The 118,426-nt window shown below is 50.1% G+C and overlaps 7 protein-coding genes and 1 long non-coding RNA gene across 33 annotated transcripts; 4 read left to right on the top strand and 4 right to left on the bottom strand.

Moving 5' to 3' along the window:
- Positions 1 to 10,301: 10,301 nt before the first annotated feature.
- BAK1 (BCL2 antagonist/killer 1) lies at positions 10,302 to 21,828 on the top strand. Its single transcript, XM_080633011.1, has 6 exons — positions 10,302 to 10,364; positions 14,149 to 14,266; positions 18,861 to 18,996; positions 19,103 to 19,246; positions 21,253 to 21,433; positions 21,541 to 21,828. Exons 2-6 carry the CDS (start codon positions 14,179 to 14,181, stop codon positions 21,643 to 21,645), a joined length of 654 nt encoding a protein of 217 aa, XP_080489137.1. The 5' UTR covers positions 10,302 to 10,364; positions 14,149 to 14,178; the 3' UTR covers positions 21,646 to 21,828.
- An 11,252-nt stretch (positions 21,829 to 33,080) lies between these two features.
- TSPO2 (translocator protein 2) lies at positions 33,081 to 37,786 on the top strand. 2 transcript variants are annotated; one of them, XM_080632875.1, is made up of 4 exons: positions 33,081 to 33,236; positions 34,774 to 34,980; positions 35,287 to 35,425; positions 36,281 to 37,786. In XM_080632875.1, exons 1-4 carry the CDS (start codon positions 33,202 to 33,204, stop codon positions 36,461 to 36,463), a joined length of 564 nt encoding a protein of 187 aa, XP_080489001.1. In that variant the 5' UTR covers positions 33,081 to 33,201; the 3' UTR covers positions 36,464 to 37,786. The 2 variants fall into 2 exon arrangements, with proteins under 2 accessions (XP_080489001.1, XP_080489002.1); XM_080632876.1 differs by having other exon boundaries at positions 33,135 to 33,249.
- Positions 37,787 to 40,445: 2,659 nt separating this feature from the next.
- On the bottom strand, positions 40,446 to 51,703 carry LOC308229260. Of its 2 annotated transcripts, XR_013958372.1 has the most exons (8): positions 51,455 to 51,703; positions 50,860 to 51,006; positions 45,814 to 46,015; positions 43,356 to 43,492; positions 42,873 to 43,067; positions 42,353 to 42,545; positions 41,051 to 41,147; positions 40,446 to 40,742 (listed from the first exon to the last, which is right to left on the bottom strand). It is a non-coding gene; the product is annotated as an uncharacterized lncRNA (long non-coding RNA). The 2 variants fall into 2 exon arrangements; XR_013958371.1 differs by having other exon boundaries at positions 42,353 to 43,067.
- APOBEC2 (apolipoprotein B mRNA editing enzyme catalytic subunit 2) lies at positions 44,377 to 51,906 on the top strand (the record flags this gene model as incomplete). Its single annotated transcript, XM_080633184.1, has 3 exons — positions 44,377 to 44,504; positions 50,730 to 51,277; positions 51,808 to 51,906. 2 exons carry the CDS (start codon positions 44,377 to 44,379, stop codon positions 51,268 to 51,270), a joined length of 669 nt encoding a protein of 222 aa, XP_080489310.1. The 3' UTR covers positions 51,271 to 51,277; positions 51,808 to 51,906.
- Positions 51,907 to 53,708: 1,802 nt separating this feature from the next.
- Positions 53,709 to 57,077, bottom strand: OARD1 (O-acyl-ADP-ribose deacylase 1). 5 transcript variants are annotated; one of them, XM_080632801.1, is made up of 6 exons: positions 56,977 to 57,077; positions 56,607 to 56,674; positions 55,950 to 56,094; positions 55,281 to 55,339; positions 54,839 to 54,951; positions 53,709 to 54,326 (listed from the first exon to the last, which is right to left on the bottom strand). In XM_080632801.1, exons 2-6 carry the CDS (start codon positions 56,640 to 56,642, stop codon positions 54,224 to 54,226), a joined length of 456 nt encoding a protein of 151 aa, XP_080488927.1. In that variant the 5' UTR covers positions 56,643 to 56,674; positions 56,977 to 57,077; the 3' UTR covers positions 53,709 to 54,223. The 5 variants fall into 5 exon arrangements, with proteins under 5 accessions (XP_080488927.1, XP_080488928.1, XP_080488925.1 ...); XM_080632802.1 differs by having other exon boundaries at positions 57,052 to 57,059; XM_080632799.1 differs by having other exon boundaries at positions 56,881 to 57,041.
- A 161-nt stretch (positions 57,078 to 57,238) lies between these two features.
- Positions 57,239 to 85,816, top strand: NFYA (nuclear transcription factor Y subunit alpha). 19 transcript variants are annotated; one of them, XR_013958335.1, is made up of 14 exons: positions 57,239 to 57,359; positions 60,003 to 60,124; positions 61,722 to 61,802; positions 64,067 to 64,213; positions 65,486 to 65,617; positions 66,230 to 66,335; positions 66,774 to 66,940; positions 67,746 to 67,919; positions 68,285 to 68,386; positions 71,847 to 71,922; positions 72,743 to 72,811; positions 73,401 to 73,537; positions 75,251 to 75,364; positions 75,436 to 75,871. XR_013958335.1 is itself a non-coding variant. In XM_080632817.1 (12 exons), exons 2-12 carry the CDS (start codon positions 60,050 to 60,052, stop codon positions 85,790 to 85,792), a joined length of 1,191 nt encoding a protein of 396 aa, XP_080488943.1. In that variant the 5' UTR covers positions 57,239 to 57,359; positions 60,003 to 60,049; the 3' UTR covers positions 85,793 to 85,816. The 19 variants fall into 19 exon arrangements, 9 of the variants coding, with proteins under 9 accessions (XP_080488943.1, XP_080488942.1, XP_080488944.1 ...); XR_013958336.1 differs by having other exon boundaries at positions 61,722 to 61,805; XR_013958337.1 differs by having other exon boundaries at positions 61,719 to 61,802.
- LOC308229159 (triggering receptor expressed on myeloid cells 2-like) lies at positions 76,755 to 81,378 on the bottom strand. 2 transcript variants are annotated; one of them, XM_080633009.1, is made up of 4 exons: positions 81,137 to 81,194; positions 78,946 to 79,290; positions 78,571 to 78,625; positions 76,755 to 78,159 (listed from the first exon to the last, which is right to left on the bottom strand). In XM_080633009.1, exons 1-4 carry the CDS (start codon positions 81,177 to 81,179, stop codon positions 77,955 to 77,957), a joined length of 648 nt encoding a protein of 215 aa, XP_080489135.1. In that variant the 5' UTR covers positions 81,180 to 81,194; the 3' UTR covers positions 76,755 to 77,954. The 2 variants fall into 2 exon arrangements, with proteins under 2 accessions (XP_080489135.1, XP_080489136.1); XM_080633010.1 differs by lacking the exon at positions 76,755 to 78,159 and having other exon boundaries at positions 78,600 to 78,760; positions 78,946 to 79,287; positions 81,137 to 81,378.
- Positions 81,723 to 88,293, bottom strand: LOC308229047 (polymeric immunoglobulin receptor-like). The gene is made up of 8 exons (XM_080632809.1): positions 88,172 to 88,293; positions 87,371 to 87,706; positions 86,734 to 87,054; positions 85,749 to 86,072; positions 84,621 to 84,696; positions 83,708 to 83,823; positions 83,262 to 83,320; positions 81,723 to 83,158 (listed from the first exon to the last, which is right to left on the bottom strand). The coding sequence occupies exons 1-8, from the start codon at positions 88,212 to 88,214 to the stop codon at positions 82,952 to 82,954; spliced, it is 1,482 nt and encodes a 493-aa protein (XP_080488935.1). The 5' UTR covers positions 88,215 to 88,293; the 3' UTR covers positions 81,723 to 82,951.
- Between the last annotated feature and the right edge of the window lie 30,133 nt (positions 88,294 to 118,426).

Genomic DNA, 118,426 nt, shown 5'->3' with positions numbered 1-118,426 from the left:
CAGGGATAAGCCCTTGGGAAGGGACAGTGAGCCCTTGCCTAATGGCCCTGGGGAGCCCAGACCACGCGAGCAGCCAGCCAGGGCTGGGCACACCTCTTGGGCAGGATCATGCTTTCTGCCTTCCCTTTATCAAGAGCAAATGGCAGTGTTTGCACAGGCTTGTAGCTTCCCTAATAAGCAAACACAAGGTGGTGTGGGGTGGAGCAGGAGCCCGGCTCTCAGCTGAACCCTCGCCGTGGGCCAGGAAGAGCCCCATTCCCCATCCCCATCCCCTCTGGTGCACTGCCCAAATCTCTGCATTGCACAGCTTGGCCGGTCACTGCCCCGTGCATCCCACTCAGTGCCCATGTGCAGCCATCACGCAACCTCCTCCACACTCACACAACCCTTGCACTGCAGATCAGCTGCTCTGTTGCCTGCTACAGTCATGCCCATGTGAGAGCATCACCGGCAGCTTTGCTGGCTCATCTCCGAAGGCACAAACTCACTTACAGCCCAGGCAAAGCCTCCTGTTACATGCCCAAACCCTCTTCGCTCCCACACATCAGCACAGGGCTCAGACCAGGCTGCCTCACACGGTCCCTGTCAATGGGTAGATGTCAGGAGCAGCTCCAGAGCAGCCCTGAGCACTGCTGGAATCGGATCAGACCAGCGTGTCTCAGCCCCTGTGGAAATCCAGAGGGATCCGCTGCCGGCTCCAGCATAGAGGAGCCAGCAGCACAGCCTCTTCTTTCAGTAGCTCTGTTGGAGCGGGATTACCACTCCAAGTAGCATTTCCTCTGCCTTCAAGAGGACCACGCGGGCCCTCTCGCCTGGCTTGTGCTCAGCACACAGCAATGAATGAACATCTTATCAGAGAGCAGAGGGGAAACGCTCTCCAGCTCCAGCCCGGGATGGGCTCGGTGCCCACCACTGCGTGCTGCTGGGATGCAGGATGGGATCCAGCTCCATCCACTGCCTCTGAGCTGGGGACAGGGATGCTCCACTGGGCAGGATGTAAACAAGGTGCATGCACTCTTGCACCCAGACCAGCTCTTTGTGCGGTGGGTCTGGTCTGAGGGGAACAGTGACACATGGGAATGTCACAGGGAGAAGGGACAGAGCACAGAGGACCCGGCCTCCATTTCTGTCTGTAAAGTTCCATATAAAATGGCCGATCTGAGGTTCTTTGCCTCCTCCCTGGCTTTTTGAGACAAGTTAGTGCCAATCAGCCTAATTGCAGCCTTCGCTGAGATAACCACATGCTTTCCTGCTGAATGACAGGCTGGGTCACCATGTGGCTCAGGGCCAGCACCAGCTGCCACCCTGTCTGGGCCAGGCCACTGCCTCCATCACCATCATGGGGTCACATCCCAAGGGATGGGGGACACAAGCAGATGCTGCTCCCCTCAGCCAAGGGCGTGCTGAGAGTGCACCAGGCAGCCCTGCCTGCGCTCAGTCTATGGGCTCCCTCAATGCGACAATGAAAGGGAACACTCTGTGAGCGAGGCCACAGTGCAGGATGCTGGAGAGTCGCTGTGCATGCAGCATGGCAAGGGCTGGACCTGCAAAGGGGTCTCCGCAAGCTGCTGGTGGGCTCCCAGCACCCCGACACAGGGGGAACACACAGTGAGGTCCCACACAGGGCTCGGTGCCCTTCAGTGTGGGGATCTCACTGTGCAGGGAGGCGAGTGCAGGGAGCAGAGCTCTGCCCGGGGCTGTGCATACCCAGGGCTAAATCCATCCCAGAAGGATGGGACAGGACGCCCTGCCAGGCCTGGGCACACAGGGACACCCCAGGTGCAGCCAGCACACAAGGTACCAGGCTGCACAACACGTCCCAGGGATGTTTTGCTGCCTCTCCCTCTGCTCCCAGACAAGCCCTGCACTGGATGGGGGAGCAGCTTCCTGGAGTCACATCCCTCTTGCGTATGCCCTAATACAGCAAATCCCAAATGAACCAGCTGCCTACCAAAGATCCCACACACACTGCGGGTACTCACCCAGAGCTGCATCAGCCCAGGCTGTCAGAAGGAAATTCCCCCCAGTCCCATAAGAAACATCATACCCAGATCCCTCCCCTTTAAATGCTCCCCACCCATCACTGCAATTAAAGGGCTGGGGTGGGCCCAGCTCCACACACACACTTGGATGCTGCTGGGCCAGAGAACTGGGCTCTTGGCTTAAAATTTGCTCATCCAAGAGAGAAAGGGAAGATGGGGTGTGCTGTAATGGTGCCTCATTGGGCACGGTCCCACTCATGGAGATGGATGTCTCAGGTGAGCGGCATCCTTGCTCCCAAACCCCTCTCATCACACTGGCGGGTGAAGAGAGGCTGGGTACAAACCCTGGCAGCAATCAGCTTTGCAGTGGACAAACCCTCACAGCTGGTCCAAAAGCTGTGGAGGAAACAGCCCCATAATAACCAGCCTGAGGTCTGATCTTGAGGGACTGGGCACATCCAGTCCTGAGAATAACGCCTGGGGGTGTGAGCAAGGGCAGGGGAGGCGGTGGCTCTGCCTGCGGCCCTGGTCCAGCCCTTACAGCAGGATGTGTGCAGGCAGAGTGCCGGACATCCTCGAGCATCCCAGGGATCCACATGCACCTCCTTGGGATGAGTCATGCTGCTGTGCCAGGGCAGTTCTGAGGCAGCTTCCACCAGCACAGAGGAATGCATTGAACAAAGACCCAAAATCCCTGTTTGTTGTAGAGGGAAGAGTTAGTCATGCCTGTGCTCCACGCTGCTGAGTCACCCAGCAGCCAGCGGGCCTGGGATAAGGGACTGGAGAGGGTGGGAGCCACTGTTTACTGACTTTGCATCTGAATCAATCAGGAGGTTGTGACAATGCCATAAACCAAGACAGTCGCAGGTTGGGAGCGATGAGGAGCAATTGGGCAGAGCGGAGGAGTTAAAGAGAAAGGGAACCATAGCGGTGGTTTATTTGCAGGACCAGAGCTGGCTTTAAAAATTATAGGTAAGGTTATATTGCATTTTATATACCACCAGCAGACCTCAGAGCTCTTGTATATGCTGCGGCAGACACAGCTCCTGCCTGCCTGATTCAGAGCAGCAGCTAGGCTGTGATTGCTGAAGGCATCAGTAAAGGGAGCTGGAACCGGGCAGCGACGGCTTGGAACCCATCCGGGCTGTCCCGCGGCAGAGCTGGTTCAGTGCAGCTGATGAACAGCACGCGCAGGGGCAGGACACAATGCATAGAATCATGGAATGGCTTGGGTTGGAAGGGACCTCAAAGCTCCTCCAGCTCCAACCCCTGCCACAGGCAGGGACCCCTTCCACTGGAGCAGCTTGCTCCAAGCCCCTGTGTCCAACCTGGCCTTGAACACTGCCAGGGATGGGGCAGCCACAGCTTCTCTGGGCACCCTGGGCCAGCGCCTCAGCACCCTCACAGGGAAGAGCTTCTGCCTAAGAGCTCATCTCAGTCTCCCCTCTGGCAGGTTAAAGCCGTTCCCCCTTGTCCTATCACTACAATCACTTCGTTGGACTTCTGAACTCAGACACAAAGCATGTTCGTGCTGGCAAATTGAAGTTTTCTTTATCGTGGATGCCAGCTTAACATCTAGCATTTAACTTCAACACCAAAGGCTCAAGTCTCCAATGACTAATGTTTCCTTTGATCAGAATCACGGCCTTGGTGAGCAAAATGCCCCAGTGCTGCTGGGAGGGGAGTGTGAGCAGCAGCAGCCTGGCCCCGTGCAGGACACACTGGAAATGATGCATTGGATCTCTCCATGAGGTCAGTCCTTTGCAAGCTGCTCCTCATCCCAGCTAGGAGCATTCCCAGGGGTATCCTGGGTCCCTGCTGCTTTCCTCATTGCATGAGACCAAGGAATCCCTCTGGGAGTGATATGGGTGCAAGTAGAACATAGGTGCAGCTGTAGCCTATATCTGCAAAGGGATTTGAATCATTCCTGAATGTAAGACAGGAATTACATCTCCTGGTAAAAGCAGCCCTTGCTGCTGTTGTGGATGAGGCAGGAGAACTGCTCAGCCCGTGGCATGGGAATTTCCTACCCACGGCTGTCTCAGCCAGAGCTTGGTTTCTCCCATTTGATGCAGAAGTCAGAGGGTTTCCTTGAAAACAGGGTCTTTGTTTGGCACATCTCCCTGTGCTCTGGTGCAGGGCTGCAAGCGCCTTTTGTTGGGTACATGACAAAGTCTTTCTCAGCCAGGGCAACACCATCAACAGAGCAGAATGACTTCCGAGGCCCCTCTGAATGCCAGGGAAAGGCCTGTGCTCGGGGAAGTGCTGTGTGTTAGGGCGTGCGTTTGGGTTTTCAAACTACCATCCTTAGGGTTTCAGACGTGGGGCACAGGTTGTTGAGCTGCTCAGTGATTTTAGAGCACCTGAAATAACGGGGCCTGAAGCTGGAGGCGATCTCCTAGAACCTCACAGCCACCATCGGGATACAAATGGGTTGTCATGAAAAATAAAGCAGTGTGAGTCCACAGAATGCCTTTCGCAGGCTGAGGATCCAGATGAATATTTCATTTAAAATATTCTGCTACATTGGCTGCTCTCATTGTAACATCCAAGTGTCTGACATTTGTAATGCGACTTTACAGCAGCTTTGTGAGACTGGGGAATCTCGGGCTGGAAATGATTTCAGGCACCGGCTGTCTATTTTACTGTGTGCTGGTGCAGCATCTTGCACAAAGGAGCCCATGTCTGGGGCTTCATGGTGCTACTGAAGATGCAGAATAAGCAGAGTAAGACCTTGCAGCTCAGGATGAGGTTGTGACGAAGCACAGAATGATGCAGTTCCAGCAGCCCATCCATCTCCACAGCTGGAAGAGCCACAGCAGTTGAAGCACTCGTCTCTGTGCTGGATCCTCATCTTCCATCAGCACAAAGGAGGACCATCAGTTTGCAGAGGCTTTTCCATCCCACACGGTCCGTGAGCAGCCTCGCTTGCTCTAGCACCTCACCGCTGTTTGTAAGCCACCTCCTTAAAATACATCGAGCACGATGTGGGAGCATCACGTGGACCTGCAGCTTCTTGTCAAGGCAACGTGCCCTCAAAAGGTGGAGCAGAATAACTCACCAAAGAGCTCATTTCCAGCTGCCTGCCCTGAGCATCGCCAAGGACAGCTCAGAGTGGGTGTCTCCACCTCCCTCCGGTGCAGCAGGAGCAGCGCAGGGACAAGGACCAGGGATGCTCGGATGCTGTGGAAATGAGTTGCTGCCTCTGCCAGACCCGATTTAGCAGACACCAGCTGCTTCCCAGAGGTGCACATAACCCTGAAATGAGCTGCTATAAAATGACTCAGCCAAGGCAAACCCTTCCTCCTAACACCTAGTGCTGGTGTTTGACATATGACCTGGCAGAGGGAGATTGCTAACAATACCCACATTTTATATAGCACTTTGGGAAATCTCAGATGGCTTTTCACAGAAGTCTATTTGGAGCTCAAGGCTTCTGAGGATGTGTCAAGGACAGAGAGTTTTGGTACCCAGGGTTTATTGCCAGGACAGATCTGCTAAACCACTCTAGCAAGAACGTAACAATGGCTCTGGTTAATTTGCCGTTGTTAGGGTCCAGAGTAAACACCCCAGAGAAGATCAAGGAGTTCATCTCCCTCAGCCAGGGTTTCAGGTTAACCAGCACAGTTTAGATGCTACAAGCCCATTTTGTGATGCACCCCAGAGACCGGCAGGAGGACGAGGTGGCTGTGGGAGCATCCCACACCGAGCCAGGCCGGGAGCCCTGTCTGCTGGTGAGAGCACCAGCCTCTGGCGGCCAAGGCAAGTGCCCGACCCTTGGGGAGTCCCAAGAGGGAACCTCGTGTGTTGTGGACCACTCAGGATCAGCCCCGAGCGGTGCAGAGGAGCGCCTGGGGGGAGCTGGTGCATGCACTGCAGGCTTTGTGCCGGGCAGGTCGCTGGGTGTGTGCTTCCTGGCATACAATTCCCAGATTAGCAGGAGCCCGGCTGCCAGCAGCTCCTCCGTGAATGAGCTGAGGTCAGTGGTTCCCAGTGCTGCCCGTGAGGATGGGGCATCTCCTGCCCTGCACCCGAGGGGAAGGGCAGGGACAGGACCTCCAACCCCTCTCCTACCTCTCTGAGAGGTTGGTGTTTCCCAAAGGGATGGAGTTAACCACCAGCCAAACCCATCTCACTGCTCCTTCTGCAGTGGGTGGGGAACAGAGGCTGAGACCTGGCTCTTCTTATCCTAAAATTATGAATAAAAACCTTAAAAGCCACAGAACGTGAAAAAGCTGGAGGGTAAAAGAAGGGTTGGGAAAGGAGAAAAAGTAATTCAGCACAGAGCTGTTTAATAAGGGGAAGCGAATAATCAGAGGGCGAAGTGAGAACAGTTTAGTCACGCTAAGGGCTTATTCTAAATATATAAATAAAGTGAATTTCAAACCAAAGCCAGGCCGTGCCAGCCGGGCAGTGAGGCTCATCAGTCTTTCCCAAGGAACAGGAAAGGAGAAAGCAAGCAGGGAAACAGGGTACGTTCATTAAAGAGAAACACAAGGGAAGGAAGAGGAAAAAGCTGGAGCTGAGTTGCTCTTTGGGACAAGCCTAAGCGCAGCCAGCACCAGGGTGGAGAGCAAAGAAGCAGCAGCACTGATCTCTCCTCCAGGAGGGCTTATGAATTGGTATCTGAATGATGCTTATGAATTGGCATCTGTTTGCAGACACCCCCTCAGAGGCTGAAAGGAGCCACTGTGCTGCTCTCGGGACCAGCCCCATGCCCTGAGCCTCGTGGCGGAGGGGTTCACACAGAGCAGCCTCCCCACTGAACCCGGGTGCTCTGCTCCATGTCCCTGCACACATCCAGCAGCGTGTGCGGGAGCTGAGCGGGGAGGAAGAGCCGTGCTCAAGCAAACAGGACGGTGAATTCCTGGTGTGAGACAAAGAACCCGCCTCCACTCTCCCTTTTCCAATGCTGTTTGGGAGCTTCCCACCCCCGTGCCGCAGCTACTGGAGACAAGACAAGGAGGAAGAAGATGGGATGCTGTGGAGGGACCCCAGGCACATGCTCCTGGTGGGCAGCGAGGGTGAGCAGCCCCATCCCCACCGCCCAGACACGCTCTTCCTGTGCATGGAGTGAAGGAAGTCGCTTTTTCCGCTCCCGTGGCCGTCCCTGCCTTCGGGAGGAGCGCGCTGGTGTTCAGCTGCCCTCGGCCCGCACCGCGGGAGTGATAACCAGCACGGATCTGCCTCCGCAGGGCCCGGCTCGGAAACTCCCCATTTCCTCTGCACTGCCTGGTATTGCCAGAGCCCTCGTCAGCCGCGACTTGGGAGGCATTTACAAGTACAGCGCTGCCCCATGAGGTGGTTTGGAGGGGAGGAGTTGGTGTGCAGCCTCTTATGGGAAAGGGGAAACTGAGGCAGGGAGCGCAGAGCCAGGCTTCTCAAAGGGGAGCCTTAAAACCAGGCCCATTTAATAACTAACCTCAACTGAAACGTGCTGGGTTTTGTCCTGCAGAAGCCACCAGCTTTTCTATAGCAATTTATGGACCTGTCACGGTGCAATTTTAAGCATATGGGCCCGAGTGCCTTGCCTGTGGCCCCATAATGGCTTGGTGGAGGCAGGAATACAGCTGTGGCCACAGTGCACTATGGTAGCACATGGCACCAAGAGAGATGCCCTATGTCAGTGTTCCAGTGGTGTTTTTCTCTTCTATACTGACCTCAGCCTTTTCCAGGGGTTCCTGTTCCACTTGCTCCCAGCTTCTCCCAGAGCATTCGATGGCCTCTCCTGCTCTGTCTTCAGAAAACCTCAGTTAGACAAAGAAATACATCAGAGAGACCTCCCGAGTCCTACAGCAAACTGGAATAACGCTCTCAATGCGTCCTCACAGCCAGGAATTGGCCCCAGAAGCTGACTGCTTGGCCACGTCACCACAGGACCTTATAAGCAGGTCGTCCCAAGCTTGCTGGGGACAAAGATGTAAAGCAGGAAGGTCTGGGAGTGCCTCCCCTCCTCCTGGAAGCCCACACAGTGACATCAGCCCCCGCAGAGGTTTATCAGCCCTCTGATGGATACACACAGACACACATACACCCCGCCTCCATATTTATACAACTGATTACCTGAAGGTGTTTTTATAAGTTATTTCGTCCTGAACTATTTCGTCCATAACTTGACAGCTCTTCCAATGCTTGAAAAACGCAAGCTGGTTTACGCTGGCTTCTCTGGACACAGCAAACGGACGCTTTGATTACCATCCATCATGCTCCAATAGCCTTTCTAGGAACAAGGCCTGGGTTTGTTGGGGTCTGGGGTTATTTTTTGTCAATTTGATAAATCTGGTGCGTGCAAGAAGCGCTTTGCCTGAAGCCTCTTATTCTCTGTTCATCCAGAGCCCAGAGAGAGCACAGCCAGGATAAACTCAGCATGGAGACACTGTGGTCTTGGCACGGCAGCTGAGCCCTGCAGGGAGCTGGGACACTCAGCTCCAACCTCAACCCTGGGCGCTTGGCACTGCCACCACCTTCATCCAACTGGGAAAGGGGCCTTGCCTGCAGAGAGGAACCAGGAGGAGACCCTGTGGATAACACCCGGGAACAGCAGCAGCTTCGCGGTTTCTTTCCCAGCTGCGATTGCTTTCCACACCCCAGCATCCCTGGAAAGCCACCACCGAGCTGAGCTGGGTGCAGCGGAGCTGGATCGGCTCCCTCCTGCCGGGGAGCAGCGAGGGGACCTGGGAGCAGCTTCCCCTTCACTCGCATCCTCCGGACAGTGCCGGCCCGGCGCGGTTGGAGGTCGGACAGTGCCACCTGGTGCTCCGAGGAGCGTCTGTCCCCAGCAGGAGCCGCAGCTCTGCCAAGGGCTGAGGGATGCGGCGGAGCTCCCCGCTCACCTCCCGACCAGCACCGCACCGGGGGCAGGACCCGAGGAGCGGGGGTATCGCCGGTCGCTCTGTGCTTCACCACGCGTCCCGGGGCATGAGGCTGCAGCAGGGAAAGAGAACAAGGTTGTGTCAGTGCTGGCAAAATGTACAACAGCTTTGTGCTGATGTGATGCTAACTCCAGCAGCTGATCTTGACAAACCCTCTCTCTCTTCTTCCCCCCTACCCCTGCCATGTCAATTCATCATCCAGGGAACTCGGAGCACTTCAAACAATTGGGCAGATGCCTCTTGACACACATGGGGAACTGCAGAAAACAAGGAAAAAAGGGGGATACAAAACCCAGCAGAGCTCCCACACCCAGAGCATTAACATGCCTCCTGTATTTTCCAGGCAGCAGCAGCGGTAGCATGGCTCTGCTGTACAGCAAGGAAATCTATTAAAGAAACATCTTTATATCAGCTTCAGGCAGCTCCCGAAGCCTATGGGCAAGCACTGCCCTCCAGTCTGCTTTGCTGCCCGGAACAAGAGATTGACTGTATCTCAAAGAGGTGCTTTAATGCTCCGCAGCCCCCCAGAGAGGGGCCCGCTCTGTCCTGGATGGATGCACTGCACCTTGCAAAGCCCACATTCCAGCACAGCAGCTTTATTAAACCACAGCCCTTCTGCCACCCCAGCTACTTCCTGCAGCTCCACCGAGTCCTGTGCCTTCTTCAGTGACTCTCAGAGCCCTGACCAAGCAGCTGGAGCCTGTGCTCTGCTGCAGATGTGTTTCTGTGCTGCAAACCTGCCCTGTCCACATTGTCTGGATTGGTGATGCCCATCCTGCTCCATCTATGGCCTCCTCTGGCTCGCTCATGCTGCCTTGAAGATACTTGGATAAATGACCAGCATCCCTGACCTGACCCTCAGAGACCTTAGAGCAGCGCCCAGTGCCTAAAGGGGCTACAAGAGATCTGGAGAGGGGTTTTGAACAAGGGCCTGTAGGGACAGGCCAAGGGGAATGGCTTTAACCTGCCAGAGGGGAGACTGAGATGAGCTCTTAGGCAGAAGCTCTTCCCTGTGAGGGTGCTGAGGCGCTGGCCCAGGGTGCCCAGAGAAGCTGTGGCTGCCCCATCCCTGGCAGTGTTCAAGGCCAGGTTGGACACAGGGGCTTGGAGCAAGCTGCTCCAGTGGAAGGGGTCCCTGCCTGTGGCAGGGGGTGGGACTGGATGAGCTTTAAGGTCCCTTCCACCTGAACCGTTCTATGGACCACGGCAAACCAGATGCCTGGGTGCGATTGGACGGGACGGGATGGGATCATGTCCGTGCCCGCAGTGCGCTCCAGCCGGGGAAGGCGCCTGTAGAGGGAGCCTGAACCCGCCCGGCTCCTCCGGCGTCAATGGTCCGGGGCTGGGTTTCTGGGCTGGTTTCTTTCTCTCTCCTCCTCCCCGGCCCTGTTCGCTTCCTTTCCCCGCGGCGCGCTCGGAGCAGGCAGGAAGGGAGGCGGCGGGGTGGAGCCGCTGCTCGCCGGGATGCATTAGTGCCCGGACACCCCAGCCTGGGCCCCACCGGGACGCGGTGAGTACCGGGACCCCCCCCCGGGGATGGGTTATCCCTTCCCACCGGGCCCGGCCGCGGCTGCGCTGACCTGGGAGAGGGATGCGGGAGCCCCGGCAAGGCGGGAGGGGGGGCAGAGCCGCGGGGCCTCATCCCGCACCGCCCCGGGAATGGGGATAAAGCAGCCCGGGGAGCAGCAGCTCGCGGGTGTCGGGGCTGGAAGCGCTCTCCGGAGCTGATCGCTGCCCCAAAGAGAGAATATCGCTTCTTTTAATGCTATTTCCCCAGCGGGGGGGGGGGTGTGGGGGTGGGGGGGGTGGGTGTTTCTGCCCTTGCGAGGCCGCTGCTGTGATGGCCACAGCAGCATCCCCGTGCTCGGGCTGAGGGGCTCGGTGTGGCCGTGGCTGTCCCGATGTGTCCCACAGCGCTCGGTGGGAAGCGATGTGCCAGAGTGAGGACCAGGGTGACAGCCACCAAGGTCCGACTCACCCCTCTCTGGCTGCGGTGTCGGGCACAGCACGTGTGGATTTGTGGGCTTGGTTTAACACTAAAGTGGGAGAACACTGGGAAAGCCGGGCAAACTCACCCGTTTGTTCCTCTCTAGGCCAGGCGGGGAGGACTCTCCCTGGTCCATGCGGGGATGGCATCAGGGCACAGGAATCCTGCAGGATCCCTGTCCTGAGGAGGGCGATCCCAGGCATGCCACGTGATGGAATCTGTCCCATGCAGGGGCCCAAGGCCAGACCTGCAAAATGCTCGTCCTACACGTTTCCTGGAGCCGGATCCTCATAACTTATCAGGGGGTGACTTCAGAGCCCCATAGCCAGGCTTATTCATAGGGTTATGGCTGCTCCTGCAGCATGCAGATCTGCCTCCCGCTCTAGGCCAGTCCCACCACCTTCCTGCACCCAGGGCTCAGGCTCTTTCCCGTGCAGAACCATTAGGAGATTAGTGAGTGTATCCTAAGGACACCCATGAAACGTGTCAGAGACCTTTAAGGGAAGGAGATGAGAATGAAACGAGAACCAGCTGAGGCAAAGGTCTTCTTTTTTATTAGGGAAGCCTGGCCGGTTCCAGGAAGGCTGGTTCTTTGCATGGCATGTACTCATTAAAGATAAGACTCCTGTGCCCATCTTGGAGGTGTTGCTGATTCCATCTCCTAGGTGCTTTCTGCTGCTTTTAACCCTTTGCAGCCTCCCGCGAGAGCAGAAGGTCAGAGTGGAGCTGGATCTTTTAGGAGCTGCTGAGAGTTAGGCCCTGCTCCCCCTAAGCTGCAGCTCCCCAAACCCTCTGTGAGCCTTGTCCCAAGTCCTGGAGAGCCTTCACTTTCTGCAGCCTTAGGCTGTCTTAAAGTGTGTGGGTGTCGTATCCTGCTCCACACCCTTCCCTGCTCTCTTCTAGCATCATCTCCTCATAACAAAGGGGGAATAGGACAAACTATAGAATCATGGAATAGTTTGGGTTGTGAAAGACCTCCCTTTGATAAAGATCATCGAGTCCAACCATTAACTTAGCATTGCCGAGTCCACCACTAAACCCTGTGCCATGTCTATGCATCTTTTAAATCCCTGAGCATCCCGTTCCAGTGCTTGGCAACCCTTTGGGTGAAGATGTTTTTCCAGAGGGGTGTTGGGCTGGGGAGCAGGAGAAATGTGGGCAGCAGCACTCTTGGTACTGGAGAGGGTGGTCCTAAGTGCTTGGCCCCCCAGCAGAGCCTGGCAGTGGGCATTCACTTGGCTTGCAGGAGTCAGAGTTTAGGGGCTCTCGGGGAGCAGCAGCACAGCACTGGGACATAGCTGCTGATCCCAGTTGTGCGGGTGTGCAAAGGGGCTGCGGGATCCTGTGTTGCAAGAGCAGAAAGCGCCGCAGGGCGCATTGAGAAGGAAACCGAAAATGAAAGTTCCCTTCACATGACAGCCACAGTTGAACCTGCTGTTTCCGAAGGGTTCGCCAGGCAGCAGTGTGCAGGATCCGTGAGGCAGTCACTGCTGCCGCACCAGGCTCTGCTCACCACGCTCCCTTTGTACATCAGCAATTCCCTGTTAGAGCCGGGGTCTGGGCAGCGGGCTCATGTGAAGCGTGGCTGGTACAGACCTAACTGCAACAGCTCCAGAGGCAGCCGAACTCTTTGCCTGGCTTGTCCACATCCTCCCCAGCACTGAGCGCAGCCTCCAGGGAGGACGGGGCTTTGGTTACCCACAGACGCGACTCCGAGTCCGGCCCTGCCTCCCCTCGAGAGGCACCAAGGTGGGCTGCGGATGGAGCCTTGCTGAGTGCCCGCGGAGGGCTGGGGATAGCAGGAGGCAGCGCGGAAGGGTTTCCTCTGTGGAGGAGGGGACGGAGGCACGTGCATCCGCTCAGAGCACTCGCTGAGCTGCCTCCACCGCGTCCCAGAGCAGAGCAAGGAAAGGAGCAGCTCTGAGCCCGGGGCTCTGCTGGGCTGGGTGAGTGGGAGCCAGCCTCTTCCTGGCTTTACTCTCAACTGAGGATCCTCATCGTGCTCTCAGCTTTTCCTGGGATGGGGATGTTTGAGGTTGGGGGGGAAAAGGGAATTCCTGTCCTCGGAGGGATGTAGGAAAAAGCAGCATCTCCATCTGTGCCTGGCTGCGGCTCAGGCTCCCTGGATGCAGCTACTCAAATACACGGTGGCTTTCCACACCAGGCCAAAGAGCTTTACGCTTCCAGGCCACCTTCCCACCTTGGCTACCGGCTGTACTTCCCAGTGCTGCTTCTGGGCTCAATCTCTGTTTTCTTCTGCTGACCTTCCCTGTGAGGTTGTAAGTACAGACCATGAGTTGCGCCTCCAGCTCTGGCTCAGGTGGTTATTTATCCATAACCAGCGCTGCTTTTATTTTTGCCTGGGATACAGTTGAGATTCCAGGGGCTCGACGTGTCTTCATGACTTTAGATCTGGTGCGGATCAGAAACCCCACCAGTTGAGCCTGGGAGCAGCCTGGACAAGTACTGGCATGCCAGCGGCGGGCTCGGAGCTGCAGTGATCTCTTCCGCCCTGACCGCAGCTGCGTGGCCCCACTTCTTCCTCTCTCAAAAGCAGGAGTGAGGACACTGCGATGAAGTGCAGTGAGCCCTCATCTGCAGGTCTGGGCTTAGGGTACCTGGGAAGTTCGGGGGCAACGTGAGCTGTGCATTTGGTTCTCATTTAGTTTTCCTGTTCTGAGAGGAGCTCAGAGTAAGAACATAGAGAACAGGTGGAACTGGAGCCTCTGGATCTAGGAAAACTGGAGCTCATCCCTTGCGGAAGCTTGTCATGGCAGATCGCTTGGCCGTGCATTAGTTTGCTCTTGCTGCGCTCCGAGCTGTCGTAGCTGCATTCAGGCAGCAGCGAAGCACCAAGGGTCAGCTCCAACGCCTTCTCCTGGTGGAGACAGGGAGTCGAGGAGCCCTTTGTGCTGGGATCTTTGCTTTCATCCCATCCTGAAGCTGCTGCTGTGGTCCAGGCTGAGCAAGAGCCCATGGCACGTGCTGAGCGGGCCAGCAGGTTTCCAGGGGGATGAGGAGGTGAAGTGGGGCAGGGAGTTGGGTGACTTCCCTTGTCTGGCATGCGGCTGTCTGCAAACATGTTAGTAAGGAGAGCCAGGAAGAGAGGAGAAATCGAGCCAAGGGACCTGCTGTGGGAGGAGCCAGGTTGCTGGCACATAAAAGCAGGGACCATTGCTCCTCTGAGCACTTGCCTATGCCGAAGGGCAAGTATTTATGTATTTGAGCCCTGTGGGGAGGTGTGAGGGAGCCAGGGGCCGTGCTGGCTGCTCATCACCCGGGTCACTTACTGTCCTCGTTGTTCCAGGTAAAGCCAATACACCCGAGCATCTCTGCAATGGCCTCAGGGAACGATGGTGACCCGCTGAGGGACTGGGGACGGCGGGGGAGCAACAGGCAGAGGCCGTCACAGGAGCTCAACTCAGGTAAAAAGGTTGCTGTGATCTTCAGGGGAGGAAGGACTCCCTTTCCCTGCAGTATTTCTTTGGAAAGATGGGGGTTTTCGTACCGCCAGGGCCCTTTGCGAGACGAAGGTAACAAACCAGCTCCATAAAGCTGTGCTGAACCGAACTAGGAGAGCACATTCTCAGCGCTTGCGGGAGCTGCTTGGCATTGGGCAGCAAGGGGGGCTTGAAAGGTGCCGAGCAAATAGGGCTCAGGGAGCTGTGGGGCTGATGCTTGGAGTCAATCACTTTCCCTTCCCTAAGCGAAAGGTGCTGGGTGTTGAAAACACAGCGGGAAACACTCCTGCTCTTGTAGTTGGGTTCAGTGGTGCCGCAGGATGGAAACGGGTCCCTGGGTGCCCTGGCAGAGCAGTGATGAACAGGTACAGCCCACCAACAGCAGCAGCTCAGGCCATTACGTGTGTGCAGGACCCAGCAGACTGTGTAATTGCGTCTCACAGCAATGGGTGAAACCGGGATCTGGGCCGAAAGGATGCCAGGAAAAACCTCAGCTCCCATTTCATCTCCAAGTGCTAAAATGCCGCTGCACAGAGAGCTGCTGAACGCGGGTGACTTCTTAACCTGTTCTGCAGGTGGACTTGTAAATAAGGCTGAGTCACTGCAGTCTGTCAATAGTGGAGATTAGCCACTATCCCTGACTGTTTATGTATCTGAGGTCAGATCCAGCTCAGAGCTGGTTTATTGCCCTGATAATGTTATTTATACTCTGGCACTGCCTGGACTCCTCTCCATCTCACAGTATCGTTCGTGCTAGATCCTGCACGAGCACACTGGACGCAAAAACACCCCTTTCCTTCCATACCAAAGTCTACAAGGAATGGAAATAAATAAGAGCAGCAGTTTACGTATGCTGATTTCCTGTTGAGGCCAGTGAGACGCTGATGTGAAAACCAGTGAGAGGATCAGGTCTGAGCTCTAACCACGCTGGTTTACAGTCACGCTTCCTGTGCGCTTGCAACACTTACTGGAAGTACGGGCATCCCGCTGCTTCCCGAAAGTCAGGTGCTCCATCTGGAATCTGGAGGTGGGATCTCTGCAGGCCTCTTAGGCCAGAGCCTGATGGACTCCATTGAGAGCAGAAACGTGCAGCTTCCACCAACACGTGCGATGGGATTACAGGGTGGAAGAAGGCTTTTGTCAACAGGCATTAACCTGGCTTTCACTTAGGGCTCGCTTGCTCCCTTTGTTTATCCTCGGTTGTAGTAGGGAGTGCAGAGCTCAAGGATCTGCTTGAGCATCATTCTGAGCCCTTGTCCTACCAGCCAGTGCTTAGGGCATGGGCAAGGCGCTGCTGTTTCTGTCTAGGCTGGGCGGGAATTCACACTTTGGTGGTTTTAGGGCATTGTCGACAAAGGCAGGAGCCACCCTGATGCACAGTGTGCAGGGCCAGGTTACTTGGGCTTCGTCATCTGTGTGTGTTCAGTACTCATGTAACGTACCTAGAGAGGGGTGAGGTTTGGTCCTTGGTTGTTTGTCATAGCCCTGGACTTGGTGTTGCTTGTGAAGCAAGTCCTGACTGATAAAGAGTCACTGAGGGACATTAGTTCTGCATCCGTGAGCATCAACGTGTCTTCATCACCAGAACAACCTGCAGAATGAGTAGGAAAAACGTGAGCTGCCTGTTTAAGCCTGGGTTCTTGTACATTCTGCAGAGCAACCAAAGACAGTCAAACACACTTCTGTCTGGTGCCCAGCAGATCCTATCTCCAGCACAGACACAGAGCATTGGGCTTCCCACTGATCTGCATCACCATATACCTGGTTTCCCAGGGCTGTGCTGGATAACAGCTCTGCTATAGAATTGCCTCGTGGCTCCTTTGCTCTGGCCTGCAAAGGACGCCCCAAAAGCTTTCATAAAACACTTGACTGGGCAGAGGGAGCTCAGTTTCCAGGTTTGAGGTGCCCATCCCTCCAAGCATCCGCTGGATGCAGGTCAGTGGATGCGCAAGTGTGGGACAGGGCTCAGCTTGGGCAGCAAAGTGCCAGAGCAACACCATGCACCTCTGCTCTCAGCTGTGAGCTGTGCAGGACTGTGCCTGTGTGCAGTGTGAGGCTGAGCAGCCTCTGGTGCTGATGGCATCGCTGTTGACAGGCAAGGGGTTTCACAGGGCTGGAAGATAACCCAAATCCACTAACACAGAGCTCATCCCACACTTGAATTGCAACTGCAGGAGGTGGAGTCGAGCTTCCCCTCAAGGCAGAAATCTCCAGAGCCTGTTCTTGGTTCCCTGGAGCTGTTTTCTCCCTTTGGAGCCTGTTGCTGTTTCCAGGCTTGATGTCTCCCTCTGTGCAAACAGATGCACCTCTCGGCGTAGTTACTGCCTGTCTCCTGAGCTCGAAAGGGATGCTGCCAGGTTGCATCTGTCATTATTACAGTCTCTAGCAGGGCTATTTAGTTGTAACAAGGTCTGATGGATAACGTTGGTGAGAGCTGCCAGGTTTTACTGCAGCGCAGCTGCTCCCCGGGAGATGGGAATGGTGAGGAGTAAAGGATCTTGCACAGGAATGCAGATGTTGCATCTTGGAGACTGGCTGGGGTCTGGTCAGTGCTGCGGATCCAGGCAAGAGGCTCTTGTGGTGGGTCTGGTCTGGATGCTGACAGCGAGGACAGCAGCATCACTGCTCCATGAGGCAGGAACAGGGCAGGTCCTCCCTGGCACATGGGGTTAACGCCAGCTTGTGAGCCCCTAACACAGCCCTGAGGGTGCCCCAGGGAGAGCAAAGATCCCAGAGGAGCTCCAGACTGCTCCCCCTCCTTCCACTGCTGGTACTGGCAGTCCACAAGGCAAGTTTTGGTCCAGATCCTCTTCCTTGGAGTGGGAGAGACAGAGCCCCAGTGGGTGCTGGGGGGCAAAGATGCGTTCTCTTGTCCTTGGGTTACTAAAAGCAGCGCCTGAGGTAATCAAGGCAGGGGGTTTTTGGTCCCCTCATTTCCTCTTTGTTCTCGCAGTGTTTGCTCAGCCTCTCACTGAAACTGTGAGTCAGTCGGTTTCGTTTCTGGCTCTCGGTGCCGTCACCGGCTCCCGTCTGAGGTGGGATTTATTTACCACCAAATAAACCCATTCCTGCAAAACAAAAGCCATTCCCTGAAAACACCGCGGCCGGGGCTGGTCGTTTCCCCTCACCTTTATTTACCCAACCTGAGCTCCCTGTAACCTGAGTCTCTGCAGGACAAGTCCGGTCCTCTCCCTTCCCCGCACCCCATCCGGGGCTGGGCCCATCTCCCTGGAGCCACGTGGATGTGACCAACCAGGAAAACTCTGCCATGAGCAGTGTGGCACGTTCTTGGATGCAGGGATTTATTGGGCAGCATCACCAGGACAGTTGTGTCCTCACATCCCAGCCATAGGACATGGCTCGGGCAGGAGCATCTCTACCGTGGAAATGCAATTTCCAGTGGCCAGAGAATGGCCTGGCCAGTCTGGTGTGTGGATGTAGTGGGATGGTGGGACAGGGTTTTAGCTGCGAAGCTCACGTACCTGGGCTTTGCACCTCATGCAGTGTCTGTGAATCTCTATCCTGCCTGGTGATACAGCCAAAGGAGCAGGGATCTGATCCCTCCACACCATTTCTGTCCACTGCAAATTTTGCCTCCTAAAAGAGAACCAGGGAAGAGCCATGCTGCCACCGGCTGTTTGGGAACCAGTGCTCCAAACCGGATTGCTCCCAGCCGGCTGAAACCGAGCTCTAATCAAAGACATCCCATGACAGAGCGGGTGCTTTCCCCAGGAGCAATGCAGCGCCTGTGATAAGGTATCGGTCACTGCTGGGATGCAGCTCGAGGGGCAGAGCGGGCGTTATCACCTGGCTGTTCATCTGCTCTCAAGCACAGGATGGGGAGTCACATCCCTGGGCAAGAGGCTGTGGGTTATTCAGAAGCTCTTCTCCTTTCTGTTCCTGCCAGCAGCCCGAGCAGAAGTTCAAACCCTGCCCTGGCGTTGCTGCTGCCGGGAATGTGAGATTGGTGATGTGCGATTGAATCAGCAAGGAATTACACTAGAATGACCCATTTAACTTTGCTCCCACATCACTGCTGGTGCCGTGCAAAGGCTCGATCATCGGTGACCCTGAAAACCAAGTTTGTTTGCTGAGGTGCTGATGGGCAGCACTAGACTGAGCTTGGCCTCCAGTCTGGGTTTGGATCTGAGATTCCTGAACTGGTTTGTGCTGAGCAGTGCCCTTATTGAGAGGTGAAAGCACACTGGCAAGCACAAGCACTTGTACATCTGGTTTGTACGACAGTTCTGTAGCTGTCTCCTGCCAGAAATGGATTCAAAAGGAGGGCTCGTGCGCCCAGGAACAGCGACTGGCTTCAGAACTGCTTTTCTGAGAACTAAGTTTTGTTGGATTCTTTTTGTGTCACTCCGAAAGGCCGATGTTAATACCAAGAGCACAAGTTTAGGCTGAAAATAAGGGAATGGTCTCTTTCCAAATCGGGAAAGGAGAGAGACGAGCTTCTCCCTTGACTTCTTTGGAGGGTGGAACTGGATGATCTTAAGGTGCTTTCCAGCCCTAACTATTCTGTGATTCTATGATTCTCCCTTGTCTCTCTCAGAGGACCAGGTGGCCGAGGAGACGGAGGAGGTGTTTCGGAGCTATGCCTTCTACCGCTATGAGCAGGAGAGAGAGGAGCGAGGGGCGGAGGTGCCCGTGGACCAGGAGATCATGGACATCGAGGAGGAGCTGGGCAGGTAAAACTGATCCCAACCGTGTGCACGTCCTTTAACCCCATCCCAGCTCTGTGACAGACCCACACCAGTCCCGGCCTCGCTGACCTCTCTGCGTTCCCCTGGGCAGCATGGGGAGCCAGGTGGGACAGCGCTTGGCCATCATCGGCGACGACATCAACAAGCGGTACGATGCGGAGTTCCGCTGCCTGCTGAAGTCCCTGCAGCCCACCAAGGAGAATGCCTACGAGTTTTTCACCCGAATAGCCTCCAGGTAAGGGCCCCGGCTCCCTCAGCCTGGGCTGAGCACCTCCTCCTGGAGAGGAGCAGGAAGGATGCGGTCAGACGGATGCAGTGCAGGCAGTGAGACCCTTGCGCTGTGCTCTGCGCTCTGCCCATTCAAGCGTCATCCGCTGTCCCCAGGCTGAGCTCCCAACCCATGAGGGTTCCTGCCTGTCTGCTCCTCCTCCTCTGCACCCTTTGGACAGTCCCCACCTGGCCATCGTCTCGCAGTCCTTGCACAAGCTGACACAGTTTGGGGGATGTGCCTGGGATGCACGTCCCATGCATCAATAGCCAAGCGAATGTCTCAGCTCCCCCCCCGGGAGGGACCTGCCCTGCACCAAGGCAGACCCACTGGTGCTCCCACTGCCACTTGCAGCCCTGAGCCAGGCCCGACGAGGCACAGAGCAAAGGCAGCCGCAGGCTGTGGGCACAGGCGGGTACTCACTGCCCTTGGCATGCTCCACACGGAGCAGGATTGGACTCACTCGGGATGGGGGATGCTCCTCGGGCTTGCAGAGCCTGCAGCCGCCTTGCACAGGTGATGCTCACCCAGCTCACTCAAACACAGCAACAGGGTGAAGAGCACAGGCAAAGACCTGGATGACTTATTGCCTTGGTTGCCTGAGGTACAGCCTTGGACCGAGGTGGCCATCAAGAGGTTCCCTACACCCCTGTCTCTATAGGGAAGACAAGACACTGCACATGAAACCGTGTGCCCAGGGTCGTGCAGACCAGACCACCTCTGCCAGAGCCAGGATTGGTGCTGGGCTCTCTGGGTTCCCAGGTCCTGTGGCACAGCCCCGTCCCTGCACACCCTTGTGTTTGTGTCTAACTGCCTCTCTCTGTCCTCTTCCTGCTCCCCGTCCTTGGGAAGCCGCTGCTGCTCTCACTGCTTTGCCGGCCTGAGGCGGTTAAGGCACCGCAAACAGGTAAATCACCCCCTGGGAATTAACCTCTGGCCCTCTCTGTGCTTCTCTTGTCCCCTCCGGGCTCTGACTTCCCTCTCTGCCACCTGCACGGTGGCATCTCCACACCAAGGCTCGGCAGAGATGGCTCCCTTTGGCTGTGCAGACAAGGACAGGGCACCACGTTAACACACGGGGCCTGAGCCGACTCTTTCTGTTGTTCCATTTGCTTTCCTTCTTGCTTGACCCGCTGGAAACCAGGAAACACACCTGCAAAAACCGGTCCAGATAACTCAGTGCCCAACCTGCCCACAGCAATGCATCCGTGCCCACCACAACCAAAACCTGGCTCGGGAGCAGGCACATTTTGGAGCCCCCAGCCCTCGGGATAATCAGTCCAAGGCAAGGTCAGGCTTTGGTCTTGGAGGAGTTTGTGGAGGAAAAGGGAAAGTCTTGCTCTGACATACTTTGTCCTCAGATATAATTAAACTTCCTTACCTCCAGGTATGACCGCACAAGCCAGGCATGCTTTGGGACCCATGGGTAGTATCCTGCTCCTGGCCACGTGTATCAGCTACTGAGCTTGCTGCAGCTACAACCTGACAGCTTAAACCACCACCAGTTTCATCTTCCCTTGTTAATAGCCTTGCCCATGAAAACAGGGGACATCCAGGCAGCTGTAGTGCCCTGTGTTTAGATGCAGACCCAAGGGAAAGGCAGGAGGGTGGCAGGTCAGCAACAGCCATCGCAAAACTTCCTCTCCAGCAATCCAGGGCCTGTAGCTGTGTAGGCAGGATTTGGAAACTCCTTTTCCCCAGGACATCCCCAACCTGCCCAGCTGAGGCAAACAGTGATTGTGAATGGGGCTGTGCTTGTTCTGCTCTGAAAGTAAAACCTGGTTGCGGGTGGCCACATGTCCCTTAGCCACAAAATCCCTGTGAGCGGCTGCGATGCAGCTCGAGGGGTAGAGCAGCATCCCCAGCCCTGCTCTGCGCGTGGCACCACCTGAGAGCCCTCATCCTGGGGATGCCGAGAGCAGGGAGGTCCGAGCCACGGCAGGGATTGACTCGGACCATCGGCTTCCTTTCAGCTTGTTCAAGAGCGGCATTAACTGGGGCCGGGTGATCGCGCTGCTGGGCTTTGGCTACCGCATGGCCATCCACGTCTACCAGCAAGGCAGGACCGGCTTCCTGCGCTGGATCGCCCGCTGCGTCGTGGAGTTCATGCTCCGGAACCGCATCGCCCAGTGGATCGCCCAGCAGGGAGGATGGGTGAGGATGGGGCCAGCGGGATTCGGGAGGAGGACAGTGAAAGGTGGGGACCGTGGGGCGGCCCCGCTGGGTCTAACATGCTCTGGTTATTCTCTGTTTCCCCTTAGGCGGCTGCACTCGATCTGGACAATGTTTACATGAAGTACATGCTGGTGGTGGTGGCCCTGGTCATGGTGGGACATTTGGTGGTACGCCGCTTCTTCAAGCCCTAACCAAGGTGGTGGCAGAGGCTGGGGGGGTCCGGCCAAGCTTTCTCAAATCTCTGCTCTGTGTTGATATTTCTCAAGAGAGAGGGGATTTGAGGAACCTCCAAGAGAGAGCAGCTTGGACCTGAGACCCACCACAGGGCCCAGGGTCTCTGCCATCCATGCAGACACCACCAGGAACTATGGAGAGAAGCGGAGGGAGGGAGGGAGGGAAGGTTCAACTCTGTTGCCTGTTTCGTGCCTCACTCAGCTGCTGTGGACAGAGCATCGCTGCGGCGCTGCCAGTGTGGGGCAGTGAGGCAGAGCAGGCTCCTCTGGAGACAGGAGTCTGGAGGAGCAAAGGTGTTGTGGGGATGCCCATGCGTGGGTCCCATCTACTCCTTGGGGCAGGCGTGGAGCTCCTTGTTTGCTGATGGCTCTCCTCAAGCCCATGCCTTTGAAGAGGGATTGCAGCCTTGGGTGCTGTCTGTAAGGCACCAGAGGGGCAAGCCAGCATGAGCACATGCGGGGCTTGCTTTCGTCTTCCCTCTGTTCCTGAGCCCAACTACTTGAGCCTTCCCTTTCAACAAGCATCCCTACCCCTTTCGAAGGATCACACTGCCTGCTCTGACAACCCATGGCAGCGCTGGCGGGCAGGATTTCCCTTCCAACGCCTGACCCTGGAGACCTGCTGCTCTCCCATGGCTGATGTGGGTGCTGGGTGCAGCCTCGCAGCCCTCCGTGAGCTCAGACCTGGGGAGCACCAGCAGGTTTCCAAACACTAAAGGCTGTGGGGTGGCTGATGGTTGGTGCGGGCAGGCTGCCTGCCCTCCCTCCCCTTCTGCTTCCACTCAGTAGCTTCAGATGCTGGCAAATGAGCAGCCCAACTGTGACCAGTTGGTCTCCCTTGCTGTCAGTGGGAGCCCTGGAGTTGCATCTTCCCCCTACAGCAGCTCTTTGCCTCCTGAGCTCAGCTGGGCAGGATGGTGCAGACACGCTGCAGTTGAGCCCAGGGCTGTGGTGCTTTCTAGGTGCCTCTTCTGGGCACAGCATCTTTGGGAAGTGCCTTGACCTTGTTCATGACTAATGGTTAAGCGTGACTTTGGGGGAGTGGGACAGGAGCAGGACCCACTCTCGCACCTCAAATCTGACTTTTACAAACCTCAGCATGGTTTAGCTCTGTTCTTTTTACTTCAAGTGACTCTAAGGCTTGAAACTGTGACTGGCCCCTTCTGAGCCAAACTCACCCATCCATCTCCTAGACCAGGTCAGCAGCTGGGGAGGGAGATGGAGGGACCTTGGAGGTAGGAGGTGAGCAGTGATCCTATACCCAGGCTCCTCTCCCAGTGCAGTCAGAGCCCCAGAGACTGGACACACTGAGAGCAGCCAATCTGCCCACATAGGAAAGGCGCTCCTGACAGACAGCTGCCTAAGCTGTTCCTAAACCCTCCAGCATTGCCTCCCCACCACTTCCTACCTTAACCTTTAGGTAAGGTTTCCCCTCCATGCCTTGCTGCAGCTGAAGATCGTTACTACACATCCTATCCAAGCACAGAGACAGGGCCCCTCGCATCCCTTCTTGCTGCTGCAGAGGCTTAGCAGGACCAGCCCTTAACCTTATGACACTTGCATCCCTCGTGTTCCTGCCTCCCTTCGCAGAACAGCACACTTCTCAGCCTCTTTCCATATCAGGGTCCTTCCGGGCTTGTCATTTTGATCCTGTTTCTGCAGTATCCCTTTCCCTGGGCTGTGCTTCGTAGAAAGGCATTAAAATACTTGCTATAATATTCCTTTTCTGTAGATGTCTCTTCTGGCTGATCCGTTTCACCTGTGCTGAGCAGCACAGATCTCCAATGGTCTGTCCATGCTGTTCTGTGGCCGTGCTGACTCCCTTGGAGCAGCTGAGTGCCCATCACTGTCCCCTTTGCATTCATCCACACACAACTTCATTTACCCCCTGTTCACCCACCTTGAGATTCCCTCAACCCTCTTCTCTGGTAGGAGCCAATGTAACCAAGTGCTCTCAGCTGCAGCTTCCCATCGCCGCTCCTTCCCTTCTTTTCTAGGGGAAAACCACCACCAGATGGAGCCTTTTTGCCACGATGAAAGGGAACAGTTCGCTGTTGGTTTCCCTTTCTCTTCATCAGCCCCATTATTGACACGTCCTGTCCTCTAGGCTGGTTCTCTGGTCGGTTGTGTCTCCAGCAGGACTCTTTCAGAGGACAGCAGAGCACATCAGCTTCCATTCGCTACTTCACCCTCCCAGAACTCTAACAGACTGCAGAGAACTTGTGCTTGCACACAAAGCTGTGCTGCTTCTAATTTATTCTCATCTCCCACATTAAAGTGTTTCACTGCAAGTCCGATGCAGCTGCGAGGAAAGCAGACCTTAAGGAACGTTTGTCAGCTTTATAGTAGGTGATGGAGCCTTAGTTAAGTCTGTGGCAGCAGGACAGAGAATAGAACCTTTAAAATAGGTGCTGTAGCAAAGGGAAGTTTCCAGTTTATCCGTTTTCTCAGGGGATTTGAGGGAGGATTGTCTCAGGATCTCAGTCTATTGCCTCCCTCTGCTCTCGCCTCTCCCATCCCTCCTGGCACTGCTTACAGCGGGGTGGGCTAAAGCAGACCCAGATGAGAGGCCTTGGCCCTCCCTGGGAGCTGATGCTCCAGAGCCACAGCAGGCATCTACCTCGAAGCCCCACTCAGCAGGTGCCTGGAGCAGGTACCACCGTGTCTGTGTGCAGAAGGCTTCTGCTGTGGGCCTGGCAGTGCCAGGAGCAGTGCTTCGTTATCTAGGAGCAAGGGCCCTAGATAAAACTACGTCCTTAGGATAACCCCAGCCTCCCCTTACAGGGCTGAATCAGCCACTTTATTCGGCAGGGATAAAGCGCTGATTGACTACGATATCCTTCACAAGTGTGAACTTTTTAACCACCAACCCAGCCACGTGTTGTGTGGGATGCAGGGACAGCATCCTCCAGCCTAGTGACTGCCCCGGGGCTTTGGCTTTTGCCCTGGTGAGCAAGGGAAATGGGGCTGGGAAGCCCCCAAGGGGAAAACCAAGGTGAAGGTGAGGAGGAGGCTCTGCCCCGGCTGTTTACCAGGAGGGGATTGCTCAGTGCATCATTTGGTTTCACACAGCCCCTTTCTCCATCCCTCCAGGAAGCCCCAGTGCTGGAGGAAGGGGATGGGGTGTGTGATGGAGCCATAGAGCTTTGCACTGACTGTGGAGGGGAGGGATGGGAAAACACCTTTTCTTTCCAGGAGGAGGACAGGAAGAGTTGTCCCTGTAGCAGCAGAGAGATGGGGAACACTCAGTCTGCAGGCCAGCCTTTCCCCAGTGCAGGGCATCTCTAAGTGGCAGGCAAAGAGGCTGTGAGGAACGTGGTGGGTTGCTTTTAACTAAAACCATTTCTTTCACAACTGTTCTGTTTCAAATGATGTAATATATATATATATGTGAAAATAAAAATGGTACATGCAGTACAAACCTGGCTGTGTTGAGGGCTTTCTTCCAGAGGCTGTGCTCCTTTGCAGGGTGCTCTGGGTACATCACAGATCCCCCTGTGCAAGCTTGCACACGCTATTTGGCCTCAGTTGCCCATTAGCTGAGGGATACCAGCCCTTCCTCCACTTTCTCTAGCATGAAGAGCTAGACAGGGAGAGAAATGTGCTGCTGCAGCTTGTTTTGCCATCCCTGAGAAACAGGGGATGTGTTACAGCAGCTGCTGCAGAGATGAAGAAGAGACTGTAGTAATCTGTGGCCTGATCAACCTGCCAGGAGTTAAGGATCTTATCTGTGATGTGTCCACACCTCCCTAACGGGAAACAATGAGGACAGGAAATTGCAAAGGGAAAATCCATTACAGGAGTACAAGGGCATTCTCAGGTGCCATAAAACACTCCAGCAAGTGAACGGGAAACTCATGTTCCCATCAGAAAAGCCCTACACGTACAAGGCAGGGAGGTGCTCCCACTGTGCTGGGGTGACAACAGCACCATGTGGGGAGAGCCTGCATCACCAACACAGGGAGGTGGGAACCTGAGGCTCCTGCAACAGCCACTGCCCTGAGCTGCCTGTCCCATACCCAGCCCAGATGCTTCTCAGGCTCTGCTGCTTCCAGCCGCTCCCTTGTCACATACCAAGGCAGGGCATGAGCTGGCACCACGCTGCCCTTCTCTCTTGCACTGCTCTCCTTTGCTCAGGGACAAACCTCGCTGCTCACCTGACGTCTCACCCCTTGCAGGACCAGTCTGGACACCAGCTCTGCTCCTACCAGCAGTGGCTGCAATGGGTGGAAAGGCAGTGATGGAAGGGGTCAGGATGCTTTAACATCACCGGTGGGCTGTGCCCTGTTAATGAGCACACTCCCCGTAACGAGCCTATGTGCTAATGATGCCCCAGTCATCACCTGCAGCTATCTCTGCTGGTACCTTCCTATTTCCAGCCTGGCTGCTGGGGTGGTTGGGACCAGAAGGGCTTGAATACTGCAGAATTAGCCCTGGGGAATGTGTTTGGGAGTGTTTGCTGGAGAAGGTGAGGAGCTGAAAGCTCTGGTTATAAATTGCTGGAGAAAGAGGGGCTCAGGCTTTCCACACCATCAGCCAGTAGCAGATTAAGCATCGGAATCCACATCAATATTTACCCTCCAGCTCTGGTCTCTATAAACAGCCGCGTGTCACAGCTGCCACTTGGTGCTGGGGATCACTGCAGGGGGATTCCAGCAAGGCAAGAGTGTTCCTGCACGCAGACACGAGCTGCTGAGGCTCTGTCCCTGCCTCCCTGTGCAAGGAGAGGTTAAACCTTAACACAAGACGAACGTCCCTGATGACAGCACCGGCTGCTCCTGTAATCCACTTTGTGTCCTGCCCCAAAACCACATCAAGCTCCTAATTAAAGTACCGAGAAAATGATTAAGGTCACAACAGTATTGAAGAATTTGCCTTTGGCCATTCAAATAGAACCAACCCTAAAGCAGAAGCCAAGATGAGGTAGTGATCTACATCTAGATCTGGTATTTGAGACAAGGACCTCTAAAAGTGGGTCAGGCTTGGAAGCACCCTGAGTTTTGTGGAAATAAAGGTTTTCCAGCTGATTTCCAGGGTGTGAAATGAGAGTGGGCAGGAAAGAGCTGGGAAATCCCACTGGTGTTCATCATCTTCATTCTTAAAACAAAAGCCCTCCGCTCCCAGGCACGTTCCCTTCACTCGGCATGTGCTGGAGCATCCTCAGCCTCTGGCTGGGATCCAGGGCCACGCTCTTCCCAAGGGATCCATTCATCTCAAGCAGCATTTCTACCATTGATGGCGGGGATTGCACATGGGACCCGGCTGCACTGACACAATGAATTGAAGGAAACAGCCTTTGCTCTCGCAGTGAAAGGGGAACACGTGCAGCAGCAACAACCCAGCGTTGACATGGCCTGGCAGAAGGGCCTCAGGCAGTGCTGTGAGAGCAGCTTGCAGCAAACACTCCACTGCACCAGCGTTCCTTTCCACCCTGTGCATCCGCGGCCAGAGATGCTGAGTCTTCTCCAATGCATTCCTTATTGCCAGCTCTCCCTGACTTGCCCTGAACAATCTCTGTGAGTTGTGATGGGCAAAGTCAAGAGAAGAGAACCCCAAAAGCATGCCTATCCATTCACCCGTGGGGTGAGATGAGCTGGTTCCAGCACACACGACTCTTCTGGCTCTGCTTCCCTGCTCATACAGCTTTCTGGATCAAAGCTGGAGCCTGTCCACATATCAAGAGCTCTGGCAAAGCGATTTCATGTCTGCACTCAATATAGCATTTAGACATACCCTTATCCTCATGCGGCTGTGGGGAATACTGCAGTAATTCAATGCCCTTGGCTGGAGCTCTGTTGTAAAGGAGGAACCTCTTGTATTAAAGTCAGAAGACCTGATTCAGCACAAAGCAAGCGATAAATCCTGGTTTCTGCCTACACCGGTCCATGGAGGAGACCAAACCATAACTCCGTCTTTATACAAGTTGTATTTCTAACTCAGAGCTCCCTCTCTGAAGAAGAGCCCTCACACTTGCTTGAACCACGTCTCTGACCATCCGCTTGGTCACCAACACAGCCAAGCAAAGTGCCTTGGCATTTACCATGTGCGGATTGTGCTCACCTATGGGATTTACACACTCATGTGGGTGGTTTGGTTCTACTTTTACTCTGGAAACTGAAACCAGATGAGGTCTGTCTGGCTCGGGTGACAGCTCCCTGAGAGCAGCACGAGCTGTTTCACAGCCCTCTTTTCCTTGTGGTCCTGCAAAAAGCTGGACAATGACAATGCAGGAGGTGACCACAGCTCACCTGCATTGCATTAAGACCAGAGCAATCCAACCACCAAGGCACCGAGCAGCAGGGCTTTGCCAAGGCGGGAGGGTATCTTGCTGAGAAACAAAGCAGCTAGCACATGTGAGGGAAAGGCAGACCCACAAACACTGGCACCTTATGGCTTGTTCAGACTTCAGAGCAATTCACAGATGCTCGTTTCATTCTCCAGCAGTGCTGTTCCTGCTGCATCCCCATCTTTGCAGATGTTGCCAGGGGAAAATGCAGCCGAGCATCATCCCCAGCAGAAGCGTGGTGCTCCGTCCCTTCTGGACCACAGGGCTGGCAGCTTCTCTGTGGCTGGATGGAGAGCACACTCCTGCAGGAGCCTCTGCTGTGGCAACGTTGTGTGACCACCATGGCCAAGGGCGCTGCAAGAAGCACATTCACTTTCCTCACACATCTCTACATCTGGAGAAGAATACAGCAAAAGGACAGGCTTGTGAGGACTCACAAACACCAAACTGGGGTTCTAAATCAGAGCAACACCAAGGTGAGAGCCGTTAACTCAAGGAAAAGCTGCGCACTTCAGAGCAAAGAAATGAAGATGCCCACATTTGTCACATCTTCCAACGGCTGTGGTTTCTCTTCCTTTAATAAAACCGTGGCTCTCTGCAGCGTCTTTACCTTGTCTTGGAACTCCCTCTGCTCCCTGTGTTCTTTCACCTTTTCACTTCCTATTTCTGTTAAGACTGAAGAAACACACCAGAAAAACATCGTTTTTCTCTTCACAAGGCCCACTCAAAGCATTGTTTTGATGCATTTTGACAGACTCACGATTCTCAGCAGAAGTATTTAGACTAAAAAGAATCAGTCCCTGAAGGTTTCCCTCCTGCAAAAAAGGACATCTCCATTAGAAGAACAACAAACATCCTTTCATATGAGTTTTTCGGCCAATCTGATCTTGGGCTGAACTGTACAGGCAGGTTTAGACGCAATGGGGCTTCCCGGGTCTCGTGGAAGCCTTGAGTTACTAAATCAGGGTGGAAATCTCCCTCCATTGAAAAGCCAAGATGCTGGTCCCTTTCTTCTTCATCATCACCATCAACAAAACCCTGTGGGCTGCCTAATGCCTTCCCTAATTCCTGGGCAAAGCTTGTTTCCAGGTTTTATGCTTCCTGAACCCTGGGCAAGCTGAGGGCTTGCCAGACCCTCAACGCTGGAAGAGCCCTTGGGAAGGACCCTGGTGTCCTCTGGCTGCCAGCATTAGCAGGAGGGAAGGGATGGAGGAAAACCCCTCAGGAGGCCAGGAAGAATTACACTATCCCGCTCCAGGAACAAGAGGCATCCGGGCTAATGGAATTCACCATTCACTGCCTGTTGCTGGTGGTTGTCCTCACTTCCCCAGTTCACTCTGAGCCACCCTACTGCAAAGGCTGGAAGTCTGCACCAGGGTGATTTAGGGCACATCAGCACATGGAAGTGAACTTGATCTAAGTGAGAGCATCCCTTGAAATGGCAATAGCTTTTCTCAATTAACTCTGCGGGTAGGAAAGACCTTGGAACGCATTTTAAGCTGCTATATAAAGGCATTTTAAAGTCCTTTGTGAGCACTATTATTCTGGCTCACTTTAAACCTTATGCCTCAGTCTGACATTAATACAAGGGTTGCGATCATGCAAGTGCATAACCGAGCAGCTGAGTTGGGATAACACTTAACCCACTGCAATACAACACCAGCCAGTGGCTTTGTGGCATTTCTGCAGCTTTCTTTTCCTGAGGCAAGAGCTGAATCCTCTGGGACGAAGCTGCATCCCTCTGCACATCCCCAGGTACCATCCTCACGGTGCCAAGAGCCCAGCATCGTGCCATGCACGCGGGCACATGGGCAGGGGCAGCAGTTATGTGCTCTGACTGATGTGACTGCTATGTGCAGGTCAACAGAAGCACTACCAAGTCCTCCAGCCAAGCAGGAATTACTGGTCACAGGAGTTGAAGGCCAAGTATGTAACATCACATTAGAGCTGGGCTGGGTCTGTGTGTGGTTAATGAAAGCGGCTCAGCTAAAGCGGTAATTCGTTAAGCCGCATAACTTCATTGCTTGCAATCATCTGCCTATCCCCACACTAAGATCCTCCTCAGAGGAAAGGAGGCGTTGAGCTGCGTCCGTTACAATTCCTTCTTTTGGCTATTGAGGTGCAGCTACTGCGTGCTGATAAGGCCAAGCCATTCCCTCCCGGTTATCAGAGGCAGGCAGCTCTGCACACCAGCCCTGCTGACAAACAAGCCATGCGGGGAGAAGCCCCAGTGTCCAAAACGTACCTCGAAACTCAGCCGGACCCTTCAGCTCCCGGCCGGCCACACACACATCCCTTGGGATGCAGAGATCCGGTGGGAGCAGCGTGTGCCCAGGTCCTCCCTGTGGTACAGGGGAATCAAAGGCTGAGCCCTCACAAGTTAAGGAGCCTTTTCTGCTGCTCGTCTCACAGCAGAGCTTGCTCCTGGGATTCACCATCATCAGGCAGAAAGGATGCTGTGCCGTGCAGAAGCACCGGCGCCTCGCGCATCCAGACACAGCAGCGCGCTGCCCTCACCACTCCATAACACACCTAAAACTGGGCTTTAATCCTCCAAAAGATGTGCTTCTAAATTCCCTCTAGTGGAAAGAGCTGGAAATTGAAGCTGCAAAGTTCCTGCTCAACGAGGGATCCACATCCAAGCTGTGAGGGGCTGTGGGCTCTTGTGCTGGCCAGTGCACCAGATGCATAGGGGAAAACCAGCTGGAGACTCCTGCATCACATCCTATTACCTGGAATTTTATTTCAATGTAACTGAAAACTTTAAAAACCAGGTTTTGATTCATTAGAAAGAAATGAACACTGATAACATTCACTGATAATCATTCACTGATAATAATTCATTCATAAAGCCTGAATAAACCAGGCTTTTCATAGTCCAAAATGTGGATATTTTACTCTGCAGGTCTGAGCTGCTCAGAAGACAGAGACTGTCATGAGGGTTCCTCCCCAGGCAGCACCGGTCCATTGGGCCGCCCAACCCTGCTCCTGTTCCTCCTCCCGTTCCCATTCCCACCACTGGCAGCCAAACCCGGACACTGTTACTGTGAGTGTAAATCAGAGCAGCTCTGCTGGCAGCCAAGGAGCTCTGCAGATTGATGCCAGGAGCTGACCCGCACCTCTATATCCAGAACTAGGGCAGATTGAAATACGTGGGGTTTCAATCATGTATTCAGGTTAACAGGGCCTTTGTATTTGTGCAATTCATCTTGCATAGGCTGAGATCTCTTGGGACAACGTGCAAAGGTTGCTAAGGCAAGGAAAACAAACACAGTTGTGTAACTTGGTCCTCCCATGTCTTTTCCCTCATGAAAACACAGCACAGGGATGCACTGGATCTGAAACCCGGCGGTGGTGTAGTTTAATAACCAGAAGACCACCAAGACGTAGTTTAGAAATGAGGTAGCATTACCTCATCCTGTGTTACTGCAGAACGCTTCAAACCAGAAGTATTGAGACATGACCCTGGTAACAGGAAAGCCAGTGCCGTGTTAGAGCATGTGGTCACAAACAGAACATACCTGGCCATGGGCACTGGTGTGTCTCGGTGCACATGCAAACTCACTCTGAGTCCCAGCACCGATCCCTGCTTAGTGCCACCAAAGACTCTTCCCAAACCTGATCCTCATCTTCCACGCTCCCTCTCTGCCCAGCAGCCCCATTGCTGCATCTTCAGCTTTACCTAAGATGCTCTGTGACTGATGCCATTTGGAACTGCAGACAGGGAGGTGCACCGCACCTTCTTGCCTAGGAAGCAGACGTCCACCCAGGCAATGGCACCCAGGCTGCTGTGATCCCCTTAGGGCAAATCTCTTATGTATCACCCCATTTTAACATGCACCTTCATGCTTTCACTTACCCTTTCTTCCCTTGAGTACGACTGACACATGACTTTTAGGCCTGTAACTGTCCCTCTGTTTTATTCCTCTTTACATTTGCCATTCCTCAGCCTCACAAATTTACTGAGATCCTTGTGATTGGACCCTTAGTTTTCAATTCTTCCAGCATATTAGCCTCTAAAACAGCCTGGGAATACAGCTGCTATATGCCAAGAAGACCGGTAATCATGGGTTTGTGCTCAAGAGAAAGAAATACCACCAGCTAAAAGCTGTCAACATCCTCTCTTCCTAACTGAACTGCCTAAGCCTTGTAAAGCCAGCACTCTGCAGGTAGCTGCATGGTGACCACTGCAGCAGGCAAGGGACTGACTGCAATGGAAAGATTCAGTCACACAGAGCAGCTGCATCATTCCATGGCAGAAGTTTCCATCACAAACAGCAGCAGGCTCTAAGAGCATGCAGGTGGCTGCTATGTGATCCATGTGCTGCTGTTCCAAAGGGGCAGCTACACGGCACAGGCTCACCTCTGCAGTAGCTGTGGGTTGATTTGTGCTACCTGAAAACCTGTTCCTTTGCACCGGTTTTGGCTTTATTTCTCCTCCCACAAAAGAATAATTTCCTTCTGAGCCCAATAAACCAGAAGGTCTCATTGGTTCTATGTTATAACAGCAATACTGCATTCCGCTAGGAACCAGCAATTCTGCCTCTGGCCGTGAAATTCAGGTAATGACCCATAACTGAAGTAAATGAGTGTTTCATTTCCCATCCCTTGCAGACAGCTTCCTAATGGAAATTGATTTCTAGCTTTTTTCTTTCTCATTTAACACGCTTATATAACGTCTTTATTTCGGATTCAAGTGGTTCCCAGTGAATTGCAGCCAAAAGGCTGCTGTATGGACAAAACCTGACCACGTCTGGTTAATCCACGCTGTGCACCAGCATGGCAGGGACAGCCTCCATGGATGGATCCTCAGGTGGGGATCAGCAGAGCTCACATCCATGGGACACAGACACAAGTGCTGCTGCTATGGATCTGATCCGCAGGCACAGTTATACCAGCACCACGTTCATTTGTAGGTGACACGCTGCATGCCCAGGCACCTACAAGGGTGCTCCTCTGTCCCTGCAGCCAAGCCACAAGCCCCACATGTCCCATCCCAGCAGTGTCTGGGTGCAGAAGATCCTGCCCCCCGTGGCTGCTCAACCACCCCTAGGTCCATGTTAATTCTTGCCAAACTGGGCTCTCTGGTGTAATCTGATTGAGCCGCACACACACACACACACACAAACACACACAAACACACCCTTTTCCTGCTGTTTGGGTAAAACTCAGCCACAGTTTCTTCACTGGGCAGCAGCACCAGCAGCAGCAGCAGACACCGGCCTTGGATGTGCAACCCTCTGTCTGTGCAAGGGGAAGAAAGGTAGGAAGGCACGGTAAGGGTTTTCCAGCTCCCACCCCGTTAGGTTACAGGGAGGCAAAATGAGGGTTTATAAGAGTGTTATTTCCAACCCTTCTGCAGCCTCTCGGGTCAGGCTGGCAACTGCGAAGGAGCTGGGAGGAGGGAAACAGCTACTTTCCCATTTTACTTTCCTGAAGTGCTATAGAGGAAGCAGAACTCAGCTGGAGCCGTTTTACAGTTTAAAAGCAGGACTAACAGCTATTACTTTTCTCAGTGTTGGGTTGATTTTCTGGTCCCATCGACACTTTAATAGCACCATAAATCGTCTGGTAAAGGAATTTTTATAGTTAGAGATGGTGTCTGGGGTATTTGTTCCTTACTGATGTGTAAATTGGCTTGTACTGCTGTTGGGTGTTTCTAAAAGTGGATGCTTTGTAGCATGATGATAATAATAATTAGCATAGGATGTAGCAGAGTGTTAATTGTGAATTAAAATAGCAGAGATGCCTGTGCAGATCAGCCCTCTCCTGGCGCTCCACATCTCTCTGACCACCAGTGCCAGGGATACTTCCCTGGGCAAAGAGGGTTTCCGTGCCTGCTCCTCTCTTCTTGCACTGCTAAACCCAGCCCTTCCCTTTGCTCAGGTGCATTTTGCCCTTCTGCTGACAGCACGGAACTGTTGGGCTCCTGGAGAATCCCGTGTGTTATCCCTCATGAATGCTAATTCGGGTTTCATTCTGTAATGGATCAAAAGGGAAGATGACTATAGAGACCAGATGGAGGAGGGCAGGAGCCTGGCAGGTTCGGAGCCCTGCAGAGAATAATGGCAGGGGAAGAGATGGGACAGAGAATGAAACGCTTATCACAGCTGCCTTGTGTGGGAGCAGAATGTCATTATTGCAGTAAATGTTCCTTCCTTTTACGCAAGAGGAAAACCACGAGCAAATGACGAAACCACCTTTGTGCCTCAGCTCACCTGCTTCAGAGGCAAAACCCCCTCTCCGCCTGCTAGGCTTGCAGGGAGGAGTAAGCAAGGTCCATTGGGCTGTAAGGATGTTGGCTTGTTATAGACTTAAAAGTATAAGCCCATGGTGAAAATGAGATGAAGTCAGAAGGGATGGGGTTTTCTGTGTGTGATCTGTCTGGGTTTTCCCATTGAGAATGCACACAGCTCTGCTGAGATGAGCACACGTTAAAGTTCATGTGCCATCTGACTTAGGAGGGATGATGGCAGGACCTGCACTCTTGTCTTCTAAGTATATAACCATCATAGCTGAACCCTGCCACACGGATACTGCCCTGAAATGGCAGGGGGAAGCCACTTTGCTGGGCAGATCAAGGGGAAAAATGTAACCATGGCAGAAACAATCACCCTGTTTCAGAGATGAGGAGATGGGCAGAGGGCAGCCAGCAGCAGAGCTGAATGCAGCATTAAATACCTACCTTCTGCCTCAGAGACTGAAGTGGGATATGGACAGTTAGAGAAAAAGCTGGAAAAATCAAAGTAGGGGAAAACATCCTTTTAAAGTGATAATCAATGATTGTTTTTAACTTACAGCAGGCAAAAGGCTACTTCAAGCCACCAAGGAAGGATGTGGGCTTATACTGTTGGTTTTACTGTCCTGCCTCATGTGGGGGGCTTCCTTGGCTGGTTCATGACTCGAAAACAAATCCCAGTTTGGTATGAGAAACTGAAAAAGCCTTCCTGGTGTCCTCCCCTGAAAATACTCCCTGTTGCTTTGAGCGTCCTGTACACCGGCATGGGGTAAGTTCTGCGATCTGCTCCCTCTCCCATCCTGCTCTCGGTGACACACAGAAGCCAAATTCTGGGCTGGGTACCACAGGCAACGCTTATGTGCAGGGACAAAGCCCTTACTTGGCTTTGTAAACAGCTACTAAAGACAGTGCTGCCCTGGGGAAGGTGTAAGAGCTAGGCAGGTACAAGCAAGCGATGGCCACGTGTGAACACCACTGTCCTGCACATCCCTGCTCCCAAACCTCATGTGAAAAGACTTGTTCTGTATTAGGGATTTCCTCACTGCAAACCTCTAACGTGTTCCCCTGTTCACAGCTACGCCTCCTACCTCATATGGAATGACCTGGGTGGCTGCAACAGCAAAGCGGTCCTCCCGCTTGGCCTCTACGGGGCTCAGCTGGCCTTGAGCTGGGCTTGGCCTCACTTGTTCTTTGGGGCACATAACCTGAAGATGGTAACGTATGGGTCACCCATTGGAGGCCTGGCTGCTGGGGTTCCTGCCACAGGGCTGTGGGAGGGTTTTCTAACCACTTGTAAAGAAAGCCACAAGAAGAGCTTTTGCCCAGATGTGGTTCACGCTGCGCCTGGCTCTAGACAATGGTATCAGCCCCTTCCACCCCTCGCCCTGCTCATGCAGATAGCTCACCCGGCCAGGCACAAGGAGCAGTCAGCAGCCCCTAGTTAAGGATTTGGGGTGAGAGATAAGTCCTGCAGGGAGTCCCACCCTCTGCCAGCATCCCTGGGGTGTATTAGCAGCGAGCAGCTTATCGAGCAAACACAATGCGCTGTGCACTGGGAGAGTCTATAGCAGGATGTGCACAAAGGTGAGGCCCAGCTATACCCAAAAAGCACTCATCTCAGGAGCCAAGGCCCAGCGTGACAGAGGCACAGCAGGGGATTTATGTTTCCATCTGAATTTTGTCACCCTGTGGATGTAAAGTACATTTGGAAAGTTTGTTCAGTGATAAGAGCCATTGGTATTAACATAAATAAGGATGTGTCTGATGTGTCTGTGTGAGCAATACCAGCAGGAGGGGTACTGATCATGGTTAACAGTCTATTAATCCACGGAACTTGATAATGAACATAAATTAACATCATTTTGGCTCCTGGTGTGACACGTTCCGATCTCACTGGTTAGGGTTCAGAGCTAAAGCCCTGGGGTTTAGGATGGCTCTGGGTGACTTCTCACTGCCAAACTTTCCCCATTCCCATTCCATGTCCCCACCTCTGGTAGGATGGTGTGTAGTGGTGCTGGGGAAGGCTGCCCAGGGTGAGCACCAGCATCACACTCATCTCTTTGCTACAGGCACTGATTGACATCCTCTGCTTGGACGTGCTGACCATAGGCACCACGTGCTCCTGGTACCGCATCAACAAGGTGGCGGTGCTGCTGCTGGTGCCGTACCTGGGCTGGCTGGCCATGGCCACCTGCCTCAGCATCCGCATCTGGAAGGACAACCCCGAGCAGAAATCAGGGAAGAGGGAATAAGAGCGGGACAGAAATGAAGGCATCTGGGGGAACTACACTATGCTGATGTGAACTAAGATCTAACCATTTGGGGGGTTCATTCTGGGACAGGCATCGGAATGTGCCTCCTCCTCCTCCCACCTTCACTGTGGCTGTGTCAAAGAAGGGTTTGCACTATGCACGCATGTGCTCATTTGAAGTAATTGTGCATCCTTAACCTGGGAACAGCACTACTGATGTCTGAGTGACATTAACGTTATCAGGTCAGATGCCATTAGCCAAATTAGGATCTCATGATACCAGCGTCACCCAGGGCAGCACCTGAACACCCCTCGAAACCCCCAAAGAGCAGAATTTGTTCACACACGTGGTAAATCCCATCTCCTCTGCTGGGACCAAACAAAACCGCCCTTCCCTGCTGCACACTGACCTTTAAGGAACTTACTTCGTTTTTTGCTGTTTGTGCTGTTGCTTCATTTCCATGTATCTCCACGTTTGTACTTTATACCATTAACTTTTTATCTGTCAGCTACTGAGCAAGCAGTAATCTGCCTTGTTCTGCTGGTGAAAGGAGACTGGGCACTTTGCCTTCTATTTGTGGAGTATCACACTCCTTAAGTTTCATGCTCCAAGATAAAGCAGCAACGATTAGAATGCAAATGCTTCTCCCTAGAGGAAACTTCTCTCTTCCACCTGGTTGCGCTACCCCTCACCAGCAAAGCAAAGCCACCATCAGTGCCTTCGAAAAAACCACTTAAAACGTTGGTTTGGGTTTTTTTTAAGTACAAAAACACAAAAGCCTTTGTAAAATTTAAGATCTTGCTCACACTGCCTTGAAGGTTGTAATTCCATGACTGGCAAACAGCCCCACATCAAGCCTGTCAGGAGCAGAATACGTTCCTCATGCCAGAATCTGCCCATTCCTGAATATTATTAATCAAGAAAGGTTTAAATACATTCAAAGGTTTAAATCATGCCAGAGCAATGGGACCAAGCCACGACAGAAACAAACACAAGAGGTGCGTGGACTGGCTCTTGTCCATCCTTTATTCCAGCCATTGCCTTTGATGGATCTGAGCCTTAGATGTTGCTGTCTACAGAGAATATTTACTATTAGTTTCTAATTGATAGGAGCAATCAGAATAGAAGTGAATAGCAATTAGATAGAAGTGAAGAAAGGTGGTGAGTGGGTTTTCTTTCTGGCAGCTGACTGTAGATTAGGGTGCTTGGGTAAACTTTCAAGGTGGGGGAGGAGGGCTTAGCTGGGAATGTAAAATAACTCTATTTGCTTTTAATAAAACCAAGCCACTTCTGTTTGGAGAATAAATAAATCCAAGTTCTTATTTTCCTGCTTGGGATCCTGTGGGATCCTGTCTGGAGCCCACAGCCTGTGCTCTGGCTCCAAAGGGATAGGGATGGGCAGTCAGGCTCAGTCCTAGTGCCTGTTAGAAGTGAATGGGCTGTATGGGTTCTGAGCCCAAAGGTCCCTTCAGCCCCTGTACAGTGCACACACACTCTCTTGGGGATGCATCCCCATGACAGGCTCCTCCAATACGCTTCACACACAGCTTCAAGGTAAGAAAGGTCCCTCCTGCATCACATCAAGCCTGATTTTCAAGCCTCTCAATGTTCTCAGGTCCAGCTCATGCCAGCAGCAGAGCCGGGTGCTTGGTGATGGGACCTGGGAGCACTTGAAATTGGTGGTACCTGTTTGAAACGTGGTCATGCATCTTGTTCTGTCATTCTGAGCCCATCCATTATTCCTCCCTCGTGGCTGCAGGACACCTTTTCACAGGGCTGCTGCTGCGAGCACTTTGCTGTAATCTCCTGAGTAAAAGCTGCACAAGAACAGGCCATTGAATGGATGCAGCTGTGAGCAGGGCTATAAAGCATGAGCAAGACTATAAAAAGCAGCAGCACTGCAAAGAGCACTGGGAAGATCATAAGCTACTTAAAGAGAGAGAAAAGTCCTGTGTATTTACAGGAATACAGTATTCAGGAATACTGAACTCATTCACAGTGGTGCCTTGTCTGTGTCTTCAGAAAGCAACATGCCAAAGGACAGGAAGACATAAATTACTTCTTCCTAAAAAGAAGCTGATAGCTGGGCTGGAGACTCAATCCTGTCCTTTCCCAGTCAGTGTGGCAAAGCCCCAGGAACAGAGATGAGCTGAGGCACCCAGTGAAGCCAGGAGGGTTAAAGCAAGTCTTTACAGTGCCCTCTGCTTTTGGAAAGGGGAAGAGTATTAATGAAATCACATTTAAGTTTTTAAGTGACTCTAGATCTAGTTGAAACCTGCAAACTTTTAATCACATTTCCAAATTAAATAGGTGAATGAATATTTGAGCAGCTTTCCTAAACGAGTCCTCTTTCCCCTTCCTCCTACTTTCATCTGCAGCTAAAGGAAAACCTGGAATTAAGAGTAATAGGGTTTTTTGATCTTTTGCCTTCCCCATTTCCCAACTGCAATGACTTGGTCTTGCCTTCATTTCAGTTTCTCTTCCTTCCAGTCCACTTATAAGTGCACCAACAGCTTCTCTTTGCTCCTTACATTCTCTTGCAGGCAGCAAAACCAGCAAACGCTCCTCCATGTAATACACATAATAGCTTAAAATCAATTGGCAAAGTTAAAGTCAGCAAAACACCCTCTTGTATTAATATTTAAAGCATCATTTGGTATATTTGCTATTTAAACAGATATACTAAAACCCCTTGCATGAAAATAACTTTGATGACATTTCAAAGGCAGTCATCTAGAAAATACTTAATTATACCAAACCAGCCTCTGCTTCTGCAGCCTTGGCTTCCCATCAGCGCTGTGGTCACACCATGGCTGGGAGGAGCTTGTGGCCACGCAGCCCGTGTCCACATCCATCCCTATGCTATGGACAGACCTAAGGGAAGGGAAAACCCAAAGCAAAGAGGTGAGAGGCTCTCCTCCCTGCCACACATGATCCTCCCCAAGGGGCCTTTTTGCAGGGCATCCAGAGAAGCTTTTCCCTGTGCCGGCACTGACCAGGCAGGAGGCACGAAGGTGCTTGGAACAGACACTACGGCGTCAGGAACATTCATAACCCACGTCGGGACACGTCGCGCCCCACACAATTCAAGCAGTGACTCAAAGGCCACACATTCGTGGCAGCTTTCACAGGGTTATGGCATTTCAAGAGAGGAACCGCCCCTCAGATCACCATGTCTGTGATGATCCCCCTTTTCAGGCTCAGCCAGTGCTTCCAGAAAGATGGATTGGGTACTAAACTGCTCATTACACTTGATCATAGCCCAAAGGGCGCAGCCCCAGCTGCTGGATCCACAGTATTTGTGCATAAGCAAACCCCTCCTGCCTTTCTACCCAGCCTCTCCTAAGCCTTGTCGCATTCAATAATTCACCAGCTGCTCCAGAGAACACTCTGGCTCCAGCAGTAAGGAACTTTAATTGATTTGCTGATGTCTGGAGCTATGTTAAAATACAGCCAAATGCTGCTGTGCGCACTGATCCGGGGCCAGGCTCTACCCATCACCCCTACATCAGCACTGATGATGCACAACACAAACCCCTGTGGCTTCCATCACCTGCAGCTGCCCTGGGACCGATCTCCCCCTAACCTGCTCCCAGGAGAACCACAGCAGAAGCCCAGTGGGAAGGGGGTTGCGCTGCTCGGAGCTGCCATGAACTCCCATTGGAATGGGATTTAATTCCATTGGAATTAGCTGGGCAGCCGGGGGTGTCTGCTGACAACGCAGACACTGCCCTGGCTCTGTGGCAGGGGTGTGCAAGGGTTGGGGGGCACAGGCTGGGGGAACCAGGAGAGAGCATCGCTCCGCTCTGCCTGCACCACGGCTCACTTCAGCCCCAGTGCCTCTTCCAGAGGGAGGCAGGTACCACCCAAACCAAACCCACGGGACACTGTGGTGTTTCCTGCCCCATCTTTTAAACCCTGGCATTGTGTTCTTGCAGCGGGAGGAGAGGGACAGGATTCTGTGAGAGCCTGCAAGGGCCAGGGCAGGAAAGCTGCCTCCGCACATCACTGTCAGCGTGTTTATTTACCACGTAACGGTAGATACAGCTGGAAAAAGCAGGAGGCGGATTGCTGCCAGGCAGTGTATCCGGGGAGATGTTTTGTTAGTGCCACCAGCTGTCCCTTTGGAATAGAGAGCACGTCTGCGCCGTGACTCACACAGCCCGGGTCTTGTTTCACTCCCGCATCCATCCAAAAATGTTCCTCCAGCCTGAGAATGCAGTAAAAGCCTCCAGTTGCTGGCAAGGGCTTCTGCAGCCAGCTCTGTTCTGCTGCCCCTCTGTGATCAGCAAAGGAAAAGAGCCACTTGTAAAGGAACTCCTGCTGCAATTAGAGGGACAGATGACCTGCCAGGTCAAGGGAACACAGAACTCTCCACGAGATCCCTAGTTAAGATGGGGAAAAAACAGTCATCAGATTGGTCTAAAGTCAGTGGAGAAGCTATTCTGGACTTGGATGGATGCAAGGCCAGATATAAATGTCCAAAACTCCAGCAAAGCCAGAAAGCTTCTCCCAGACCAGGCTGCTGTCCTAGCCTAGTTACCTTTCCTGGCAGCATTCCCATGCAGGCAGCTCCTCAAATCTTACCGCAAGTTGGTGTCTCCAAGGTCCACTCCTGCCCATTCCTTCATGCAGCTCTGCTCAGGCATTCTGGCCTCCATGCTCTGACACAGTGAAGCCAGACCTTTTTGAAAGAGAGGGAAGGAGATGCCAGATGGAGTGGACACATCTGTCATGGATGGAGAACCACAGCCTGGGTTTGTGCCACTGTGATGGAGTCGGCTCAGTGGCTGATCCTGTGGTCACCGCTGCGAAGTTTCCCCACACACAACCGCAGAAGAGGAAGCCTCCAAGGGAAGAGCCCGTGGTCACCAGTTGCAGTGTGTGGGGCATGGGGAAAAGCCATGGGGCTTTGCTGGGATGAGACTTTGGCATGGGGCAGTGGATGGCGAGAGGCAATGGGCTGACCCTCATCTTCCCTGCATGAGATCCAACGTGAGCTGGATCTCCAGTGCTTCTCCTGTGGTTGAGCTGCGACTCCATTGTGTGGAACAAAGCTCATCTCAACTAAATAAGCCACTACGTCAGTGGGGAGAGGGGCAGGATGGAGGGAAAACTCAATAAACCATTGGCAAGTGCAATGACTGCAGTGAACCCAAGTGCCATCAGGAGGTCCCTCCATGTCCCAGCACCACCCCTGGCACCTCCCACCTCCTTTTCCCAATCCCATCCCTGGAGAAGCCAATGGAAAAAGGGTTCCATCAGTGGTGTCAGTGACCAGGCCCACGCAGGGATGCTCCCATCACTCTGAGGGAACCAGGGTCACTTCGCACCAACCACAACTGATCAAAGCTGCCATCATTCCTATGGCTCTGACACCAAACACCAGACTGACAGCAACTCGGTGGTGTCCTTTTATATCTCTGGCACAGGCAGGGGGGTGGATCGTGACTATTTAGTGCACAGCCCTAGATGGAGCCATGGAACAGCTGGGAAAGGGCTGGGCAGAGGGGGAGCCTCAGTGCCACATTCCCGAGATTAGATTAGAGCTCAGCTCTGAGCCCTGCAGAGAGGCCACGCCAGAGAACACTAAAGGCTGCAAGAAGGATGGGAGCTTAGCCCTCGAGAGCTTCCAAAAATAAAGAGAAGTGGGTCAGAGGGACTGAAGAGGGGCTGGAATGCTTCTTTGAAGCAGAAGGGTAAGAAGGAAACAAGCTGTCACTCAGTAAGAGAGGATTCCCATCCCCAGAAACAGTGCCTGAAATGTCAGAGGTGAGAGTGACTGGACATGGGAGCTGGAATTCGAGTACAGTTACCATGCAAGAGGAAAATACCACACCTGCCCTCCAGGAAAGTATTTTAAGCTTAAAAATAAATAAAATCCTGTACCATGAAAGATCCATGTTCCACGGATAGGATGTCTTGGGACTTGTCAGATCCGTCACTGCACTGTTGTCACAATACACTCCATACCGGCTGTGCCAGTCATCAAACAAACAACTTCTCATCACTAGCAAACAGTGTGGGAGCAAGGGGGATGCTCTATCCCAGAGCTGTTACCAATGCAGAGCCACAAAGGATGCTGTAGCACAGAGGCTGTTGTTAGCAAGGGGGCTCAAAAGAGCAGCCAGAATGAATTCTTTACAGTAATACATTATTTGTTATCTATGATAATAAGTTATCCACCCCATGGCATAAATTTAATTCATTTTGTGATAGTGCAGATCCCTCTAAAGCCTCTTTAGAGCTGACTACATGTATTACAAAGACCAAATTTGGCCTGAACACAGGTATTCACACCTATTTGATTTCTGTAGAATACAATTTATCCTCCTCAAACCCAGAGCAGGTTTTCCACTAAGTACAGACCGAGCACTCAATCAAATAGAGCTTAATATTTCATATTTACCCAAATCTCGAGGATGGTGAGTTCTGAACCCAAGACACTGAGGTTTGATTTCCAATATGCTCTGGCTGAAAAAGGAGGTCTGCACAGCCACACAGCTTCCATCGATGTTCACCCCCGTGGCACAGCAGGATTAGTCTCGGGGAAACGCCTGACTCAGGTTTTCGTTAGGCTTGGCTCACATGGGACTTCTACAGACTTCAAATGATTTACGTTTAGAGTGAGAAATTGGAAGAATTTCACATAATCCTGAAGGGAAGAATTCAGACACAGTCTTCCCTCCAAATATATAAACCTCTTTTTAGAGCTCATATGAAAGCTACATTACTCCTGAGCATCCTTCTAGGTTACCACAGCCTCTTCAAGAAGTCTGCTTGATCCAGTGCTCAGCAACCCAAACATCCCAACCTCATGTCAATAAAATCTTTACAGTCCTCCTCGTTTCTCTGTATGAAAGGCAGACTCCACACCTATCCCAGTAAGTACCTTACTGCAGTGTGCCCAGGGCTCCGTCCCCAGCACGCTGCTGACACCGGTGCCAGTCCCCTGCTGCACAACCACCCTCCACTCATGGCACCTCCATGCAGGCTGCTGCACAGTCACTGGCTCAACATCTGCATCCCCTGCAGAAAGGAAAAGAAACAAAGAACTGGGCAAGAATGGCTGAGCTCAGCAGTTTTCACCTGCTCACAGCCACGTTACTGCTCCCCATGTGCTGAGCACATGATAGAGTGAAACCATGCACAGTGATTCGGAGGAAACTCCAGGAACTCAAGGGGCAGATGCTCAGCATGTGTGCTTGGAATTGCCCCACACCACAAATACTGCCCCGCTCTAAAGCTGACTTCAGAATCCAGTCTGACACCACAACAAGGGAGATTTCACCTGCTCAGCTCCTGCTTTCAGTGTCCCTGCGCGGATGAGCAGGGTGGGAGCAAAGCCAGGTCCCACTCCCCCAAGCACTCCTGTCGTGATGCTCCCAGTGGCCCAAGAGGCCTAATCCAGTAAGAACAGTGATTTTTCAGCAAACCAAGCGGGGATTGCCCCTTTCCCCTCTTGCCTGAGCCAAAACAGCAGTCCTTCAAGGTCAGCAATGTAATAAACCGGCAAAAGAAGGTAGATGGGAAAGCTGCCAGCTCTGTGTCTTGCCAGGTATCTGTCACACTAATGGATAAACAGCCCCTTCTGCTTCCAGGGTTTTCCATCCATCACTTAACCCGCCCACAGTGAAGTTGTCACTTAATTTGAAATTAAAAGGGGAGCAAGAGGAATTGTTAAAAAGACCTCGAGAAAGCAGGGGAAGGAGGAGACACCCGAGAGCCTTGGGTCATCCTACCCCATCCAGCCTCTGTCGTTGCTGCTTTGTTCCATATTTAGCTCCCGACAACTGTGCCTAGCACAGGAACTCCCAGCTCTGTTTTTCCCTCCTCCCTCTCCCTTAGCACTCTCAGAAATCGTTCCTTCTTTTTCCCAGTGGCCATAACTTAATACCCCTCGGCTCAAGAAGATGGCAGAGAAGCAGGAGGAGCCCAGCAACACCCAGAATGGGGAACCTGACAATGCGGAAGAGGGGGAGGAAAAGAAGAAGAAGAAGCTGAGGCGGGAAGACCTGCCACCATTTGAGATTGTGACAGGGTAAGAGGTTGAGATACAAGCATGGGGGCGTGAGAGAGGGACGTGGGGATGACCAAAGGTCTCTGTCTCAGCTCTTACATTGGGTCAAAGACGGCATCTTCAGCCAGCGCACTGCTGAATATTCCTAAAGGGATTAAGCATGGCTTTTGTTGTGGTGGGATTTGGTTCAAAGTTTCACTGAGTTTTCCAAAGGATGGATTCACGCCAGGCAGGCAGATCTGTTTTACACAAGCAGGTCTGTTCCTGCAGTGCTGACTGCTCCCCTCGCACTGCAAGTAGTCCCACTGACTTGCCTGGTGATACCAGGATGGAAGGCACTGGCCCTTGATGAGTGGTGAATATTGATTTCTTGGTGTGATCAGTGCTTCTTGTCTGAGAGTTTCACTAATGTGGATTGGGAAAAGCACCCCTGCTATGGCTGATTTGCTTTATGAACCTAAGGGACAGGGTTTTCAAGAGATAAAAGCCCACTTTCCCAAGGGCTCCAACTCCACAGCTGGATCCTGACTTTCAGAGAAGCCCGACCCACAGAACAGCCCCAAAACCACAGGCAGCTTTTAGGACTGCAAAGCAGCAAGGAGCTGCCTTTGCTCCAGGGAGCCTGGCCTTTGAAAGAGGCAGATCTGAGAGATGTGCCAGGAAGCTGAACTGTCATATAACTGACAGCTGCAACCAGGAACAACTCAGTAATCTGCTATCTCTAAGCACTGCAAAATGCTCATTGTAGTACTAGCAAGATGCCCCGTATCATTCCTCCCTCTGGTCTCCCTCAGCAGCCACCAAAGGGAGCATTCCCAGCATGTAAAACCAACTCCTGGTTTCTTCCAGTTGCTTGAATATAAAAGCTCAGGCCGGATACTAAAATCCCACTTGGAATCTTCCTGCCTGTGACGTGGTCACTGGGAAGAAAGATTCCACAGATAAAATTTGGGTGGCACTTGTGAAAGCGACACAGGAGGCAGCACCCGGGTCTGATCCCACACAACCAGGTTACAGCCCTGCACAGGGGTGGAAAAAGACCCACTTTCTTCTTAAAATGTATCTGCTCTGACAAAAACCACTTCTCAAGGTGAGGCTGCTCTTAGCCTTTGGTCTGTCACACAGAGTCATAGAGATAATAAAAGTCACTGCTCCAGCAAACACATAGGAAAAGCACATCCCTCTGCTAGGAACAGAGCTAAGACACCAGAAATTGTTTATATAGCATTGGAGCAGTGACACATGGAGGTGACAACTTCTAGACACTTAAGACATGCACTAAAATGAACCTAATTGAGGAACTCTGATTTTTCAGCATTAGAGCACTCACCTTGCAATTAGAAATGCTGAGGAATGGGGCAGTGACTTCACAGCGGCTGGATGGGAATCGGTGTGCTCATTATGGATGAAAAGTCCTTTCTTAGTGTCAGCCTGCAATAACGTTCTTTGTTGAAATGATGGGGTGGTGCAGAATTTGACTGGACTTTCCATTCTAGAAAGGCAGCAGCAGGAACGTGAGGGATGACGAGTGCCTGCAGAAAGCGCAGCAAGGGGAAAAGTCAACCTGTGAGACTTATGCTGGATGCGGTGCCTTTAGTGGAGAGCGAAATAGCAAGAAAAGAAGTTCCACAGTCATATTAGTGCTTATAAATACCTTGTGGATTCCTGTAGGAATCGTGATCATGTCTCCTCTGATCATTAGCTCATTACTAACATGCTGGCTGTTAAAGGTGAGAGTGAGGAAGTACAGCAGGAATCCTGAAGGACCTAGGAACAGGCACAGGAAATTCCAGCAGTTCCTACCCCCTATCATCACGGGTTGGATTTCTCCAATTCTGTACATATTTTCAGCCACTAAAGCCAGTCAAATAGGAGAAATCACGGAACTGCAAATGTGGAAGCACTGCAGCTCAGTTACACTGCATTTCAGTTCTAGCCCTTGGATTAGGGGCACCTTATGACACGCAGCCAAGTTTCCAAGCTGTTGCTTACAGCTGAGGCTGGCTTACAAGAAAAATACTGGGCACCCAATTACTCTGTTTAAGAATATTAACCCCTGTTTTGTCAACATTGGGCTCAACACAGTCCCAGTTAAATATAAGCCCCATCTGTGCACATTGCCTGACATTTAAGTACTCTCACTTATTTACGCTTCCCTCGGGGTGTAAATGAGGCTCCTTCTAGCAGAGATAAACCTTAGTTCCTGTCTCAGCTGATCACTGCAGACTTCCTATAATCAATGAGCCCAGCATGAATGTTTTTACTTGTCAAGGAGCAAGCAAGAGGACACTGGTTTATCAGCTCAAGTAACCTAAGACCTGGACAGGGAAATGGCAAGGAAACTTCACTGACTGCAAGAAAAAAGCGCAAAAGCAGAAAAGCAAATAGCCCAGGCACTGAAATATCTGATATTGTGTATTTTAACAGGTTGTGAGGTCAAATTCAAGCCAATACAATATTTATGTTCATCACTTACAGCAGTACAGATTCCAGTGTAAGAAAATAAGAGAACGGAACTCATCTCCTGGGTACACTTTGTTAGCACTAACTTCCCTTAATGCTGGAACAAAACCCATAATGGGTAAAACGGAGATAACATTAACATTTGTGCACCACCTACCATTCAAAGATGGGAAAACAGGCTTGCCAAGCATCAAGCCTTACTAAGAAACCATCGTTTCCAAGCTAGACTTGAGTTTCCAAAGAAGTTGGCTTGGTTGTAGTGGCTGACACAGCTATTTCAGGGACGTATATTGATGCTCAACTGTTCTCAGAGTTTTAATCTCCCAAACAACATAATCACAACACTTCACTTTGTAAAAGTCATGCCAACCTCAGGGTGAGGTTACACAGCACTGCGGTATGTGCACAGCCCCGTGGTACATGTGGTTTGTTCTTGCCTGCTCTTTCACTGCTGAAACACTCACTGCGGGGCTTTCCAGTTACTCCTAGGAGTAACACCACCTTGTCTGAACCCCGGCTGCCAGGAAGGGTCACACAGCAAGGACCCAGCTGAGCCCGGCCAGGATGGATGCTTGCAATTCACTGTCCTGAGGTGTCCTCCCTGCTCTGGTTTAGATGGGATTAAGCAGGTTCTCACTGACCAGCACACCCAGCTCCCTGCTTGCCTGCGTATCCTGATTAGCAAATTTTCCAAGCTCTCAGCCAGCTACTTGGAAAATGCCCTTAGCTTTGTTTATATTCTTTATTGGAAAGTTATTAATGAAGCTGATACATATCCCATGTTGCTAGGAGGATGGATTTAGGTGGATATCCCAGATAATCTTAGACAGACACTGAGACGGTGAGTGATAAAATCCATTTAGAAGGAATGACTAAATGCACTGCTGAGTGAACACATCCTGGAACAGATCTGGAACAGGTCACTGCTCTTCAAACAGCACATCAAAACATCCACACCCAGCCTCACCACTGACGTAACGGCTTTGCAGTCAAGAGTTAAATCTGGAATGAGCTTCCATGTGACTGCTGGGCTGCATTCAAATACATGAGCTTATTCTAAAACAACTTATTGTAGCCTGACAAACTTAGCTCTGAAACAAGGCAGTGGGTGGCTTACATCAGACCCAACATAGCTGGACTTCAAAGCAATCATTGATTAAATAACCGTTAACCAAAGAACCACTCATTAGCTAGAATACAAAGCAGGAAAAGTGCTTTACTTGGAAGCACGTGAATTGTTTTGTCTCAAAGAACAAGAGAAAGTTGTTCAGGACATAAGAGGCACTAGGTTAAATTAGAGTCTGGTAATGCTCTTTGGTTTAAGTCTTGCAATTCATCTTAAAGAAAAGGAGACTCACTGTAACAGGCAACTTTAAGCCATCCAATGTAAGGGAACAGGTCAAAATGCAAAGAAAAGGAAGTTAAAGTTCCTCTGGGTAGTTTAGAAATCGTGCAAGCCAGCGCAGGCTTCCCTTATCTAGGCTTGTGCAGACTCTGAACGCAAACCTGAGAACCATAGGCCTAATCATACTCACAGAGCACGATTTATTTGCTCATTAATCAAAATAATAGTCTGCACCCACACTAGTGCTTGCCATCCCTCATTAATACACTGCCAGCTAAACCAGAAATAGTGTGGAAGGCTCCCAAACAGGCTGCTCTATTGTTTAAATCTCGTCTCGTGCACATCTCATCTAAGTAGAATTGAACAGTGTGAGGTTTAATTATAGGGTTTAATCAGCAGCTGAAAACCTGCTCCTAGTAAAATTTCTCAAGGCAAACTTGTGCTCTGAACTTCCAGTCACGAATTAGTGATATGTGAAAAGAATTCCAGTGGCCCCGTGGATATTCCCAGTGTAGATGCGATTCTGTGATCAAATTGTTTTGACTCGTACATCGTGTTACATTTGGAAGATCAATGATCCTCCTTCCAGTCACTTCCACTGTCTCTGGAGACACCTTGGGAGATGCTGCATCGCAAATTGCTCCTTCCTCTCAGCAGGACGATGCTGCGGCACCGACTCCTGCAGCCTCACTGCTCTCCCAATTAAAAACTCCAGGAGTCTGAGGATCTGTCCTGACCTTTGCTCAGTGCACCCCCTGCAGAGGGCTGACATTATAATCCCACTGTAGATGAGACCGGAATGAATAAACCACTGTTTTACAAAGATCCGTTATTGCCTCACTGGGAATATCAAGGGTACAGGTCCACCTAACTCAGATGAGAGGAATACAACATGCCAGAAGATTATTGGTGTATAATAAATGAAGTGTTGTGTTACTCCTTTTCATTATTTCACTTTGGCTACCCTGTGCAGTTTTCACTCCCACCCTCTGTAGCATTTAGCAGGTCCCAAGGCATGCTGTGAGCACTATCTTTTTCATCTTTCCATCTGACACCCTCAGGTACCAATTCTTGTACCAACTAGGTGCTACACGGGGTGATCAGAAAGCCTGGTTCTCCCCAAACAAGGAACAGGAACTATGAGACAACGCAGCTTTCCTTTTTTTGTCTCTTCAGCCACCAATGCACCAAGGCTATATGCAGTATTTAAGGGACTAACTGTAACTTCCTTAAATAACGACTACCTTGTTTGAGCGAAAGGGTTCTGCAAACACATTACTCACTGCCATGAATCACTTTGGATGCTGCTTCTTTAGAAACCTGGAATGGAAGAGGAGGTGCACAAGAAGTATCTGAAGTTTATCAGCAGCATCCATGAGGCAGCTCTCAAACTGCAGTGGGAAAAACACTTCCACAGAGAAGTTAGATTTGACCTCAGGTATTTTATTAAACCAAAGTCACAACATAATCCTACTGAACATTAGTATTCAGCTGGTACTGAAGGAGTAGAACTAGAACACATAAAAGCTGTAACTAGTCAGTCATACTTAGAAACACAGAATCATAGAATAGTTTGGGTTGGAAAGCACCTTAAGATCATCCAGTTCCAACCCCCCTGCCATGGGCAGGGACACCTCACACTAAATCAGGTCACCCAAGGTTCTGTCCAACCTGGCCTTGAACACCGCCAGGGATGGAGCATCCACAACGTCCCTGGGCAACCCATTCCAGTGCCTCACCACCCTTACAGTAAAGAACTTCTTCCTTAGATCCAATCTAAACTTCCCCTATTTAAGTTTTAACCCATCACCCCTTGTCCTATCACTACAGTCCCTAGTGAAGAGTCCCTCTCCAGCATCCTTGTAGGCCCCCTCTACTTGCCTCTACTCAGAGGAAATCCAGCCTGCAAAAGCACCAGGGGTAGAACATTAACCAGCAATGCCAGAGCTATCATCCTAACAGTGTAGGTCAACAGATCCCACAGATTAACATTGCAACGCCACCCTGACAGAACTATGTTAATGGCCTAGAAAACAAGCTCAGTCTACAGGTACATCAAGACTCGGAAAATGCCAAATCCTGTCCCTCCTTACCAACAGTAAATACCAGAGTCTCAAGAAAGACATTTTAGAAGCAGGTTCCTCTTCAAATATCTCAATGCAGATACCAGATATTCCCAATACAAGGCCGTTAAAATAAAGTGAAAACATACTAGGTAGAGAGCACAGGACTGGAAGCCTCATCACACCACAAATTAGCTGAGTATCACAGGATTTTAGATGTACTTTTATTCTCCTATTAAAAGGCCTCTCCTTTTAATGCACAGAGAAATACAGCCACCATAGATGCAGCGACTTGTCTGAGATCACCCACAGGAACTAAGCCAATGCTATAACCCTTTCCTGTCTGCCTCTGAGATGCTTCTCTCCACTCTCTAGGGAGCGCCTCCCAGCCATATTCTTCAAGTTCCAGTTCAGGAACGTGGAATACAGCTCCGGCAGGAACAAAACCTTCCTGTGTTACGTTGTGGAGACCCAAGGCAGAGAGTCGGTGACTTCCCGGGGTTACCTGGAGGACGAGCACGCGGCTGCCCATGCAGAAATGGCTTTCTTCAACACCATCCTCCCCAAGTGCGACTCCAGCCTCCGCTACAACATCACCTGGTACGTGTCCTCCAGCCCCTGCGTGACCTGCGCCGAGTGGATCATCGAGACCCTGAAGAAGAACAAGAACCTGCGCCTGACCATCATGGTAGGGCGCCTCTTCATGTGGGAAGAGCCAGAAATGCAGGCGGCCCTGAAAAACATGAAGTCAGCCGGCTGCAAGCTGAGGATTATGAAGCCGCAAGACTTTGAGTACGTGTGGCAGAACTTTGTGGAACAGGAGGAAGGAGAGGAAGCGAAGGATTTCGTGCCATGGGAGGACATTCAAGAGAACTTCAATTATTACGAGGAAAAGCTGGCTGAGATTTTGCACTGAAGCTCACGTGAGTGAGAGGTTCTCCTTGGTCACCTCTCTCCTTGTATCAGAATTGCAGGCTCCTTTGCTTCCCAGGTTCAAGGGTGTCACCCAGAGCCCCACTTCAATTACTGTTACTCTCACACGTGCTGGGCTGGATTTGCCTGTACCCAAGTATTGAAAATGATCCCAGGCAGTAACTTACCCCTTCCACGGTGGGGTCCTCCACAGCAGACACAAGGGGTTTAGAGCTTTCTCTTTTTAAACACCTCCAGGAATGAAGAATCCACATGTGCTGGGATCACTAGGTGCAACAAAAACACCTCATTATTCCCCACGAGTATATCCAAAAGACTTGTGGGAACAGGGAGGTGAGTGTGGAGAGAAGGGGATTTTACCCACCCCTAAAGCCTAGCTCTCCAGGGGAAAAAACAACAGCAAAAGGAAATTGCAAGTCACCACTGCAGAACTCCCTTTTGGAACTAAAAAGTCACCTGTTTAAGCCATAAAACATGAAAGCATTTAAAGTTTCTAACATATCTTTCTGTCCTTCCCCAGGACCAGTCCAGAAAAACTCTATAAAGAGAGATGTAACAGACTTGGAAACCCGGGACACTCCTGCTTCCCAAAGCTTTGATTCCAGCACGATGGAACACCAATTCGTGGAAGACCAGGCCCTGAAGGACTGCGAATACACATACACCACAAACCTTTGGTGTCTGGCATTTTTCTGAGTTTATTCTGTCCCCATTTCCCCCCTTCCACCCCAAACCAACCCATGCTGCCTCTGCTGATAGGAAACGAGGCAGCACCATAGCGTGTGGTTAAAGCCTTGGATGCAATGGAGAGCAGTGGGTCTACAGGAGAGACTGCAGGCCTCATATTGGGACTACTTTATGAGAAAAGGTCTTAGAGCAAAGCTGCCAATTAGATCAATGCATTTAGAAAGTACAACCTTCATAAATGTTAAAGAGATTCAAGAGGGCGGAAAAAAGGGTTTTCTTTCTCTGTCCTCCTCCACAGTCAGAGCTGTGATTTAAACTAGGGCTAACAGGTCTATTTTAAAGTGATGATAAAGCCCTAAGTACTCAATTGCAAATACATCAAATACCTTCTCCCGTTGTTCAATGATGTGTGCGATATGAAACTGGGAAAAGCAAAGTGAAATAAAACTAGAAGTCAGTGCAAAAGCTGTAGCACTGTTTGTTCCTTCTTCTCTGGTTGCGAGAGGTCCTAAATCTGACCTGACAAGCAAGCTCATCCTGGGACAGCCACAGATGAAACATTTCACAGCTGAAGTGCATCATTATGAGAAGGGAAAATTACTGTATGCCAAAACACATCCAAGAGTGCATACAAGTGGAGACTATGGGTAAATCACTTCCCATATCAGCCAAAGCACAGACCAAACAAGGGTCACAGGGATGCTCATCAGCTCAGAAACCCAAGCAGGGTTTGTCCTCATCCGGACTTGCTCTTCCTGCACTGTCCCATGCTGGAGCAGTGCTCTTCACACACACTTCCTGCTGCAGACCACCTCCCTCTCTCTTACCTCAAGTCAACTGCACTAAATTCAGGCATAACTTTTCCAGGCAGGAAACCCAAGCACCATCAGGAACACCTTTGTGGAGCCCCTGCGGACTTCATCTCTTTGCCACTAGATTTAGAAACCAAATGTAAATCAGCAGGACTGAATCAATGAGCAGTGGTGATGTCCACTCTTCATCAGCTCAATACTCCCAAGTTCCTATTTGTCTCAGTTTTCCAGTTGCGTAGTTAGCTACACCGATTATCCACTAAAACCAATCTTAGAAAGGATGGCCAGCACACACAGATGGGATTCATAGATCTGCACCAGCAAAGAAACACTCAATACTGACGAACCACAATGTCATGGACAGAGAACACTCCACACATTCAATTCACACTGAAACCCAACTAGGAACCCTCTGTTATGCTACAAGCTTCTTGTGTCCCATCTTTTAGCTTTATTCAACACATCTGGCATTTTTCTGGGCATTCAGTAGGAAGGAAGTCAAAAAGATTTGTTGTTATGGCAGGCTGGGAAAATACAGACACTAAGGAGATGCAGAGTGAGACAGCTCTTCAGCACAGGAACCAAGCTCCCTAATACCAAGTAGTTACCAGTGAGCTGCTTTGCTTTTGCTACTGGTGACACTGAACACCAACCTGCACATAACAGCTGAACTACAAATGCAGTAAAATAGGAATATAAAAAGAAAACTTTAAAACTCCACACTGTGGCTTTTCAGAGCGTATCAGGCATTCACGTGTGTGGATTCTCAGACAACAGCAACCATAGGATATAAAACGCACCCACAAAGTGCCTTCACCCATCTCTAGTGCTCCCCTTCAAACCCAGCCCTCCTCCAGAACACAGCCACAACACACACACACACACACACACACACAGAGGAATGGCCAATTTGACACCAGAGTACTACGCAGCTTTTTATTTCATATTGACAGCATGATTCTCAGCAAGTACAATCTCCTAATAAAAACAACCGTATTTGTGGCCAGAAAGTAGAAATTAGATTGCTAATCCTTTAATGAACAGAGTAAATCAACTGTATGCCACATGTGGACACTGCAGAGCTGGGAAAAAGAACAAGTGACAGGGCTTCAACAGCTCTCGATACCAACAAACACCCAAGTGACAGCCAGCTCCAGTTTCACCCTGCACAGCAGCTCACAGCTCCAGGAACAGCGGGGCTCTATGGAGGCCCAGTGACACCTGGTGGCTTCCAGAGACAGAGCCAGAGGGTTACAGCCCCACCATTGCTTTCTTCACTATTGCTTTCTTCACAGGCTGCCCAGCCCCACATCCCAAACTTGCTTGTGGCACCGACACCACCAGAGTGAGCTACGCTCCAAGGATGTGCTCAGTGTGCAGTTTTCCCCCTTGTCAGCTACCAGGTTCTCACTCCTCAAAGCTCAAAAGCACTGCTGCTCACAGAGTGTAAACTGTGATCTTGATATCAGTGCCTTCAAACACCTCCTCAAGTATTGCTGAAACTTTATTCCAATCCAGGCCATCAAGTCCACATCCAATCCTGGAAAATAAGACATGGTATCAGCTGTTAACAGCCTCTTTTGGAGCATGCTGTGACCAACTAACCCTTCAAGCAGCTACAGTTTTATATGGCAATAACCCAGCTCACCAAAAAATCACAGAATCCCAGTCTGGTTTTGTTCGGAAGGGACCTTAAAGCTCATCCAGTTCCAACCCCTACCAAGGGCAGGGACACCTTCCACTTGAACACTGCCAGGGATGGGGCAGCCACAGCTTCCCTGGGCACCCTGTGCCAGGGCCCCCTTGCCCTCATAATGAAGAATTTCTTCCTAATATCTAAACTAAATCAACACAATGCACTTAAAATAAGTAAGCAACCAAGCCTGGATGATTTGCTAGCATTTAAATACAGTGTGAAGTGCAACATTCATTTGCACAAGTGACCAGAAGAGAATTCCTGAACTCTTATTTCACAGCAGAGGATCATCTCTCAGACATCCCCTTACACAAGAAGCACTGAAGTACTTAGATCAGAGTAACCCCGCTTCCTACCTAGGCATGGAGATGTCAGTGACTCCATTGTTCAGGGAGTGAGCTTTCATGGCCTCTAAACTCTTCCGCATACTATCGTATGTTGGTTTGTGAGAAGCCTTCTTCTTTGTAATCTAAGCACAAATGTAAAAAGTCAGTTGTGCCTTTGCCATGATCACTGCAAACTGTTTACAGTATCAAATTCCAGTACATTCTGAAGGTCCATCCCCAGAAAGAGACTTGCAGAACCCCTTGTTTCACAGCTTAAAACAGTGTCATTTAGCAGCTACTTCTGTCCATTTAAAGCTTAACTACACATACAAAGGGTTCCTCTGCATTAGCACAGCTCACTCCTCTCATTTAGGGGAGCAAAGTCAAAACCTCCCCTTGACTACTAAAGCCCTTATCATCATATCAAATATAGTTTAGTTGGGCAAGTACCCAAGTAACGTCACACTCTCACCAGGTAGTAAATGTATCGGTCGTCTCTCTGGAGCACTGCCACCTCCCCAGTCTTCTTTTCTGAAGTGAAACAATTAAGAACTTGTTTCAAATCACTTCTATTCCATTATGGAATTCCCCTGCACCCCACGTAGCTTGTAATGCCCTTAGAGAGCTCAAGGTCCCCCCTGAGCCTTCTCTTCCCCAGACTGAACTCCCCCAGGTCCTTCAGCCCTTCCCCATCACGCTTGTGCTCCAGCCCCTGCACCAGCTCCGTTGCCTTTCTCTGGCCCTGCTCCAGCCCCTCAATGTCTCTCTTGTAGTGAGGGGCCCAGAACTGAACACAGAATTCAAGGTGCAGCCTCACCAGTGCCCAGTGCAGGGGCACAGTCACTGCCCTGGCCCTGCCGCCACACTGGTGCTGATACAGGCCAGGATGCTGTTGGCTTCTTGGCTGCCTAGGCACAAGCTGTTCATGTTCAGCTCCATCAATGAGCACCCCCAGCTTCTTTCCCATGAGCAGCTTTCCAGCCACTCTGCCCCAAGCCCTCAGTGATACACTTTAGTGGTGGTCTTGGCAGACCTGGGGTAACGGATGGAACTGATGATTTTAAAAGTCTTTTCCAGCCTGATTGATTCTATGATTGTAAATCAAGGGTTTTCCCTTCAGCTCCTGCATGTCCACACTCACGTTGATCCAACAGCTCCTGCACACCTCCAAACTTCTCCTTGAAGAGCCGGGCTATGCCGGCACCCATGCGGCAATCCTCGCTGATGCAGTGCGCCAGAGCATCTTGCGGGGGGCACGTGAACAGGTCCCCCTTCACGCATTTCAGCTGGAAAACAACACAAACGCAAATAAAAGCAAGCCCAGAGTGCAGATTCCACTAACAGAATTCTCAGAAACGGGGAACCTGGCCAGCATGGACAGTGAAGAGTATAAAGCCTTGAGCTTTAAGATGCAGCTCACAAGTGAAGGACTCAGCATCAATGAGAAGCCCCACGTACAGGGAACTACCTTTACTACAGGACCCACATGCTAGCTCAGAAGTTAATGTTACTAAATCAATACTTAAAAAGGAAAACGACATACTATGGAGTACAACTGCATTAGTGCACACCTTCAGCACACCACCAGTGTGCCAGTGCTGCGTACCCCCATACAGTTCAGCAGGTAACCGCTATGCTGTTGCACAGCATGTGCACCACTAACACAAGCATGAGAAACTGAGCATCATCAGCCACAAGCCACTTTCCTTCAGCACACTGCAAGCAGCTCCCATACTTCCAGCCTCTTCACACAGACACCTATCACAGCAGTAGCCCACATAACCCATTTTCTACGCACTCTCTCCTCCTGATCCTTGGAGAAGTGGGTGGCCATGGTAACGTGGGCTATGGTGAAGGCTCCTGCGGCTAGAAAGATGACAGAGAAAAACAGAGAGTTATTAGGCAGCCCACACTAAGCAACAAACGGGTGCAAAGCCAGGCCTACTGCATCTATAGGGACAACCATGACACCCCTTAGGAACAGCACCCCCGCAGGGGCACAACATAGGGGTCACCCTCAGACCTCCATCAGAGCACCCCTACCCTTGAGGCCACCCCTCAGCAGCCCGCACCCGCGGGAACGCCGTGCAGAGCGCTCGGCGTGGCCGCAGCCCGCGCCGCCAACGCCCGTCCCAGCGCGGCCCACATCGGCACTGCCGCCCCGCTACCTCCGCGGCAAGATGGCGGCAGCAGCAGCACGGCGCTCTAGGCGGCGGGAGGACCACCCACTCTGTGATCCTCACCGAGAACATTCCAAGAAGCAACACGCATGCGCGACACGTTAGAGGCGGGGGCTACATAAGCCGAAGGAAGGGGTGAGGCCGCGCAGGCGCAGAAGCCGTGGGTGGGCGGTACCCGGCGGCACAGGAGGGAGGGGCCACTCGGGGCGTGCGCTCTTGTGCGCTTGCTCCGCCAGTGCCCGCCCCCGCCCTCGGCTTTGTTCGGGGTTGGGCGCCATTTTGCGCGGCGGCTGAGTGAGGCGCTGATTGGGTTTCGGGGTCCCGCGGCGGAGCCAATCAGCGCGGGGCCCGAACCGGGGGAGCGAGGCACGGTGAGCGCGAGCAGCCAATATGGAGCCCCCGAGCGCCGGCCCCAGCGCCGGGATTGGCGGGGCCGAGTGGCCAGTCAGGAGCCCGCGCGCGGGGCCGGGCTCGGCCGGGGCGCTGCTGGGACGGGGCTCGGCTGCCCCGGGCCCGGAGAGGCGCGGGGGGAGCGCGGGAGGACGGCGGCGGGCGGAGGGGGGTGCACCGGGGCCTGGTCCGCTGCACGGAGTCGCTTGTGCGGGCCCGGCCTCCCTCGGCGGGGACAGGCCTGGCTTGTGCAGGGCCGCTGGGACGGGAGCCGGCAGCGCCCCGCCCTCCACCGGCCGTGCGGGGGAAGCGGAGCGGTGAACGGCCCCGCCGGCTGTGACAGATGGGCCACGGGCAGGGCGGGCTGCTCCTCCTCCTCGTCCGTTTCCCCGCTGTGCCGGGTGTGAGCCGAAGGCAGGACGAGGTCCCCCTCCCGCCTTCCCGCCCCACACCTGGCTGCCAAATGTCGCCGACCGCGCTGTTCTCCGCGGGGAGGAACCGGCTGTGGTGTGGGGTGAGGAGCCCGGGGCCGCCGCGCTGCCGCCTCCGGGAGCGGCCGTGCCCGCCGGCCAGGCCCCGGGCTGAGGCCGAGCCGCCCTGGGTTGCTCCCGCACCCATGTGTCGGGTGAAGAGCTCGGACAAAACCTGGTCCCCCGTGGTTTATTACTGCTGCTCCCACGGTAGCACAGGTCCTGGCACGGGTTATCGTGCTGGTTCGGTCTTAGTGTGGCTCTGCTGAGGGAGCTGTTAGTGCATGTTCTGTAGCCTCATGTCAGTGTGTGTGTGCAGGTAAGAAGCACGCTGAGGGAACACGAGGGCACTATCTGGCAGCCCAGGGCCAGGGAGGAGGCACTGGCTGAGGGGGCAGTTCCAGGAGCAGTGTGTGCCCGTGCACTGCATCACTTCTTCCTAAAACTGGAGCAGTAACACTGGTGCTTTGTGTTTGAATGAAGGGAAGTTGGGCTGGGTCAGCCTGGAGAAGAGAAGGCTCCTGAAGGGGAGACCTTAGAGCAGCTCCAGTGCCTAAAGGGGCTGCAGGAAAGCTGGAGAGGGGCTTGGGACAAGGGCCTGTAGGGACAGGCCAAGGGGAATGGCTTTAACCTGCCAGAGGGGAGACTGAGATGAGCTCTTAGGCAGAAGCTCTTCCCTGTGAGGGTGCTGAGGCGCTGGCCCAGGGTGCCCAGAGAAGCTGTGGCTGCCCCATCCCTGGCAGTGTTCAAGGCCAGGTTGGACACAGGGGCTTGGAGTAAGCTGCTCCAGTGGAAGGGGTCCCTGCCCGTGGCAGGGGTTGGAGTTGGATGAGCTTTAAGCTCCCTTCCAACCCAAAGCAGTCTGGGATTCTAAATAATCTCTCGGAGTACTGTGGTCAAATGCCTGTAAAATCTGTTTGTAACTTTGGCTGATGGCGGCCAGCGCAGAGAGCTGGGATTCAACCCTGCCCATATGTGAAGTAGACAAGACAACGACTCGATATGGGGTATATGAAGAACCATTCCCAAGCCCTGGTGTGCCTGTGCTCAAGAGCTGGTTGTGGTGTTAAGGAAGCCAGAAAACTTTAGGCAAACAGCATTTACTGGCCTCCTGGGCTTGCTATTGAAATAGGTCCCTGAAGAGTGGAATGTGGGAGCTGTTTCCTGCCAGGCCTATATTTGGTGTTAATGTGCAAGAAACCAAGAGAATGTAAAATCCTTTTGTTTTCTTAGGCTACGGTGAGGAGTAAGGTGATGGAAAAATGATGCATTCTTAAGACACATGCAAGACGCTGAAGTACAAAGGATGGTTTAAAGAGCAGGAAGCGTGAGAGGTGGCACTGCAGCAAGTAACCACAGCAACTGTTACAGCTAAAGTTGTGACTGGGTTTTGTGTGCGTTTCTTTGGGAGCCTGGGGGTTTTGGTGCTGTAGAATTGCACGATTGAAGTTATAGGCTGCCTTTCACTAACGTAGCAGGTACTTGTTCAGTCGTAGCATAAATCAAATTCCTCGTTAAGAGTAAGAGTTCTTCCCTTGTGGATCAGCTGAGGGAGAACGAGTTAATGGAACTGAGTGGTTTATTTCAGCAGCGTGTTCCTCGTATGTGCAGGCAAGAGTCCAGGAGCTGAGAGGCAGTAAAAGGCTGGGGGCAGTGAGAAGTCTGCTGGTTATCCTCAAATATAGGAAAGGAGGAAAAGGAGAAGGATGAGGAGGGAGTGCTGTGTAGTTGGGGTAGGAAAGTTCTGCTTTGCTTTGTTGAACTCCTGAAACGCAGCTTGGTTTTACATCCGAACTTTGTATTTGGTGAGGTGGTTTAAGCATCACATCCCTCTCCTCCACCAATATGCAGTGCAGGCATCAGTCTACAGCCCAGAATATTCAGACTTGAGGGGTAAAACAGGAAGAGAAAAAGGCTCATAGCTACTGTTTCATGCACTGAAGATACTGAGAACATTGAGATTGAGGTACTTTCTGCTGCTTGGTCAAATGAGCTGCTCTTGAAATGCCAATTGTATTTCTGTTACTGGGTGCTTTGAAAGAGGTGGTTCTGGCCTCAGTGCCAGAGATGGTTTGCTTTTCAGGCACTGTCTGGTAACAGTAGCCTTCAAACCTTGGCACAATAATCACAGGCTTTGTTCACTTCTCTTGCCAGATACACAGGCTGAGGTGCGCCTTCCACCGTGCTGGAGCTGACCCGCTATGGAGCAGTACACAGCAAACAGTAACAGCTCCACAGAGCAGATCGTTGTGCAGGCTGGACAGATTCAGCAGCAGGTATGGAGGGTGGAACGGGTGAGCTGGTGTGCTCAGTGCTGTTACACATCATGTTGTGCTCTCAGAGTTTCACAGGACCAGCCAGATGTTTCATGATACTGTCTGGATATGCAGGTGCCCGGGTCACTGATCTGACTCAAGTCAGAGTAAATGTAAAAATTGCTTATTAATAAAGTTGCAGGTAGACAAGCTACCAAATTTCATGTCGATGGGAGTTTGCAAACTGGTGGTGACATGAGGAAAGTAACAAATCCCCTCTGAAAATGGAAGAAATGGAGTATTAATAGAAACAGTCTGGTGTCCATAAGGAGCAATGTAGATTCCCCCCAGATTTGAAATAGGTTTTGTTGAAGCCCTTAGAGGCTTTCTCAAAAGGAGTTTTTGAGATCAGTCGTTTTAGAGCTACAGGTGGATCAGAAAGAACACACAGCACAGGAGTTGCAGCAAGACACGTAGCTATGGATGAATTCATCCTTCAGAAAGACATTTCTAGTTCATGTTCTAAGGTGCAGATGAGAAAGGCCAGGCTTGTTAAAGGGCTTACAGATTTTTCCTGTTAAGATTCACACATTCAGATACAATAACACATTTTCAGGTGAGCTGTGCTGCTGCTGCTGGATTTTGTTGTATCTTCTGTTTGCTGTAGTTCAAGGCAAGGGTTGTTTCTTAGCTTATCGTGCAAATGAATGAGCCACTGGGTGATGTTTTCAGTGAGATGGGCTTTGCTTTGTCACCAGCCTATTTGATAGCAGGGACCAGCTTCTCCTATTGCTTTTGACATTTTTAGTCAGAACAAGAATGTACTTGAGGTTAAACATAAAGAATTATCAAAAATACCTGCTCCAGCGGATATATTTGGTTTTCTTGACACTTTGTAGGTGACAATGAGGTAAATACATACTGTGGCTTGTTTCACTTTTAGTACATGCTCTTAAAGCCTGGGTTGTGTATGACATGAAATGTTTCTCTAAAATAAAACGTTTAACAGGCCTGTTGTAGTACAGCTTTTAGTAGAGAGATGTCCTTCATCTCCCAAATGCTAACACAGTTAACACAGATATTTTGGGACTCTTACTAAAGAGGCTAAAGATAGAAAAGGCTTTTAGATTTAACTGCTCTTGCAACCTCTCAAGATTGTCCTTCAAGGTCAGCGTGGAAAGACATTGATGTGGGGGAGACATAGCTGAAGCTGTGACTGGAGTCATCTGTGCTGCTGCTCTGTGCAGGAAGGAATTTATGGCCTTTATTGTAACTAACAGTCTGCCAAAAATCTGGAACCCCTCCACAGTAAGAAACATGGGCAGTGAAAGGAAGAGTTAAGCAGAAAGGCAGCAGTCTGAAACACTGGGGCTGAGATGCTAGATTCTGCACAATAATCTCATGTCATTGTAAGCTATTCCTGTTTGGGATAGTGAAGCCTGTATGCAGTTTTGTTGATATTCCTTTCTCAGGTTTGCTCAACATGTTCACATTCCTTATGTTCCAAGAGCAGTGTGTATGAATTTTAAATTCACCCTTTTCCAGCAAAGTGTCGTTGTCTCTCGTTGGAGCTGTGCATTTCCATGTTTCAAGCTATTCCTGTTCCTATTCCCAGCAGCAGGGTGGTGTCACTGCTGTCCAGCTGCAGACTGAGGCCCAAGTGGCATCCGCCTCAGGCCAGCAAGTCCAGACCCTCCAGGTAGTGGTGATCTCTCTAATTGTGTTTGTGAGCACTGCATGACTCTCGCCATTGCCACATATCTAATGCTGTGTTTTCTCCAGGGTTTGAAAGAGGAACAGGAAAATTTGCTAGCAGTAGTATCTGTGCTTTATGCTAGGTGTAGGGTTTTCCGTGGAGAGCTTTTCCTTGGATCTCAGGTGCATGCCAAAAACCCTGGTGCATTTAGGAATTCTGGCTGCATATTCTGAAAGTGAATAGTGGTTGAAATGGGACTTAAAAGACAAAAAACCCACCACAATGAAGAAGTACCAATAAGGATAAATAACTCAAAGATTTTGTGTAGTTTCAGGGAGATGAGATTTCTGATACCCACTGTGAGTAGTTGTGTTTTCACTGCAGATAGGGAGGTGGTAGAGCTTAGAGAGTGAAACTTTCTCACCTGTGATTAAAAAGGGCACCTGAGGACAATATTTGCCTCTGTGAGATGGAGACATCTGATTTCTTATTTATGTGTGACCAGCACAGGGAAACCCTGAAGTATGTATCCTAAACTGCAAAGAACAGCAAGGTCATTTCAAACCCTGGTTTGTTTCAGTGTGAAGTATTTTCTGTCTTGCAAACTCCATTTCATCAGCTTGCGTCAGAGGCTTTAAAGGAGCTGAGAAACCCTGCATAGCTGCAGCACTTTAGAAGTGGGGCATTTCTCACTCAGGATTTGGATTTTGTTTGGGTTTGAATTCTTCAGAGGGGAGTTCCAGGAGGCTGGAATGGTCTTGCTGGGTGTGAAGTTGAACACAGCATTTTTTATGTTCAGAGTTCATCTGTAAAGCTGGCTGACATGAATTGCTTGGGTCATTGTGGCCTCCTGGTCGACCTTATGGGCCCCCTTTCTGTTTTGTTCTCTTTTCCCCCTGCTTGCTCTAATACATTAACAAGAATCCCGGAATGAATCATTTTTGTTTCTGCTTATTGGATATTGTCCTGCTGACTGTGCTTCTCTGGCTGCCATGAGCATGCTTATCTCCTTCCCTTTATGTTGTAATTCAAAACAAGCACTACTGATGTTCGTTAGGGACTTGTATGCCACAGGCTGAGGAACAGAACAGTGATGCAAGGGTATTGGGTGACCTGGAAAGTCACACTATTCTGCGTGGGGTGTTGATCACTGAGGTGCAACCGCAGTTGCTGCTGTGGATGTGTTAGTATGTAATTCACTTGGGTATTTGAACTATGCAAAGGGGCATATTTTATATATTTTAGGGGTAGTTCAGTGTGTGCTGGAGCTCTGTGCTGATGTTCAGCCTGGTGTTCCGCAGTGCTGAGTACTGCAGAGGAGTAGCACTCGCTATTGCCTGCTCTTGAAATTTGCAGGTAGAAAACCCAAGAACTCAGTGTGGTTTAATCAGGTTTTTTAATCATTTCTAAACAACTGAGAGTGTGTCCAAGAGTGATCACCTGGTTCATAAGACTCATTTCACGTTTAAGCCACGGAGGTATGGTATTGGCAAAGATATATTTTGGGGACCTAGCAGGTGAAGGTGTTTAAACAGAGAGGTTTTCCCCTTCCTTTGCTTTTCATTGGCCTGTTTCCTAGTGACCAGAGACATACCTAATCTCAGTCTCCAGAGACTCTTATGCTGAATTTACAAATCCACTTGTAAGCCTTGTTGGGCCAAGTGGCAGCTGCTCATTGTCTTTCTGTGTTCCTTCCTGAGCTACACTTTGTGGTGTTACATTCATAATTTGACTTAATACCCATGAAAAGGTTCTCTAAGAACATCCCATGCAACGTATCAGTTAGGAAATGGAAATGTTGTAAGCATATAATTGGAGAGAGCTGAAGCTACCTCAGAATCTCTGTCAGAATGGCTTATGTAGAGCTTTCTCATTAGGAACTCCAATTACAGATTAGCAATAGTGATGTGAATAGTGAAGTTTCTTTTATTACACTTTGCTCTTGAGCTGCGCATGAAAGTAGTTATTGTGTCGGGAAAATTTGGCCATGCTTTTCATGCTTCATTGCAATTAGACTTGGAAGTTTTGGGTAGACTGCAACAGAAAAGGATAATGTACTAAATCCAGTAGCACATCATGGAAAAGAATCTAGAAACTAAAGATACTTGATGGTGATTGTGAACCTGGTTAGTGACTGTTGCGCAGTTTCTCTGCTCACCGCATTAAAAATAGGTAAGCGTTCAGCCTCCTGTGGGAGCCACCTCAGTTTCTGGCTTCAGGTCACCAGACTTTTCATTGTTGTGTTTGCTTTTCTTCCCTTTTCCCAGGTCCAGGGTCAACCCCTGATGGTACAAGTAAGCGGAGGCCAGCTGATCACGTCAACGGGCCAGCCCATCATGGTGCAGGCTGTGCCAGGGGGTCAGGGCCAGACGATCATGCAGGTCCCTGTTTCTGGAACACAGGGGCTGCAGCAGGTGAGATAAGCCTCATTTTAGTTAAGATAAACTGCAGAGAATGAACTGGGATGTTCTCACCTCATGAGATACTGTATTTGCCTCTTGAAATAAACTGGGCAAAGCCGGTTGTTCTCCAGCTGTGGATTTGGCAGTGAGCTGCGTGTTAAGAATGCAATGGAAATTCTTTGGGTATTTGATTTTTGTATTTTATGGGATGGTGCAAACCTTTTAAATGAGATCCGTTAAAACACAGCTGGAGTTGGTTTGGGGTTTTTGGTTTGGGGCTTGTGTTTGTTCTGTTTTAACTGGCCCTGACAGTGTCCCTGTCATCTGGTGCCTACTTAGTATATGGCTCAGAAAGATGATCAATTGATTGATTGAAGAAAGCTTCTAAAAATAACTCTTCTGCTTGAGTTCATTTAATGCACAATGGCTGAAGGTGAATTGAAATTTTCCTGTTGCACAGAAGGCAATCCTGTAGAAGGTGTAGAAGATGGATTTTATTAGATTACAAGTATTTGTAATACTTGTATAAAAGATGGTTTTTGAATTCAAAGAGGTGCTCACAGTGTGTTCCTCAGAAGCCAAGGGAAGAACTGTAACAGTGGCTTAATGGAAGTGTTCTAGTGATTTGAGAGTGGGATTTAGGAATCAAGTTGAGCACAGTCCAGGAAGGCATCTGATGTCTCGGTGTTTTGGAAGGTTTATTTAGTGTTTATTTAAAATCCCTTTTGTTGAAAACCAATATATTTTGTGTAAGGTTCTTTACAGTCTGCTTGGTGGAGGAAAATCTGTAACTGAAGCATCAGCTTCAACCCACATTCCAGTTCCTCTTTTTTAAAGTAAGAAATGTTCCACGTTGCTGGAAAGACTTCTCTGCAAAGCTGAAGGCAACTTTCATCTGTATCCAGGAGTATTTCTGTATGCTGGATAATTAACACTGCAGATTTCTTAAATCTTAGTCCTCTTTCACCTGACTATTATTATTCCTGGTTTCATGTAAATAACTTATTTCTTTTGACCGTTGTATTGTGTGAGCAGCAGAGAACTGCTGGGGTAAAATGACACCAGCATATTATGTTTCCTCTATTCTGCATGGTTGTGACTGCTGTGTCACAGGGAGGAATAAAGTAAAACTCTTCATTTGAAAATGGAAAAAAGAGAAGAATCAGTGGTTTCTTTTTCTTTGCAACAGTAAATCATCCTCAGAGATGATTTGGTAATGCTGAGGCCAAGGAGGGAGAAATAAGAGGCATAGTTAATGTTCCTTTCTGACTCTTTCTTCCACAGATTCAGTTGGTCCAGCCAGGTCAGATTCAGATTCAAGGTGGGCAGGCTGTGCAGGTACAGGGGCAGCAGGGCCAGACCCAGCAGATCATTATACAGCAGCCACAGACTGCAGTTACTGCTGGCCAGACACAGGTAACTGCACCAGCATGAAAGGGTTTTCTTGAGAGGAATAGGAAGAGAAACTTGGCAAAAAGAAAAAAGGGGGAAAGGCATTATTAATATTGAGGAGAACTTGAGAATAAATTTCATGTTTTTGTAGTGTTTCCATACATAACTCTGGGGCAGAATAAATAGATTGCATGTTTTTTCCATTGTGTTTCTGTACTTTATTGGTTCATGGTCGGTTTTGTCTATTTGTTGCAACTTGACAACATGAAGTATCACTAATGTCATACTTGCGCCATTTGTGACGTAGTCCAGTCATGCCTGGGGTTTCTGCTGGTTCTTCTGTTTAGGACCAGAATTAATGGGTCTTCTCTTAACATACTCATAGTAAGACAGGAAATGTAGAACTTGTTTCTTTCAATATTAAATATGGCACTGTTAGAAAAAGTATGTTATATGTGCTTGAGGTGTTTTATCTGCAGTTCAGTGGGTTTGTGCTCCATCCTATTTCTTGCTGCTGGTAATAAAGCAAAAGAAATAGATGCGTGAAACACCTTAAGCACCATGTATTGATTCAGGAATTATAAAAGTTGAAAAGCGAGCAATTTGTAAAGTTATTGTGTTATTTGTTTTGTTTAGACCCAGCAACAAATAGCAGTTCAAGGACAACAGGTAGCACAAGCAGCTGAAGGCCAGACCATAGTCTATCAGCCAGTTAATGCTGATGGAACCATTCTCCAACAAGGTATGAGTTCTGGTGTGAAGAGAGTCAGGACTTCTCAATATCTCTGCCATAGGTGTTTATTGCCTTGTAATTACTGTCAAAGAAAACACTGAGTTGCAGTGCTGGGGATGCTCTGAGTGCAAACAAGGTTCTTCTCTTTGGCAAGGGCTGTTTTCTAACAGAATAGAAACGTGTTTGCTTTTACACCTTGGAGTACACACATCTTTCACCTGCCACTGGGATTACTGAGCAAATACAAATGCAAAAGATAGGAAGTGTGAGGACCAGGTGATGGAATTTAGTTAATAACTTTTGCAATGCTTTTCTGGATCTTTTTGCATGCTGTGGAAGGATGAATGAGTAAAAAGCAGAAGCGGGACTAATGGTGTTCCCTTCTTTTTGTGTGCGTGTTTTTGGTTTGTTTTGCTTTTGTTGGTTTGTCTTTTCTTTTCTTAAAAGTGACAGTCCCTGTTACAGGCATGATCACCATTCCAGCAGCCAGTTTGGCTGGAGCACAAATTGTCCAAACGGGAGCCAACACCAACACAACCAGTAGTGGACAAGGGACTGTCACAGTAACGCTGCCAGTTGCTGGAAATGTTGTCAATTCAGGTGGAATGGTGATGGTATGTATTGAACTTTCCATTGATACTTTTAAAGGTTTGAGGTTTCAGGATACCTGTACCCAAACTGTTGTCTGAGATTAACGTCACCTTAATATCGTCAGTCTTCTCAGTAGCATTCATTTAGGATTTAAACAAGTTTCGAGTTTCAGTGGCCTGTGTCCTATTGCAACCTGTATATTCTGTGCTTTCTTTCCCCCACAGCAGATTGAGTTCAGAAATCTAGAAACTGAAATTCAAAATAAGTTGTTAAGTGATAAATAAGGCTTAAAAAACCTGAATCGGCTCTTGCTTTTTTTGAGGATTCCTTAGTATTTGTTTTTCTGATTCCTAAGAGGGCTTTTTCTGCCAGCTCCTTTGAAATGTAGCTTCTTTGTAGCCTTTTAACTTGGATTCTGTTCTTTGTCCCCACTAGATGTCAGCAGCTCTATGAGTAATCCTTCAGAAATTACCATATAAATTAAAGAAGTGATAACCAAAGAGAAAGGGAAGCAGTGAGCATGTCCTGTATGCTTAATTGCACAAGAAGCAGTAGCATGGTCATAAATTGTACATTGTATTAAAATTTTACCATTATTAAAAGAAAATACAATCCTTAAGCATGACTTATGAATAATTGATTTCTTTAAATTTGTTCTACAGTTTAAGAACAACTTTATTACTCCTTTTAATTTAAGTAGGTGCATTATCTAAACCAAACCCAAACACTTTCCATTTTAACGTTCATGGGTTTTCTTTTTTAAGTTACTTTTTTTGCATTCACTTTATGTTCTCAGCTACAAGCACTTAACCCACATTCTCTGTACAGATGGTACCTGGAGCTGGCTCTGTACCAGCTATCCAGAGAATACCTTTGCCTGGGGCAGAAATGCTGGAAGAGGAGCCCCTCTATGTAAACGCCAAGCAGTATCACCGGATCCTGAAGAGGAGGCAGGCACGTGCTAAGCTTGAAGCAGAGGGAAAAATTCCCAAAGAAAGAAGGGTGAGAATATAACTACAATCTAATATAGGGTTGCTCTATGGGAAGGGCACAGAAAACCACTTGTGCTGGAAAACGAGGGCTAGAATCTTAGTGATCTTCAGTTATTATCTTTATTTTTTGTGTCTTCATAAGCTACATCAGAGTAATTTTAAGTCACTTGGTGGCAGTAGTGCTTCCTGTGCATGCTTTTGATTGCTGAACATGACTGAAGCTGCATTGCAAATGGGCATTTACTGTTAACACTTCATCTTTGGGGAAAGGATGGGGACTGGGTAGGCTTTCCTAGCAGTCAGGAATTTCCCCTACTCTGAGTGCTGAACTAGAGATAGTGGGCTGGTCTCATTGCCCGCTTCATCCTGTCGCAGAAATACTTGCATGAATCTCGGCATCGTCATGCCATGGCCAGGAAGCGGGGAGAAGGTGGACGCTTCTTCTCACCGAAGGAAAAAGACAGCCCTCATATGCAGGTAGGTGGCGTTTTGTCTGTTCTTTGAACAAGTGCCACTTTCTCTTCTTTAGAATACGCTTTGGAAGTGTCTTTGTACTGTTCTGTTTGCTCTTTTTTGGGCTAGGCTGCTGACCTTATTCTCTTTCAGGCAGTGTAAAGAAATAACTGTCTCTTGCAGAGAGCAAGTGTCTATTTGCCTCGAGTAGTTAACTTACAGTAATATTGCTAGAAATGTATTCACTGTGTTGTACAATCAGAGAAGGCTGTATTTGTCCTAAGAAATACAGTCTTTGCAGTCTGGTTGCATACCAGAAGTATGTTTTTAGGACATGAATTAAAGGTAGAGACACCTTATCTGCACCTGCTGGAAAATTAGAAAATGTGAATATCTGATTCCTAGCTGCATGTTGATTGACATAAAAAGTGCATGACAGGTTTTCTAAAGGAAGGGACACATTAGAGTGGAATTAGCCAATTCTGTTGTTGATTAGTGCTTCAAAGCAGTGCTGTGGCTTTAGGAGGAGATTCATTTTTCTGAAGCAGAATCCTTCCCAGGTACTCAACCAGTACTAGGTCTTCTCTATCACCAGAAACAAAACATTAGCAGGAACTACTAAGATTTATATACCCCATTCTCTTACATTGGCCTGTAAAACCCAGGAAAAACATGACATGTTCAGAGATCAAGGAGCGTCAGGAATATCTCCTCTTGATAGTTGTGCATGCTTCTCTCTGCTGTTACAGGAAAATATTGATGTTACAACCTGGTATGTATTTTGTATCTGTAGGATCCAACTCAGACCAATGAAGAAGCAATGACACAGATGATCAGAGTGTCCTAACTGCTGCTTAAAGGAAAAACATAACTGAGTAGGATTCCCGTCCCCTCTGCAAGTCTCTCCTCTCTTTCCAGTGTATCAAGCGAGTCTTTCAATGGGACATTCACCATATCACAGCCCATCGTTTTCTACAGAACAAGCACCACGTTGTCAGTATGTGGGTTGAGATTTTAACTGCAGTTCACTCAACAGAAAAAACCACTCAAACTTACCGACTTTCTTGGTATACTCTTCTGATCCAGCACAGGGATTTCAGAGGCTGACTAGTGCTCATGCCTTTGTTTCCTTCTTTTAAACATCTCTTGCATTAAGATTGGCCATAGGTGAGAGTGTGCTGCTGACTCGGTGATCAGCAGTAACTCTGGCATGCTGAAGCAGGGCAAACAAAGACTTCTTGGAGTTAAGGCCCTTCTGTACAGAGACTTCATCCAGCTTCTAGCAACCAGCACCAATGTGGCTACACCACACAAAACTACTTTATTTTCCTGCAGAAACTTGTTATTTACATCCACTCCTTACACCTTTGGACTTCACTGTCGGCTGGACTGTTTCCTGTTGTTGCATCTGCACTTCTGAACTGGCAGAAACTGAAGGGGGATTCTTTTAAGTTCCACCTTGTAAAATATGTAAAAAGCAAACTCTTCTCTGGGAAGAGTTCAGCCATCTAATCACCATGATAGAAATATTGCAAGATCACTGCAGGACTTGATATATTGTGTATCCGTTCCAGGAAGTAAGATGGGAGAGGGTGATGCAGGGGTAAGGATTTAATTGGTAACAGCAGTCTCTGGGTGGTTTTTGGTATGTTTATTGCCAGTAGTTGTTGCTTTGGAAGAGAAGTGGGTGCTAGTATAGAAAGGTTTAAAACTTCTAAGTGAGTCTCTTCCAAAGGGTTCCTTCTAGCCTGCCCATCCAAAGCATAGTTCCTCCAAAAGACATAAAATCTGCAATCTCTGAGTGATAGCACTTGACCATCTTTGTGGTGGTGTTTCTTGATGTCTGTTCTAAATCAGTTCTACAAATCTCTCATTCTACAAGGAGTGAGGGATTTTATGGCAGCAGAAGCGTCGGGTGACCTAACTCAGCTCATCCTGGTGTAACTGAGGAGCTGTTAAACACAGGAAGGCAGATATTGATGAACCTTTCAGGCTTTTGATAGACTGCCCTCTTTAAAGAAAAAACAAAGCGGCACTTAAAGAGGAGTACTTACATTTAAAAGAATGGATTTTTTTTCATGACCAGTCGCTGGCTTCTTCCTGAGTGTCCTGACAAAACATATCTTGAATTCCACAGCTCATTATGGATTTTAAGCTTGCTCCATTCTTACTGATTTGAAATTTGGCAATGGAAGCTGTGGTTCATAAGCATTTTAACTGGTGATACTTGGCATCTTTCTGTCTCCTCCCATCATGTTCTAAGTGATGATAAGACTCTATGTGAGTTCTGAGATGCTCTGTGTATCGCCTGCGTTCTGCAGTCCCATCTCTTCCAGTTCTTGTGGTCTGTAGTTCAAACACAAAACTGCCAGGAGTTAAGCATGGGATTGGCAGTATTGCCAGGCATTGTCACTGAGGAGATAGTGATGACCTGAATAGGTAAAGGTGCAGCAGCCAGTATGGGTTTGAGGAAAGCAGCCAAGGATGGGTGAGACTGGTTTAAATTCAGTGAACTCTGTTTTCAAGTAAATGCAACTTGAAGAACACAACCCATATTATTTCTTGTCCCCTCTGTTTTTCACATTCACTTAAAGCTTATGACTTAAGTACAAAATGGAGGACAAATCAGCAAGTTGTAGAAGACTGAGAGGACACAAAAAGAGCCTTGGAAATTCTATTTACTTTGGATAAAAAAGAAAGAGAAATTCTGGACCTAAGAGTGTGAGAAGGTGGGAAAGAATGCAAGGAGGGAGCAGAAATGTGGAGAAACGCTACGTTCTACACTGCCAACAGGCAATCTTGGAGGAAGAGCATGTCGAGATGCTAAGGATGACAGCGTTTAGGTCAGCCACCCGTGGAGGTACATAGCCAGTGCAGGAACAAAGAAATGCAGATCTGGCATTTAGAGCAGGCAGCTGGATTTTCTAAGTGGAGTTCAGTTCATTTTCCTGAAGCTTTAGTGCCGTGTTCCTGCCCTTACCACTGCTGACGTGGTGAACTGAGGCTGAGAAGGAAGCTTGGGCACACAGGTGACACCTGCAGCTATGGGAGGTGGTGGCCAGTTCTTGACATGCAAATAAAGCTGCTGATTTTGTCTTAAATGAGATGAGTTACCTAACGCTCTGCTCACGAATCTTACCTTAGGGTTTTCTCCTAATGGTTTAAAAGGCATTTGTTTACCTCCATTGCATTAATGGCATCTTTGGTGCTGTTGGTTGCTTCTGCCTTAAAATACTTGCCCAATTTGAGCACGGTGCTTCTGGTTTTCAGTTGGCGACTATGAAATCCTCACCCATTTCAGGAAATATGTAGCTCTCTTAGTGAAGGAATAACAAAAAAAAAATCTGCTTTATTTGAATTTGCAGCATTATTGTAAATATTTTTTAAGCACATCTGTACAGTTGGTCAGTGGAGTATTCATGTGCTGGAGGCTTATTTCTGTGCTAGAGTAAGACAGCCTCTCCATAACGTTTCTGCTCTTCAGGTCACAGCTGATCTCCGTCCTGGAGAACTCCTTCTGAAAGTTGGAAGTCAGGGAAGCAAGATTATTGCTCTGACAGGTATTTTTTTTAATGAATAATCATTTCTTTTCTTAAAGAACTTGTAAACTTCAAAGCAGCTACAATGTTTTTCCCAATAAGCTCTTCTACATAGGTTTTCTGACCCGTTGTTGTAGAATGTGTATTAAGACCTCTGGATTTGTGTTATATAGGAAGTCTTATTGTTAATACTTTCAATAGTGATGTGAAAGCCTGAGTGCTACTGTCCTGTTTTTCCTTTGCTTTGGGTTATATGTATCACTTCTAAAAGTAGTGTTTGCTTGGTGAGATTGGAGTTATCGGTCAACACCATGTTACCAAAACTGCTTGCTTTTCCTGGGTAAATGGGTTAAATTGGAGACATCATCAAGTTCAAACCTCTCTGGTAATTAAATGGGAATTCATTGTGGATTGGCTACATTTGAGCAAAACCTCCCCTTTAGGAGTGCATAAAAGAGAGGATGAACGAAGAGGCTCGGGAAGAATTGTGGTTGATTGACCCAGAGAGCACTGGAGTGGCGAAATGATCAAAAACCAGTGTAATGGGAGCGTGAAGAATGGGGTTTGGAAACCGGTCCCCAAGCGATGCCGTGCGGCTTTAAGGCCTTGCATGTTAAAGGGGGCGAGAAGAATCTCTTCTTTGTGAATGGGTGTAGGGGGGTACTGAAATTAATGAAACGTGAGGCAAAGTTTGTATATAGTTAAAAGTTTCTAATTTTTTTTATATAATGCATTTTTTCAAGTGTATTTCAGTCTTTAATAGATGCAATTGTAAGTACTGTGTACACTATCCAGCTAATAAAAGTTTATAAGCCAAGAACAAGCTTTGCTTCTTTTTCAGACCTCTTGAGCCAAGTGGCAGCAGTGACACGGGGCAGGGCAGGCACTGCTGAGGAGCAGCCAGCAGCCGGTGAGCTCTCCCACCCTCCCTGAGGGAAGGCTGTGGGCACCAGACATCTTGGTGTTCCTCTGCTCTGTTCCCATCCGCCATCTTGCTGCCTGAGGCACTGTTGTGCCCGCCCTTGGGGCCAGGCTGAGGGTGCTCATTGGCTGGGGGTTGCTCTGGGGCACCTCTGATTGGCTGGTGAAGAGCACTCTTCCTCATAGCCTGAGGAAGGCAGTGCCTCAAGATGGCGGCTGTGGGGTGGGTTGTGTCTGAGGAAGGGCTGCCAAGGGGTAGGAGAAGGCTTTGCCTCTCCACTCAGAACCCAGGGAGTATGATTTATTACACGATTGTTATGTTCTTACAGTGCACTTAGGGCAGTGCTCTTAGCAGTTAACAGCAAGTACCGGAGGAAGGTGCCCAACCATCAGTCCTGTATTTGTGTACTCCCTATTGGAGATTAAAACAGTGCTGTTAGTGTTTACTGCTTCTGAAGTGAGACAAGAAACAAATAACTATTTCAGCAGCTATTTTAGATTTGGAGTGAGTTTTAACTAGAAGGTCAGAAGAGACCTCTGGAGGCACCGGAACAGAAGGTATTGACTAATATCCTCAGTCCTAGCAGAACCTCCTGTCCTCTTACATCCTGTGCCCTGTCCATCTGATACAGCCTGTTCCTTGAGTGCTACAACTTGTCTTCCTGTTGCCATCAAATGAGGGAGAAGCTGGGAGGACGTGTGAGACATTAGTCAGGTACATGTTTATACCATTATTCAACAGCCAAACCAGAACTAGGTCTCTAACCAGCTGTCTCTGACAGGCTTATCTGAAGACACAGCCAGGTTTGTCATATCTCAAATGTCCAGAGGCTGCTCGTACCTGTTAGACCATTCCTGAATGTGGTTCCACAGCTGAACAGAAGTGGATTGGGTGAGCTGCTGGTGCTTTCCAAACTTAGCTACCAAAGATGCCCATTTAAATTGGGTCTTAAGATAATTCTTCCGTCATTATAGGCAGTTCAGGTTACGAGGAAGTCTCCATCATTTGCTCAGAAGGAAAATATCTGTAAGATGTTACAGATTCAGAAAGATTTGAGAATGTTTCTTGTGTCTTTATTTTAAATCAGGCAGATACATTTTGATAGCTTGTGACGGGGATTGACAACATCCATGGACATAAACTGTCCTTAGAAACACCCTCGAATTTATCATATGATAGCAGATCATCGTCAGCTTTTTAGGCAGAAAGACGTGTACACCAGTGAGCCTCTCTATTAAGTTGGTTATTTATCTTCTATTAGTTTAGGATCTGAGGCCTCCAGCCCTGTCACTGTGTATGCCATTGCATCCTGATGAAGGTCTACACAGGCAAAGGTTCAGGTGCTTTCAAAGAGACAAGTAGGATAAATAAGGATTTGTGTGCTGCAGCCTCTTACATTAACTGTTGGTCTCTGCTGTTGTGCATCATGTCAGACCTTAATGGTATGGTCCCCACACCAACACTTCTGACAGCTCAAAAATGACCCAAAGCACAAGGGTGTCAGTCATTTAATTTTAAGAGTTGATTAATGCAGCTGTTGTGGGTTAAGCTCAGAAAAATTAAAAATAACAGCATGCAAGCACAGAAAATGGGAAGCTGGCACAGGAAGTGAGGGATGCACTTGTGCAAGCCTGTTTAGGAAGCCAGAAATATGTTTCTTTAGCTGTTATTAACGGCAGAAAGCTTCCTGTCATGTAGCCACACCAAACCAGTCAACAGAATTTCCTTCTTCCCTACCCTCTTCCCTCTTCAGAATTGTACAAGCACTCACAGGCAGGCAGAGTGGAGTTTGTATGATTCATGGGTGTATTCTCTGCCTTTCCTCCCATGCCACCCAGTACCGAGGTTGGAGTCTTCTTGGGATCTTAATACCAAAACATTAAACCCATTTTTGTATCACATTTGGCACCCTCAGGCTCCAGCTCACAGAATTCAGATGAAAATCTCAGTCAGATGACTTTTGGGATTTATCCATAATCCCTAATGAATGTTTGCAGATAGCACCGTGATAACAGGATTGAGGAGTTTGATCAGTGTGTGTGTAATTTATTACGGGTTCATATTGCAGCATGGGTGTGGTATTATTAACAAGCACCAAAGGCAAGGAAATACAAAGTTATTTCTTTGTCAAAATAACTAACTTTGGGTGTAAATTCTACACCCCTATGTTCAAACTGAAGACAGTTTATACTATAAAGTAGACAAATGCTTTTCCACAGGACCCTTGTTTACTAAAACATGCCAAGTGTATTTCAAGGGCTCTAGTGACTGGCACTGTATCAGTTGCTACCAGAGAGAAGTAGTTTCCTGTATTTGGGTTTATAGTTGCCTGTTGTTTAAAAATAGAGTAATTTGGAAAAAGAGATACACCCCAGCTTCCCACTAGATTTGCTTACCAAAAGCTGAACTGGGATGCTGTACCATTAGAAATTGCAGGTGGTTTTGTCAGGGAAAGTTTGTGGATCCATGTGCCTCAACATTTCAGCCATGTTCTGCCTCACACCTGAGACACATCCAACCTCAGCAGCTGGTTACCAATTGGTGAGTTCAGCAAAATTCTGTGACTAAGCCCAAGGCTTTGGGCTGCTTTGCTGAGCTGGACCTGTTTTCAGTTCCAGAACGTGGAGTTTTATCCCCATGGTGTGTCCAATCTCATGCAACAAAGGAGCAGAGCTAACACCAGCACAAAGCGAACTTGCAGAGGACAAGGAAATAAGCAGCCCCAGGAGGGTGATCACTGGAGATGAAGCTGGGGTGGCAAATGGGAAATCTGGATTCCTGCTGCTCTTCCTGGGCAGGGGCTGTCACGCTCCAGGACTGCTCTCAGGTTCCCTGGGACCCCTTAGCTGATTTCTTATGCCTTATACAGGTCTTCTATATGAGTTATCAAAGCTTTTCTGTGTGAAAGGTTTCTGTGACTGGAAAACACTTTTAACTGAATGGAAACATTTGTGCAAAAGCTGGTTTTTAGTTCTCATCAACTTGAAATATTGCTGTCCCAAACCCATTTGGTTTTGATTAATACAATCCTACAAAATTGTATTCATTGGTTTTGATGGCAATCCATAAAACATTATTTTCTTTTTATTTCCTTTGAGACTTTTTTATCTCATATGGCAAAAAATAATTTCCTGGCCACTTCTGCCTCTAGATACATACAGGTACATATTGTGGTTCTGTGTTGAACTATATAATAGAGTTTTACTCTGTCCTTGATAACCTCTCGTGGGATCTTTATGTCTAGGTACACCATCTTCTGCTGTAAAGCAAAAATGGAAGTGACACATCACTCTTGATGTATTTTAGCTGTCTCCCACCCGGTGCACTGTTGACCTTGTAGCTCACCCTCAAGTGAAACCTCTACCTGTATTTGCAGCAGAATATTCTTCACATCACCCATAGAGATATGTGCCAGAATTCTCTCTTGGGAGTCCTGCCCTGATCCCAGGGCACCACAGTTACCATGTGGGAATACTGAAGCCAGGCTTTGTTAGTACAGCTGCAGTGGTGTGTGGCTGTGGATGGGCTAATTTACCCTCTGGAAATGAGTTTAGCCAGAGCACAACCATCATCTGGTTTGGGATCTGAGCTCCTGTTTCTGCATGGTGCTAAGTGGAGGTGGATATGCCAAGCTGCCCAGCTGGCTCAGAGCATTTCTACACAGCATAAACACACCAGCACATTAAGTTTCACCTCTTCTTTGGGTGATGTGCTGTGACCTGGTGTACTGCAGCTCTTCCTCATGGATCCACACTAAGTCAGGTAATCAGTTTGATTTTATTTAGCTTTGCAAGCAGTGCAGAGAAAAGAATGTGAATGCCCTTGGGTTTGGGGTCTTCCTGGGAGAGCTAAATGCAACTTCACTTTGGGGAGTGATGAGCAATGATCATGTGTTAGTAAACATCCCCTTAAGGGGGTAGAAAAAATACAGGGAGAAATACAGAGAGCCAGTTCATTCTGTGCTTGCAAAGAGAACTTTGTGTTTTGAGAAATAAGGAACCAGGCTCAGGGCTGCAGAGAGACTTCCCATTCCACTCATTCTGTTCCGCAGTCGCTTGCACCTTTCTACAGTGACTGTTCACCAAGGATCCACACTGTCCAGGGCAGTTTCTGGGAGTTAGTTTTCATCACCTTGGAAAGACAGGACCTGTCACCTGGCAGTGCTCTGAAATGACTCAAAGTTGGTGGGTCTCAGTTCAGACCCTGGTGAAATGATATTGGGGGTGAGTATCTGGAATAACTCTGCCTGGTGGTGCTGCTGCTGGCGGCGGCTGGAGAGGACAGCAGAGCACTGCATTGCCAAAGGCTTTAGAGAGTGGAATCTCAGTTAAAAAGCTGATCTTTAGACAAATTATACTCTTAGCGTTCAATAGAAACCATCTAGTTCTGGTTGTGTTTCATGCTTTTGGGGGAAGCATTTGAGTGTTTTGTGGAGACATGTAGGACACCTTGAAAAAAGCTGAAGACAAGGAAATAACCAGCCCCAGTCTGAGGAGGGGGATCACTAGAGATCAAATGGGAAACCTGGATCAGTTCTGTATCACTTATTTCCATGAATCAGGAAAAGTTTCTTGAAGATCTGAAGACAGAACCATGTCTTTCCATTTTTACATTATGAGGATGCGTGTGAGTTGCTCAACACGTTGTGGTTGAGATGTGTTACCTAAACTTCTCGGTTTGTCACTGGTGTATCTGTAGTTTTATTTCTAACAAAGCATGTACATTTACCATCTGTACAGAGCATTTTTTTCTGGCCTGGCAATGAGCTGGGTGAAAACTGAACAGAGCTGCCCCCCTTCCATGTGCCTGGGGAAGCATCTCTGCACACAGATAAGCCTGTGTTGGATCTCTTGACAGAAGGATTTCATGTTCCTCTTTTCCCCCAGCCCTCGATCCCATTCTCTTCCTTTAGGTTAGGGTACTCCTGGCAGCATCTTTTCAGTTCAATTGTGCGGAGAAAAGTTGGTCATCGCTACGAAGAAGAGGTGGCAGATGGTGACATTCCCTCTCCAGAGCGACAGGTTCAGCGGTGCCTATGTTTAGTAGGCGATGCTTTTCTTACAGCAGGTGGCAAAGCTTTGCCTGCAAATATTTGATGGTCATTTCCCTGTGACCTCCCTTTGGTGTGGCTCTAAGCAGTGCTCTCCCAGGAGGGGCTGATTCCATCACCAGCGAAAGGGAGGACCTGCTGCTCACTCAGCCTTGGGTCCGTCCACTCGGTTTCTCTGCTCTTCCTGCTGTTGCCAATGATAAAGATCAGCACAGCCACCACGAACTTAGAAACCAGTAATCCAGCAAGGATATAGAAGACAGTGAAATCAGCTTCAGGAGGGATGCTATGGGGAACCACAAATACAACAATGAAGGGGATGGTTCAGCCTTTGAAAGACAGCCTTAAAGAAACTCATAGTACAAATGTGAAGATGGTAATGTGTGCAACAAGCAGTCCCTGCCTGTGCACAACAGAGCCTGGTTATCTCACATACAGGTAACAGGTTATCTCACATACAGATAAAATTATGGTCTGCAGGATTTGTTTTGCTTTGACACTTGAGCACTGCATTTTCTAAATTAGGATAAAAACCTTAGAAACCACATAGCAGCTCTAGGAATTGTCATGGATTAGGAACAGGTAGAAACTATGCTTGTGGTGCTGTTCCTCTCAATTTCTAATAGGGTTGCCAATGCTAATCTGCCTTAGTCCTAGGAATATCAGAGGTCACAGCATGAAGAGTGCTATGGCTTACCTGGAGATGCTCTGTACAACCCTGGGCTCCTCTGGCATTTGGGTCTCCAGGACAGCTGATGACAGAAACAGCAGTTTAGTCTGCAGATGTTTGTGGGTTATACTCATTGGTGTCACCAACACCAGTGCCCCTGCAAGGCACAGGTAACCAAGGGGAGAGTAGCCACTGGGCTAGCTTCTAAAAGGTTAATCTGGGTAGCAACAAAGGGATGACACGTAAAAGGGATGTCCTGTAGAAATGAGGCCATGTTACTGTAAATCAGGAACTAAAAAGAGGCAATGAAACACAGTTCCTTCTTAGAGTAAGACACAAATGTTTACTGAAGTGAGGCCTTGACATCTGCAGAACCTGTGAACTCAGAGCCTCAGGACATACCTGTCAGCACTTCCACTTGCACCTTCCTTAAGCTGTTTGTTTCCCCCAGGTAGTCACTTTTGCACTGGTACAACCCAGCATCCTCCTTCTTGAGTCCTTTTATGGTGACTGTCAGGACCCCTTCACGGACGTTGTCGCTGATAGAGGTGGTACCGTTCCTGTTCTTTAGGAAAGGCAGCCAGAAGCGTCGGGCACTCACCACGTGTTGGCACTTGGTCTCATGGATCTCCTTGCACCAACTCTTTTCTCTCCATCGCTGCTGCCAGGGGTTATAGGTGCAGTTGACAGAAATGGTGTCCCCTTCCATTCCATACACCACCGTGATGTTCTCTGCTGCACAGGCTGCTAGGAGAGAAGGAGGAGCAGGAAGCTGGGCATTCAGGTAGACTGAGTTGGCACCACACAAGTTGTCTTGCTTTTTAAAAGCTTTTTACAAGGCAGCTCCTAAACCGATGTTGCCAAGCTGTTTGTGTGTGCCTCTCATTGGGCTGTGACATCCCTGTTTTGCCATGTCCACCTGCAGCAAGGCAGCTTGCTTCAGGATTTGGCCTTGAGCACTTCCACACATGTTAACAGATGCAGAGTTGGCTCTGGAATACGCCCTGCTGCAGAAAAGCTCCTTTGCAGTAAAGGCCCATGAAGTTTATCCCCATTTTAAGGCTCTTTACACAGCCCTGGAAATACTAAAATCACTGTGACACCTCCAAACCCATGCCCAGCTAACTCCTTAGGAGGTTATTTCTTAATCCAATTCCTAATTTCTAAATCTAGGGGTTTAGCAATTTTTTTTCACCCTATCTTTTAATATCCTGCTGATTTTTATCATGTTGACGACTGGTCTGTGGCTGCGTGGCTTTTTATTTGCTCTTAGCTCCTTATTCCTAATCTCCATTGATGGTTGGCAGAGGCAGAGGGGGCAGTCTGAGCTATTCATATTTCCAGAGAGAAGTGCAGTGGAAATCTCTGTATTTCTAGTGAAGAAATTCAGATGCTGGTGCCTTCTGTGAAACAGAAGTAATGATAACACAGAAAGAAATTAAAAAGCAGGACTTTGTGCTGGCTGAGCCTTTAGTAACACTTCTTAAAATCATTTTAACCATTCTAAGTGAATTGTAAGCTAAACAAATCTGAAGATCTTTCAGCTTCACTAGAAGGCAAAAATACGAATTAGTGCTCTCCAACACACTCAAGTCTTTATCCTAATCTGTTGCCTTCCTCGGTTATTCCAGCTGAGGTTTAACCCCACATGTCCAGTCCTGTCCTGTGCAATCCCTCAAAGCACTTTAACTCCCTCTCCTATCCCTTGTTACCCCTCTTCACCTTCAATTCTGCCCCTCCAGTTCCGGCAGTGGCCCCAGGGTTTGGGGCTTTGGCTTTGTTTTAAACAGAAACAGCACTGCAAAAAAATCTCAATCCAAATCATGGCATTTATAAACTTGCTGATGCCCCTGTGGAACACTTTGTGTCTTCCTCTTTTCAACCAATTCTGCTGACACATCACTTACTATTTGTGTTCCCTTCTTGTGTGCTACTGAAAAAAAGATAGGGCACTTCTTTCCCAAACTCATTCAGATTTTTGAGGCAGGTTTCTGCACCCCCAAAGCCTGAACCTTTCACCAATGCCTTTCTGTGCATTGCTGTAAGTACCTGGGATCTCCAAAGTGTGGCTGGAGGGAGAGGGCTGCCAGCTGGGTCCTGTGCCTCGTTTCTCTTTCAGATGAACATTGCTTCCCAAGCTGAACATGGTCAAGTGCCCAAGTCCCCTTCACTGAGCTGTCTTTGCCCCCTCTCAAACCTGCCTGCTGCAATTTATATTCCAAGCCCTACAAATGGAAATTACCAGGATTTTGCGGTTTCACCCAGGACTTCTGTCAGCAGTGCTTCCTGTCTGACTCAAAAGGATCCCTGTGGGAAAAGCTGAGCACTTGGATCACCCTTTGGTAAATGAATGGAAAAGCACAAACTCTTAGGAAGGACTCTGGCATCCCTGCAGTATAAGTGGGGAGGAAGAATAGGATGTAGAACACATTGCAGTGCTCCAGGGTCCCTCTGCGTGCATTGCCCTGGACCTTGCTGTGCTCAGGCAGGCAGGAAGAGTCTTTACCCTACCAAAGGTACCCTAGACCAAGCTTTGCACCAATCCTTCACCCTACCTGTTAACTGAAACCCAAGGCCATGTATGCTTTCTTACCTGGCAAGAAGACCAAGAAGATGAGGTGCACGAGCTTCTCCATGTCAGCTGAGCACAGGAGACAGGAGAGGAGTCTGGAGAAAAGTGAAAAGGGCTCTTGCCCAAGAGCAGCTTGCTTTGCCCCCTCCTTGCTCTGCCGGAAGGAATGAACACAGGAACTTGGCATCTTTTTTGTCCTGCACATTGAGCAATTCACCAGGGATGGACATTTTCTCGCGTGGGCTGCAAATTCAGGCATCAGCACTGCCTATGCACAACCACAGTTTAGTCTAGACAGCCTGAAAGAGAGCAGCATGTGATGGCCTGAAAACATGGTGCTGGGGGCCCCGCCCAGCACAGCCCTGGAGCCTGTACACCAGAGCAGGCTTTGCATGGAGTGAATTCCTGCAAAGGCAAAAGGGAAAGGGGTGGCTCTCAGGGAGACTCTGCAGGTAGCTCAGTCAGCATCACAAGGCTGAGAGGAGGGCAAGGACATCACCTTGTGGGTTATTTTCAGGAGAAAGAAGGTTTAGAAGAGCCTGCACATGAAGCATTCCTATTTGACACCTAACCAAAGACAAGAAGACAAGAACACGGTGTTGGGTGAAGCTGTGAGGTGCTTTACATGAGCAAACCAGGCATCTTTATTTTGTATGGAGCACAAAGCACAGATCATGGCATGGGGGCACTGACTCGGAGCCAGCTGGATGGCAGTTGGAGCCTCCTGTGATGGCAGCAGGCTGGTAGGCTGTGGATGGTGCTGGGCTTTCTTTCTTGAACTTATTTACTTGGAGTAAATGAAAGTACAAGTCAACCCTTGGTAACGTGTGTGCTTATCTGCTTCACAGGCAGATAAACCCACAGTTCTTTCCATTCAGAAGTGCCTTCTTTTTCTTTCCTCTAATTACAGCTTAAGGAAATGGTACCTCAGTGTGCAGTCTCCCTGGGGCTGGCTGCTTGCAGGTTTTGTACATTCCTGCTCCAGTGAGCACAATTTTGGGTTCTCTTGGATCAGAAGCAACTGTCTTCCTGAAAGTGTCTCTCTTCCACCCAGTTGTTTTCCACTCTTACTTTTCCACTGTTCAACCCAGTGTAACCGACTGCATGAATAGCAAATAGTTTAGGGAATCTAGGGCTGAAGGAACTATTTCCAGAACCATTTTCTTTTTCTTGCTGTCATTTCAAGTTAAATATTTCAACTCTGAAAATCTCAAGAAATACATCAGCTTCCGTGCTGCAGCCACAGCAAGAGAAGCCTTTTGGATGTGACTGGCTTGTGAGGAGGAGTGGATTCGGGCTCCTGCAGAGCTGGGTGCAGCTAAATCAAGTGCCAGAGTTTCTGGTCTTCTGGAGAAATGGAGCTGAGGCCCAGCAGACTCATTGCACATTGCTCGCCACATGACTGCTAAATCAAGGCAGCAGATGTGTCATCTGGAGTGTTTCCAGCAGCGAGAGCGAAGTAATGGCATCACTTTCCAAAGGGAGCTCTCCCATGAAGCTGCACAAAAGCCCCAAGAGCTCGTTTTCTGTGGTGAAAGCTCTGCAGAACCCGTCTGTGAGGAGCAGCTGAGGGAACTGGGGGTGTTCAGCTGCAGAAAGGGGGCTCAGGGGTGACCTTCTCGCTCTCTGCAACTCCCTGAAAGGAGGTTGTAGCAAAGGGGGGGTCAGTCTCTTCTCCTAATAGGAGGGTGGTCTTAAAACACATAGGCAACATAGACATGGCAGCAAAACCTTAGATCCTCCCCCAGTGTCCATCCACACACCTTCTACTCCCTGTTCCCACTTTGTATTCCAGTACTTTTCTCCCATTTCTGGATTGTTTTGGGATTCTGTGCTTCATCCCTTGTCATTCATTGATAACTGCTTGAATGCAATGATAGCATATTCCACGTTTTCATCCTTGCGTTTCCTGTGAGCCTCACTTAGTTCAACATTACAGTAGAGAGGATCCTCAGGGCTGAGCTGGGATTTAAAGTTCAGGGTAACATATTTTAGGTCTTTGCTGTTGTCCCTAGGACTTTCCAGTCTTCCATAGCTGTCAGGCTATGGAAAGAAAGGGAAAACACTTGTTAGCATGATTCAGCTGTTGTCACAGACCATTGGTTAGGGATTTGGTACCACAGGGAAGATCTGTTGTTTTCCTTACCTGTGCTGTGTCCCCTGGTTTCTCATAGGTGCCCTCTTCTCTGTTCCCTTTGGAATGAGCTAAAATCAGAGATTTTAGACATAGAGAAGTCCATGAAATGCCTGGGCATTGCCTCTGCTTCAGGAGTTTGGGGGAAGGCTATGGAATTGCCTAGAGATAGAAGCAATGGGGGTGCCTGTGGGACCCATCTACAACATTGCTCCCACTTTACTTCTCCTCTGTCGTGTTAGGAAGTGTCATGTGCAGAGTCTGGAGGAACATGGGTTTATCTTATTGTCAGAGGAGCTCACAGCAAAGAGCCTGCCTTGAGGCTTTCCAGGCAGCAGCTGCCTTATCTTCTCCAGGGCACTGTGAGTTGGGAATAAGCTCGCCCGGAGTGGAAGAGAGACAGGAAAGGCCCTGCTTAGTCCAGATTAGAACGCAAGGCATTACCAGACTCCACATACCTGTTTTGTTCAGCTGCTTGCAGCGCCTGACATACAGTGTTACCAAGCTGATGAGTGCCAGGAGGAACAGGATGCTCAGGACCCCAGACAGCAGGACGAAGGTGTTCCCATTTGAGCTGAAGCCAGGAGAGGAAAGGAGTTACCAGTGTTAGACAGTAGCACAGCGTGATGCTGTTGCAGCCCGTTATCAAGCTGTGACCACAAAAGGGACAGGAACAGCTTTTATGCCCAAGGTTTTATGCACTTGAAAGGAGGGCCTGGTTCTCCTGCAGCAATGCTCTCTTGGTTTCTCTGTGGTTGTGCCTTCTAAGCTTTTCCTAAACTATTCTCCAGGCTTTAAAAACAAGGCACTGTTCAAAGCTCAGAGCACAGTACCAGCTCACTGGAGTAGGTACTGCCTTTCCCCCCTGTGTTTAGCTGCACCTGAGCTGATGTATGGTTGTACTCTTAGGTGTTGCTGTAGTGTTGATGACAGCAGGTGTCCAAATGGGAAGAAAATCCTTTCTATTTAACAGCCTGGTAAATGGAAAGATAAAACAGCAGCCAAGGACTATTTCATTGTTAAATATTCATGGCCAGGAGTAAGCAAAGTTGAGACAGAAAGGCTTAGGGGCAGAATCTGGGGGTTTCTATGGCTACAAAAAGCACAGCCCTAAGACAGGATAAAAAGGTAAACGGGCATCTACGTTCCAGAAAGCTGTCTCTTGATTTTACCAGTCTACTTCTTCCTTTGTAATTATACTCTGGGCAGGAGCTGGAAGAGGAGGTGCCATCTTTGGTAAGGACTGTGGTGTGTAATTCCTCTGGGAGCAGGATGCCCAGAGGCTGCCTGCCCCAGGCAGACACACGTACTGGGGAGGAGACTGGTAACTCCTGTATGTGGTCAAGCTCAGAGACTTTCTGTAGGCCTTACCTCGGGGCTGGGCTGTTGGCAGGAGGCGTGGCTTGACTTGTGCCTGCAGCACCTGGCAAGGTTGTTCCAGCCAATACTGCAATCACAACATGAAGAGAAGAATTACCACTACTGGGTTGCTTTGCATTCACCAGCTAAACTTCCCTGCCACTCCTACCATGGGTATAAATGCATTCCCACTGCAACTCCCTGCATAGGGAAACTGCCTGGCCTGTAACTTGCGTCATCAGGACACATTCTGGCAGCAGGGATAGGACCAGAAAGATCAGAATATGGGAGGGAGGGGCAGGAGCACAGCAGGAGCCCTGTGCATGGCGCTTGGACATGCTCTCAGTGCAAGCACATCTGCTCTATGGGCAAGATCTGGAGGTAGCAATGATGATGAACTTAACAACTCTGCTTAAGCAGACAGGCTTGTGAGAGCTAAGCAAAGAGCACTGGCTGTGCAAGACCAATGTGTAAGAGCTGCTTCCAGGCCTCTTCCCTGCCCAGGGAGATTGTGCCTGCAGGAGCCTGTTCGCTCAGAGACTGCACTCAGTCCTAGGAATCCTGGTAGGATTTTCACCTAGAGAATGATGGCATCCCCTCTCATCTTCTGGATTGCCATATCCCTGTAGTGCTGCTCCACCACATGCCTGAAAGGCAGGCTGCAACATGGCCTGCCACAATCAGGTGCTTAAGTGTTAGCACATACTGTTAAAACATCATGCTGAAATAAAATCTAGCAGACAGAAGTCTTTAAAATATGGGTCTACAGGTTGTCCCCTTGGCAACCAAATGTGAAAGTCTTAATAGTCTTTGAAAGCCAAGGGACAAGTTGCTATAAAGGCGCAGAACTGGTATCATGACAATGAGTGACAGAAACACCTCTGTGAGGATAACTGAAGCTGCTCTCAGGTGGAAGTGAAGCAACATGGCACACATGTTTGCTCCAGTTCTGATTCCTGCTGCTGTTCCATAGCAGGGCTGGTATGAGAAGGTACCGTGACATAGGGCTTGGGCAAGCAGACGTGCAGATGTAACGTGGGAGGTGGTGTGAGCTGGGCAGTGCAGAGCCCAGAGGGAAAGGGTAGGAAAGTGAGTTTGGAATCTACAACCAACCGTGTTTCCCTACAGGTCAGTACTCACCCTCAGAAACGTTAAGTGTGACCTCCAGCATTCGGAAGAGATGAGCGTGTTCATAAAGTGCACACCAGTACACACCGGCGTCCTGCGCCTGCAGTCTCTCCATGGTGACAGTGACAATCCCCTGCTTCGTGTCATCCTGGATCCTGACTCTGCCTTGCTGAGGTGTCCTCTGGTACTCCAAGTTGTTGGTGGTGACCAGCACTGTACATGATTTCCTTACTCCCTCTTTGCACCAGGCTTTGCTCACAGCCCTGTAGTCTGGGGCACTGTATGGACACTGGACAGAGACATCGCCTGACTCTTTGGCTGTGTATTGTTTGGTCCCTGGAAAACACCCAGCATGTTTGGTGAGACCCCCAAAGCAGGCACAATACCATCACTGGAATACTGCTGTGGGCTGAATGCTCCCTAGATCTTCTGTCTCCAGACATGAGGAGCAGAAGGGGCCTGGACCCACATTACGCGTGCAGAGGTGAGTCACATACGGGTGCCCCCTTCCTCTGGTTCCCCCAGGGACCGCACGCTCATGAGCACTCAGCCCATAGGGCCTGGGAGGCAAGGACTGGGGAGGGATGGCAGTTGTGGGGCCAGATCAAGAGCAACACCTGGCAGTGGGATTGGTCTCCAGCAGTGCCCAGCACGGGCAAGCTTGGTGCTGAGCTGGAGAAGCTGCTTCTGGAGCCGCTGGATCGGCCCTGTGGGAAGCACTTGTGAAGAGTGGCACCATTTGTGGGAGCTCCTGGGAACCTCCCCTGAGTCTCTGCTGGGAGTAGACAGAGCATGAAGGGCCAGGCCTGGGCCTTGGTTCCACAGGCCCGAGGGGCAGCTGCCAGCGTGTCTGCCAGAGAGACAGAGCAATGGGTGTGAGCTGTGTGGCGGCAGCGCTGGGCTCCGATGCTGTGGCACAGGATGGGAGGGAGAACAAACAGGGGAACTGGGGCTGAAATCTGCAGACATCCACGCCTGGCTGCCAGTAGGTACTCACTCTTGGACACAGAGAGCCTGACCTCCATGAGCCAGGTGAGACGAGAGCTTCTGTAGAGTGCACACCAGTACATGCCGGAGTCCTCAGCCTGCAGCTTCTGCATGGTGATTGTGACAGTCCTTTTCTGGGTGTCATCCTGGATCAATGTTCGGTCTTCCAGAGCTTTGCTGTTAGGCTGCGTTGAAGGGTAGTCTGTGTTCGCCACGAAACTACACAAAGTCTCATCTTGTCTTCGACACCAAACTTTTGTCCCCGCGCTGTAGTGCAAGGTGCTGGGCAGGCACTGCACAGAGACGCTGTCCAACTCCCACTTGTTCAGCTCTGTGAAACAGCAGAGGTGGTCACAGCCATTAGCAGTGGGTGCCTGGGACAAACTCTGCCCTGGCACAACTCCCTCAAGGACAGCTGTCCCTCCAGGAGGGGGTGAGGAAGGGAGGACAAGAGAGCGGAGAGCTTGCAGGGTCTGTGGGGCTTCCTCACACTCTTGCCTGCTTGAGTGGGGAAGGCAGCGAGCAAGGCTGGGGCTAGAGAGGGGAATGTGGGGGTCCAGGGAAGCTGCTCAGCTGTGGGGATGACAGGAAGGAATGATGTTGTTTTCTGACATGGCTTGATTTTGTGTGGGGAAAAAGGTACTCACCCTTGAAAACAGACAGTGAGATCGTCCTTAGTGGATGATACCTGTAGTAGTAGTAAGCACAGAAGTACGTGCCCGAGTCCTCTGCCTGGAGTTCAGTCATGGTGACAGACACAGTTCTCTCTGTGGGGTTGTCTTTTAATGCGACTCTCCCCTTTGTGGCCCAGTTTGTGTGTGAGTATCCTTTTGTCTCCACTAAGGGCTCACATTGTCCGTTTCTGAGGCGGCACCAGGCTTTCTGCTGCTGGTGGGTAGTCTGTGCTGTGTAAGGACACCGGATGTACAGGCTGCTGCCTTCTGAGCGTGTCTCCTCAGTGCTATGTATTTGAGCCTGAAAACCTGTAAATATCGGATGTGGTGAGGGAGAGGGAAGGTGCATTCTGCCTCCCAAAAAACCTGGGGAAACTGCCTGCAACCTTCCCCCATGGCTACTAGGGGCTGGAGGAACTCTGAAAACCAAAATTGCTCCTGGCTAAATTCACCTGCTTGGAGACCAGAAGGTTGATTTCTGGTGGGCAGTGCTGAGATTTGAGCTGGGACCACCACTGTGATTTAAAATCCAGTGTCACTGATTTAAAACCACAGACTTGCAGGCGCTGGAAGTGTTGGACCTTCAAGCCTAAATGGAACAATAGTGGGAATTGGGGCAGCCCCTTCCCTTCCCATCCCTGCTGGGAGTTGCTCAGCTCAAAGTCCAGCCAGTGCTGGATTCCAGTGGGGAGCTCCCCAGGCAGCGGGAGGTGGGGAAGGGTGTCCCCCGCTTAGGTTCATGGGAAGCTTGAGGCATGCCCAGCCCTTCCTTACCTGGGAAGCAGAGCAGCAGCAGGAGGAGGGCTCTCAGCTCCATGGCTGTCCTCAAGCCCAGGGAAGGGGCATTGCTGGGGGCTGCCCAACGTGTCCTGTTCAGAAGTGTCTGTCTTGTGAGCTCTCCTGCATCACAGTGATGCTGCTGGAGGAAGTGCCTGAGCTCTTGCTTTCAACGGAAACCCTTCACCACTTTTTGCTGTAAGACTGATATTAAGAAAATTTGAGGGTGCATTTGCGGAAGCGGCTCAGGGCAGAGCCTGGCCCGTCCTGAGGGCAAAGGCTCTTTGCTGCTCTCGCCTGGCCATGTTCACACTCTGCCCTCAGGGCAGCAGCACTGGGGCTCTCCTCAGGCTGTCCTGAACCATGGGGGATAGAGCAGGTCCTTTGCTGTGGCCCAGCCCTTCTCTCTGGGCTCTCAGGGTGTCCTCAGACCAGTCCCTTCCTGGAAAGTCTCCTCAAAGCCGGGGTGGCAATGAGTCCTGGAGTATCCACTCTTGGTTTCAGTCTATGTGTCTATGGAGCAGGAGGCAGAAACAGTCCCTTGCAAACTGAAGCCATGGTGTTGTGTGACTTCATGCTGGCTCCGCCGCAGTGCTGCACAAGTGCTTGTGATGGCTGGTGGTTCAGTGTGTGGAGGTTGTCAAAAGATGAAGAGATTCTTCAGCTTTGGTTACAGCTTAGTACTGTGCTCAAGGACAGATCTTTTCATACCTATTCAAGCTTTGTGTCTAGAGATACAGTGAGCACAAATATATATGGAATTATATTCCCCCTATGGAATAGTTAACACGCCTGAGCTGGCTCTGTGGAGGCTTCAAAAGACTGAGGATATAAAAGGTTTGGTAAGGAAACAGAAGCCTGTGTCAGTCGTGTGTGATAGTAAAGCTCTGCTAGTCATTCTAGGGGCTGCTGAAACAGTATTACACTGCTGTCATTTGGATGAGCTCAGTTCCAAAATTATTAGCAACTCTTTCATGTACATTTGCTTCCTTGCTGCCTCCCAAAGACTCTCCTTTTCTTTGACAGTGGCTTTCAGAGGGATCCTTCCCTTCAGAGCTGCTTTTTGTGCTGCATCAAAGGTACAGTGCTCCGTGCACTTAGTCTGCCATGCCTCAGGATCCGTGATTCTGCATCTTAACGATCAGCTCCCACTCTTGTTCCAGCTGTTGTAAGGACACCGGAGAAGGCCCATTCTTCTGCTTCTCTCCGCAGACACCTTGTGCTTGCCCTTCTGGGAAACATGCCCCTTGGTCAGTGGGGCTTGACAGATTCTCTTCTGCTTCCCCTTGAAATCCCTGTGCCCTTCTGTGCCCTTCAGGCAGTGGCAGTGGAGCGGGAGAACAGCAGCAGATGCCTCCACTGCTGCTCGCGGGGTCTCCCCTGGGCCAGGACCTACCTGCTGCGCTCCAGCAGAGCAGTGCAGGAGCCTGTACTGACACCCTGGCTGCAAATCATTTCCAATTATATGGATAAGCAGCTTATTAACAATACAGTCTGGCTAATCATTTTGTGCTAGATAACTTTGCATTGTCTTGTCCCCAAATCCCTCTCTCATCAGGCACTTGATGCTCGGCAACAAGAAGGGGGGATGCACTTGTTCTCCTACAGCAAACCCCAGGAGTCTGCAATTAGCTCAGTTGCTGCAACTGGTTGCTACAACCCCAGCCAAAATCTGTGCCCACTGCAACGCCTCCCCCCCTTCCCACAGCATCTGCATTTGCTGTGTCCTGCCTTTGAGGAGAGGAGCACTGTGTGCTAGGATGGGTCATGAGGAGATGCCTGTCCAAGACCCAGCGTGGTGGTCACTAAGGAGCAGCAAGGAAGGAATGAAGTTGGTCCTTTTGCTGCATCTCTGACAGAGGATCGATATGGCTTTTAATTATAGTATCACAGCAAATAAGGTGAATGTTAGCTCAGGAGGTCACTTACTCCAGCCCAGGGACACTCAGTAGGACCAGCTCTTTCGATGTGATTTCTAAAGATCTCGGTTTAACTCATTTAAGTCGCAGCATCCTCCTGGTGACCTGTTCCAGAGCTTGCTTGAAGCTTCTTCCGACATCTGATTCTGCTGCTATCTAAATGCCCCGATCCCTTTGTACCACTGAGACCTCAGAGCACAGCTCATTCCCTTTCATTGCCTTTTATGCAGTGACGCCTGCCGTGCCTCCCTTCAGGATAACCACCCCCAAGCCTTTCAGTTTTCCCTCCCAGGTTGTTTCTGGCAGCTTGCATCATTTTTCCCCCCTTCTCTGAACTCTCTCATCAACCCACCTCTTCTGCCCGGCTTCTTGGAGTCCCCCTGAAGCTTCTTTTGAGCTCTTCATCCAATCAAGGATAAAACCACACGCTCCTCTCTTGCCTTCCTCAGGAATTCTTGCCTCCCGTTAATTCACTCCCATTGCCGTGAAACCCGGATTCCAAACGCTCCGGTGCAGGTGCCGAGCCGCTAGGGGGCGGGCGAGGACCGGGAATAGCGCCGGGACGGGGCACGGTGGTTTGTCCGTCCCCTCGGTACCGGGGCACGGCGGCTGATGCTTCCCTGCGGGTGCCTGGGCACTGCGGTTTGCCCGTCCCTCCTCTGGCTCCCCTGGCTCTGGGAGGCAGGTGCCCGTGTGCGCCCGTCTTGTGCACCCTGCAAAGCTTTCAGAGGAGCTGGATAGCCCCCCCTCACCCTGCAGCGTGCCCTAGGAGGGACCTTCTACAGCCGGCCGAAGACCCTTGTCTCAAAGCGGTGAGCAGGCTACAGTCTTAACACCTTGCCTGTCAGCTGATGGAGCCTGCCCGGCCCTTCCTGGCGGCATTGCCACCAGTTGCTTCTTCAGCACAAGCAACACGAACGAGTCCTTCATCCTCATCTCCGCAGGGATGCGGGGCAGTGAGGAATCGATGCTAAATAAGCGTGAGAATGGGGGATGCTGGGAGAAGGGAGAAGGTAAGGGCTGCTCTTAGGAGGAGGTGGCAGCAGATGGCTGGGGAAGCAGTAGCTGTAGGGAGGGGGAGTATGGGGGGCAGGCAGGAGGTGCTTGCTGTGTGCTTGCAGGGGCTGCGGGGCCCACGGGACAGGCACTCTGTGAGCAGGACATGGGCTGTGGGCTCGGCTCGCTCTGAAGGAGAAGAGGCCCCACAGCAGCAGCTTAGCGAGAGGCCTGGTGTTTGGTCTGTTCCACATCAATGGGGCGTCCAGCTGTGGCTGAGGATGAAAGCAAGCAAGCGAGAGAGAGAGGATTAAAGGCTCCCAGGGTCTCCTCTAACCCGCCTAAGACTCGCCAAGAGGGCAGTGTGCGGCTTCAGGAAGGCTTCTTCATATGGAAAATATTATGTGAGGGAGAAAAAGAGGAGGGGGAAGGGATGAGGGAGAGAGGGAGGCTTCTGTCCAGAGAGTGCTGGGGGAAGACTGATCACAAAAACCAATTTGGAGGCTGAGACCAAGCACAAGGAGAAAAGTGCTGAGCTCTGCCATGGCCAAGAGGGTGGTGGCCCATAGGTGTGATGAGGCCTGGAGACAAGGGGAGAGAGCATGAGGTCCAAACATGCTAAAAGCACCGAAAAAGAAAGGGATGAAAGAAGAAGGGAAAGGGATAAGGGGAACAGGGAGGCTGGCAAAAAGGAGGAGAAAGGACCGAAATGAAGGGGGAAGTGGTGAAAGGTGGAATGAGGGACACAGAAGAGAGCAGGAGGTGGTGAAAGGGCTGCTGTCTGCTCCTCTGTGTTATTAAGCAGGTCGCAGGGGGAAGCAGCCATGCAGCCCCCCTGGCTCATCTCCTGCCCCACCACGCTGCTCACAGGAATGCTTGGGATGGGGAACAAATTGCTAACAGAAGTGAGACATTTTGTACTGAATGCAAGCAAGTTTCCAGTGAAAGGTTTCCTGTCAGCGGGTTGGGGCTGGAGGGTGTGGAGCCCTTCTGCCTGCTCTGGTGGAATGATGCTGGGGGTTAACGTGAAGCACTGGTTACAGCACAGGATGAAGGGCCTGAGGCTGGGCTTTTCCTGCCTTCTGTTTGGGCTGCCACCGTTTGGCTGCTTTCATTCACTGTTATTTTCTGCTTCACCCACGTGTGGCATTCTCTGCCTCATCAGCCCTTCCCCTGCTCCCCCGGCCACCCCCACCAGTGACAGCTCCCCAGTGCTCACAGGCTCCACTCCACTTTCCTCCTTGATTTATACTGGTGAACCGAATGACCTTCCTTGACCTCATTTTCATGACAGTGCGAGCACACACATGGGCACTCAGCAAATGGCAAGTCCCTCCTGTGCAGCGCTGCCCTCTGAGCTGCAAGGCCAGCTCTCCCATTCACATATGGGGTGGCTTTGGGCTGTGCCCCATCACCCGCATCCACAGCACTGCCACATCAGGAGATGTGCAGGACTTTTCCCTTCTCCACCACCTATGCTTCGAGGAAGCCCACAGATATCTATGGTCTGTCCCTGGGAGACATCACAGCAGTACCTGCTCTCCTTTATCTAGGTTGCTGTGTTCTTGGTCATTGCTTGCTATATGGGCCAGCCAAGCCAAAACACAGAGCTGCGGGATGTGCATTGACCCCCTGGTGTGGACACACTTTCAAGGAGAGGGAATTTCTATTACCACGAATACGTGGTGCCCCATGCATTTTAGAAGGGCAGAGAAGAGATCACTTCTCTCTCCTCCCTTGGAAACACAGAACTGAGTCTCTGCTCCTGGTTCTGAGGAATTTCAGACAAAAGACTGTAGTTTTTAAGTGAAAGAAGAGCAGCCAACCCAAAAGGTGCTGCTGGGTTTGGAACAGCACATCACTCACGCTGCTGTTTGCCATGCTCCAGCTGCACTCCACCCAGGCTCCACTCTGACATCCCAGAGCTGAGGGTCTGCCACACTCCTTCCAAAGGGCTGGCAAAGTGGCTTTGCCCCTTTCCCTACCCCAGCGGTACACAAATCCCTTTGTCTCCTGGTCTGGAAATTTGCCTTCCTGTCCCTCCCTTCCCTGCCTTCCTGGGAAGTCAGCGTGGATACGGTGCTGCCGGCTTGCCTGTCTGAGCTGCTTAGTTAAGAATAATAAACAAACTCCTAAATGGAAGGATATTCTTTAAACCTGCCTTGTGCTGCCTGCCAGGGAATGCAGCAGCAAAGCCCACCTCCTGTCCCCCTCCAGCCCTCGCTCCAGGCTCTCCTGAAACCTGATCTCCTTTGCTGTGGAGCTGCACCATGGCCTCTGTGTGCACCTTCCCCCCTGACCCTGTCTGGATTCTCCTGTCCTTTTCCTGACACACACCCAGCAAGCACATGCTGCTGGCTCAGACACACAGCGTGTACACAGTGTGTACCACAGCGGGGCACACGGTGACACTGCCCCATCTGGGCTTGTGCAAGCAGAGGTGGCTGTGCCCAGGTTAACACACGTGGCCGTGGTCATCCCTTCACACGGCTGTGCACAAACACGCTGTGAGGAGGGATGCCAACACTGCCAGCAGCCAGACAGCTCCCCCCCGATTGGGAAAGCCACCAGGGCAGTGTCTGCTCCCAGTGTTCATGGGAATTAGCGTCCACCCAGGCCCAGGAAGGGGGGTTTACCTCTGGTACAAGGATGTGCTGCACACACCACCCTTGTGCTTGAAGCGCGGACACATCTGCTTTGCTTTCATACACTCTTCGCTCTTTGCAGCTCCTCTGACGCAGGTTTGTCTCTCCCCATCTCTCCATGTTGCTCATTTATCTTTTATTGAGGCACACAGGCATCTTCTCCCCCCTTCTTCTGCTTGTTCCCCCCCTTCCAGCCCACACAGCTTCCCAGCTTTCCTTCTCTGTGGCCCATTTTCCTCATGCCAGCATTCACAGCCAGCAGGAAGAGGATGTCAGTTAGAGGCTAAGCAGTCCCTGGGACCCTCCGGCCCTGCCACACTTTTCAACCCACTTCTCGTTTTTCTTCTTCTCTTTTGGTAATTTATTGTTTTCGGCTCTCCTCCTCCTCAGCGCCCGCTAAAGGGAACTTGTCTCCTGCCTCCTCTCTGTTTTCATCTTAAAAGAAAGGGAAAAACCCATTTTGCTCTTTCCCCAGCTCCAATTCCCCTTCCACCCCCACACCCTCCCACCTCCCTTCCCAGCCCTGAAACCTTTCCCTGATAGTGTTGCCGTAACTGTTCAATTAAAGCAGCAATTACAAAATCAATCAAACGGAGACGTGTGCTGAGCACTGAGCGGGGCCGGCTGCAGAGTGGGGATGCGCCTCAGCCCGGCCCAGCCTGAAGGCAGCTCAGCTCCCAGCTCAGCTCAGCTCATCTCCTTTGCTGGTGAGACCTTGCTCTGAGGACAGGTACTGTGCTCTGCAGGGTCATGCTGCTGTGCAGAGCCACCATCACTGCCTTCACACCACCTCCCATCAAAGAACATCATAGAATCGTGGAATGGTTTGGGTTGGAATGGACCTTAAAATCATCCAGTTCCAACCCCCTGCCATGGGCAGGAACGCCTCACACTAGACCAGGTGGCTCCAAGCCCCATCCAACCTGGCCTTGAGCACTGCCAAGGATGGAGCATTTACCACTTCTTTGGGCACCCTGTGCCAGTGCCTCACCACCGTCACAGTAAAGAACTTCTTCCTTATATCCAACCTGAACTTCCCCTGTTTTAGTTTAAACCCATCACCTCTTGTCCTGTCACTACAGTCCTGCCCAAGCTGCTGGTGTTACCCATGGCTTTGGCTTCAGCTGGCAGCAAGAGGGTGCCACTTGAAACAAGTCACTGGCGACGTTGAGACTAGGGTGGTTGCTGCAGCAGTAGGAAGGCAGGCGAGTGACGAGGTGAAAATGGCAAACCCAGGCATGGGACTTGCTGGGAATTTCATGGATTTACACCTGCTGACTTCCTTTCCCCTTTGTGTGCGTGTTTCTGCTCCTGCTGCTCACTTAACACATGTGGAATCAATGTGTGCCGTGGTTCTTTGCCACTCTCTGCTGTTTTCTCACCAGGTGACACACTGTCTTACTCCCCACTATCCATGTCTCCTCAGAACTGCATCCGTGATTTTCACTGCAGGAATTCCCTTTAGACACCTGCAGCCCTCTTGGTGCTGTCATAAGCAAGCAGCGAGCCTATCCCTGACAAATCCTTCCAAACTGATCACAAACAAGAGATGAGCTGGAGAACGCGTTGGATTAAGAGGAAAATGTGCAAAGCAGACGAGGTTTGGTTCATACGTGGGCAGAATCATGGCAGCTTTCCAGTGGTGCAAGGAAGGCAGCTTTAGCATATGGCGTTTACTGAGGAGAGCCAGATCCTGTGCTTGCTTACACCAGGGAAACCCCATCACCATCTCCTCACTCAAAAGGCTGAGGCAAGCTGAGGAGCAGTTGGACCAGAGAGCTCAGTGCAAAGGATGGGGAAGGCTTTCTTGTAATCTTATGAGCGATGTATGTGAAAGGAACACCTTCTGAAAACCCCTTTGCCCTTGTAGAGCCCGTTTGGGTTCATCCTGCTGGTGGGTTCTGGTCCTGCTCATCAAGGCTTTCCTCCAGATTTAAAGGAAGCAGGATTGGAGCTATTTAATGAGGAGCTCTTATCCCAGACTTGACCCTGATTTTGCACAGTCAGAGAAGCAGCATCCCAAAGGCTTATCATTCCTTTAAGAGCAGAAAGCTGGCAGGTGGCCGAGGGCAGGAGTCCAGTTTGGCTTTCATTTCTAGTGAGTAATACTTGAAGCCTGGTCACCCGGCAGGTCCTATGGACAGACTGGCCCATGCTGACACACTTCCTAGTGCAGCAGGAGGGACACAGATCAATTTGCAGGGATGCTGTAATGAGGTCCCCATCCCCAGTGTTTTTTTTAGCCACTTGGTGACAGCCTGATTCAGTGGGATTCTATAGGTATAGAAATACTGGAGATAAGCACCCATACACAACTGCTGCTTCACCCCTTTTCCAAAGTCCCCTGTGTCTGATGCCGCTGTTCTATGCTGTTGCAAAGCACATCTATTTCCCTACCCACCTGGAAATACCAGGATGAAGAGGGCTGGAAAAGGAGGAAATCTGGCATGGAGAGTACTGGGTGGTAGGTTTCTTTCTATGCCAAGAAAGGCTACAGAGAGGCTGCTGGAGCCCTCCTGCTTGTTCCAGTTTGTGGCAGTGTTTGCTGGGGCTCAGTGGAGGTGGATGAATGGACCTGAACACACTCTCACTTGGTTTCTGTCAGGTGAGGAGCTGTTCCCTCAGGAATTCACTGCTGACTTACGAAGGGCTTGCTCCTGACTTGCAGGAAGATGAATTGTGGCGAGATAGATTTGCCCCCTGCTCCCTGCTCCGGGGAATGCATCGTGTGCTCCAAGAGATCAGCACGGCCCTCACACACCCAGGGCCCCCGGTGCCTGGGGGACACGCTGTGTGCTCCGGGTACCACAGGGCACGGGGCTGGTGGCTCTGGTGGAGCCCTCGGCCTGTCCCGCTCTCTGTTTGCCATCTATATTTGGTAAAAAAATGATTTGGGCTTGTTTGTTTGTGGCTCCTTGGAAACCCCCCTTAAGAAAGAAATGGCTTCTTTTGTTTGGTTACTTGGGAAGAATATTTTCCCCTCCTTCTTTCTCTATTTTGAAACAGTGAAAGCAGCAAAGCTTTAAAGAGCCCGAGAACATCCAGGAGGGATGGGGCTGGCACAACAGCTTCCACAGCTCCGCTTCCCTCGGCCTCCGTCTCCTCAGACACTCGCTCCAAACACTGACAATGCAAACACGATTAAAACGTCCTCCAAGTTTCTCTTTCCATTGAAAAAAAGGGGATTTATGCTCTCTTTAAAAATCAGAATTAATGTGATTCTAATGTGTTCCTTTTGATCTTCAGGGGATTTTTTACACTGATGATCCCTAATTTTGATTTTTTTTTCTTTTGTTTTAATTGTTTTAAAAAGCTTTAGTGAAGGGGGAAAAAAAACCCCCAACCCAGTGCTACTTCTCTGGCACATCTTTAACCTTTAAGTACCTCTGGAAAAAAAGATGTTTAAAATATCTGATACATTTTTAAGCAGGGTGCCTTTGACAGGTCAGTTTGAAACCTCTCTCCTTCCTCGCGCTGTGTTGGAATAAGACAATTTTGCAGCTTGGATTTTTTTGACAGTTAAATTGCAATGTAGGCAGAGGGTGGAATAGGGATCCTGTCTCTTTAACTCTCTAACTAGACAAAGACTTTTCCCCTCTGAGAGCTGAGCCCGGGATCAGAACTGTCAGATGATCTCGTAGCACTTGGGAGAGTTTGCAAAGTCATAATTATATCTTTTAACCTGTCTTGCTCTTTGCAAAAGAAAGGTCCTATTATATTGAAATGAGATTATTAGCCATCAAATACTTTCTTTCTTGGGATTCTTCTTCTTTAACAAAAAAAAAAAATAAAATAATTCAAATACCTTAACTACTTTGCAATTGAATTTTTATCAGATTTACTTTGCACTAAATAAATGTTCTGTAGCAGCTAGGGTTTTTTTTTTTTAAGTATTTTTAAAAGGGTGTTTTCAATATGCACATGCAAAAAAAATCAGACTAAATGTCTGAAATGTCACCTGTATAATTAAAGGAAGGTAAAGTTTCCAGCTCAGCGCAGGTTTGTTGCCTGGCTTAGTTGCTGAGCTTCAAACCCTGCTGCTTTTCCTGAGTTCAGTGCCAAAAAGATTTCTATTTCCTAAACCAAACCATTTTCAACCTTCCGTTTTCTCTTTTATTTTCCCCCCTGTGTCTTGTCTTCTTCCCCAAACACGAAACAAACGAAACCCCAAATAACTGCAGAGCTGTTTTGCTGGGGTGCTTTTTTGCCCCTTTAAATCCACCCAGTTAAACCCGCTGCACTGCAGTGTCAGGATGTGCTTTAACAAAAGGTGACGACTGCATTAAAGCCATCAGGGTAACACCAAAAAGGGAAGTAAAATAGGACACAAATTCAAGTGAGAGCCCCTTTGAAGGAGCTCACCCGAGCACCATCGTTACACCCAGAGCTCATCTAAAACTCGAGACCGTTCCAGGTTGCACAAACAATAAATATTTAGCTGAATAAGGACTGAAATGAATACAAACCAGTGGAAATCCACGAACAATCTGGGCCTGATCCAAAGACCTCTGCAGTCAGTGGAGGATCCTTCCACCTGCTACGACAGCTTTGGCTCGAGACCCCTTTGTTGGAAGTGCTGGGTCACTTTAATCGACTGATTAAAGTGCTGTCATTTATAGCTCTATAATTCAGATTGTGTCAGCCTTTCCATTATAAACTCTCTTTCTTTTCAAGGGTGGGTTATGTCTTGGCCATAAAAATTCATTCTGAGATTAAATTCAGCATGTTCCGATCTAACAAAGGAATTGTTCCTTGTGCAGACAGAACTCCCCGTTAAACTCGCAGGATGCCAGGAGGTCACAACTGCTTTGCATTTTTTAAGGGATTAGATACATTTCAATGGGTAAAAATGCTCTTGCAGAGTGCCCAGGGCCTGATCCTGCAGCACCCTGTCATGGGGCTTTAAGAGAATGGGGACTATTGCTGTGAGCAAAGTTACTCAGATGTTTATGTGTTTGCTAATAGCACACTCTGGTACATGTTTCAGGAAGGGCCTCAGCTGTACCCTGCCATAATGCACTTCTATTTGCTATTTACTGTATGCTGCTTTTTTAATTCCAAAGGCTAAGAATAAAAGCCATCATTGAATACACTTTTCCTTAATCATCTCGAAAGACGTCTCCGTTGTAATGAAAAGCAGGAGACTGACACATCAAAAGAACCTCCCTGATGTCAAATAAGGCCCCGATTCTGAATGAGACCCACCTGGGGAAACTTTGTGAAGAACCTCAGGACAGGAGAGTAAGGAAATGCATTGAGCTGCACTTTATACAAACCTAAGCACCTGCTAAATGTTAAGTACATGTTTTCTGTATCTCTAGAATTCCCCTGTGCTGCTGTGGCTTTGGTATTAAAACACCTCCCTGTCCTATCAGGTTTTAATGCTCACAACCCTATTGCAAACTAAAGCTATTTTTTTTCTCCTTTACAGGCCAGAGCTGGTGCCTTCAGGGAAGCTCCCTGACATGGCATCAGCAGGCTCTGCTCCTCCAGCTTTAGTTCCTGTTTTCCTGCTGAAGCTGCAGCACCATCTCCCTCTGAGGTCAAGGTAGGAGCAAATGTCTGGTTTTACTTCTGCATTTGTGCCTCTATGTTTCTTTTCCAACTGGATGACTCAAGAGGAAAGAGTGGCAGATATTCATAGAGTAGCACCTCAATGAGCTACCTTTAGTTGTCTGTGTGTGCTGGAGAGCCAGGCAGATAAAACTGGAGAGCCAGTTCAACCTGTGTAAACTGGCAGCATCCCCTTGACTCCCTGGAGCAGCTCCAGTTTACACCACTGAGGATCTGACTTGGAATTTCAAGGCTTTTCAGTTACCATCATAAATATCTCTTCTTTTTCTTGGCAACAAAATAATCCATAGAGTAGTTCCAGAAAATTAAAAGAAGTTGTTGGCAGATGTGTCTATTAGTTTGAGCTGGAGATTTTTGGCTTTCTGAGATGGGAGTTGGGACACAGGGTAGTATGGAGGCTTCTTAACATCCACAGTAGCTTTACCTCTGGCTGTGCAGTCCACTGAGCTATCCCTAGAGGAAGGTGCTTTGTTTCCCTGGGCTGGCTGTAGAGAGGCATTGGAGAGGTTTAAATGAGGGATCCAGGAACTCTGTGATGTGAGGAATTCCAAAGCTCCCCCTTCCCTCGGTGACAAGCGAGCCCATGTGTCTGTAAGTCTCCGCTGAGGTCAGTCCCTTTGCTCCAGCTTTTGACAGGGATGTTGCATGGCTTATGGCATGGAAGCAGTAGATGATGTCTCACTTCATATATGCGAAACATGGAAACTAGCACCTTTCTTAGCTGTGGATTCCTATGGAAAACATTCCCAGCCTTCTGGGAATAAAATTCCTCGGCAGGGCTGGCGGGGTTGTGCCTTTGGAGGCCTGGCAGAGTCTGGCCTGGCACTGCAATGGAAGGAGATTGGGGTTGGCGCCTCTGTGGGTGTGAGTGTAAACATCCACCTGGGTGTGCCAGCGGGAACGTGCCTCGGCTTTGTTATTCCTGAGGCCCAGCTCCACTTAAGCCTTTCTCCTGAGTGATTATCGATGTGCTGGCGGTTCCGGGGACGTGGAAGTTGGCTGTTTACTCTCATTTGGCAACAGCAGCATCAGCCTTTTGAGGCACTGGAGTCCTCCCTTGAAGTCAGGAGTTGCTGTTCAGCAGCTTTGCAGAGCTGAGCAGAAACTGAGCCCATGTTCTGGCCAGAAGAACAAGGTCTCACATCAGCCATACCCTGCCCTCCCGCCTGCTCATCCCCCCATTGCTGGCACCAGCCTGTGCTCAGACTCCCCAGAGCCAGCCCAAATCAAGGTGAAAGGTTGTGTAAATTCCTGATGGGAGTTTCAATTGCCCAGATTTTTAAATTTGGTCCTGGGACTCGTTCAGGAAAAACGTCAAAGCTTTTGCTCCGTTATTTGTGCCGAGCTAAATATAACCTGGGGGGCCCCACCTTAACTGAACACTCTCCCTTGCAAACAGAGCAGTCCACAGATTCCCATCTGCTGGTTCTCTTTGATTTCTGGCAGCCAGAAACCAAACTCATCTGACGATAGAAAACTATTGCTCATTGTGGTGTGATAGAAAGCAATGGATCTGCTGGACCATAGCAAGTAGCAGCTCCAGCTCCTGCAGCAAGGACTTGCTTTATTTCCAGCTGGACATAACCAAGTCTGCAGTCAGAGCCACCAGATTGCTGGTGGGGTGTCCAGCTTCCCAACCACATCCATGTGCACACCTTATCCTTGGCTCCTGCCGTGGTGGTGAAACGGCCTGAAACGGCCTTTGCTAGCACCAGGGCCCTGTGCAGACAGGATCTCTGTTGGTGGAGCCTTTTGGGGCAATGGTGGCTTCCCAGGGTTTGCAAAGTGGAGCATTTCTGCTAAAGCAGCTCCCTTCTGACAAGACAGACCCATCACCCCAGGACCTTTATGGGCTGGATCAGTGGGCACTTGTTCCAGAAACATACTGAACTCCCCACTCTAGGTCTCTTTTTTTGTTGTGTGGTTGTGTTGGGTTTGTTTTTTTCAGCCTTTAACAAAACCCCCTGAGATCTGAGCAAAAATAGAAAGAATAAGAAAACAAATTCTATCATAAGTTTTGTCAAGGGCAGGGAAATCATTTCCCAGCCTGCTCCAGTCCCTCCCATCCCGGAAAGGTTTCATGAGCTGAAGCAATCGGTCTCTCTGGAGGTGCTTGAGAGGAAAAGGGAGACCACGAAACCAGGGCTGTGTGTTCCATCTGATGCGACAGCAGCGTTCAGTTCGTGGCATGGGCCAGCTGCCCCCTGCCCATGGCAACCTCCAGGAGCTGACACCCGGCTCCTCTCTATGGTATCTGTTCCGGGGACTAAGGACATCTTGATTCCATATTTTGGTTTTACAGGCCCTGCACAATAATCACCTCTTCATTCACCCTCCCACCCTCCCTCCTCTCTTCTCTCTGTGCTGAGGAACAGCAGACGGGAGATTTCATGTGCCATAAATATTTAGATTGTGCCTGTGTGTTTATAACACTTGCCGAGAGTGTAACTGGAGCAGCTCACACTCAGCAGCAACACCTGATGCTGGGGAAAGTTTTCCATCACCTCATATGGACCAGACAGCCATGTGCCGCTGGCCACCACGCACTGGGACCAGTAGCTGTGTTGTCCCTGCCCTTCTCCCCCGCCACACCAGGCAATGATGACTGTAACAAAGCAGATGGGCTTTCATGTCCTTTGGGAGCTGCTGTTCCAATGGACCCTGGAAAAAGCTGTGCCTGGGATTCAGTGGGAACTTTCTGCAGCATTATATGGCCCGGGGGAAGTGTGTCCACATGTGGTAAGAGATCCATGGTGCTGTTTGTGTTTTAGCCTCCTCAACATAGCCCGAGTGTGTTCACTGCATGGCACGGTTGCCTTTAAGAAGGTGGAACATCTAATGCAGAAGCAGGTTGGTAAAGCTGATCTTAGTGAGCACAAGAATAACCCAGCTGCAGTTCCAGGCCCCTTCCCATGGCTGCCTGGACCAGATCCCACTGGACTGGGCTGTGCTGGCCGCCCTGGTTGTATGTGGAGTGGAATCCCAGCTCCTGTGGGAGCCTGCCTGGGCACACGCTGGGTCCAACCATGCTCTTCCCAGAGCATCAGGTCTCTGAAGTGTAACGGAATTTCTTGTGCTTTAATCAATGTGTTTTTACTAATGTTGCTTCAGGGGAAAATATTTGTCTTTTGTTTCTCTGTGTAGCCTCTTTAGGACTTTGTGGAAGCAAAGCCAATAGCACCACTTCTGGCTCTTTTTCCCCCTATCCTGTGCTTTTTTCCTCTCTCTTTTTTTGGAGAGGAAATAAATCTCTGGTTTTAGTCCCTTCCCTTGCTCCTATTCCGCTTACCTGCTGATTGTGTGCCTTTAGTAATGGGAGCAGTGACTCACAGACTTGGGAAGGGTTTTCCTCCCTGGGAAAGTGATTTGATACTTGTTTAAGCAATGCCCAATTGTAGACCTCTTTAATACTTTAATACTTGTCATGCTCAGAGGTAAGACATTACAAATGATGTCCAGTTCAGTAGTTGTTGGGTTCTTTAAAGATTGGTTTTTACCACCCATGGCAGATTTTGAACTTGGTGCAGTGAGGACTGGAACTAAGAAGAAGGAAGAAGGAGAAAAAGGGAGGGAGAGAACCCTTCCTCGCCCTGTTTTAGAGTCAGGGGATGGAGAGGAAACATAAACTCAATTTGATGTGGATTATAAGGCACCTATAAAGAGAGTCATATGAACTGAGACACTTGGCTCTGTTACTCTAATGATACCTATGGAACAATATGTGAAACCTATTACACTATTCTGGATGGATGGATGTGTGTATATATATTTATATATATGTACAGAGAATGAGAGAGAGAGACGAAATATGGGGCCTTTATTTTTATTGGCTTCTGCAAAGAATAAATTACACAGCAAGGGCAAGGTTAAATTATTGTAAATGTCTGTATGAAAGGCATCACTTAATTATTAACAGTCTGCTACAAATAAAAGGTACATATGCTAAAATGGCCTGACCTGCTGGACTGGGGGTGTTTAAATTGCCGCTGAGGCCCACAGCTGACTTGTTCTCTGTCAGACAGGCTGGAAAAAGAGGCAGGGTAAGATTTCATTGCAGAGTGGCTGATCCCTCTTTACCAGATGTCAAGTGAATGCCTAGAAAATGGGGAAGGGGAAGGTGGGGGCTTTCTGAAGGCAGAGGCAAACCACTGCAAGGATCAGAGGATGTGGAAAACCGCTTGGATGGATGGGGAAGGAGGGAAGCTCCCAGAAGTGACTGATGTAACTGGCTGTAAAGTGTGTCTTACAGTCTTCCTTTCTTATGATTTAGACACAAAGGGTGTGAGTTTCTTAGTGGAGCTCTTCACCCTGTCCCAGATAGGAAAAGTTGGCATCGCTTTAAAGAGCTGGTCAGCCCTCATGTCCCATGTAGTTGCTGTGTGTGCTGGGATCTGCTCAAGGTTAGCAATAAACCCAAGTGCTCCATGCTTCTGTTTGTGGAAAGAGAAGATGAGGTGCTGGCCCAAGCTCTTCCAACTCTTGGTTTTATTGCTGGAAGCTCACAAGTTGGCCACCAGTGCTGGATGCTGCTTTAGTTAAGGTGACCTAACAAGAAAGCTGAGGCTGATGCTGCCATGTCACTGCCCCTTGCTAAAAATCCACCAGCCCATCTGAATGACAGAACTCAGTGGAAAGCTCTCCCTTTCCTTCCCTTGCAGAATTAAAACTGCTTTCGGCAAGGCAGGAGATGTCTCTGTGATTCCATGTTCAGCTGCAAGGCCAGAGGGAATCCCTTGGAGCGCTGGGCTGATCCCTCTGGCCAGGGATTCCCACAGGCCCTGTGGAGATGGACCTCTGCTCCTGGAGACACTCAGTCTTGCTTTAAGGATCCCAAACAGTGTGAGAAATCGCTGCCTCTCCCCTGCCTTGGTGTAAGTCCTTCCAGAGGCTGGATGTGCCAACAACACCATTTGCTCAAATGGAAAAACAGGATGAGTAAGAAAATACTCAGTCTGAGCTTGATCCTGATGGATTTTAATGCAGTTTGGCACCTGAGGAGAAAGGAGGAGCCCAAGTCATCACTCTCCAGTGGTCCTGACACCCACTGTAAGTGCACTGCAGTGCATCCCTACCCTTGTCCTTGGCACTTAGATTTAGTGAAGCCACGTCACGTTATTGTACTGTGCTTTTACAGTGGCCTTTTCATCTGCTGTCTTCTGTGTCAGTGAATGCAAAAGGTCCATCTCTTCCATGTTCCTAAAATTCCTATCAGTGGCTGCATCTCTGCTTCCTCTTCACCCACTTGCCCTGGGTTTCCCTCCTCAGGAGCACCCAAGAAGGCTGCTCAGCATGTGCTGGATGGCCTTGCTCTTGTTCCAAGGCGCAGGTTTGCATAGAAGATGTTGAAGCCATAGCTCCAGGAAAATTGGATTTTGGTGGATTTTCTCATTGCATCAGACTTCTTTTCTGCATGAAGGTTTGAGCAGCTTGGGAAATACCAAGTCGAGGTGAAAAGGAGGTGGATGGAATTAGAGACAGGTAAATTCTCTCTCCCACGTGATTCGTTAGGTCCTAACTCTGTATTTGACCTTTGTGAAAGTCTGATGTTTTCCCATAAAATCCTTGATAAATGTGGGAGCAAGAAAATACTTAACCCACTGCTTCCTTTTGCTTTGGTCACATCTGAGAGAAGAGCAAAGCCCTTTCGCTCTGCTTGCAGACAGGAACAGAATTCCTCACCGAGAAAACCTGCCTCCACAGGAGGGATGTCTTAGAACAAGGGGAACAGCGTGTCATGACCATGCAAACCACCAGTAGCACAGCCTGTTACAGACCCCGTGGGCCGCTGAGGATCTCTATCATTCACATCTCATGGACTGGTTTGGCGCGTCTCCAAAGGACATTGGCAGCAGTTCAAGGCCTTGAAAGGTGCTGAACACGCAGAGCTCCCATTGTCTCCAGCATGTGCCTGTGTGTTGGGATGGATTATCCCACTGTGCCAGTGGCACTGGGATTTGCCTGGGTTATGTATGAATGTTAAAGCCAACAAAAGGGGCAGGTTTTGGAAGGTGACTTTTTACCTTGCATGAGTTGCAGCTCTGTCTCCAAATGCAATAGCTTCTTGCTGTGGATGGTAACTACCACTTGTAGCCATAGCACTGGGTGGTCATGGGTCTATCTGTTAAATCAATCTATACGAAGACAGGGACAGAGATGAGCTGTTGAACACTCCTGTGTGAGAGGTGTAGCAGCCACAGAGGGGAAGCGGTGATGTTTGCTGCTTGGGGTTGTAGCAAGGGGTAAATGGCTGTTGGTCTGAACTGTGGATGCTGCCACAGGGTGTGAGATTGCTTTGTTGTAGTTGTTGGGGTTGTGAATAGGTCCGAGGGGCTGGTCGCTGATCAGGAATGAAGAAGTGAGGGAGCTGGGGCCAGCAGCCACCATGAGCTCGTGTGTGAAGTCCTGGGAGAAGAGGCTGTTTTCCAGGGGTGAGAGTGTGGGAGAGAGCTCATCCATGCGTGTGCTCTTAGCCCATGTGCTCATACATGCAGTGTTCCCAACTGGTCCCGAAAGGAGCCATGCCTGGGGATGAAGTGCTGTGGTAACAGCCAGTGGCTGGAAACTCGGGGCTCTACACAAGAGGGAAAAGAGGGACACAGGCGCAACGAGGTCGGCCCCACCTTGCAGGGGCTGCCCTGGAATGTGTTTGCACTGGGGGTGTGCAGCCCTGCGAGCGCCTCAGCAGCGTGTTGAGTTAGTAACACGAACCTGCCCAAATACCTCCGGGGCAGACAGGTCCAGTGCACGCCGTGTTTATTTAATAAAGAGCCAGTGAAGTAACTGCAATTTCATTGTCAATTTGCTAATGCATTGCAGTTATGTTTCTTAACCTCATTGTTTGGGCTCAGGAGCTTGCAGTGCCTGGCCAGAACTTTCCTTGTTTCTCCCCCTTATCCCTCCCCTCAAGTGTAAAACCGTTTTATTATGACTAGAATGTCTTCTATTTATCAAAAACTGGGATTAAAACCCTCAGCTCCCCCCCATTCCACGCACATATCCAACTTGGGAACAGGTTGGTTTATCACCCTCCTGCAAGGCTCACTTGCTCACTGGCCTTTTCTCTATCCTTTCTTTTCTTTTAAGGGAAGTAAAACCCTGCACGTTTGCACACACACACACACACACTTTAAAAGTTCATCTGGGAAGAATACAATGGAAACTGGCTGGAAGGAGATGGAGCAGTGTGTCTTTGTGGTCTGGGAAGTCTGACTACGGCCTCCTACTCTTTTGGATGGAAACCTGGGCTTGAAACACGCTCGCACGTTCTCAGTAAAACCCCAACCACCCTTCCCCAGTGAGAAGAGAAATGAGCTCTTGGATGAAGGTGGAGGGAGGCCGTCAGGGCAGCTGCTGGGAGCTGTTTGGAGCTTGATTCTCAGCAGGTCTATCGGAGCTTTGGATGGTTCTTCAGCATCAGTCAGCATGTCCCTGGCCCTGGTCCAGGAATTGCTCATCTCTCCAGCCCTTCTGGCCTGTTGTGGCCTCTCGGCAGGTGCTCATCCTATGGATATAGGCTGAACTGATAGAGTGACATTGCGAGGGGGTAAGAGGTGGGATGCGGGAGCAGGGGTGGGAAACTTGGCTCTAGAGAGGACACAGGGACCTTCTGGAGTTCCCACCCAGGCCATGGCTTTGCTGTGTGATACTGAAAGCTGCCCTACTTCTGTTGACAGGGACTGAGCTGTTTTGGGGAGCAGCTGTATCTGTGGGTACATCTTTTGTGTGTGTCTAGGTGTAAGACAATGACGTGCAATAGGCAAATATCAGCCTGTTGTCTGTCTGATTGTCCACCCCTTTATGCAGCCTCAGAGCATGGACCCAACTTTGGGGTTCTCACATTCTGCCCAGAACGCCCCAAGTGTTGCTCCCTCAAACGGGATGCTCCTGATGCTGCAGCCGCCTGGCCTGTGCATTCCCTTCTCCAGCGCTGGTTTAATGGGAGGTTTGTTTCTGCTTCTGCACACAAACCTACATTTTAGCACCGGGCTTTCCCTACAGCTCCCTTTGAACATACCCATAGGCTGAGCGCAATGCAGGCAGCTGCAGCGCCCTGCCCTGCCCTCGGCCGTGACCTAGAACCACAGCGCTGTCTGCTCCCTGAAAGGGTTTGATTCAGCCCTTCCCAGCAGAGCAGCAGCCAAACCCCTCCACAGCACAACCTCTGGTCGTGACAGATTACATGGGGTGGCTTCAGCTGGGAGCTTGCCTTAACCCAGGGCTCTGGAACCCTCTGTGGGCTGCAGGGCCGTGCTCTGCCTGGGCCGCAAACACGGAGCAGGGACCCTGCTGTAATTAGAAGGAAGATTTCTGCTAATCTCCCCCTAAATGAGGGTCTAATTCCTGGAGCAGAAACTTGTCAGCTGCTTGTTAACGGCCCCCGGACCCCCCTCACATGGGCTCCATTATTTTTAGGAGCGTTTTCGGCTGTGCCTCTCCAGTTTGGAGCAGGAGCATAAACCGTGCTTAACCGTGGGCTCGTGTCTGTCCGCACTGGCCGTGTTAATCACCCTCTGCTTAAATCAGATGGTTCCAGAAAGAAATACAGCAGCAGTGGGACACACACACACACACACACACACATTTCATCGTGAATTGGCTTTTTTTTTGTCCTTAAATGTGGAAACTTTTAGACACAATCCCAGCCCTGTGTTTAAGTCATTAAAACATCTTTAAGCATTTTCTGGAGTTAGTTTTCTTAGCAGCAGTCCTTTTCCTGGAATGTATTTTATTTTATTTTTCTTTTAAGTTGATGAAAAAAAAAACCCCCAAACCCAAAAAACCCCTAAAATCCCACCCCGTGCATTTCCAGGCGAGTTTTAAGGGGAGTGAGGAGGGGGAGGGCTGGGGGAGGCGGAGGATGGAGGAAAGTGAGAGAACAGGGCCCTTTCTGTGTTTTATTTCTAATCCGCAGGAATCCATTTTAGCCTTTTATGGCTGTTGCACTTGCTGACAGGATTTACATTCTCCGTATGTTATCTGAAACATCACAATCTGTGGCTGTGGGATTGTTTCATGCCTGGGTTAAAAACACGCCAGAGCTTCTGGGAGGCTACGGGGAGGTGGACAAGGGAGCAAGGGAAGAGCAGGGAGGAAGAGAGCTTTTAAAGAGGAAAGAAAGGAGAAAGAAAGGGCTGAGCACTTGCTGGAGCTGCTGTTGGCAGAGTTCACTCCCCAAACTGATGTTAAGTGACCCAGGGGTTATTACAATCCCTTTGATTTCAGCGGTGCTGGAGCACGGTTCTGGTCTACAAAAGCAGCTATGGAAACCCACCATCTCTTGGCTGAAGCCCCTCCATGCTGATGTCTCTCAAGCCACATTGTCTGCTTGCCCCAGTGCAAGGTGGGGTCCTGCACCCACCATGGCTGGGAGGGAATGGCCTGTGGCCACACGGGACCTGCAGGCTCCATCCCTGGACCTCTGATGGAGAGAGAGGTTCTGCATCACACCAACCCAATGGCAGCAGTGCTCCCACATGTCCTGATGCACAAGTAGATGATGGGTGTTTGGATCCAGAGGTTTTCCTCTGGCCTGTGTATCAAAAGCTCCTTGAAAAAAACCTTGATTTTGAAGAGCCTCTTGTTTGGAAAAACCAAAGATGCTGCCATTAAAATCCTGATTTTGCCAGGGTTCCTTGAGAGTAAACAGTGTGAATGTGATAGGTGTTTTCCAACAGGCACATTCCTGGGTGTCCATCAGTCCCCTGCACTGTGAGAGCGCGCTGAGCCTCAAACACACATCCCTCAGTCTGTCTGAGCCTGGATACCCAAAACATCACTCATCTCTCTTTAATGTCTTGGCTCTTCTCCTTGGGCTGTGCTGGTCCTACCGTTCCCTCTGATATTCCTCACTAAGTTAGGGGACGTCTCTGAATGCACAAGAAGGTGCCATTCGACATAGTTGGTTTTCTGATCATGACCAAGCTGTAAGCTCATAAGGTAGGGACTTCAGGTTTTTAATAACTCACGGGAGAACCCAGGGAAAATGTAAGTTTTATGGAGTCTAGAGAATATTTTTAAAGGGTTTAGATGTCTGGAAAAAGTGTCTTAGGAGGTTTAACTGCTTTCCAGTGGAAAAAAATTAACAAATATTCTTATTTCTTTGTTAGTCCCTTCCAGAGCAGAGCAGCAGCCATGTGTTGGGGAAGGGCTGTGCTCTGGATGCTGTGGGACAAACCAGTGCAAGGCAGCACAGCCCGTGCCGGGTGGGCTGGAGCTTGGGCCCATGTGTTCTGCAGGGTGAAAGCCCTGGAATCACTACAGCTTTGAGGGGTTGTTATTTTTGGGTGGCAGAAATATCCCTGGGCTGTAAAAAGCTCCATGTTTGAGAATCAGCAATGGTATGTTGGATCCTAACCTAACCAAAGCGGGATGTAGGCTCGCTGATCTCTCACTCGCAGCCCTCTCTTCTCCATGCCACTGTATCCACTGAGCCGGGATGGAGTCCTGCTCTTGGGAGGCACCGGAGATGGATTGTAGCAGGGCCAAGGTGGGAGGTGATCTCAGGTTGGTCTGTGGTGTCTGAGCTCTGACAAGGCAGATCCTCCCAGTGCAGTTATTGTGCAGCTCAGCACGTTTGGCACACACTCCATTCACGCAGCAGCACACGCCTGTTCACACGTGTGTTCAGGGCCCCATGCACGGAGCCACGGCAGATGCCCAGTGTCATGCACACAGATCCCCTCCTCATCACAGGTTTGACCTGGCACTTGCCTCCTACTCCCCAGTATCCCGCCCCTTCCCAGCCAGTGCTGGTCACCACATCCCTCGGCAGAGCCCCCATCCCACAGCCCCTTGCCCTGCCCCAGCACCCTCTGCACACACACGGACCATGGCAGAGCCTCTGCCCCCATCGCCCCCCGGTCTCCCCTTTGCTGGAGGGAGTCAGGTTACTGCCCCCGTCCCTGTGAGTGAAAGAACCCACCTGTGTCTGCGGGGCCTGTTTTGGATTCCTGGGAAACTTTAACCTCTATTAATACCACTAAATTATTTCTTCATATGGCAAAGTACTTATGTAAACCGATCTCCTCCCGCCTTCTTCCCCTCCTGCCTCGGCGGAGGCAGGCGCTCCCGCTCAGATGGATCTACCTGCTCTCCGGGGGCTTTCAAACCCTTCACATTCCTCCGTGGCACTGCTTTTAGTTGCAGAAGGACGTGCGTGTGCTGGAAGTGAGCACGTGATGGGAAAAGGGGGAGAGAAAGAAGAAGGAAGGGAGGAGTGAGATCACCAAACTAATTGGCTCGGAGGCCTCTGGAGCAGCAGCAGGTTGTGGTGTACATTTGTCTGTCTCTCCGTCAAGTCTTAGCGAGCTGATGTCTGACTCAGACCTCCCCAGAGCTGGAGTAAATTAGGAGTAGGCTCGCTGGGGTCAAGTAGGCTTAGTCGTCATTTACACCGACACCTCTTTTTATATTGCACCAGCTTCCAGCAGTGCCAGACTGGTGTGAAGGGACCTTCATGTAAATGAGATCCAGGCCCACGGGGTTAGTTTTACCAGTGGCAGCACCAGATCCTCCCAGCCACAGGCATTCAGAAACGGTGAAATCATGGGACTATCCTGACATTCCTCAGATTCGATGTTTTGCTTTTGTTTCTTTGGGGCTTTACAACTTGTGTCTTTCCCTGCAAAGGCTAAAAATGTGCTCTTTAAATATGAGCAAACAAGTGAAAGATTAAAAACGTGTCATGAAATCACGGGACTCCAGCAGATGGGGCTCAAAGAAAAGAATGCCAAAATACCTGTGGACTGACAGTGCTGCTGGGGTCACCAGGGCAGAACCAAACCTCTCCCATGGCCGTTTTCCACTTCTGCAATCACCCTTTCTAAAGAACCAAGGAAAAGGAACCTGGAAGACTTTTTCCTTGAAGTTAGCACCAGGTTGGAGGCATCCTTTGGTGATCCAGAAGAAACAAACCTCTGCACCCCCTAATTCAGGTGCGCAGGATTTTCTGTCCAGGCTCTCGTTGAATTAACTTCATGTAAGGCACGAACACAGAACGTGTTAAAATCATGTTGGAAAATGAGGCCTCAGCCTCCCCAGTGTGTGGCAATGTGCAGCAAAGCAGAATTAGTGCAAAAATATGGGATTCTGAATAGGAAAGTCAGTTGTGTTGCCTGGATTTGACCTGGTTTGGCCAAGAGTGACCAAGTTATCCAAAGTTTGATACAAACTCAACTCAAAAGTGCTGGAATTTGAAAGCCTCTGACCTCAGCAGAGACAAATGCTTGTCTTTGAGGGCTTCTTGCTTGCCAGCCTTGTCTGGTTCTGCTACAAAGCATCTCTGGGTTGATGCTCTGCCTTTCAAGCACCAAGCACAGCGGGTACCAGACTTCAGTTGAAGCTGTGAGATGACGTCATGGAAAGAGGCTGGATCCGAGTGTCCGTGCTGTCCATCGAGCCCAGAAGCTGCTCAGATCTCTGCCCATGACGGCTCCAGGCAAGGGATTATTATGGACTGGAACCAGCTGCCCCAGGAACAAGGGATTCACGTGACTTTTGGCATCTGTGGATGGAGACGGCCTTTCTGGAAGGGGTGCTTTAGTCAATGCAGGGTTTTGGGTTAATTCTGGACAAATGGAGACACAGGAATTACAGAGTAAAATGTCCTGGCCTGTCTTCTCCAGGAGGTCATCTAGATGATCTGTTTGTCCCTTCTGGCCTTTAAATCTACTAATCTATTTTCCCTTCCAGGAAGCACAACTATATTCTGAGAACAACAGCCCCTTAGGAAGAAAAAAAATAGGAGAAAAGCAAGCAAGCCTTAGCAAAACAACAGCAAAGAACAAACCCTTCAAGTATAAAATAAACTCAGGTACAAGGTGCAATTAACAATGCACAAACAGCGGAGCCTGGAATGTAAATTGTATTTAAATAGGGCTGTGAAGAATGTTTCAGTCCCCTAAATGGCTTCTCTCTCCTGCTGCCTTGAACCTCCAATCAAGCCCTGCCTGGGAGTAATTTGGTGCTGGAAATTGTTGCCACACGAGCAGCTGAAGGCTGGCAGGGTCACCGGCCCCCCGTGTCACACCCTGTCATTTTAGATTAAGATATGCAAAGGCAACACGGCTGCGAACTTTCCCTTTGCTGCTGCGGCCGCGTCCATCCCCGGCTGTAATGAGAGGAGGCGTAATTGGAGTCAACTGCTTGATTATGATAATTGCTACTGTCTGGGGGAAGAAACAGTTGAGTCCTGGAGCTTGAGCCGTGCTGCACCTTTGGGGTGATGGCTCTCTTTGCCTGCAGATGGGCCTGGCAGAGAGCATCCCTTCCCGGCCCCACTTTGGCCTCTTGACCTCTGCTTGACCACTTGTTGACTCCATGATTTCAGGCAGGGTCATGGGGTTTTCCAGTTGTTCTCTGCTTCCCACCGGAGAATTGGTCCTGAAGGATTTATCCCCTAAGAGGGAAAAGGCCTTTTTAAAATTTATCCCCAGCTCTTCACAGTGACACAAGTGGGAGATGAGGTGCCATATATTTCCCACTGGGATATTTATCGCTTTCATTGTATGTCTCAGCAACAATCGGTGGGAAACACCTCCAGGAAGCTTGGCTGGTCAATCTGTCATACCCTGCCTGCTTTCATTTGCTGAGAGAGCAGAGATGGTCCTGGAGGTCAAGGCACCGGGATGGGAACGAGGAGACAGGCGCTCAAATTTCAGAGCTTCCAGCAAACCTTAATGTGATCTTGTCCGAGTTACTTCATCTGTCTCTTTGCATCAGTGCCTCTTGGAAACACAGAGATGGCCCCTTCTCCACACCAGCCTGGTTATTAATGCTTTGAAACGGTCTCGAGATCCTGAGATCCTGTGATACCAAAGGGAGGATCTTGCAGTCAGGGTGTGAACCTGAGGGAAGTGCTGTTGTACTCCCCAGTCCTCTGCAGGCTTGGGCAAATCTCTTGCGTTGAGAGCCTCGGATCAAGCTGCAGTTTGAGTGGGAATTAAACTCTTAAACATCCCTGGGAAGGTTGGCTCTAAGCTCCATGTGCAGTGATGTCCCCGCTGTCCAAGGGAGCCAGTCTCCAACGGAGATCCCATATGTAATTAAGGTGCCAAGAAGTGTATTGTTAATTCATAGCTGTTATTTATTAATATCAACCTGAAGTGCAAAGCTGAACTTGAGTCTGAAGCAGTAAGTGCAGCCAAAGCAACAGCAGTGAATAACCAACAAAGTAACTGGATAATTGTTTTCCTTCGTATCTTAAAAGTTTAGTAAGATTGATCTTGTTTTTCATGCTCCTGTTCAAAGCATGGAGGGGAAGGCCCTGTTTGCATCAAGGGAGAGATTTCAGAATCATCAGAAATGGCAAAGCCCAAAGCTGCAGGTGATGCTGTGGGATTTGTGTTCTCCTGAGCATGGGGCTGTGCCCCTCAGCACAGGGATAGCTGAGGTGTAGCTGTTATCACAGAACCTGATTCCTTTAACAAAATAGTGTGCCAAAGTGTCAGGTCTAACACCCAAGCTAGAGCTAGCACCCTTTCCCAGGACTCATGGTTTTACTCATTCGCTGCTATGGCTTGTTCCTGGCATTGCTTTGAGCTGTGTGAGCGGTCAGTTCAGACCTCGCTGGGCTGCTGTGGTGTGCCCACAGCAGTGGCCAGGTCCAGCTGCTTCCGAGGAGGGTCCTGGTGCTCTTGGAGCACTCAGGACAATGATTTAAGGCCCTATGACTGAGCTCTGCAATAGGATCCATTCTATTGATATATGGGATAACCGGTCCCTTGGGAGAGTTTCCTCCTAATCTCCGTTAGTTAGAGATTGCTTAATCCTTTGCAGCAAGGACTTCTGCATCCCTTTCCTCTGTATCTTTCTTGTCTTAAACTTTATCCCTCTAATTCTGGGAATCATTTATTTCAGTTTCTGTGGGGGTTTTCCCTTCATGTTTTTCCCAAGTCCCCTGAACCCTGGCCTCAGGAATATCTTGGGGAATAAGCAGAATAAGGTCTGCAGGTGAACTCTGCTTCTATATGTAAGTATAGATCCTTCTGACAGCTTTGTTTCACGTCACCAAAACTGCCAGAATACACTCAGAGCCTGTTCTCTTGCTACATGTTCATTTAAATGGGAAAGGCCAAAGAAGCTGACAAAACCCTCTCTTTATCCAGTTCTAATTTTACTGTATCAAATTCAGAGTCATCCTCTTTTACCCAGGAGCTGGTGATGCTGCTGCTGCTGCTCTCATGGACTTGTGGTATCTCAGGCTGCCAGACCTGACCGGATTTCACAGGGAACTGCTGAGAAGTTGTTCTCCGGTCACTGGTTTATCCCATGGAGCAGCTTCTGCAGAGCTTGGTAGAGGTTCACCAGCACCAGGGGCGCAGAGGAAGAAACCAACGGAAGACAGGAAGAGCGCAATGTGACACGGCTGAGCTGCATCAAGGGCTGCCAGCACCCTCTGAGCTGTGACTGACCCCCGGGACCCCTCGCGTGTGCCGGGGCTGCCGTGTCCCTGGTGCTGCACATCATGCAAATAAAGCCATGACCTCGAGCAAGAGCAGGTCAGAGCTCTGGGCACTCCGCAGCGTGGTGGCCTTAGAGGGCTGGATGCAGAAATTGGTCATTTCTCATGGCTGTTAAAGGGAATGGGTCTGAAAATGTGAACTAGGAGTCGGTAGAGATTTGCTTTTCTTGAACTTCCTTTACAGTTGCTAAAGCAAACCTTAGGCTTGGGGATGGTACTTTTCTTCCTTCTGTGATTGCAAGTCAAACGTAAAGAAAACTGTTCCCCAACCTTTAGCACTCATAAAGCATTGTCTTGCTTCTCTGGTGGTGAGAAAACCCTGCCTTGCCAAGCACCCCCTGCCCAGCTCAGCCCAGGGCTGAGTCTCACAGAGGCAGAGCAGCAGCATCTTGTCTGGCAGCTGCTTTGGGGAACACGGTCCAGCAGCTCTGCCCTCACCTGCAGGGCAGGATTGAGGCAAATGAGCTCTCAGCACCCATTCCTTTCCCTGGGAAGGTGGAGGTAAGGACGGCAGCTCCCCTATGAAATGCCTGCAGCAATGTGAGCAGGTTATTGCTGCTGCCCTGGGGCTCCACATCATGGGCACCTTTCTCTGCACCTACTGCAACATCTTGATGGGCTATGGGGATGTGGTGTTCCCCATTAATTCAAACCCAGCTCAGGAGGAGATTTAGGCTTGCTGTTACGTCAGTGTTTTGTGGTTAGGTGCTGGAGGTGGCTGGAAGCAGCACGGCCCAGCCTCAGCGCGGGCAGGCGCTAAGCCGAAGTGCTTTAGAGAAGCTTTGCCTAAATCCTGGTCAGAGGTGGCCACCCAACTGCCCCAGCTGGCTTTGATGTGCTCACGGCGGCCTCTTACTTGAGCTGCAGCACTTGCTGCTCTGCAGTGATTATCCAGAGCTGGTTCCCGAGTCGGGAAGGGAGGCACCAGCACTGCATAGGGAAGCATGGATGGAGCCCTGCTCTCTGTAGTCCCTGACCAGGCTCAACCCAGAACCCACGTGCAGACCCCACCTCAGCTCCCATACACAGGGCAGAAGTGATGGCACCTCCATCTCCCACTGATACCAGCCTCCGCGTGTGCCTGGTGTGAAGGCAGAAGCACTGTCCCGGGGTGGCGAAGGTGGGATGTCTCTGAGCATCACATTGGAAGTGATGGGGAGGGGGCTGCTTTTTTTTGTTATCCAAGAGGAAAAAAGAAACAGTAAACGCATCAAATAATAATAAAAATCCACCCTTTTCTTTGAGCCTGAATGTATGCTGGTGCAGTGCTTAGGGGATTAATCTCTTAAAAAATAAGTGCCATGTGAGTAGACAGGCAGTGATTAAGGTTTTAACTGATCAGTCTGCGTCTGACAGTGAACCAGCTATTATCTTAACGGAATCAAACGAACATTCAGAGCCTCTGCTCAGCCCCAAACATGAAAGGAGATGTCATCTGCTGGCAGTTGGCAAGCCGCAGGGGAAGGGGGAGAGCGCGAGAAGGAGGGAAGGAAAGCAAAACAAGGGTGAGGAAAAGGGGGAAAGGGAGGCACAGCCAGGGAAGGGAGGGGAGGGGAAGGAGAAAGGATGGAGGTGTAAATACAGGAAGCAACAGGGAGAAAAAAACCAAAGGCAAGGGAGAGCAGCAGAGGCTTGAAGTGCAGCCGCCTGCCCTGCGCTCACGCTTCTTCCCTTCCTACTTTCCTAAAAGGTTTGGAAGCGGCTCCCTGAGCCAGCCGGGCGCTGCCTGCCCCCGAATCCCTGCCCTGCCTCTTCCCGCAGCGGCTGTCGCTCCCGCCAAGGTCCCCTCTCCACCGGGGAGGTCTGGCACTCTTGAACCTGAGGTCAAAAACAAGAGGGAGGAAAAGAATGGCCTTCAGGCCAGAGGAAGAAACCAGGGCAACCAAGCTCTTAACGTGATAAAAGGGCTTTATCTCGGAGCACTTAAACAAAACACACAAGCCTGAGAGAAGAGGCGCTGTCAAGTATCCGCCAGGGCCATGGGGAGATTGCAAATCCCCCGGGACAGGGGGGCTGCTCTTTACACTGAGCAGACCCTGGAGCTGGGGCTGGGGCAGGTGACTGAGGGAGGGCAGGAGGGATTTACCTTGGCTGCAGGCTGGCAGCCAGGGTGGAGACAGCAGTAATTCACGCGAGCCGCTTAAGCACAGATCAGAGGGGAGCAGCTTGGAAGTGAGTGGCTTTTAAAGCAAAGATCAAGGGCACAGGGAGCAGGAAGTGGGTCTGGAGAGGGGCAGGAGGGACAAGGAGACACCCAGGAGCGGGTGGACACAGTCCCATTCCCTTCCTTTGGGGGTTAGTGTAAATCAGTGTCATTGCTCTGCAGTCAGTGGGTTGATGCAGTTCACAGGGGCCAGGTTGGCCTCAGGGACAGAGCGTTTTCCTCTGGGACATGTTGGGAGACTGGAAAGGAGCCGTTGCAGTTTCCAGTGCAGGGGAATGTGTACTGAGAAGGGAGAGGCTGCCTGGCAGACAGCAGGAGCTGCCTGGTCATGTTTGCGTGGTCAGTTTGCATCAAAGGGACAGCAGGATTTGTGCTCTTGAGGGCAAAGAAGTAGCTTGGGCTGGAGAAGGACTGGAGACCCGTAACAATGGGGTCTGTTAGCCCGGGGGCTGCTGTCGGTGAGTGGGACAGGATGGCTGGAAGATGACTGAGACCCAATAGGCGAGGGGTGAGCTGAGGAGCTAGAGGAGACCCCAGGAGAACTGGAGCTTGCTGGGCCTCCTGTGAAGGGTAACAGGCAGGGTAACAGGGGAGGACAGGTCTCTGGGTTGTTTCCTAGTGCATGGGAAGGGGAGTTACACATGCTGCAGACATCTGGCAGCAGAACTGAAGGCCCTGATCCCAGAGAGCTGGCAGTGCCCAAGGTCCTGGTGCAGCCCCAGGGTCCTAAGGATGCGCTTTGCAGCAGTTGGTCTATGGCACAGCCCCACTTTTTGGGCAGCCAAATGCTGCTGACATAAAGGGTTAAAGGCTTGGAGGCAGGGAGACCCCACCACCCTGGGGGCTGCACATCCCACCTGCTGATTGTCAAGAGCTGAACTTGTGGTACTCTGCTCCAAAAAGATAAGCTGTTTCCTAGGGCTTCTTCATCCCCTGGAGACTCAGCCCCATCTCTCCCCATTTCTCACTGAAAGATACATGATGCTTTGTGCCAGAAACCTCCTCTTTTGGGGGACATGTCCTGCCCAGGCCTGGGGAGCTGCTCTCTATCTGTCTGCAAGCTTCCGCTCCTGCTTCTGTGGGCTTTGGCATGGGATACATCCTTAACCCCATCAGCAGATGTGGTGCCCCACATGGCTCCCTGCCGATCCAGGTGACTTCAGATGTCCTTCCTCATGGATCCCTCGCATTCCATGTCTGCATTGTGCGGAGGCCATGCCATGCCTGGATGACTGAACCCAGTGATGAATCTCCCTGGCGCAGACAGGGCTGCCAGGCTGTTATTGCTCCTTGCTCTCCCTCCTGACTCCATCTGTCTGCATGGTGCTGCTGCTCCATGCCAGGAGAGCTGCAGGAGCGCCAGGGTCACGGCTGCCCCATTACGGGGTGAGATTTATCATTGGCAGGTGTGCTGCGGGATGGTATATTATCCAGGATTATGAACTGTAACAGGATAATCTCTCTAATGTAATTCAAGCTCTCGACATGGCTTAT

Source organism: Psittacula echo (assembly GCF_963264785.1).
Source record: "Psittacula echo genome assembly, chromosome: 22".
In the NCBI taxonomy this organism is placed as follows: domain Eukaryota; kingdom Metazoa; phylum Chordata; class Aves; order Psittaciformes; family Psittacidae; genus Psittacula; species Psittacula echo.
This window is presented reverse-complemented; position numbering and strand designations above follow the sequence as displayed.

What these genes read in the sequence shown, in the direction of transcription:
- NFYA (XM_080632816.1), top strand. Translation starts at nt 60,050, where the DNA reads ATGGAGCAGTACACAGCAAACAGTAACAGCTCCACAGAGCAGATCGTT. An exon ending in TTACTGCTGGCCAGACACAG is followed by an intron (nt 65,618 to 66,229) that starts GTAACTGCACCA and finishes TGTTTTGTTTAG; the next exon opens with ACCCAGCAACAAATAGCAGT. An exon ending in TGGAACCATTCTCCAACAAG is followed by an intron (nt 66,336 to 66,773) that starts GTATGAGTTCTG and finishes TTTTCTTAAAAG; the next exon opens with TGACAGTCCCTGTTACAGGC.
- OARD1 (XM_080632799.1), bottom strand. Translation starts at nt 56,956, where the DNA reads ATGTGGGCCGCGCTGGGACGGGCGTTGGCGGCGCGGGCTGCGGCCACG. An exon ending in TCTGCACGGCGTTCCCGCGG is followed by an intron (nt 56,675 to 56,880) that starts GTGCGGGCTGCT and finishes TCATCTTTCTAG; the next exon opens with CCGCAGGAGCCTTCACCATA. An exon ending in ACCGATACATTTACTACCTG is followed by an intron (nt 54,952 to 55,280) that starts GTGAGAGTGTGA and finishes ATTTGTGCTTAG; the next exon opens with ATTACAAAGAAGAAGGCTTC.
- LOC308229159 (XM_080633009.1), bottom strand. Translation starts at nt 81,179, where the DNA reads ATGGAGAAGCTCGTGCACCTCATCTTCTTGGTCTTCTTGCCAG. An exon ending in CTTCTTGGTCTTCTTGCCAG is followed by an intron (nt 79,291 to 81,136) that starts GTAAGAAAGCAT and finishes CTTCTCTCCTAG; the next exon opens with CAGCCTGTGCAGCAGAGAAC. An exon ending in GTTGTACAGAGCATCTCCAG is followed by an intron (nt 78,160 to 78,570) that starts GTAAGCCATAGC and finishes GGTTCCCCATAG; the next exon opens with CATCCCTCCTGAAGCTGATT.
- BAK1 (XM_080633011.1), top strand. Translation starts at nt 14,179, where the DNA reads ATGGCCTCAGGGAACGATGGTGACCCGCTGAGGGACTGGGGACGGCGG. An exon ending in GTCACAGGAGCTCAACTCAG is followed by an intron (nt 14,267 to 18,860) that starts GTAAAAAGGTTG and finishes TGTCTCTCTCAG; the next exon opens with AGGACCAGGTGGCCGAGGAG. An exon ending in TCGCCCAGCAGGGAGGATGG is followed by an intron (nt 21,434 to 21,540) that starts GTGAGGATGGGG and finishes GTTTCCCCTTAG; the next exon opens with GCGGCTGCACTCGATCTGGA.
- LOC308229047 (XM_080632809.1), bottom strand. Translation starts at nt 88,214, where the DNA reads ATGGAGCTGAGAGCCCTCCTCCTGCTGCTGCTCTGCTTCCCAG. An exon ending in CACACTTAACGTTTCTGAGG is followed by an intron (nt 84,697 to 85,748) that starts GTGAGTACTGAC and finishes TTGTGATTGCAG; the next exon opens with TATTGGCTGGAACAACCTTG. An exon ending in AACCAGGGGACACAGCACAG is followed by an intron (nt 83,159 to 83,261) that starts GTAAGGAAAACA and finishes TTCTTTCCATAG; the next exon opens with CCTGACAGCTATGGAAGACT.
- TSPO2 (XM_080632875.1), top strand. Translation starts at nt 33,202, where the DNA reads ATGTGCAACCCTCTGTCTGTGCAAGGGGAAGAAAG. An exon ending in TCTGTGCAAGGGGAAGAAAG is followed by an intron (nt 33,237 to 34,773) that starts GTAGGAAGGCAC and finishes TTTAACTTACAG; the next exon opens with CAGGCAAAAGGCTACTTCAA. An exon ending in GGGCACATAACCTGAAGATG is followed by an intron (nt 35,426 to 36,280) that starts GTAACGTATGGG and finishes TCTTTGCTACAG; the next exon opens with GCACTGATTGACATCCTCTG.